This window comes from Carassius gibelio, chromosome B12 (assembly GCF_023724105.1).
Source record: "Carassius gibelio isolate Cgi1373 ecotype wild population from Czech Republic chromosome B12, carGib1.2-hapl.c, whole genome shotgun sequence".
Taxonomy (NCBI): Eukaryota; Metazoa; Chordata; class Actinopteri; order Cypriniformes; family Cyprinidae; genus Carassius; species Carassius gibelio.
The window spans coordinates 7,836,026-7,977,990 of NC_068407.1; the positions used below are offsets into that span (position 1 = coordinate 7,836,026).

The following is a 141,965-nucleotide window of genomic DNA, read 5'->3' on the forward strand; positions in this document are numbered from 1 at the left end:
TGTGTCCTCTTCCTAAGTCCCTCTCCATCCCTCCCTTTGTTGTTCCTGCGGCACGAGATCACGCCTTCTAGGAGGGGACAAACTGTCAGACCCAGGGACTGTTTGTTGTGATTTCTTCCCTTGTGTGCTCTGTTTGACCTAGTTTCTGTCTCAGTCTGATTGTATCATTTGGTTCAGGTGTGTCTCGTTAATTATCCTCATTTGCCAATGTATTTAGTTCTAGTCTGGATATTTAAAGACTAAAGACTGTTTACATTATTCTTCTTTGTGTGCCTTCTGTACATCACAACCGTGACAGCAGGACTGAGGCATGAATTATTGAAAATGTATGAAAATGTAATTGTTTCCTTTTATCTCTGATGCAGTAAGGTCCAAGGGGATAATCCTGGAAGAAGCATTGTGTGTTTAGAACAATGGCATGCACCTGTCATGACATAGGAGAAAGTGTTGCATGTGATTGTCTGGACAAGAAACTGTATAATTTACTGTAGTGCATGGTCTGTTTGTTCTCAGTCTTTTGATTTAATCATCAAGATGTCTGATCATAAAAAAACTTGGCAAGTGAAATTTTCTTAGGCTGTATCAAAACATTTCCATTTACCAATCAATATGATCTGATTTGACTTTTTAAACATCTCTTCGGTTACATTGGCTTTAGTTTTACATCTTTTCAACATTATCTTGACTGGTCAATCAGCTGAATTTCTTGAGCAATCAAACATTTAATCAAGAGCTGTGACCTAAACATATTTCACCCAAACACTTCTAACAGTGATCCTAAAATCTGGCTTGTGAGAAAGTTTCTTCCAAGTTTAGCTCCAGCCCTAATCAAACAAACCTACCTGTGATTTTCCAATGACCCTTAAGACACTGATCAGCAAACTCAGGTGTGTTTGATTAGGGTTAGGGTCATCCAGTTATAATAATATTTTTTTTTTTTTTTTTGCAAGTGACAAACAATATATTTAATTTAGATAAATAAATTTTAAATTAATAAAAAAAATATTTAAAGATGAACTTTAAGTGAGGGTTAGATGATGGCAAATTAATCTAATTATTAAAAAAATGGAAATTGGCACACATTTTATTGCATCATATGCATAAAAAAAAAAAAAGCGTGTTCAGTATAAAGCAATCCTTAGTCCATAGTAGACAGTGCTAAGAGCTGGCACTAACATCTGTTTGGATTCCAGGAAGAGTTTACGCTGGATAAACATTTATTTGACTTGGCTGGCTTTTAAATTGAGCTTCCACACCAAGGGGGGCGACAGCCATGCCGGCACATTCGCACACTCCAGGCAGTCCCTTCATGGTCAAATTCTCATGCTCTTAGAGGCAACATCATCAGGCTTTTTCGTGATATTTCAGCAGAAAAACCTGTGTTTTATTCAAAAAAACAGAGTAGGGTTTCAGTTTTTGTAAACTTCCTCCTCAATGTCTTGACGCAATGAACAGACCTCCTGGCTTTCAAGAATGTGCCCTCAAATCAAACATAGCCGATTTCATTCAAAAATGATGTATGCTTTGTGTGGTTAGAGGAGGAAGATTCAAGTCTCTAATTATGCTGTCTTAAGTACAGAACACTCTAAAACAGGACACAAGGATGGATTTTTTTCCAGCTGTCTGACAGGCGGACAGGTCTAAGAGGCGCAATGGAGATGCATGTTGAGAGCCTGTAACTTTGCCCCAGATCCAGTGACTCAGGAAAAGCCCTGGAGAGAACTCCCAAAGCTGTGGTGAGGTCCACCAGCAGAATATGATTACTTTAACATGCTGGGAGTCCCAACCCCCTCTTGAAAAGCACTTTGTCCAGTACAGGAGAGGAAACAAGACAGCAAAACTCTGTCAGGCATTGGTGACTCAGGAGAAATTAAAGATTTTTTCTTCTACCTTGCTACCTGTAATTTTGGTTTTCTAATGGTTGACCTTATCAACTTTATCCCAATATGAAGCATTATTCATAATTGAATGTTTATTTTAGCATCCAGTGATCCTATTCATATCTTATTTTGATACGTTTTGTGATTATTCCCTTTTCCTTCCCTTGTTTTGAAAGGGAATAAACCTGTCACTCACAGTATGTACATCAAGTTTTTCATTTTAGTTTGTGAATATGGGGGTCTACACGAACCTGTTTTAAAGCTTAACTCAGAATTAGCAGATATTTCAAGTTTCTTAATTTATTTTAAGTTAGGTTAGGGCTAGGCCTTTAATTATACAAGGCAGTGAATTAGTGAAATAATACATCCAGATCACCCAAAAAAATATGATGATGTCCATTATAGTTACACATATAGAGAGACACATTTTCAGTTCTCATACAAAGACTGGAACAGACTTTTTAAAAATTACAAAACTCCCTCAAGGATGGACAACAAGCTAAAATAAGGAGTCAGAGATGGATAATTGTTTATGCTAGGACGTTTTAAAACTGATGAATTAATAAAGTAGCAAAAGAGTTGCATGCACTGCTCACCAGCTTTCTGGTTTTTAAATGCACAACTGAATGGAGTACACATCTGCAAGACATTACAGTCTGCGGATATAAACAATAGGAAATGTTATCTTTCTAGTCTCAGTCTTTTAGTGAGGGAGCTTAACACAATAAATAAAAAAACATTAGAGTTGCTTTCCATTCTCCAGGACCTTTGGGTCAGATCATCACAAAGGATTGCTACTTATTCTGAACTTGTGAGGTGATCACATAGGACTTTGTTCATCATGCCAAGCTCCGTCCAAGCAGCGCAGGAGACAGGCCTTGAGATATCATTAAGACCGAGGTCCTCGGTGGAAGCTGAGAGTTCCAGGAGCAGCCCTGGAAAGTTCCCACATTCCCTTTAAAGTATAGCTTGCTTTTCTTAAATCACAACGTGATTAGTTGTCAATGAGAAGTGCCAGACTGTTGAAAGAAGTCAGAATTGTTCAACACTAACATCATCCTCAGGTCGTATTTCATCAAAGAATTCTTAGCTGATTGAATGATCCAAAAACCAGCCAGCAACAGACACACTTTATCTTTGGGGTATAGACTACCTTCATTTTTTGGTGAAATGGAAAAACTGTTGACAGAAAACCCAAAGCTCCATTGATGTTACTGGTTTGTTGTGTCTCAACTGTGTTCTCTCAAGGGAAGGATAAATCTTGATGCTTGGATGATTTGAATTTTAGGAAGCTGGAGGAAAAATACAAGATGTCCCCATCCTGTTCTGCACCTGTGGAAGTGAGAGCTGTACGTCATGTTTTCCAGACAGAAATAAACTAATTTCTCTTCATCCGACTTTAGATGCTACTTGCCAAAGGAACACACATGCACGTAATCACTCACACACTGTTCTGAAACATTTAGATGGCACAAACCAAATAAACTCCAGGCCATGTTTAGACTAGACAGTCACTTGCTTGAATCTGAATGAAAAATAAATAAATAAAACACTGTTATGATGACCCAAACATATGTTAAATAAACTATATCAATATGTAAGCATTTTGGAATGCCAAAATGAAAGGTAGCTACGGCTGTTACTTAAAGAGAAATCAATCTGTTATGGGAGCTGAATGAAATCACCATTTACTGGCATCAGCACTTCGAGTCTGATTCTGCTGGGCCCCTCGAATCATCCAGAGCTGCCATTAACGCTGTTGCTGCCATAAAGTTTTCACTGCACTTTTCCCTGCTTTCTCCCAGGCCAGTGTCTCCCTGTTTGCACACGGGAAGATTTATAGCTATTTGTTTTGTCCAACATTTTAAGATAAAAACATCTATGTATCTATCAATCACTACTGCTTCTGTGAAAGATTCCAGATGACTTTTTTTTCTTTTTTTTTTGGCCTTACTTTGAGGAGAAGATAAATTTTCCATATGATATTTGAATAAAGAAAGAAGGGGGGCAGAGGAATGAGGGATACTGGAGTGTGAGAGAAAACGACGAGAAATCATCCGCAGACGAAACCAGATGTTTTTTCTACCAGACAGAGCATCACCAGGATCACCACAGGTGTTTTCCATTTTGGCTTTCTTGAATACAGACTTATCCTACAGTTGACACTAGGATAACATATCACAAACATACCGGGACATCCATCTGTCATTGCAAGTTCAGAAAAACTGAATGTCGCTAACAATACGGGACCATTGAAAGTACTGTAGGTGGCTTATTATTTGCAATGGCTGTAAATACTCCAGAGCAAACCTTCTTTCCTTACTCTTTCCATCAGTTCTGTCCACACGGTTTTGTCTTGTCAAATAGAGTCCAATGGCCATTCTCCGGAATATCAATCCAATACAGAAGTAGCTGTGAACATCTGTGGTCAGGAAACCCGTGTCTCAACAACTGCTATTTTGAGAGCCCTGATATGGAAACAGTGAGCAATAATGATTTTCCTCTAGAGCAATTGTGTTGTGAAATATCAAGACAACTGAAAAGCATTTGGTCCAATAAGAGCCCCCTTGATAAGTCCAAATTAGTCTGTCAGTGTCTTGTGGAACTCTCGAGTCTCTCTATGGAAATCTTAGAGATAGTCTTTCTTGGTTTGGCAGCATGCACAAATAGTAAGATCTAGCCATATACATACATAATTGTCAAAGTCCTCAGATAGCAAATTCTATTCTTCAATTTCCAGTTTTAAGATGAAAGATTGTAAGAGAACAATAAATATCATTAACTAAAATTAGTGGCATACCTACGGAGCCCCGCACATGACATGCAAGAAAAAATAAATAAATTGTGTGCACGATTTACAAATTTGTTCCCTCAATTTACTAATGCATGCACGCGATTACTATTGCGTTCCCTTGATTTACTATTGCATTCGCTCGATTTGCTAAATCGTGCGCATGATTTATAAATCGAGTTAATGCAATCGTAAATTACGGTGGCCGAGATAGCTCAATGTGCTGCAATTTCAGAAAACACATGTAAATTGAAAAAACACCAGCAGATTAAAAAAAAAAAAACATCTTCATCATTTTGACAACACAAGTGCTGCAAATCCTTACAACACAGGCAAATAGCGAAACGCGCTGCAAATCATCACAACACATGCATATAACGAAACACGCTAAAAATATGTGCAAATTTGATGAAGCAGAGATCAGTTAGCTCCTCAGTATCCACGCTGAAGCTGAGATTGTTCGCAAGTTTAAGTGAAAGTTCGACTCGTACATTACACTTCACATCCTGATGTCATTAAGGGACCTTTGCGGGCTGTGTGTGAATGAACGCACATATTCCGGGAAATCACTGGCAGTGTGAAAGTGGCAAAATCTAGCGACCTGGGAACAATGCCGAGACACATTACCTGTGTATTGCAGTGTGAAAGGGGCTCATGATTATTGCACAGATGTGCCTTAGTCTGGCCACAATAAAAGGCCACTCTTTTATCACACAGCACAGTGCCACAGATGTCGCAAGGTTTGAGGGAGTGTGCAATTGGCACATTGACTGTAGGAATGTCCACCAGAGCTGTTGCCCATGAATTGAATGGTCATTTCTCTACCACAAGCTGTTTCTTAATATGCCAGACCTGTAAGGTGGATGGATTACGTTGCCAAAGGATAAGTGCTTACTAACACAGATTTAGACTGATTTGTGAACAATATTTTAGAGAAATAGGCCTTATGTGTACATAAAAAAGTCTTAGATCTTTGAGTTCAGCTCATGACAAATGGGAGCAAAAATAAAAGTGTTGCGTTTATAATTTTGTTCAGTGTATGATGAACTGTTTCCACATAGAGCAATTCATTCGGCGAACTTAACACATCTTCTTCTTTAACTTTCAAACAATTATGCTCATTATGTTAGCCCTTTCCTAAATGGCAGGTCGTCCAAATGATTTTCATACACCCAAATCATCTTTATAAAAAGGCTTTGCAGAAACCTCAATTGTATTTCACTTGCTCCCTCACTCTGTAAAGTTTAGTTCACATACAGTTAGTAGGGCCTGAACATATTGGTTGGGGGAAAAAAAATGTTTGCAAGACCCAGTAAATCAGATATAAAGATGACGTTACAGTAAAAAGAACACTGACAGAAACGTCAAACCCATTTTAAAAGGCTGTTTAAGTGAGCACTTGGTGCATAGTCAGTTTATGACCAGGGCAAATGAAAATGACCTACATATGCTTCAGGACTTTAAAACTTGCATATCAAAGCATTTGATTTGGCTTGGCTAGCTCTCACTATGAAGGGGATCACATCAGTCCAGAATCTGGATTTGTAATTATTGTCGTACCATGCATGGCTAAGGTGCTGGCATACCAGCCCAGGCTGAGGAGAAACTTTCTCGGTATCATTAATGAATAAAACAGAGACCGCAGCTCAGAAGAATGAAGAATCGTTACAGCTAAACTGAGCTGAATTCACAGAAATGCAAATCCCTTGACTGATAGAATGCATGGAAATCAAACACGCATTGCATGACATATGCCTACACATGCTAAACAGATACCTTTGTCATACTGCATACTTTCATGCTGCTCCAGAAGAACATTTGCAATTCAGATTACTGAATTATCATGTGAGGCACTGTAAGACAATCCAATGAGCGGGATCAGCAGGATTTGCAGAGCCACTGCTTCGGGATATTTTTAAGTCTGTTCCATGACTCTCTGTCAGTCTTCCATATCTGCCTCAGTTAGACTACATGAGGTTGCCTGATCTATCCACCACAGTCACGCTGGCTATCTGGAAATAATCAGACTGAGCAAAACAACACTCTCATATGGAATATCAAGCCATCCTTGAATGGCTACAGGCAAAAGAAAAACAGGAAATATCCTGATTTGAGACTTCTCAGATCAGATTTCCTGTTTGAGTATTGCAACGTGGGCAGTCCTGCTGTAACATATAGCTGGCTGCCTCGTGGTGCCAATTTATTGTGTGTAGTCTTTGGGGAAAATACGAGGGGGCTGTCAAAACACTTGAAAGCTTGTAAAAGGTCAAAGGCCATTAGTGCTTTCATCCAATTGGAAAAACCTTCAGATTTAATCAAAGGTTTAAGGCTGTAAAAGTAGCACGTTGTCTGTAATAATTTACATTATTGCAGTTTATGCATGCAGTATTTCCTCTAGATTTATTGTTTTTTGCTTTTCCTTTAGCTCACTAGACCACACAAATGATCTGGTCCTACCATTTAAAATTCTCTTTCTAAATATACTGTACGCTTAGAGATAAACATATGTCTGTGTTTAAAGAAAAACTCCTCAGAATAACCCCTTATTGAAAGCGAGGGTGAGCTGGCTAATTGGCATTTTAAAGTTATGTGTAATAGCAGGGTGAGTTTGGGGCACTGACCACAGCTCTGTTTCAGAGGTACTAATCATAAACTAAGACTGAAGGGGAAAAGTAAAGCACTTTTATTAGCTGTAATAAAATATTTTCAAACAAATAGCCAAGAGCCACTTTTTCAGCCAAAGGTGTATCAGTTTCATAAGCAAATACGTCAAAACCAATTTTGTCCTCAGGACATTTCGATTAACTGATAATTGAAGGAAATCATTTTCATGATACTGCAACATATGCGCTTAGCATAACATGGTTGATATGTATCAAAATTGATGCGTAAAGTGAGTATTTAAATACAAAGAAGTTTGTTCCACTTGAGATGTCTTGATAACATTGTGTGCTTGGTGTTAAATCATGTTGTTGCTCGCACATAGTCCAAATATGAGCATGTTTTGGAGCCTTTTTAAAAAGCATTTGAATTTATCAAAGACACGTGGGGAACACTGTGAGGTATGAAAGGTTATGAGATGAGTAAATTGATGCAGTGTGTTCTGAGGTCCTGCTATCAGGCAATGTGAGTTCAGCTAAGGACGCCGTGTCAGGCTAATGAATATAATTCAGTCGTCTGACAGAGGCTACTGTCCAAGGTGATTCAGTCCGAGGAACATGCAAGGTAGCATGATGTTTCAAACATACTGCCAGTTGTGAAAGAATGCGCTGACACTGCAGCCCAAACCTAAAATCATTTTCCAGTACCATCTGTAGACAAGAGGCCTTCTTCTCTGTAAATGTTTTCCTTTTCATCTCCTCTGTCTCTAGAGCTTATCCCAGGGTTGGGAGTATTAGCACCCAAATAGTCATACATTGTGGTTTACATTCATTTATGCTGCTCTGTGCTCTGCTTTTGGCTACTTTCCTGTTCCAGTCTGAATAGACAGTATGTCAGTTTGTAATGTTTTATTTAACATGAATTTTAAACTGATACATTTGTTTTGTTCACCGCAATTTCAGTAAATATGGAAACATAATTCATTCTATCTGGCACAGGGAAAACATTTTCCAGTTTAGATCAATTTGTCCAGGAAAATAGATGACTTCTACAGATGGAATTCTGAATTGCTCCCAAAATAAACCTTAAACTTTGTGTCAGAATAAAAAGAAAGCGGTCATGACAGAAAAAGTTTTGTACATGTCTGAAACACATAATATAGCGGCTTTATGGACTAAACATGAATGTATTGCGCAACAAGCAGAGTCAAATTACACTAGACTAGATAAGGGGCTCTGCATAATAAAATCATCTGGTCAGAGGAGTTCATATTACATGTAGTATATTTGTGAGCTAGTCATTTTAATAATAATACAAACTATGGGCAATTTTTTTATCTCAAGCTCTTCATGAATTTATAGCAAAGGTCTGTTTTACTGCACTGTGAGGGGATCATAAAAGCTAGCCGTTTAACAAAGGTTATGTCAAAAGCTCGCAAGCAAAGTAATTTGGCAAATAATACACTGGTTTTTAAATGATCTGGTCAATTATTTGGTCATAAAACAAAGTATGTTTTCAATGACATCAACTCGAATTATAATGTTGATTACTCAAAATGTACAAAATTTTATTCTTGGATACATTTTTGTCAAAATAACCCATAAGCCAAGATCACATTAGCTAAAGCTTAGGTAAATTGCTGTCATGTCCTTTGAATGTTAATATCCATTATTACACGGCTTTGGTCATTCACACCATCCAGCTCTCTGATACTTCCTTTTAAGTTATGGCCCTATTTTGCTAAATTTTGGCAAAATTGTACATTGTAATAGACTATTAGGTTTTAATAAACAGTTATAAGCTAGCTCAACTCAATATTTCATGTCAATGCGTTAAACCTATTTGGTGCATAGTCATGTAATAAGTAGGAAAATGTGCAGTCAGCATGTCATTATCGCAAAATAAACCCCCTCATTTCATTATTCCCTACTTAATTAATATTTGCTGGTGAAGTTATACGTGACTTTATGTAGACCCTTGTACATAGGATTGAACACAGTATGGAAAAACTTACCAGTTTGGGATATCTGTTTTCCACAGCATTCTCTGCCAAGTCTAATGCTTCTTATTACCTCATGAGAGAATGCAATTCACCAAACCAAGCTATAACTGGACCCCAGGGCGACTCGTAGATTTATTGAAGAAAGGCCTGGTTTTTGAGCCAAGAGAAATAACTCAGCAATTAGATTCTATTTTTTGGGGATTTTGGGAAGTGACCCCAGTAGGCAATGTGATGGGAATGAGTGGGATTACCTTGGAATGGTGAAACTTCAATCCACCTCCTACTTTGCAAGAAATAGTCTCTTTAATGAAGCAGCTTTAACCAAATATGAGATTTATCAGCAAATTTGCAGTGGAAAATGGCCGATAACTGATAACGCTCATGTGACTTGTTTGGTTTTATGGCTCCATGACGCCTGTTTCCATCTCTGCAGGATTCCACAGTAGTTCTGTGAACCTGCACGTCACAAACGGGGGAGCTTGGGCATTGCGGTGAGGCAGGAGCGAAAACAGGCAGCCTTCAAATTAGCTTTAAATGTCATGTCATGGAACCATGATGCACTTTTGTGAAGTATGTTACACGTTTTATTTGTGCACATGATTAACGGCCATTACAAAGGTTGGTTTTCCAATGGAACCGTGTCCAGTAAAAACTCATAAGAAAACCTCACTCTGCTGGGAATCCCAGAGGCCTGTCATAGCGACCGTTCTAGTGCATCCTGTTCTCATTTTCACACTTAGGTCACCCTGCCCTGGCAACCAGAGGCAACCACAGAAAAAAAATGTGAGAGAAAGAGAGATAGAAGAAATGGGAGATCTGTAATGTATTACACATGACACATTTAAAGAGCCAAGTTTGTCAACAGACAAAAGGAAGCACTGGTGGATCAAGTATATAAGTTTAGTTACATCCAATTTGTGGTCCTTGATGTCTCCCATGACAGTTAATGAGTGGTTTTGACAATGTATTTTCCATTTTACCGCACCAAATTTTTTAACATAGAGAACTCATTTTTTTCTCCATATATGGAAGTCAATGGCTACCAATTATTGTTTGGATACCAATATTCTTCAAAATATCTCCTTTTTTGTTCAACAGAAGAAAAAAACTCATACAGGTTTGGAACATCATGTTTTTTTGAACGACATGAGGGGTGAGTAAACAATGAGAGATTATTTTATTTTTGTGAGAACTAGTTCAGTTCATTGCATGCATTCACTGCAAAATATTATAGAATTGGACTGGATGAACAAAAGATCAAATTCAAAATCTCCTGTTATTAATGTCTAGTTATTTTGTTAGCCGAAATATGCATGGCTATATGGTTAGTAGCACTTTATATATATATATTTAGCAAGTTTTTTTCCCCACAACCCTATCAGAACAGATCTGTGACCCATTTTTAGGTCGCGACCCATTAGTTTTGAAGTCCTTCTGTAAATATCACTGGTGTTGCATTACGATTTTAAAGCAGCGAGCATGTGTTCATTTTTCCATCTACGGATCTAATTCTGACAGTTTGTGCTGCAGCACAGAAGACTCAGGAATTTCCTTATTTTCCATGTGGAAAGGCAGACTCATGAAAGCCAATACTCCAGTGGAATACAACTCATTAAGTCGGGCTTTCTTTATACAAGCCATGTGGCACTCTTTAAACGGACAAGGTTCACGTCAAACTGGAGAGAACTGACCGGCCACCATGTCAAGTTTTATGTGTGTCTGCTAGTGCCACACTTACTGGCTGTAGCAAATGCACAGTGTCCTGTATTTTCTTTTCAAAATGAGCTTAAAGGTACACTCGAAATTTACAACATGTGTAAACTATACTCTAAGGGCAGTGTTTCCTAAGATCTTTGGCACATTAATTTTCTGTGCAAAAGCAAACTAACAATAGAGCCAAGTGTTTGAACTGGTTATGTTATGAATTTAGCAATTGATCTCCATCACGAAGGATCATAAAACTTCTGTTTAAACTTGATCAGATCAAGGCCTTCATTTAAGAGGAACACCAGATACGTCAGTGCACATTTGCCATTTTGAACTGTTCAAGGTAACGCCAAACTTTTTCAATCAGGTTTGCATTAGCAGAATTCAGTCCAGCTCTGTGTACTGACTCATTCTAATCACACTTGGGCATTTGTACAGTAGTAAGCAGCAAAAACAAAACAAATTCACTCTGAAAGGCCCAGTGAGAGCCATAAAGAAATTTGGGCGACAAGGGGGCTTACGGGACTGAGGCTGGACATGATGTCTGCACATACAGACGATTTTATTGCTACTTTGACCACAAACCCACTGACTCACAGGCCATTTTTGTCTCTATAGGAAAAATGGTCACATTACTCAAAGCTTTGTCAAGCTCTACTCTTCCTCAGTAGTGAACATTAACTAAAGAAATGGCAATTTTTACAGTCATTACTGCTTTAATATGTATGCAAAATATGCATAAATTGCAAAAAATTAGTCATCCTGTGTGTTTATCTTATCGCCGCTCTTGAAGAATAACTGTTAGAAATGTATTTAAAAACCCAGCTGTTCTAACCCTAAGAGGTATACTGTATAAAATTATCACTGTAATACAGCTTGAAGGTAAAATAAACATTCATCATGCATTAACCAGAAAACTCGTTTTATTCTATATGCCAATATGCAGTGGAAATAACGAGACATACTTTTTCTGTTGAAAAGGTTTTTCCACCTAAATTCTCGTAACCAAAAGCCCAGTGCTCAGAACTCAGCTGTAAACTCGCATCAGCCTTCACAAGTGTCCCTATGGGCTGACTATCACCAGTTCCTTCACAACAGTTGCTCAGCACCTCTGCTTTAGGCATTATGGGTCAACACTTGCATTGGAAAAGCAAGAAAATAAACATGATTTATTTCTTTAAACTGATTTTCATTATGTTCCAGCAATAGTGAAGCCCCGCTGAGCAGTTCCTCCAAACTGCTGGAAGGAATAATGTCATTTTACAGCTTTTAAAGTCATCCATCCATCGATCCATCCATCCATCCATCCATCCATCCATCTATCTATCTATCTATCTATCTATCTATCTATCTATCTATCTATCTATCTATCTATCTATCTATCTATCTATCTATCTATCTATCTATCTATCTATCTATCTATCTATCTATCTATCTATCTATCTATGCCTGTCTGTCTGTCAAACAAGTTTATTACAAGAAACTATTGACTTGACAAAATAAAACTGTCTGTGACTGCCCTCTAGTGCTCAAGTTCTAGACATAAAATAACTTTTATTATCATTTGTCATAATTCACACATTTACTTACAGTTCAGCTATTAAACTCTGCAAGCAGAGTTGAGGTTCTTTCTCACAAAGTGCAGCTTGATGTGCATACAATGGATCCAGTAGCTTCAGTAAAACAGTTTCAGAACCCCCAGAGACAACTGTTGAATCCTCAGAGGGACGAATTAAATGTTTTGAATGTAATCAGACATTTTACAATTGATTCTGGCTTATCATATTTCCAGCAAATAAAAAATATCCCATATCTACCCTAATAATAAAATAGCACATCTTCAAAATCATGCTCACCCCTATTCTTTACATACTCTTCTCCATACTCTGTCCATCTTGTTGTAACTATAAGCATATTCATTAAACCATAATAAAATGAAAACCAACCACCCTTTACTGTCTGAACTTACTTTAACCACTTTCATGTTCACTTTTCACTTATAACCTTCTTCACATTCATTTTTCATCTAAATATCCTTCATTCATGGATTAATCGAAAACACAAAGAACACCAGGATCTACATGATGTTCATCAATAAAATTTAAAAAACAGAAGTAAGGAAGACAGAAATGGCAGATTACATTGTTCCTGACTTCGCTGCAGCTTGATCTGTGATGGCCCGGTTTTCACTCATCTGACTTGCGGTGGATTCATCAGCATGAGACTGGCTCATAATGGATTGTTTCTTGGTGGACTGGTTGGTGATAGACTGACTTGTGGTTGAGTGGGAAGCAACAGACTGTGACGTGATGGATTTTGTGGTCTTGGCCTGCTTGAATGTGGTGTGAATTGTCTTCTTCCTCTTGACGTGGAGGATCTCCATAGCATCTGGATTGACTCCTGGCTGCTGGAACTCCTTTGTGGTCTCCGTCTGCTCGGTGTTGGATTGCTCTTGCTCCTGAAACTCCTGCTGTCTCTGGAGCATCTGAAACAGAAGAAAATAATGAAATGCATTATATTATAGGGGAAAGAAAATATAGGCAATTTGGTAATGTGGTAAAAATGTCAAAATGTCAAAATTATGACAATTGCTCTGTTCCAAAACCTAGTGCACTGCATACTGAAGCAGCATTTGAAGGCACACTCATGACTCGAAGCCCACAACCAACTTAATATGCCTTATAAGATACCTTGTTTTGTTTTAGCCTAATTCTGAGGCAACATGACATGTTCTTAAAGGAAAAGGCAATCGCATAAAACTGATAAGCTCAGTGGAAAAAAAAATGTATAAATAGTTTTTACTTTTAAATTATAGTATATAAATAATACTAAAATAACACTGGTTATAGATAGTATTGTGAATAAACTTATCCATGTATGTTTAATTTTTACACTTTTTTTTATCTCTTAATGTAAATGTTATAATTAGACTTTTACACTCGGATGTACAGCACAATATTGAAGAAAAGATCAGTCTTTACATTTCATTGTGACTTTCAACACTACAAGTATCAATAAAAAATGTGCTCAGTTTAATTAAACGTAATGTGCAGTATATCCAATATTTGTGTTTTTATTTTGTTAGTTTAGCTACATGCTGACACCAAACTCTACTGAAATCAGTTGTGATCAACAGTGCTATTTGTGTAACTTGTGGAGTTACTGCCAAAGTAGAGCATTCCAAATGTTCCATGATGGTTAGTATGCTATCTGTAGAATAGCAAGGCAGCTAACTACAGTAGGTTATAGAACAGAGCTAAAAAGTCATATTTACATTCATTGAGCTAATGTGGGTCCCACTTTATATTTGGTGGCCTTAACTACTATGTACTTACATAAAAATAAGTACAATGTACTCATTGTGTTCATATTGTATTGTTATACACTTTTGCTGCTATTGAGGTGGGATAGGGGTAAGGTTAGGGAGAGGGTTGGAGGTATGGGTAAGTTTGAGGGTGGGTTAAGGTGTAAAGTATGGGTCAACAGTGTAATTATAAATGTTATTACAGAAATTAAATACAGATGTAATTACATGTAGGTTTTTTTAAATATAAGTACAATGTAAAAACATGTATGTACAAAATAAGTACATTGTACTAAACTATTAATTAAAATGTAAGTACATAGTAGTTAAGGCCACTTAATATAAAGTGGGTCCGAGTTGTGTCTCACCATCAGCTGCTGATACTTGGCGATAGCCTCGTCAGTGGTTACTCCTTCAGCAAGACCCAGTTCTGCTGCACGGCGGGCCATTTCTGCCTTATGAGAGCCCGGTGGGGTCCAGCCCACACCTTTAATCCAGTTCAAATCGGATTTGTAGTTCACCTGCAACCACAGAGGTCAGGACCATTAAACCATGCTACATCAATAATAAGCAAATCATTCCTTTTTTTTAGGTGTACAGTATGTCACCAAGTCACTGCAATTTCATATTTTCACATGCAAATGGCAAAGTATTTGCCACTCATTTCACCCGAGACATCAGCATACAGCGCTATCATTATAGTTTGTCATAAATCATTGAATAATCCCAAAACCAGTTCTCACATCGCTTTGCAGCTGGTATGCTTGTTTAGCATGTTTGACATTGAGTTGATTAGGATCACAGGTATAATCGTGAAGATGTTGGCGATAGTTGAGGTTGCTGAGCTGAGCCTGGCTCTTCTTAGCATGCAGGAACTCAGGCTGGTCGCCATGGATCTTAAACTGAGAGCGTGTCTCCTGGAACTGCTTCTTGTACTCGTTGTCACTCTGGAGCTTCCCTACAGCCAGTGAGTGTCTGATCTTGGGGTCATCCTCAACGCTGAGGAAGCCCACTTGCTGGCCTTTGCCTCTGACAAATTCCTCCTTGTAGCGGAACTGAGAAGGAACGGTACAACATATATTAAATTACCATTCTAAAGATGGGTTTTTATTAAGAAAATAGTTCACAGTTTGATTCTGACTTACATCACTAGCAATTTCTCGAGACGCCTTGGCTGTCTGGAAGGGAATGGCATCTAACTTGAGGTCGTAACCTGCAGACATCACCTGCTCACCTGATTTTTTATACACTTTCTGCAAAATGAAAGGAAAAAAGGGACATAGACAATGTTAAATTATGTACACTACCATTGAAAAGTTTGGAATGTTTAATGTTTTTTTTATGTTTTTGAAAGAAGTCTCTTAAAAAATATGTTTTCTATTTTAGTATACTTTTTTATTTAGTTTACTGGCAAATTTTCAGCAGCCATTACTCTAGTCTTCAATGCCACATGATCCTTAAAAAGCAGTCTAATATGCGGCGTTGGTTCTCAAATGTTAAAGAAACATTTATTATTATCAATGCTGAAAACACGTTTTTACTTCAGAATATTTCTGAAGGATCATGTAACACAATCCTGGAGTAATAGCTTCTGAAAATTCAGCTTTGCTATCACAAAAATAAATTATATATTTAAAATATATTGAAATAGAAAACAGTTATTTTAAATTGTAATATTATTACTGTTTTTATTGTATTTTTGCTTAAATAAATGTAGCCATAAGAGACTTCTTTAAAAACATTAAATACATCTTGCAAGAGTACCAATCAACAGCTGGCTTACATCGCTAATTTGCTGAGCATTGATCTTTGCTCTGATGAAGTCAGGATGATCAGGAGGTAATGTGTACTTGTGCATAGAGTCAGAGTCTCCAGATTTATACATCCTCTGAAACAGGATACAACTCTTGTTATTCACATCACACAAAACAGCTACTGGCAACACACACTGGTATAAGAAATGTGAGCGAGGTTTACCTCACTACACTGCATGTAGCTGTTCTTTGCGTGGATGATATCAGGTGAATCAGCAACTTGAGTGAACTTCAGACTGTCAGGATGTTGACGATACTTTTTCTACAGAAGGTATTCGTTCTTAGCCATGACTTTATGATTTTATTACAGTATGCTAGAAAATGTACGACTATACATTTATTTGGATTTCATGTTGAATTTACAGGAAGTGTGACTTACATCACTAATGAGTTCTCCAGCTTTCTTTGCAGACTCCAGCTGGGGTGCACCTACTGAGTCCCAGGCCACTCCCTTCATGAAGTTCAGATCTGATTTGTATACATTCTTTAAAAGATAAAGAAGACAAGATTATGTTTAAAACCAAAACTCGAGATTAAGTTCAACCATCTTGTTAATCTTTCATAGTCGTTCTCACCTGGCTCTGCAGGTCATAAGCCTTTTTGGCCCATTGCACCTTTATATCATCAGGTAGAGCTGTGTACGAGTGTATGTGAGTCTTGTAATCCTGGTCGCTGGCTAACGCCTGAGCTTTCTTGGCATGAACCAGGTTCACCATGTCTAGAGGCAGCTGGTACTGGCCACTAACAGACGCAGCGTCTTTGCGATAATGCTGGTCACTCTGCAGACGGCCCATTTCTAAGCAGTGCATTAAATGCGAGTCTTCATGAACACCGCGAGCTCCGATGTGCTTGCCTTTCTCCAATACATGGTTGTGCTTGTACTGGACCTACCAGGGCAAAGAGGTGAACATGTGAACTGGATGTAGGAACTGTTGGTTACCATAAAGTTAACAGCGTGATTGCTTATGAATATTAATGCATGAGTTGATCACAGCTGTTTTTGACCATTGATGTTTATGTGTGTAAAATGAAAGAGGGTATTCTTACATCACTAGCAATGCTGGTGGAGGCTTTGGCAGCCTGGAAGGGGATATCCTTCATGGTGAGTTTATAACCCTGAGCTCTTAGTGTATGCCATGACTCCTTGTATTTAACCTGAAACAAAAAAAAAGATAATTTTTAAACTTTTTCTCTAGCATCTTGCATGTAGGTTCATTTTAATAGCTTCTTCTTTAGAATATTTTTGAGATGAGGTATCAGGTTTAAAAAGGGGGATTTTTTTAATTATGTAGCAATATCCATTAACACTAAAATAGACTTGGAAGGCTCATCTTACATCACTGAAGTTAGCAGCGTTAATCTTGGCCTGGGTGATTTCAGGTCTCTCGGCAGTAATGGTGTAGTTGTGCCTGAAGTTCTCTCCCTTTTCTTTGTACAGGCGCTAAATAACATCAGACCACAAGAGATTATAATCCCTGTTCTCTGTAAATCACAAAGCACTGAAACAATATTGGCAATGTTCTCCTACCTCATTAGTGATCTTGTTACTGGTCTTAGCATGCACAATATCTGGAGAATCCGTGACGGATGTGTGCTTGAATGAGTAGGGCAGCTGGCGATACTTTTTCTGTTCGGCAAAAGAAAAATACAGTACAGTATAATAAATACATATATAATTAAATCTTAAAATAAACACTAACATTCAAAAGATTGGAGGCTGTAAGATTTTTAAAGCTTTTGAAAGAAGTCTCTTATGCTAATCAAGGCTGCATTTATTTTATAAAAAGTACTAAAACTGGAATATTGTGAAATATTATTGCGATTTAAAATAACTGTTTTCTATTTTAATATTTTGAAATGTAATTTATTCTTGTTATGGCAATGCTAAAATTTCAGCAGCCGTTACTCGTGGTCTTCAGTGTCACATGATCCTTCAGAAAGAATCTGAATATGATGCGGGTGCTTAAGAAACATTTCTTATTATAATCAATGTTAAAAACAGTTATGCCATATGCTATTTTTGTGAAAACCTTGATACATTTTCTTTCAGTAATCTCTGACTAATAGAAAGCTCAGAAGAACTGCATTTATTTGAAATAGAAATGTTTTGTAACAATTTAAATGTCTTACCGAATCTTACCAAACCCAAACTTTTGAACAGTAATGCAGATGAAAATGCTGGATTAATATTTAGAAATGCATTCATACCTCGCTAATTAGATCTGTGGCTCGTTTAGATCCCTCAATCTGTAGGGCACCAGTGGCAATCCAGGCCGCACCACGAAGGTAGTTCAGATCAGAGCGGTAGATTTTCTGTTGCAAAAATGAAACATGTTCAAGAGAACTTACAAGAGGCATTCTGTGAACGATGAGTATTAGCAATAGTAGTGCCAGTATTAATTAAGCCATTACCTCGCTCTGCAGTTCATATGCTTTCTTGGCAGCCTGCACTTTGAGGTCATCAGGCAGTGTTGTATACTTGTGCAATGTAAGTCTATAGTCCTGATCGCTGACCAGAGACTGAGCCTTCTTAGCATGGAGCACATCCAACATATCCATTGGTAGATGGAACTGAGAGTGCACCTTAGAAGAGTCCATTTTGTATTTGAGCTAAGGAAATAGAAAGCTGATCAATCACTTGTGCACGACCTCTCAAACTCATATATGTGGTACTCCAAATGCTGTTGCCTTGCTCGGTCTTCTAGAATACTCACATCACTCTGTATATGTGTGGCATGCACAGAGTGAGCAATGTTTATGTCATCCTGTAGTCCCCTTAGCCCAATCATCTTCCCTTTTGTCTTCTCAAACTGTGCCTTGTACTTTTGCTGGAGGCAAACATTTATACAAGTTAGACAGAAAGATAACCAAAATAAACTGTGGTTCATCTATTGTGTACAAAAACCTCACATCACTGAGGATTTCTGAAGAAGATTTGGCTGCTTGGAATGGAATAGCATCCAAGCGCAACTTGTAGCCACCATCTCTGATCTTTCTCCAGGACTCTTTGTAGTGTGACTATATAGAAAAGAATTCTACTTTTAGCAGTTTAATATGGAAATTCAATTCTTTGTGCATGTGTTTAATAGTTTCTGAAACAGCAACAGCAGTGTTTGGTATGGATTCTCACCTCGCTGAGGTTCATGGCATTGATCTTAGCCTGCACATGCTCTGGAATATCTCCAATCAGTGTGTACTTGTGCATTTCATTCTCTCCTTTCTCTCTGTATAATCTCTGTCAACATGAAGATATTTCACATTCACAATCACATTCATGAGTAAATTCCAATCTCTTTTACTGGTTGTCATCAAAATCAGTGCATAGATTCATAGAAAGAATAATTAATGCACGTACATCAAGAACCAGTTTGCTACTGATTTTGGCCTGGACCATCTCTGGTGTATCCTCCACGCTGGTAAACTTCAGAGCACTTACATCCTGTCTGTATTTTTTCTGGAACAAACAAAACACGTGGCAAAGATTTATACCAACTGTCAGTGCTGGGAGATGTAGAGTGTGTTTTGAATTCATTATCTCTTGGGTGTATGGCCCCCAAGGTCTTTCATTTCAAGGACGATATGGTTCAATCATCTCACAATACCTTTAAACAGATGTGTAATTGAAATGCTAACCCCAGGCATGTGCTTCTCTATTTTAGCTGAGTTTAAATAACAAAGCATGTGCTTATATTCTTTTAACAAGAAATGTCAGTTTTCTGAAGGCAATTTTAAATAAAAAAAACTGTTTTCTGATGCTTGCTGAGACAAGGGTTCTTAATAAACTATACAAAGTACTGATGAATTGAGGAAAAAGTTATTTCCTATTCCTTACCCCGCTAAATATAACCTATCACTTCTACTATTTGCTATGCAAACATAACATAACTTCTCTTCTAATGGTTAAGTATGCATTTCATTTTCAGAGGGTCCTGCTGATGACCTAGAAATCTGGTGATGTGAAGTTAGTTGATTTTAGAATTTGTCTTGGGTCGTGTTCAGGTCGATCTGTACCTCGCTGGCTAAATCTGTAGCTTTTCTGGCCTGCTGTATATCAAGGGATCCGGTGGTTTCCCATCCCACCCCTTTCATCCAGTTTAAGTCGGAGCGATACTTTTTCTGTGAAGAAAACAACTTTTTGATGCATAATTCCAAACAGTATGCATGTTTGTGTCTGTTTTGGCTTTACAAGCCATTCATGCAATTGAATGCTGGGATAACTCTTACATCACTCTGTAGGCCATAAGCTTTCTTGGCCCATTCCACCGTCATATCAGTGGGCAAGATGGTGTACTCGTGTAAGAAGGTTTTGTAATTTTTCTCAGTGGCCAGTTCCTGGGCTTTCTTGGCATGGGTGAGGTTCATCATATCGAGTGAGGCACTGTATTTGGTCTTTGTGTCCTCATACTCTTTCTTGTAGTTGAGGTCACTCTGGAGTTTGGTAGCCTTGGTTGAATGGGCCATCAGAGAATCATCTGAAACAGTCTTCACGCCAATCATCTTCCCTTTGGTCATCTCATATTCTTGCTTGTACTTCACCTAAATATATGGAATATCAGGAAAGTTACATTCGATTATTAGTCAAAACACTTGAGCTTCCCTTGAGTGTCTATTTGTGAGTCTTGTGCATCAGTAGGGTGTTTGGTCACTCACATCACTGGCGAGATCTCTTGTTGTTTTGGCTGCGAGAATTGAAAGCGAGTCCAAGCCAAGTTCAAAACCCTTCTCCCTCTGCTCTTCCCATCTACTCTTATATGATTTCTGAAAATCACCAGTTTAAATTGTTGATTGAAAACAGGCGCTGAGTTGTTAGCTCATGTGTAGGTTATTGGTGCAACATTAGCAACAGTTTCAAGTGATTCAGTTCATACCTCACTAAGAAGCTCTGCATTAGCTTTGGCTTGCTTGAAGAGAGGCTCATCTTTGCTCATAGTGTACTGGTGCATCGTCTGTTCAGTGCCTGCTTTGTACGCCAGCTGAGTACAAGAAAAGGCCAATCAATACCAGAAATATACACAGAGAAGATAAATATCCAATTGGATGGATCATATCTTACCCCACTCTGCAGCTCCTGGCTCTTCTTAGCATGTATGATGGAAGGAGTGTCTGCCACTTGTGTGAATTTCACATTGTCCACCTTCTGACGGTACTTTTTCTATATAGAGGTGGAAAATGCACAGTTTGAGTAAATGTCCAGCATTATCTTCCTGGTGAAGACCAAAGACATCTTGGTGGTAAAGCTAGTTAAGAAGCCTAAGAAAATGCTGTTGACCAGATATGCAAGTCTAATCAGTAGGGAATCAAAATTGTGTAATGACCAACCTCACTGACTAGTTCTCCTGCTTTCTTGGCTTGTTCTACATCCAGGCAACCATCAGCCTCCCACCCGACTCCTTTCATCCAGTTCAGGTCTGATCGGTACTGGTTCTAAAAAAGCAAAATCATATATGCATATACAGTAGCATGCATAAAGCACAGCATGTGTATCATTCGACTCAGAACATGCTTTCTTTTTCTTACATCACTCTGCAGTTGGTAGGCTTTCTTAGCTTGCTGCACTTTCATGTCATCAGGCAGGACGGTATAATCGTGTAACTTCTTCCTGTAGTCCAAATCACTGGCCAGGGCCTGAGCCTTTTTAGCATGACTCAGATTCACCATGTCTAGGGGCAGGTTGCACTTGGATTGAGTCTCCTTAGAATCCTTTTTATACGCAACCTATAGCAAAGAAATTTGATTGGATAATTTGTTTAGCCTAAAGATGCACACTCATAATATACTTTTGTTAAACTCAACCTGACTTTGGGTACTGACCTCACTACTTAGCTTGGCCACCTGAAGGGAGTGCATTGTTTTGGAGTCACTCACATCCATTCCAATGGCTTTGTCTTTGTTCTTTGCATATGCTTCCCTATACTTGATCTGTACAGCCCAATAAATCAAATCAACCCCTGAAAACAAAATTTGAATGACATTTACATTTAAACATTGAACATTTGATACTTACATCACTAGCCAGGTCTCGAGAGGCTTTGGCAGCTTTGAATGTCAGTGTGTCCAGGCCGATATCACATGCTTTGGATTTGTTCTTCTCCCAGTTCTCTTTGTATTTGATCTGTGAACGTCCAGGAAGACAACACTTAACAACACAGTCAACATCTGCAAACTATACATAAGGATGACAAACATGTGGCAAGGCTCTGGAATGTGAGTATAGGCTTACATCACTGGCGAGCTCTGCATTGACTTTGGCCTTTTTAAGTTCTGGTGTATCTTGAGATAATGTGTACTGCGTCTTTGTCTTCTCATAGTTGGCTTTATAGTTCAGCTTGAATGAGAGGTTATATGTGAGGCTTAGACATATTACATTAAATTCACTTAAACAATCATTGACAAGGACAAATTATGCATACATTGCTGAGCTGGTTTGCATTGATTCTGGCTTGCACAATTTCAGGAGTGTCTGTAACCTGGCTGAATTTAAGCTTGTCGATATGCTGTCTGTAGTTTTTCTGTGTGGGAGAAAATAAGACATCCATTTAGATTAGCTTGCATGTTTACAAGCGTGAAGCTCATTTATAAGTCTGAGGCAGCACTTTACAAGCTGTCAGGATGGCACACTTACTGATAGACAAGTTCTAAGCAGATTAGCCAGCACATGAAGAATGATATAGGCTTACATCTTTGAGCGGCTCCAGTTTCTTCTGTGACTGATAGGATGGAGTGATGGTGGCTGGGTAGTTGTACTCACTCTGAACATGCTTCTCCTGCTCATATTCTGATTTGTAGGCAATCTGAAATCAAATGGTATTGGAAAATATGTAAACAACTCATGTATCTTTAATATAATTAGTAACATGCATAAAATATCTTAGTATGTACTTATTTACTACAAAAGTTTCTTATTTTGAAATTGGACAAATGCTTCGTAGTTTACTTTTACTAATTCTCCTACCATATGAATTTTTAAAAATGTAATATGAGCAACAAGAGATATTATGTTCAGAAAAAGGGTTTCGTCTTACATCACTGGCAAGCTTTCTGACATTCATGGCATGCATGGTCTTCTTATCGATGCCTCCACCCTCATAGTGCCCCTTCATGTGATTGGTGTAATTCTCCTTGTATTTATTCTGCAATCATAAACTGAGTGAATAAGCTTGCATATGCCTGCACACAGGTGCCCAGCACAGCAACACATTAAATATAGAATATGCTGTCATTCTTTGTATATAGCAGTAGTATCACTGATGAGGAGCTCACATCACTGGTAAACTTGGCGATCTTTGACACATTCTTGAACTGTGGCGTCTCACAGTAGTTGATGCTGTGGCCTTTGGTGTTCTCAAGGTCCTTCTTGTATTCAACCTGCATAAGGGGAGGATGTCTCTGTCACATAGGCAATGAAGTTGTGGAATTTTAAGCCTCTGTCATTTGTGGTGAACTTCATGCACTGCATACAGAAAACCATATGCCCTTTTGACATTTGCTTGTAAATCAAGGAAGGATGAGGACATGGTATGGCATCATCAGGCATACATTGTGGCATGTAAGAGGGTGAAAATAGAATGATGATGTGGCCCCTGGGCTTGTGTGTTGTCTTTGTTTATGTCTGTGGGTGGCTAGGCTCGTGGGATGTGGAGAATGCAGGTGTGGAGATGTTATGTCTGACTGAGACGATGACAGATGAGTTCTCTGATCCTCTCTTTTTGTTTTTGCACATGTGCATCCCAAAATGCACTCAGTAAGCCAAGTTACAAATCTACAGCTAACAATGCTGTTGCTAAATATGTTTAATGGGCAAAAGTGAATATGCCATCCATCTGTTCTTCTGCACCTGATGTAAGCAATGTACTAATGGCATAAATCGCTCACCTCGCTCACAAGCTTGTTGATTTTGCGTGCACAGTTCAGAGTCAAGTTGTCGTCAGTGTTCAGAGTGTGGTATGCAGAAGATCCCTTCATCTTATTCAAATCCTTCTTATATTTCAGCTGCATGTTAAACATGGAGAGAGGGGGATGAGAAAGGTGTTTAAACACAACAATACCAGAAAAAGCTCAATGCCTGATCTGTCAGGATGAATTCCTGTGACATGAGAGAACATACACAATCAGTCATTTAGACAGTCAGTGTTTCTAAACTTGTCCTTTTGATGCCTCTTGAGTGACAACATTGGATTCTCAGTGTGAGTCATCGGAGAAAATGTACATACTGTATTCCACTGAGTGATGACAGGCCAAGGTGAGAAAACGTTAACTGGGATTATTTTAGTATTATTTATGAACTATTATATTTTTTATTCATATTTTGAATTAGCTTGAATTTCTCTGTTTTTTAGTTTTCATTTTAATTTTAGTTTAATTTTTAGTACTTATATATTTCTTCTAATAATTATATGTTCTATTTACTTTTTTCAGTTAGCTAGTTAATGGTAATAAGTCTGACAGTGCTATTTTAATATCATTGAGATACTAAGATAGTTTTTGGTAATATTTTGAATTATATTTTATTTTTATAGTTTCTGCTTTCTTGTTCACTTTAATTAAAATTTAAGTCATTTTGTTGAGTGTTTTTCAATTTTTACCAGTTTTTGCGGTCTATAAATGTTTATGTATTTTTTATTAAATGCATTTTTTTGTTTAATTATTTGTTATTTTAGTACATCAAGTTAAACAAAAGGAAAATGGAAATGTTGCATTTTTAATTCGCTGTTAGGTTTTTTATATTTTATTTCAATTAACATTTATTGTATTTCAAGTGAAAAAAAATGTTTAGTTTAAGTTTTAGTTAACTATGATAACCCCTGAACCCTGACTGGGACAGAACTGGTGTAATTCCTACTGTGAAAATTTAAAAATCTAGAACAACAGACGACTTAAACAGTGAGGATGCGCTGATACTCACATCACTGGCTATGTCATGGGCTTTCTTGGCCATCTGGTAACCAGGGGTAATCATAGCAGGGAAGCTGCCCTTGCCCTTTTGCTGTTCATATTCCTCAGTATAGGCATGCTAAAGGAATTAGAGACATTCAGTATAACCATATGTGAGGACATATTGAATGTGCATTATATGCACAAATGAACACTGTGTCACCTGACTGAAGTGCTCTGCATTCTCTCTAGCCAAAGTAAACTCTGCAGAACCAGCATCAGTGCTTGCCTTGCCCTTAATCTCCTGCTCATATTTCTGTTGATATTTCACCTGTAACAAAAACAACACATTAGTATACAACTGGCATGCACATGCAGCTGGCATTCACAAGTGATTTACACATTTGGACACTTACTTTGCTGGCCATCTCGCCAGCTTTTTTAGCCACCTGGTATCCGGGAGTGAAGTGGGCAGGAAAACTGCCTTTGCCCTTCTGCTGTTCATATTCCTCAGCGTAGACATACTGTTTTTATAGAAGGAGATGCCAAATTAAGATATTGTGCGGCCACAAATAATTTTTACGATTCTATTCACTTACATCACTGACAATCTTCCCTTGATTTTTAGCTAGAAGCACATCAGGAGTATCCGCCACAGCGGTGTATTTTGACACTCGTTCTTCGTGGCCTTTTTTATATTCCACCTGAATAAAAAAAGAAAGGAATATTCAACTTTTTGAGAAAGAAACTGAACTCTTTGCAACCTAAACTTTACTTACATTGCTAGCCAGTGTATTGGCTTTCTTTGCCATTTCATATCCTGGCGTGATCATAGCTGGGAAACTGCCCTTTCCTTTAGACTGCTCGTATTCCTCTGTGTATTTCACCTTTGAATCAGCATATAACAAAACAGATAAGAAACAAATGTGTGAAATGACTAATCACATAAACAGGGGTAAGAAGAAGGCCTCCAGATGACTGTGTGACCATATGTCCTGGACAGTTCTAGCTGGGAATTTGTAACTGGCTAAAATGTCCAGGAATTGGCTTTTGGTTTAAGATTGGTTGCTTGCACACTAATGGTCAAACTACTTTTCAGTCACTCATCCTTCAGCAAGGATGAAAACAATAGGAAAACAAAGCCAAAAACCTGGACATTTTAAGCAATTTTGAAATAAAAAGAGGACGTATGGCTTCCATATTTAGCTTCAGTAGCCAGTATATGAACATTTTGAGAAAATTAACCACAAAATCTATCTGATTGGAATACAAGAAGATTTATAAAGGTTACTGGATTTTTAAAACCATGTATGTCATTTCAGTCAGTAAGGTCACTTTTGGAAATGTATCCTTACATCACTGGCCAATGAGACTCCAGTCTTGGCATGTATCATCTCAGGTGTGTCGGCTACAGAGGTAAACTGCGTCACACGTGCCTCATGGCCTCGTTTATATTCCACCTGCAGCCCAAATTACCACTCTTTGTAATTCATCATCATAATTTATCCAATTATAGTTGCAGCAAAAAAGCAAGAGCCTCGTTTTTCATTTTCTCATTGAGTCTGAATCTGATAACTCACATCGCTAATGGTCTTCTGTGCTTGGGTCACACGCACAATTTCCTGGCTGGTAACGCTGCCCGAATAAAATGACTGTTGGCCCACAAATTCAGTTTGGTAACCTTGCTGCTTTCAGAAAGATTAAAAAATGGTCATATGTTAAAAAAATAACCCACAGCTAAAACATAATGGATTTATGGTACTACTTCCTTTAACTACTCACCTGACTGGCAAGCTGGCTGGCCTTACGAGCTTGCTCGATTTCTTTTGATCTCATGTCATAGCTGAAAGTGGACATGAAGCGCTCCCCTTCTTCTCTATATTTATTCTAGAAACCAGAGAGATATAAGCAGAGAAATGTTAGCGTGCTTCCTATTAGCACAATAAACATGCTAATGATTAATTCTGAAATCATCTTTCTGTAATTCCTGATGTATGAAGAATGATGGAATTTCACATACTGTAAAAAGTCATATTCAGAGACATGCAACATCAGTGATGCTAGTGGGTGCTGTTATTCCACACTGTCTTCATGTAATATTTCAGGGAAGAAATGAAATTAGACATGTGAAATGTAATGCTGATGTGGTGTTCTGCATTCTGTCAGTCTGCACGAAGGCCCCTCTAGAGCCCACTGACAGACAGGGGCAGCTGGGATCCCACAGAGAGAGATTCAGAGAAGCAGAGAGAGGGAAAGGAAGCAGGAAAGGAAGAGAGGTGGGCCATGTTCATGAGGTATAAATTTAAACAGCAAATACATAAAGAAGGCCAGAGCAGAGTATCATGTCACACCACAGAAATAACTGGAGAGATGCAGTTCTCATTCCAAACCTGTAGAGTCACCAGGGCCTTTGAGCTCTCCTAAAAACAGACCTTATAATATATACAGACCCAGCTCATATAATATATAGAGGGTATTACCAGCAAAATGACCCATGTTCAGTTCTTTTTGATTGTAAATCAGTTAGCAATATCCAGACAGTAAATACGTTGAGCACCACTAGTTTAGTACCAGGCTGCCTAAAAGTCTTACTGCAAAGATTCCTTGAATCTGGAAGATTTTGAAAAGAATGTATATAATTTATTTATAAAAAATATTATTTTCTGCACACTTTTAGTTTATTTGAGTTTATGAGCTCAAATATTTAAACAAATCTATTTTTAAAGTCTCCATGAGTAAACTAACAAGATACTTTGATCTAAGTAAGCAGGCAAGATAAGTTAAACTCAGATCTTAATATACTATGCATTCATATTTATTTCAAATGGTGTAATATACAGTCAACTGGCCATTATCACAAAAAAAATATGTATATATATATATATATATATATATATATATATATATATATATGTGTGTGTGTGTGTGTGTGTGTGTGTGTGTGTGTGTGTGTGTGTGTGTGTGTGTGTGTGTGTGTGTGTGTGTGTTTTAAAGAGTTTATTTTGCAATAGTGATCAGCTGACTGTACATTATGCCTTACCCAATATTCATTATATTCTATATAAAAGAAAATATGTATTAAATTATATATGTATTTATTTGGTAAGAAGCCATGTACCTAAAGTGGTGTAATGTACAGTCAACTGGTCATTATCTCAAAATAAGTTATAACTAATGATTAGTTATAATCATTATATTTTATATGAAAACACTTCAGATTAACAGCATTACCTTAGAACTTCACACTTGAAAATACTACATCAAATAATTTTACAGAAAACCAAAATATTTTTATACAGGTATTGTTTTTAATAGCCTCAGCCTAAGATGTACGTAGTTCATTTATTGTACTTTGTCAGATGTAGAGTAAATCTGTGAAGTAAACAAACCTCACCTCACTGACTGCTTCAGATTGCTTCTTGGCATTGATGTTGACAGGGGTCTCATAAACACTTGTGAAAGTGTTGTTTTTTGGATTATGCCTATTAGATGTAAAATAAAAAATAAACAATGCATTTAATGGTCAAACTATGCAGTAATTTCAAATTACACCTTTAGTAATAAAGCAATAGTAAATAATGCTGATTTATTAAAACACAAAGCCTTAATTTGTAAAAAAAAAATTATATTCAAGCAAAAAATGACTCCAAAACTTACACTTGGCAGTACGGCCTTTTCTGATGGCTGACAAAATTATTGGCCGTCAGAACCATCTTACAGACCTCGCAATGAAAACATGCTTTGTGCCAGTTCTGAAAGAGAATAGAGACACTTAGATGCAGAATGAGAAAATGTGCATTTTAAAATTAACTGAATCCAATTCCTTCTCCTGAAATCTGTCTTTCTTACATCATAGAAAACATGGTTAAACTTAACCGAAAAATACATTGATGCTTTATGATTATCTATGTACTATCATGTTAATATGTAAGATATTTGAGACATATACTTGCCTGACCAATAAGATTGAGCTTCTCCGCTGGGTACACCACAAACCCACACCTGGCACACTTTTGAACATTCATACTTTTAGCAAATTAAGCCAGCAACTCCAGAGAAAAATAAAAACAACTTGTACAAATAATCAGAACTGGAAAGCAAGGCGTCCCAGACGGTCCCTTGTCCCCACTTCTGTCTCAGTCTCTGTAAACTTAGATCTGTTCTCTGACTTAGACCCTGTCTAGTTCCACCCCTGTTTAGCTGTTGCCGGTCAGCTGACTGGTTGACCAGCTGTCAGTTACTTTAAAGGGGAGAGATGTCACTGAATTGTGATCATGGTGTTGTTCACTTTGAGTACATTAGTCAGAGCCTTCAGACGTGCTCTAAATAGGTGAATGAAGTCACGGCTGGATTGTTACACGCTTTCTGAAATGCCTTACTTTCTACAGTATATACTGTCATGACTTTCCGTCATTTTCAAAATTAAGAATTTATTATTCACGCTGTTATAAACTACGTAATGTTTAGATACAGTCATTCTCAAAATATGGTAGCAGTCATGTCCACTAACATTCAGTCATTCAGAATATTTCATATAAAATAACAGTACAGAAAGCCCTGTATAAAAGGCATCCTTCTATAATTTTATAAAATAATATTGAATGTCTGACTACATCATTTTACACATTTCTAAACCAATTTTTTGGTTTGTTTATTTTTCCTATGTTATGCATTACTGCAAAGCAAAACAAGGTAAATTATTTTAAAAAGTATTAAAATAATGATAAAATAATAATGAATTTTGTTCTTTTATCTCATCATTGGTGTTATTATTATTATTATTATTATCTACAAAAAATCCAAGATCTAAAGTCAGAGGAAGACGAGACTGTTCAAATAGCCACATGATTATTAAGACAAAAATGTCTTAATTTACTTTTCAATTTGATGGCAGTAATATGTTTATTTTAGTCTGGTTAATGATGTTGCAGTTGACAGCATTTTTTTTTGTGAAATAAAATAAAATAAACAGTCAAGTTGCTTTATATACTGTATCTATGAATATCCTAGATCATATAATAGTCTTATAAGGCTAATAATGCCAAGATGTTAATAAATATTTAGCCACTGCTGTTATGGAAAATAAGAATCATTTAACATAAGCCAGTAACAAACATTATATACACAATATAACAGTTAAAAAGATAACATATGAAAACATTATTGTTTAATCAACAATGTACATAAACACAATGTACATAATAATAATAATAATTTACCAAAAAGTACATTATTTAATTTTTGTGTAGGCCTAACACACATTGTTCTTATTCGTTCTCTTATTATTATTGGAAATCAAATACATTTAAATAGTACAGTTGGATAAATAAATGGTGTTTATTTCTGACTAATATAACGTTTCATATCAATATTCTAGTCTATTGTACTCTAATGTATTCTATTCTAGTGTTGGATTAATGAACAGGTAGTTTGCGCATTGGTTTTCAACAGCTCTAAATTGACTCTGTTTCTTTAAATACAGGAGACACTTCGGCTGGAGGAAATGGAACAGGAGTTGGAAAGTAGTTTCGTTTTCTCCGTCTAGTAACATTGGACTTGAAAGAACAATGAACAAACCAGAGGCTGATCCGACAAAAATGTAAGTTTTGATAGTAAATATATAGTCATGTTGTGAAAACATCTATATTTGCTGAACTGAATCATCGTTTGGCTACTATAACTGTATTGCTATAACATTATGGATCGAAGCGTTAATCTTATACTATTATTAAAATGTGCTAATTAAGAAAAACATGTAGTACCTTGCGAAACATTAACCATGGTTTTATAATTGTAAATGTGTAATAACCACGTTTTTTGGCGTTCTGATTATGATTTATATTCAGATTTACTACAAATAACATGGTTAAACTGCGGTTAGTGTAGCAAAAGTATGGGTAATTTATGGTTACCATGGTTTAACTATTGAAACCATTGGTTTTATTTGTAGTAAAATCATAGTTAATTTTATTAAGGGAAGGGAAGTTGACCTACAGCAGGAAAGTTTAAGGGGGACCTTTACACTTCCTCCAAAAACACCTCAGCTGTAAACACACTGGATGTTAAATACCTTAAACTATATTAGCATCAATAATTGCTAATGTAATTATGTATTTAATGTTACCACTGACAAGTTGTCTTTAGGCAAGTGGGGTAAGCGTTCAATCTCTTTTTCTTCCTGCTGTAGGCTACACTTCATGCCATAAACAGCTTTTCTTCATCAGTTCTACATGAATACAGATATTGTATTTCTCCCCAAGCCATAAGAAAACAAATAAACACCCAGTAGAGACAACATCACAAAGTAAAAGTAAAAGTTAGTTTACAGAGGTAATTTACGCTGATCTGTTTTAAAGGAACTATATGAAAGTGGAAAGAGCAACTCTTTAAAAAAAATTGCCTTGGAAACACAGATATACAGTTCTTTTCACTACTTTAAAATCACAGTGCAGTCTAATAATATGGGTTTTCCTAAAAACTGTGTTCTTTAATTTGAATTCCATATTTTGATTAAAATAAGAGACACTAAGTAACCACAGTATATCAATGACATAGTCAGTGTCAGTTAGGAGAGGATGGGGTAGCATGTCAAGATAATTATAATTTAGAAAACAGATTTTTTTTTTTCCTCCCTGTCAAGAATTTCCAGTATGGTTACTCAGCTTTCTTGGCCTTACTCAACAGTAACAGTGTTAATTTTTGCTCCAGAATGGATAAAGAAACCCTCACCACTGAGAGTGAAGAGACGGTGGAGGACCAAGAGAACTATGGAGAAGGAGACACAGTAGATGCAAAGCCTGACCGCAAAGGGAGATTTTTGCTTTTTGGCAGGTGAGACTATTTCTTAAAACTTCATTCATTTATCAATCAGTCTGTCCATTCATTTATGCAATGATATCAACCACAACTATTGATCTAACCTGTTATTCAGGTGAGAACAAAAACATTTTTCTCTCTTGTTACAATCATTCAGTGAATTATTTAGTAGTTGTTTAGTTAATTATTTATAATTTACAGTATTAGTTGTTGTAAGTACAGCTTCAGCAGATCCTAAAATCCATGTCATACACTAGGTGGCGCCACAGTCCTCTTTTTAAAGGACAAGGCCAACAAGCTGCAACGCTTGCATCACATGTAGGATATTTGAATGTGCTTGAATGTGTTTTGAGATGTCCAGAATACTTTTTCACACCTCTTCAGTATGAATCCACCTGCATATTTATAATCATACTAGTTTCTATGCAATTAAAAACCTTAAGTTATGTTAAGATATGGTACATTTGGTGACATTTTATTTGTAACTTTTGAGTGTGTGTGTGCTCTGCGACAGACCTTATATGTAAGTGTGATAGTGTGTTTGTCAGTAGAGGTGTGCTCTTGTCCTCTGTGACCCTGGTTGAGGGGTTTGAATGGGCCTTTGGAAAGCTCTGGGGGGTGGTGTGTGTGCTGACTCAGGTCGTGTGCGCCGCCCCAGACCAGCGGAGCCACCACTCTTTATAGAGTATAGAGCATGCCGGGATCCTAGCACACATCAACATCAAACCACAAGGGAATAATCCACCCAAAAGTCCACACTAAAATCTGGGAAAGATTCAGCAGATCTAGAGGGAAGAGCAACACGTTTCAATGCAGAGTGGCGTAGCATTTAAAGAAGAGCCCAGGTAGGAGAGCGCTCTGATGGCATAGGAGGTAGTAGGGGGGAGTTGGGGGGGTTGCTGCCCCACATCACATGGGACACCTGTGATTCGCTCCACTGTTCATGTGTGTGTGAGAGAGTGTTTAGGCAGGAACCCATTGTTGTGGTTGGGTAAGGTGATGACTAGCCTCTTCTGGAATACTGGCACATATTGTACATCCAGTTGCCACTGTGGCCTACTAATCAGGACAGATCGTTTGGAAATTTCACAATGGGGATATGAGACTTCTGTGAGAATTTTCTCTTATACATGTGGTAAATTAAGTTTGGGACATAGTGAAGTTTTTGAGCAACTAATATTATGATTAATAAGGGGATTTAATTGTCTTCATGACACCAAATATCCCGGTTAGCTGCTATTTCTGATTCTCTGACTGGCATGGGTTGTATTTTGTTTGAGGTTTGATTGTTCTTCTACTTACAGATGAGCTTATTTATTATTTTGTCTCTTAGAATACACTGTTCTTATAAATTTATTAGGGGCTGTACATGATGGATGAAGGTCTCTAATAGATTGGTTGACTGTCTGTCTCTGTGTCTCAGTAAAAATAAGGATGGCAGTTTGCAGGAAAAAGAGCAATCTTCTGAAAGCCATTACAGGATTGTTTCACCAACATTCCAGTATAAGATGAGCCACCAGCGCGTTGGCAAGTGCATCATCATCAACAACAAGAACTTTGATGAAAAAACAGGTGAGTCTTCATCTCCATGTCATGCTATGCTGACCAATTAATACTGATTTGGCACACCCAATAAAATCAGTTGAATTTATTGTTACACGTAGTTTATTAGGGTAATAATATTAAAAATAGTATTAAACAGTGTTTTGTTATATATTATAAACCCAATTTTTTTATGAGCTTCTACCTAGAAGTTTTGGTCTAATTAATTATTGGTAAATAGTTATAAAAGAATATCCAACATTAATTTGAATGAAAACATTGTTTTAATGACTAAGAATTTGTGATCTGTATGCAGGATAAATCAGATTTGCTCATCTATAATGATGTAATAGTAAAAAAAAAATATATATATATATATATATATTCACCATAGTTTCTGCAAAAACAACACAGACACTAATGTGACTGCTGTTATAAGTTTTATGAAAAATACAACTTGAATGTGGAGTCATTAAGAGTTATTAGGTTGATGCTTTGTTAGACTAAAGCTGCTTACTTTGTGATCTGTGTTTAAGGGATGAATGTACGCTCTGGCACTGATCGCGATGCTGAAGAGCTGTCCAAGTGCTTTAAAAACTTGGGCTTTGACGTTTTCATCTACGATGACCAGACCTGCAGGAACATGGAGCGGCTACTTAAACGAGGTGAGTGGCCAAAACATGTATCTGTACCCCAGATCATCAAAGTGCCGCATCCGGGTTTGAAATTAGGCTCACAAAACTCTGCTGGGAAGTTTTATGGAACATGTGAAATGAAAACCCGCGAGCGTCATTTATCAGCAAGCCCCAGAAAAACAAAAATCCAAGACACCATGTCATGGAACTTTTGTGGAATGTGGTTGGGCTGGATGAGTTCTGGAAGATTGCATTATAACATGTTGTTTTGAATGTTGTTCTGTTCTAAAAACAAGTGAAAAACCTAGCTTTCCACTGACTATATAGGCATCTGCTTTTTATTGCAATATAACCACTTTCAGTGTATTTAAGACTCAACTTGTATAAGGCATTACGTGTGTTGCTCAGCTAAGTGCATCACATGCATACATTATTAGCATGAAAATACACAAATATTGGCTAACATTATCATTTGAATGGCACCAATAAAATCTTTTTAGCTATCCTTTTCAATATTAAATTAAATCAAATGTCTATTACTAAAGTCTCTCTGCTGCCCTCTACTGTTAGTTGCCTAAATTACTTGCATGTTATTAAAAGTGTAAAGTCTTTGCAAACCCAGTTTATCCACAACTAAGATAACTCAAATTGATGAAGAAAGTTCTTGTTTTCTTCTCTCACATTTTTGTCTGTATGTGTTTCAGTTTCAGAAGAGGACCACAGCGACAGCTCCTGCTTCGCCTGCATCTTGCTAAGCCACGGCGAGGAGGGCATGATTTACGGCACGGACGGAGCAATGCCCATCAGGAGCATGACCTCGCTCTTCAAAGGAGACATGTGCAAGAGCCTCGTGGGCAAGCCCAAGCTCTTTTTCATCCAGGTAAGAGGAGCAGGGCCACAGGAGGATTGGGGGAGGAGAGAGGATGATGAGGAAGAAGTGATGGAGGAGAAAATGGAGCACCTACATACAACGGTGTCTATTGTTTTAATGCTATTTCGGTCGCACCATACACAGAGTTACCATGCCTTATTTGAAGTGCATTTTAAGTGGATATTGACATGGTCGTGTGTCTTTACTGGCAGGCTTGTCGGGGTTCCGAGTTTGATGATGGTGTACAAACAGACTCAGGACCGCCCAATGACACGATAGAGACAGATGCCAATCCAAGACACAAGATTCCGGTAGAGGCAGACTTCCTGTTTGCTTATTCAACTGTGCCAGGTATTTTCTTACTCTTAATTACAGAATGTGGAATGCAGGAAATTTAATCTCAGAGTCCCACGGAAGACACACTGTCATCGTCTAGAGCTGCATGCAATAAACATACAGCATTCCTTATAGTCCAATTCATGACTCAAGTTCTTAACAAGTTTTTTTTTTAAGTGAGTCAAAAACATAGCTTGAACATCCTAGTCTCATTCATGTAGAGATGACTTTTAGGATTAATTGAAAAATAATCACAAACTCAATGTATATATTACTTATAAATTACGGTTCAAAAGTTTAGGGTCAGCAAGCTTTTAGTTTTTTGCTTATTCTATCTTAACTCTGCAAATCTTTCGTCTTTATACCGTATCTCAAAGTTCAGTTTTTTTTTGCCAAACATGGGATAAAGCCTTCTACACGATTTTAGCAATCCTATAAGATCATAAAAAAATCATCTTCTTTATACTATATACAATAAAAACAGTTTTATAAAAAATTAAATTTAACTTTTTCAGTAGGTATCTACTTAACAGTTTTTGTATTGTTATATTGATTATTGTATCCATCAATTAGCAATTTAACTGCATGGTTTGGGCCCTATTATACATTTTTTCAATTAATATTTTTATGTACTGTAGCAAGTTGACAGTTTCACTAGGTGAAGGAGAATGTATATGACATGCAAGCAAAATGGACATTAAAACTGAAATACCCAGATGAATCAGATTGGAATCCATTTAAATCCAATCAAGAGGTTGTGAATCAGAAAACCTGTATAAATATCCAGCCCTGAGTTAATCATGTGTCACATGGTTGTACAGTAATGTAACATTCTTACACATTTGTTCTCATAGGTTACTACTCCTGGAGGAATCCGGGCCGAGGCTCCTGGTTTGTCCAGGCCCTCTGTAACATTCTTAATGAGTTTGGCAAGCAACTTGAGATCATGCAGATCCTCACTCGGGTCAACTACATGGTGGCCACCAACTTCGAGTCCTGGTCAGAGGACCCCCGTTTTAGCGAGAAGAAACAGATACCTTGTGTGGTGTCCATGTTGACTAAAGAGCTCTACTTCAACTGATCTGAGCAGACCATCTTCACATGCTCTGCTCCATCTGCCTTTTCACAGCACACACATTTTCTTGCCAAGGACTTTTAATTTTGTTATCTTTTAACAACAAATATTAACCACATTTTTTGTCATTGATCTGCCATAAGGAAGGAAATCTCAGTCTAATACTTTCGGGATAGCAGGCAGGAAAGACACATGACATGTACACCGACTGACTTCATTCGACCATGCGGTCGCAACATTTGTGTGCGAATGCAACTTTTTATGTTACGCTGGACATATGGACATCAAAACGGTCTTCTATTGTGCTGCTTCCTGTTCAGATCCACAACTTTTTCCGTGAATGTTCTTCAACTTTCTCAGAGTATTCCGGGGAATAGTGATGTCACTTTATCCACTGGCAGTGTCAGATATCCATGTTGCTTTGCCAACTTTGAAAGTTCTCTGCCACTTTTACTTTACTAGATAAAAAATATTTGTAAAAAAAAAAAATAATAATAATAATAATAATTGAAAAAAGACATCCAATACCACAAAAAACCTTTGCTATTGTTCTGTTATATTTATAGTACTAGCAATTCATGCATAAATTCTAAGCACATAAATGGCAATCTATAGCAAGTTTTGTTTGGTTTGGTTATTCCAGAATGCTCTTCAGAGGAGGTCAAAGAAAGGGCATGAATGGAAATGGAGTGGCAAATAGTGAAGTAATGCTGACACGTGCACGTTTTTAAAAGCTTTTCATTCGTGCTGGTCGCTGGTTAGTTAGCGTTCATTGGAAAACTGAAATCAGATCAGCATTCATCCTGTGTATTTTGAGCATATTTTAGCAGCTTCATAAAGTATTTACTGATGTTTTGTACTGAATCTGTCTATAATCCACAGAGGCAGCTATTGTTTTACTGGTAACCATTTTAACCATTTATCACCCAACTGACCTAATGTGCTGTTTCAAGCTTGATGGAGGCTTCTGATGCTTTCAGAGCTCGTTGTCTTTGGTTTCATCCAACAGTTTTTCATTTTCCTTATGTTCTTTCTTATTGTTCGTCCAGATCACACACTTGAATCTGCCAACCTGTGAACCATCTGACCACCTCAAATTAAAGAAAAGCTTTTCTTTATGCATGGATTACTAATGAAGTGCTCCAACTATACTGTAGGAAGTGCTAGCTCCACTTGTGTTTTTAAATTTAAATGCTTTACTGTGATAATAGAAATGTTTTTTTGCACAAATGCCCTGAAAAAATGGTTAAGATTGTGTAAACATTACATTGTATAAAGTGGGGCTGATTTTTGTTCAAATGACTTTAATTCAAATGAATGCCTGTGTAAGCCTTATTTTAGTGTATTAAAAGACTTTATTGAAATCTGCCTTTTTTCAAAGCATTTACAGACTACTGTCAGAGGTTTAGGTTTGTTAAGATTTTAAATTGTTTTGGAAAAGTACAATTTACAAAACTGATGTATTTGTAATTAATCCCTATGTTGGTAAAGCTTTGAGTAGATATCAGTGTCCCATGTCCCTTTTAGAAATCATTATAATATGCTGGTTTGATGCTGAAGGAATATTTCTGACTATTATTATCAATGTTGAAAAAAGTTGTGCTGCATAAATATTTCATGAAAACCATGGCATATTTATTCAGGACTAGAAAAGAAAACAGCATTCTTTGTTTACACAAGAACAATCTTGTGTGACATTATTAATATCTTTTCTGTCACCTTTAATCAACTTAATGCATCCTTACTGAATAAATGAATTAGACCCCAACCCTCGTCGGTTTCCATTACAAGAATGGGGTGGATTTCGAAGCGTCGCATATAAGCAGTGGTTTCCTGTTGGTCTCCTGGTTGTCGTGACCAGGACAGACAGCCTGGTAGAGTGAGTCTGTGAAGGTTCCTGCACAAAAACTGTACAGGGGGGTCATGGTGTCAGCCCCCAAGAAGCAAACCAAACCTCCTTCTGAGCTGGAGAATATGCCAATGTGCTGAAAAGTTATCCCACTTACATGGGTAAGCTTTTGGGGAACGCCATTGTGCCAGGCCGTGTAGTCGCCATTTAAATATTCAATGCACCAGGACATTGGGCCCCGCCCCAACCAGCAGTCCTCCTCTCCACCCTTCCTAGGGATGTTGGAGTACGTGAGCCCTAGTTCCCAGTATGTCTTACCAGTAACCTGCACCTCCCAGTAGTTGCGAACATCTGTGAAGCCCTTCCTGCTAATCACATTCAGGGTGTTGTCAAATCGAGAGGGGTTTTCAGAAACGGCCTGCCAGGTATCAGTGTAAGTGACTGAGTCGCCCTCAGGGGAAATAACAAGCTTTGGGTGAGCGGAGTCAGGATCCAGAACAACTTTTTGTGCGTCTGAGAAATGGAAAGTGCCAAAGGCATCGTATAATTACAAACTATATTTAGAAACGAATCCCTTGTGAGAGATATGAGGAAAACATTGCTAGGAAACATTGTAGGGATTTTCAAACATGCTTAGGTTTTACATGCTTAAAGCGATATACTGTAGTAATAATTTTCATGTAAAAAATGTGTAGAGCCTCACAGCTTTGGAAGAGTTTCTTGGTGACAGGAACCTGAGAGCGTATGAACAGCAGCAGATTGATGGTTAAGCCGAGCAGCTGTTCATTCTTAAATTCGTCCATCTGTATGAACTCTGGATCTGTCTTCTTCAGAGTCTCCATTATCCTATAAACAAGGAAGAATACAGTATGTGAGAAAGAAAAAATACTAATTCCGCGAAAGCAGGAAAGACTGTTGTGCGGAAACTTCAGATCGCATGCTTGATTTAATGCATGACGCAGTTTACTAAACAATTTTTCACATCTCACAAATGAAAACATGCACTGTCATAACACGTAAAACCCATTAAAACAAAAATAATACATGGTCAAATGTTCCAGAAATGCTGGGGTGTTACATACTTTTAATTTTACATGCTTAAATTTCTGTCATGGACCCAGAAACCAAAATCCCAAAACTGCAACACTACTTACCTTTCCTCCATCTCTGACATCTGTAAGAAAAGGAGATGGAGAAATCATGGTTGAAAAAGTGAACACTTCCACACTGCAAATACAATTTTATTACATTGTGCAGCCGCATACAAGGGATTTGTTTTAACTGAGCTATACAAAAAAGAAAAATATATATTACAAAATTATTTTCAAGGCTAATATAGTTAACATGCTTAAGAGAATAAATATATTTAACTTTACATTCAAAAATGATATACAGTACACTGCCATCCAAACATATGGAGTCTCTCTATGCTCACCAAAGTTGCATCTTTTGGATCAAAAATACACATGGTCCTTCAGAAAAATATGCTGATTTGCTGCTCAATTAATATTTTTATTATCAATGTTGAAAATTGGGGAGCTGGAAACAACAAATGTGTACATTTATATTTTAGAATTTTTTGATGAATACAAAGTTCAAATGAACTGTATTTCAAAATGAAATAGTCTATAGCGATGTAGAAGTGTTCACTGTCACTTTTGATCAATTTAATGCATGTTTGCTGAATAAAAAATAATTAAGCAACTTGGGGTTCATTTAAGCATTCTATTACTAACTCTACAGTATTACCATCTGAAAACTACTATAGGACACTGTTCTGGTCTAAAAATGCACCTTCTCTTGAACCTGACGTTGATCTTTCTCCATCTGTGCATACAGTTCACCGAGCTGCTGATCGATTTCTTGCGTGAGGTGGTAGCACTTCTCAATACTGTCCTCAACCGTTCTCTCCATGGCCTCCGTCTCAATATCCAGCTGGCTCAGTGTAATTCTCAGATCCTCGTCCAAAACCCTCTTCATGTCATCATATTTTTTCTTAATCTTCTCTTTTTGAGCTGCAGCCTTGATCTGTGGAATAATAAATCATGCTTAATCAGATACATCATATGGCAGGTCATCTGCCATATTTTAACCAATGCATTTATTATATTTTCAGATATGAATGCAAATTTCACCAACTTACAGTGAAGTCAGATTGTTTTGATGACAGCTTCTTCATTCGGAAAACCAGAATGTCTCTGTGTCTCTTCAGGTGCTCCTGATAGCTGGTTTCGGTGTCCTTGAATGCGATATTTCAAAGTTCAAAATCGAATCAAAAACCTTTATCTGTCACAAATGTCAATTATAACAAACAGAAATCTATTGAATCATTACCTGAGTTTTCTGAGCCTTCATCATTGACTCTCTAGTACCAGTTCTTCACTTACTTTGATTTCTTCTCTTGTTCTTCCAGTCTTATTCTCCACTAGTAAATGACTAGCCTAAGCCCAAACTTTGAGCTTTATACTGTACAGTTAAGATGGCAAGGTTGGAGGAGGGGTGACAGTCCATCTGTTGTTCCTGTGCCCTGGGAAGTATTCGAGTTGTACAACTAGGGTCCGTAAATCTGGCTGAAGGACTAAAGGAGCTGTACTGGGCCTGCTGTAGTCTGAGTACACTGTGCACAAAAAGACAGAGGAAGCAGCACTTGTAGCCAAAGAAAGCCTCTATTTATATCACACTCTCACATGGAAGACTTTAAAAAGCTTTGTGGTCACAACACCTAGTATTTGTATGTTTAAATCAAGGTGACCAGCTTAACAGTTGAGGATAAACTTGACAGGGTTTACATCTACACACCTGTCTGCATGTGCCACAACTGGGACGAATTCCAAATAGTTCAGAAACACTTATGGAGCAGGTAGCACCAATTATAGGCTTTAGCCATGACCCTGTTATCTCTTGTAATGACCAATACAAATTCTATGAATGGCGTGCGAGTGGGAATGCTTGGATTGAGGCCTGTGCCAAACCACCTGCCGCCTGTCTTTCTACAGCCCTACCATCCCCACATATAATGGGCAGCTTCCTGTAACAGTGCCACTGAGCAAGAGTTATTCAGCCTCAAGCCATTTGATGAGCAGGCGTGCGTAGGAACTGACACAAGCTGGTGATGTCCCATTTATTGATACAGTGCATTTTAAACAGGACTGGAAAGTACGGCGGAGGTAACCGCCTAGTTTCTTTGAAACCGACTCGGGGGAATGTAGCAGGTTTGGTTTTCATTCTTGCATAAATAATGCAAAATGATACTGACACTTTTGTTCATTGATGTGTTAAACTGATTATAGACTGACATCTTGATAATAACATGCATGTCATGCTGTCATTAAGCTGAGACCTTACAATGACTTTACAATAAACAGGTTTTCAAAGGCAAACACGCATCTTCATCATCATCATGTTGTATTGCTTTTTTTCCATCTGCTATAAAAGTTCATTTCAGTAATCCAACTCAAATTGTGAAATGTGAGTATTAAATAAATTCAGTGCACACAGACTGAAGTCTTTGGTTCTTTTAATTGTGATGATTTGGGCTCATATTTATCAAAATCTCAATAAATTAGAATATGGTGACATGTCAATCAGCAAATCAACTCAAAACACCTGCAAAGATTTCCTGGGCCTTCAAAATGGTATCTCGGTTTTATTCACTAGGCTACACAATCATGTGGAAGACTGCTGATCTGACAGTCCAGAAGACAATCACTGACACCCTTCACAAGGATGGTAAGCCACAAATATTCATTGCCAAAGAAGTTGGCTGTGCACGGAGTGCTGTATCCAAGCATGTTAGCAGAGAGTTGAGTGGAAGGAAAAAGTGTGGAAGAAAAAGATGCGCAGCCAACCGAGAGAACCGCAGCCTTATGAGGATTGTCAAGCAAAATCGATTCAAGAATTTGAGTGAACGGCACAAGGAATGGACTGAGGCTGGGGTCAAGGCATTAAGAGCTCCAACTGGCTATTCCTCTTGTTAAGCCACAGATAACGTCAGAAGCGTCTTACCTGGGCTAAGGAGAAGAAGAACTGAACAGTTGCCCAGTGGTCCAAAGTCCTGTTTTCAGATGAGAGCAAGTTTTGTATTTCATTTGGAAACCAAGGTGCTAGAGTCTGGAGAAAGGGTGGAGAAGCTCATAGCCCAAGCTGCTTGAAGTCCAGTGTTTTCACAGTCTGTGATTTTTCTGGGGTGCAATGTCATCTGCTGTTGTTGGTCCATTGTGTTTTTTGAAAACCAAAGTCACTGCACAGTCTTTAAGTAAGCTGCCTTTTAGGCCATCTGGGCCGGTGGCCTTATTCGGCTTTAATTTAGTGAGGCTTTTAGCAACAGCATTCTGTGATAAATATAGGTGAACCTATGGGAAGATTTTTACAGATGTCATCACACTCATCCTTATCATCCACAGTATCAAACCGGCAGAAGAACATGTTCATTTCATCTACAAGACTTTGACTGCAAACTACAGAACTGTTGCTTTTATTGCAACTTTTTCCCATTAAAATTAATTTAACATTAATAATGTTAAATGACTTTTATATGGAGTCATTTGGAAAGTGTGTAAAATCTAATCACCCTAATATTTCAGTCCAGAAGTAAGCCATTTTCTGTGAATGTGCAAGACTTCCGGTTCATTTATTAATAACGGAAATAATTTAGATAATATATTTTAATAATATGTAAATATAAGACACTCCATTTTCTAGTATCAGGCAGTAAAACAAGCTGTTTTGTACAGCTAACAATAGCTGGAAACAGATAACACAGGAACCCAGAGCCAAATAATTAAAAAATGTCTGTGCCCACTCTTATAGGAAAATAAGGTACAACTCTATAAAAACATTGCTCTGTTTGTTTGAGAATCCGACTAGCATCACGAATCAACTTTGGCTCAACCAATGATGTGAGTTCAGGGCGGGGCTTTCTGTTTTTATAATCAGTGGAAGACAGGTTGAGTTCAGTTCAGTGGTGGCAGAAATGTCTTCACCTTCAATGTCTGTTTGTAAGTATGTGGCAAAATGCAATCTGTGACAATAGTGTATGTTATATCACAGAGATAATATAGTCTCACTTTATTTAAACAGTAAGTGCGAAAAGTGGGTTTAAACTTGACAAGTTTTTCTCGTTTGAGTACACGTCTCAAATCACCGCCTTCCCTGTGACATCACTTTCAAGGGTTTTCACCTAAAGTATAAACTTCCTCATCCATTTTAACCACATTTTGTGTTCTTACAGACAGGGAACATCTATAACAGGTACAGAAATTATATTTTTCAGTCAAATAATAATATAACAATCACAATATTTTTTATTAAAACAGCATGCTTCTTTGGTATAATTTTGATTTCTGCATCAGAAAGGTAAAATGAATGAAATTATGCAGCCTGATTGACAATATATATGACAGCATCAATGATAGCAAACTACATCTGAAGTCATCATTTAGTATATTTTATATACACACCATTTAAGTAAATATTTCAAGCAAAGCTACATTTAGGTCAGCTTTGCACCCAGTATATACTGTACCATTTAAAAAGCCTTTGGCACTTGAAATCATTATGCTGAATATGCTGAATTAATCACAGCTTATTCTTTTCTCAGGCTCACACTGACAGCATCCCATTACTCACGCCAACTGAAAAAAAAATGGCAGGTGTGTTCTTCTAAAGCTCTTTGATCTGTGTTAATAAAACTAACGTGTTGCTTTGTTTTAAACAGACTCTTTATCTCTGCAGATAATAACTATGCATTTTACATACATGGAGCCGAGGAACAAGTGTGTTCTGGATACCTTTACAAATCTCCGCCGGAAAATCAGTTCAAGTCCCAGGTATTTTAAAGGTGTTTTACCTTTAGTAAAACAGGACAGGTTACTATACAGGTTACTTTTTTTGTTTTTGTTGCAGAAATCTTGGAAAAGGAGGTTTTTTGTTCTTCTAAAGTACACAGATAACATATGCCAACTTAAGTACTACAAAAATGAAGAGAAGAACAAAACACTGGGAGACATTGACTTGTCTAGGTATGTCAAATTTTTGCACTATTTATTCAATTAAATTTATGCATTTAGCAGACGCTTTTATCCAGTGCATTCAGGCTATCAATTTTTACCTATCATGTGTTCCCGGGGAATCGAACCCCCAACCCTGCGCTTAATAAGGCAATGCTCTACCAATTGAGCTACAGCAACACTATTATTTATAACCAACTGGACTTCTGTCAAATGCCACAGTACCTTACCAGCAAAATATCTCTTCGACATTATAGTTTCGCATGAAAAACTTTCCATTATAATAAGTATTGCACAGTAAGACTACAGAAGAATGAATCTTTTTTTTTTGTCAACCCTTTAGAGTCACATACATGTTCTTGAACCCCGAGATGCATACAATGTGGAAATGGATTCATAACAACTTCAGATGTCCTTCTTCGTGTGTAATGTTTATTAGAGTACCAGAAAGAGACTACTTCCTTATAGGAGAAAACAGGTTTGTTCTGAATGTATTTGCTTTGTTTAGAGCAGTGATTTATTGTTTGTTTTTTGGTATAAATTGAGTGAGAATATTTTATAAATATGCATATAAAAATGTATTAGTAATGAATTACAGAAATGTAATTTAAAGTTTAAAATCAAGTCAAGATATGATTTAAGAATGTTTAAATATTCTCTGAAAGATGCAATATAACATCTTTGTGCAGTTGGGAGATGGACAAATGGTCTACTGCTTTATTTGACATCTTAAACCATCGTCCACACAGACTGTTGGATCCCAAGGTAATGTTTTGACATTTCTTAGTAACTGTGTCTCATTCATTTTGTACACGTGTGCATGGTTTACAAAATACTTATTTAAGCTGAATCATCTGTCACACAGACATTTGGGTTGAAGAGACACATCAGTGAACCTCTGCAATCAGAAAATGACAATAAGCAGGTATGCTAGCACATGGACAGGGCTGCAAAAAATAGGTTTGGTTAATATTGCCAGCTGGTATTACAGGTTTTATGATCTTTAATGATTTCTGTCTTTAGAATTCTATTTACTGCCCAATGCAAAGTTCCCCAGCTATTGTTGAGAATCTTTTTTTTTTTTAAGGAGATTTGACTGTGATTTAAAACAATAATCAGCTCTTATAATTGCTACATTTAACTTTTTTGTTAAATGACTATACAGACTAAAACAGACTAAAACAATCCGACTGTTGTCTGGAGAGAGAGAGGGAAAAAAACAGGTTTGCTAAATTTAGAAACATTGCTTGTTGTTCTTATACTGGTTAACCCTTTGTTGTCTGTTTTTTTTACTTCATTTGCATCTGTGAAATAATGTTACAAGACAAGAAAATAATATCATCATCAATATTGTGCCAATAACAGAAACCTGAGTGGGGTCAAACAAAATATGTTACACATGATCTGCCATCATCTGAGACCAATGAACCCATCTACAGTTCTCCGATAAAACTGAAGAGTATTAAGGTAGATACATGCAACCAATACAAGAGGAAGCACAAACTTATACACCCAAACGTATTTATCTAATATTTTAACTTTTTTTTTTACTCATGGCAGACTGAAATAACAACAGAAATAAATCATGAAAATTATGACACGGATGACCTTTCAGAATGAATAACAACTCAAGCTTCATCCTCAACTCCAGCTGCTATACTGTCACAACAGACCAGCAGAAAAAAAAAGAAAAAAAAAAATTTTTGTGACATATGTAAATATGTAAAATGTATTTTATATATATATATATATATATATATATATATAAATGACAACATTTTGGAACAAATGTATATTATTATAAACTGCTTTGATGTGAAAAGTAAAGAAAATAAAATGTACATGTACAGTATGACCTGTTTTAATGTGCACATTAAAACTATACTGTATGTTCTTTCAATGTCAATATTTTGTCTTTTAATAACAGATTTCTAGTACTGGTTTTATTGACTTAAGTGTGTGTGTTCTCTTACACAGAGTTTCAGAACTAACTGACATCTTATTTATCTTGATCTCCTAAAATTTTTAGTTTTTGCTTATTACACAAACAAATTAAGTGCATTACTTTTCTTTGTGTATTTTATGTATGTGCCATTTTGATTATAAAGGTTTCTTATTATAAAATCTTTGCTTCCGGTATTTATTCCAATTTGTCCTCAAAATCAGAATTTATCTGCATCTATGCATTCTATGCAAAGTACTGATAAGATAAATCAGAAGTTTGCATTTATTTTTAGACCAGGAACAAAAGCAACAATGAAAAATGTTCTCACATTTACAACTAAACTAATCAATAGTTTTAGCAGAGAGTGAGTTTATCACACTGTTCAAAACACCTCAATGACACAATAAAAATCTAGATTTCTTTTTATGTTTTACTTATATGAAAAATATAATCTCTTAATTACACAAATCCCTATAATGCATATTAGATCATTAGTTGATGTTCTTTCAAATAATGTCATGCCATTTTATTTGTTAAATGCTGTTTTAACAGACTACCACACATTTACTTAACTGCTGGAGATAATAAAAACCATACAAAAATAATGAAAACACCTTATCACTCCCAACGCCAACTCAACCTACCAAGAGCATGTTACATTTGAAAAAAAAAAACAAGGGTGGAGGAAAGACAACTACAGTAACTTTAGAGTATTTACTGAAATACATCAGACAAGATTTCCCCATAAAATTCCCGGAAGCACACAAAGAAAGTATTTTTTTTTATTTTTCTTTGGCACAGTAACTTAAGTCACCTATTGCATTCCTAAGTGAACCAAGTGTTTATATATAACCAAATAAATTACAATGAGTATAAGACAATGCATGTATACTATATGTTAACATATTTCAGTCGCAACTGTGTGTGCTTCAGAAGTTATATTTCTTTTTGTAGTACAATGTTTTGTACAATACCACACTGCCATGAACACACTTGTCTGGTAATTTCCACAAACAAATGACAGAGCCAAAAGGGGAGGGATTCCTTCACCTGAGCTCACATATAACCAGAAACTCCTCCTGTTACCAGCACAACACTCTGGAAGAGACAAAAGACCTCTAGCTTCCTCCTAAACTGCCATCATAACATACACATCGTGAGAACTGAATAACTTATCAGAGGACACCAGTTTTATGTTGACAAAAGGTAAGGCAATAATATTACAGAATATTGCTACTAATATGATGATTCTGCTTTGTGATGCTTTCAGCATGGAAAGAAATCATACTGATATTCTGAAAATAGGAATCTGCATTTAAAAAGACATCATGCAATGTTATTATATTACTTATTATATATTTAAAATATGGTGGAGGGATAATTTTCTTTGCATTTTAACAGGTCTTATTCAGACATTGCTTTTTATATATATATATATATATATATATATATATATATATATATATAAATCACTGTTGTTTACATCTGTTTATCAAATATATCAGTGGCTTATAGAAAAACAACCTATTTCACATCTATTTTAGAATAAAAAAGCAACGACATCAGGATGTCCAACAACAAAAAGAAATCAAGTAAGTCTGGCAAACTCTTGAGAAAATAGAATAATCAAGGAATACAATTTCAAAACTCATGAAAGTTTAATGTTGTTTTAATTATGTTTCTGCAGCAGCAACTGCAAAATTTTACAATGAACCAGCGATGGTGGAGGAATTGCACACTGGATACCTGCTCAAGTCCCCCGCTCAACAAAGCCTGATGACTAAAAACATTGTACGTATCATTTTGCATTAAACCTGAAATCAAAATCCTCAGTTTGTGAAATGTAACAGTTTTATATCTGTCACAGAAATCATGGAAGCGTCGTTTGTTTGTGCTCTCCAAGACGGGGGAAGACTACAAGCTATCATATTATGCAAATGAAAGAAAAGAGATAGAACTTTCAAAGTAAGGAAAAGTCTAAAAGTCATAAATACATTTATTTTGTATATAAATGCCTATAAAAGTATACACTATAATGAGAACATCCTTCTGTTTTAAAGGATCAGCCTGTTGTTTGTTGGCCCCGAGGCACATCAGAAGTGGGAATGGATCCAGAAAAACTTCAAATGTTCTCCATCCTCTGTGCTGTTCTTGAGGGTGGAAGATGACACACCAAAACATACAAGGGACTACTTCCTCATTGGAAAAAACAGGTTTGCCACCATTATTTTATATCATTTTTTTTTCATTTCCATTACAATATAGCTCCATTAAAGTCAGTAAAATGCAGGCACAAAAAAAGCCTCTATGAAAAAAAAAAAACAATTGTGGCTTTTAGTCCATGTCTATTACCGTAGTTCTGAAGCCATGAATATGTTAGTAGTGTAACATATACTGTCGTAGTAAATATACTGTACACATTTAAATTTAGCTATACTAAGCATTTAGTATATTTCCAAAGCATATATAAAGTTTAAATATCAAAACAGACAATACGGAAAGAGATACATGTGTTCAAATTAACTTTTGGAGTTTATCTCATCACATTTATTTAGAGATTCATTTAAAATATTCACTGAGTTGTAAGTTAAATACAATGAAATACAAAATTAAATTAAATTAGAATATTGATTTCATTTTTAACCAGTTTTCAGTTGTTGAGTCTTTAAATTCTGCTTTTAAAGTTAGTTATAAATCATGGAACCGTAATTCTAAAAAAATCTTCTAGTTTAAGATTTTCATTTTCATTTGACCTAACCCTAACCCTAAACAAGTGATGCAGTTTTTCATTAGTGTTAAATGTTGTCTTGTGTTATCAGTGCTGATGTGGATGGTTGGCTCAACGCCTTAGTCAAGGTAATGAAGACCCAGAAATCAAGAAAATCCCTTCAGGTAAACATTAAAATATTTCTCTCTTCACATGCAAACTACCTCTCAAAGGTGGACACACCTACTGATTTGAATATTACAATTTCCTGAACAATGAATAACAAAAGAAAACATTGCAATTATGCAGTTGACAATTATTATTATATATACCACTTATTACAAGCATTGCCATCTAAGCATGCTCACATGCTTATTCTTTTCCCACAGGACAACAGATTTAGATCAGCATCTGAACCTCTAAAGAGTTCAGAAGCAGAGGCTGAGGATGAGCCTGATGACAGACATTCAGCACCTGACCTAATGCTAACTTACCCGTCACCGTCCAGCCATTATGACTATCCTCGCAAGCTCAGCGAACCTCCAATACCAGTAGCACTCAAGGTTTTACACATTTATACACAGTTTCTTCAATATACAGTGTGGACATAAATACTCTTAAACTTCCTATTGAAAATATTAATTAAAATAAAACTCAAACCTCTATCTGGCAGATTCCAGTTACTGAGGATGAAGATGATGAGGTCGAGAAGCAGGATGAATCTGCAGAAGACAGTGAATACATGAGCATGGAATCATTGTAAGTGTCTGAGAGCACTTTTAACTGGCCGACTTAAATGTAAAATACATTCGGTTAATAAAATAAAACATTTTAAGAGACATTTTAAGGAACTAATTTTTTTGTGGTCTTTTCTTATTAGGCAAAGAGCTTTGAAAGTTGACAAACAGGATATGGACACTACATGCAGGCAGAAAAAGTAATTTTGAATTCTTGATTCACTGTTATGTACCTTATGCACTATTGTGTCAGTAGAGTGAGATCTGATAAACTCAGCAGCGTTTGTTGCCTTTTGACACACTGTAATTTGTACACTAAGTTCATTGCCCTCAGATGCTACACATAGATTTGATTCTATGTTTATTTAAAGACTAAAAAACAACTCCTATCTTAGAGATGCTGAATAGTGTGTTCTGTTGTTTTGAAAATTCCATTCTTGCTGAACAGGTCTGGTCACGGATGAATGTTAAGATTAAAGCTAACTTGTGGCAATGTTTTAAGCTCTTGCAAATCTTCTCTGAATAGAACAATTCACCTCTACTGTTCCTCATCATTTCCATAGAATTTTCTAGAAGATTTAAGAAAAAAAAATGAGGCATCTGAAATTTATCAATGCATATTTTTATTTTGCAGTGAAGCGCACGCACATGTTGAGAAGGAGATCTGCATTAGTCAAAATGATCTGAAAAACAGTCTGATCCTGACTCAGGAAGAAGGCAAACCATGGTACAACTCTCATTGATAATTAATTACAGTTACTGTTTGAATATCCTGTACCCTTTCCTGACAAAAAACATTAACATGAGAGCAAATTAACAACTTAGATTATATTATGTTTCTCACTGTTGTGCATTCGTCCTGTTCCTCTCCAGTGTCTCTGACTGTCGGAAGATTCAGGACTCGTGTCTCTTCCATAAGGGGGACCAGATCTTGGCCTTCAATGACCTGCTTATAGACACAGTAGAAGAGATACAGACATACGTAAGAAGACTAAGCAAGGATGAGGTAAGACGATGATTCACAGTAAAACAATGTTTTGTTTTTTTTCTCACTACAGCTATAAATAATTCTACTGGATTTACCTTCAGGTAAAACTCACTATTCGGCGGCTCATAGGATCCCAGCCTCTGCACTCTGAACCATGTCTATCATAAGGAGGACCAGAAACTAATCTCTTGTGAATTCATCAAGATATTAAAATATGTCTGTAAGACATTAAAACTAATTCATTCAAGTCTAATCATACAGGCGGAAAACAAGGTGGAAATGAAGAACAGAAGAGCAGTCAGGTTATCTGAAGTAACTTGTCCTCTTTTGACTGTACATTAATCAAGTTAATGTGTAAAACAATGTGAATGTTAAATTTATTGACCTTAAAATGTCACTGAATAAAAAGAAATTAGATTTAGATGGTATATGTACATGAAACTATGAGTGGTAGTGGGTTTATTAGTTCACATCTGTTAATGTGAAACACGAGTCAAGTATTACTTTATAAGAAGTATGAAGGTTAATTCACGTTGAAAAATGCACAGTGCTAAACTGTTCATGTATTTTAACCTCTTTAAAGATGCACTTTTTTTAACAATCTTAATAGTATGAGGTACTTTATATACCGTGTATATACAAGGATTCTGTCATTGTGTATTTTGTTTTCGCAAAGCATTTATCCAGTGAAGTATTGTTTCTAGTCTCTATGCATTGATTCAAATGTCTCGGTCACTCTTTGGATTGATGATTGCTGGATAACATCTAGCCTACATAATGTATATACATGTATTACACTGTAGAAAAGCATGCATTTGCACACTGTTCCAATGTGAAGTATAATAAAACTTTTGAAACATTTTTTGCAATTGGTTTATGAATATTTTATAAATGTGCATACATTTAAATAATTAATTCTGTAATAAAAAAAATTTATCATACATTTTTTTAAATAGTCAAAAAGTTTAGATCTGACTAGTCTCTGAAAGATTCATCACCGTTGAATCCCCAGGTAATGCTTTGACATTTCTGATTTAAATTTCTGAGCGGATTTGTCTAATGCATTTCGTATGCAAGTATGCATGTTATAAATTAGTTTCAAGCTAAAACATCTTAATAAACAGCTGTCACACATACATTTGGGTCAAACAGAAACATTGGTGAAACTCCCTCAATCATAAATACACAATAAGCAGGTATGTTGGCACATGGCCATCTGCCGGAGGAAGAAAGAAAATCAGGTTTGCTAATGTAAGAAACATTGTTTGTTATTGTAAAGGGATTTAATTACCCTTTTCTCTGTGAACAGTTCACGCCACTTATTCCGATTCTCAAAAGATGTCATCATATTGGGCCAAAACTAATTTGGGTCATTCAAAACATGTTACACATGAGCTGCCATCTTCTGTGGTCCATGAGCCATTGAAATGTATTTGAATGACTTGCATTAAAGCAAAGCAAAAATGAATAAAGCACTGCATTGGACACCTCAGTTGTAAATGATGAGATAAACTGCAAAAGTTGCATTAATTTACTGATTCACATCATTTGAACAATAAACTGATTAAAGCAGATGACCACAAGACAATGTTTTCACAGAAAAGTTTGTAGCATATGAAAATATGTACTAAATATATATCTAAAAGGAATGGTGTTTTAAAACAAATTTTATTTGTTTTAAATTAAATAATTATTTAGACTACACATTTAACCCTTGGAGACACAAAACCAAATGCAGTGAATAATAAAACCTCCTAATCACTCCGAACCCCAACTCAATCTGCCAAGAGTATGTTACACTTGCAAAAAAGCCAGGAAAAGGAAAGAAAGACAATTACAGTATCATTTGAATATTTACTTATTGAGTATGTACATATTTCAGTCGCAGCTTACTTCATATGCTTCAGAAGCAAAATTTCTCTTTGTAGTATCTGGTTTACCACAATACCATGAACATGTTTGTCTGGTAGTTTCCAGAAACAAATAACAGACACGGTCAAAGGGGAGGGAGTCTAAACCTGAGCTTACATATAACCAGAAACTCCTCCTTTTTCCAGCATAATGAATGCTTGGGAAGAGACAAAAGGCCTCTAGCTTCCTCCTAAACTGTCGTCATAACATACATGTTATGAGAACCAAATGACTTTTGACGGTGACGCAAGGTATGGGAATACTTTTACAGAATATGGCTTCTGAAATGATTCTGCTTGTGATGCTTGAAATATGCAAAGAAATATTGCTGAAACTATTCAAGTGAATTTAAAACTTTCACAAAAACATCATGCAATTTTATTATATAGCATATTATTATATTAAGGAGGGTTAATTTCCATTGCATTTTAATTGTTCTTCTGTTGACATTGCTTTTTTTTATCTTTTACAAAATCACTGTTGTTTACATCGGTTTATCAGAGGCTTAAACATTTCACATCTGTTTTAGAATTAAAGCAACAGCTTCAGGATGTTCAACAACAAAGTCAACCGTAAAACTCAGATTAAACTGTGTGTCATCAATGTGTTTAATGTTGTTTAATTATGTTTAATTATGAACCAGTGATGGTGGAGGAATTGTACACTGGATACCTGATCAACTCCTACCCCTCTAACAGCCCTGACTAAAAACACTGCACGTCTCATATTGTATTTCATTCTAAAATCTAAATATCTGCAGTCTGTCAAAGAAAACTGGTTTCGTTCCATCATTTAGATCATATTTCTCATTGCCATCACTGTACAGTTCCACTAAAGCTAACATGACAGGCAAAATAAATGAATAACTAAAAATAATTAAATAAATAATATTTTAAGGCTCCATGAAATCAAAATGTAGTCTCTATTAGTTCTGAAACCATGTATATGTTAGTAGTGTAGCATATAGTAGTTAGTAGTATATAGGAAATATACACAAAAAAAAATTGAGCCATGAGAATCACCAAAGCTTTATCAGCATTATTCATTTAGTATATTTCCAAAGCATAATAAAATGAAAAGACAGTGTATAACAATAAAATAAATAAAAAAACGTCAGCATTATTCATTTAGTATATTTCCAAAGCATAATAAAATGAAAAGACAGTGTATAACAATAAAATAAATAAAAAAACGTAAAAAAAAAAAAAAAAAAAAAAAAAACGTACTGCTTACTTTAAGTAGTAACTTAAAGGGGTGATATGATGTGATTTTAAAATGTCCTTATAAATATTATAGATATTATAGATATTCTTTATAAAAGTTAAGACTTGTCCACGGCCTCCTAAAATGCCTCATTTAAACACGTCCCACGTGTCTACATCACAATGTGGGAAGATTTGCTCAAGCCTGCCAACAGTGCGCACTCAAACCCTCCGTGTGTGATGCTGTGTGTTTCATTTTGAAAGCGACCAGATACTGGCCTTCAATGACCTTCTTATAGACACAGTAGAATAGATACAGACATACGTATGAAGACTAAGCAAGGACGAGGTAAGATGATGATTCACAGTTAAAGAATGTTTTGGTTTTTTCTCACTACATTCAGACAGCTATAAATAATGCTAACGGAATTACCTGGAGGTAAAACTCACTATTCGGTGGCTCATAGGATCCCAGCCTCTGCACTCTGAACCCTGTCTATCATAATAGCCATGTTTCCACTGTCGAGCTTAAACCAGGCGTGCTAGTGCGTGCCAGAGCCAGTTGCATTTCCACTGTCACTTCCGGGGCTTGATCGTGCCTCATCGGGGCTTCCTTGGGGCCAACGGCCAGGGTTTTTTTGGCCCGACGAAAACCTTGGGCCAAGCGGGCCAGCTGGGGCTAGAGGAGGAGTTATGAAGTTTCTCCCCGTCTGGAGAGTGTCAGTGCTGTGGATCATTACAGGAAGAAAACAGCAATAACACCAGTAGTATTAAAGACTTATTTAAATAATTTGAGATCAAAACTCATTCTTAGTCAGCAGCGAGTGTTTGAAATAACTTGATTTTATTTAGTAACATATTTTATCTGTCATAAGTCTCAAGAGTTTAGCTCCGCATAGAATGTGTCATCAAAATAAAATAATGATTTTTGTCCGGGTGCTTTTATAAAAATGGAGTCAGCGCTGCGGATCATAACAAAAAGCAGCTATAATGCCAGCATTAAAAACTTTTTTTAATAAGTTGAGCTCAAAACTCACTTTCAGTAAGCAGCGTGTGTTTGAAATAATTTGATCCGATGTGGAAGCATTTAAAATAAACAAAATACAAATACATTTCTGTGATTGAATTTTTGAGTCCTGATACATTAATTCATTATGATCAATGTATCAATTATTCTATAGTAAAACATAGATGCTTTTGAATATGAATATTTAACAAAGCATACAAACACACGGCCACTTTTATCATGTTCGTTTTGTGATGGCGCTAGTCTCAGTGACTTATTTCTTAGTTTTCTGCTAACTTCTCTTTGTTGGTGAAATGATGGTTGTGTGACGTTGTTCTGAGAGGTGTGTAAACGGCGTGTTTTAGTGACGCGCAGCGTAGCTTCAGGCTCCACTGTGGAAACCCTGCGCTATTCTAGCCTCAGTGCTACTGGCCCGGGGCTATCAGCCCCACCCAGCCCGCCTTAAGCCCTGGCTCGCACGGGCCCGACAGTGGAAATGCGGCTAATGAGGAAACAAGAAACTAATATCTTGTGAATTCATCACCATTGAGATATTAGAAATGTGGCTGTGGAATTTTAAAGCTCATTCATTAAAGTCTGATCATACAGGTGGAAAACTGAACAGTAATTGAAGAACAGAAGAGCAGTCAGGTTCTCTAAAGTAACTTGTCCTCTTTCGACTGTATTACTTTATAAGTATGAAGGTTAATTCACATTGAAGATGTTTGATGATTTTTAAAGATGCACTTTTTTTTTTTTTTTTTTTACAATGCCAACAGTATGAGGTACTTTATATACTGTGTACATACAAGTTGTCTGTCATTGTGTATTTTGTCTTGCAAAGAATTTAACCAATTAAGTATTGTTTCTAGTCTTTGTGCATTGATGATTCAAATGTTTCAGTCACTCTTTAGATTGATAATTATTGAATAACATGTAGTCTACATAAATATCTACATTGATTATGCAGTGAAAAAAGCTTGTATTTGCCCTCTGTTATGAGAAGTATTATTAAACTTTTGAAAAAAAAAAAAAAAAAAAACAATTATTTTATGTTATAAAAATCAAAATATTTTTTATATGATTAGATATTACGTTGACAAATGTCTAGAATCTATTTTCAAATAATCTCTGAAACATAAAGAACATTAAATCATATGGTTCACTGCTGTTTTTTTTTTTTTGGCACCTTAAATAGTCGTCCACACAAACTGTTGGATACCAAAATAAAGCTTGGACATTTCTGACTTAAAAATGTGTCTCATGCATTTCATACAAGTGTATATAAATAAACTGAAATCATCAAGAGAACCAAAGCCTGGGGAATCAAAAGTGCATGTGCACGGAAAATAAATATGCAACAAAAGCATAAAAAACACAAATAAAAAGCATACAAATCTAGAATCCAAAAAAAAACTGAAATGGTGTTTAGTCTATGAGTGTATATGTGTACTAATTCAGTCACAGCTAACAGTAATTTATTTTTGTAGTAGGATGTTTTCCACAATAACTTAATGGCATGAACTTGTTTGTCTGGTAAGTTCTCCAAAGGAATGACAAAGTCATAGGGGAGGAACTTAAACATGATCTCACATAAAATCAGAAACAACTCCAGCATAACACTCCGTAAGAGACAACGGATCTTTAGTTTCCTCCTATACTTAAATCATATCATACATGTTGTGAGGACTCTTCAGAGGACTGAGATTTTACTGTGACACAAGGTAAACTAATAATACTATAGATTATGGCTACTGATTGCATGATTACGCTTTGTGATGCTTGTAACACATAGAGAAATAATGTTAATACTATTCATCTGAGAGAAATAAAAGAAAGTTTAAACATTATGTCTTTTCTGAAATATGGCGGAGGGTTCATTACCATTACACTGTAATTAATCTTGTGCTGCTGACATTGACACAGCACTGAATATTAATTTACAAAAGCATACATCGCTGTTGTTTACTTCTGTTTATCTGATATAGCTGATATATATCAGTGGCTTACAGTAAAAAGAAAAAAAATGTAAACATGTTACATCTATTTTAGAACTTAAAGCAAACAACATCAGGATGTCCAACAACAAGAAATCTTGTAAGTCTAAAACATCTTAGGAAAAATGGGATAATCTAGGAACTTAAACACTAATTGGAAATGTGCAGCATTTAATGCTGATCAGTTTTAACTATGTTTCTCCAGCAACGGCTACAACATTTTACAGTGAACCAGCAGTGGAGGAACTGTACACTGGATACCTGGTCAAGTCCCCACCTCTGACCCTGACTAAAAACACTGTACGTCTCATATCGCAATTCAACCTTGAAACTTAAGCATCTGCGGTCTGCAAAGACAGTTCCTCGGTTTATGAAACTTAGCAGTTTTATATATCTTTTACAGAAATCATGGAAGAATCGTTTCTTTGTGCTCTCCAAGATCGGTGAAAACACCTTCCAGCTGACATATCATGCAGACGAAAAGAGAGACAAACCCTTGGGAGTGATAGACATTTCTAAGTAAGGAAAAGACTGTCACATAAATAAATACATGAAGTATTTCCATGCTAAAATGAGAATGTCTTCCTGTTTCAAAGGATCAGCTTGCTGTTCATTAGCCCTGAGACACATCAGAAGTGGGACTGGGTCAAGAAACAAGCAAAGGGCTCTCCATCCTCTGTGCTGTTCTTGAAAGTGGAAGACGAGAAACAATCTAGAGAATATTTCCTCATTGGAAAAGACCGGTTTGTCCCCATTATTTTAACCATTATCTCCCATTGCCATCACAACCTAGTTCCACGAAAGAAGTGTTAAATGTTTTCATTGTGTTTTCAGTGCTGATGTGGATGGTTGGCTCAATGCATTATTCAAGGCGATGAAGACCCAGAAATCACAAAATAAACTACAACACACAGATGATAGTCAGGTAAACAAACCCTCTCTTTCTTCCTCTGTGTCTTTACATAGATGCTTAAATAAACTCTCATTCATGTTTGAGCACACCTACTGATACTTACTATCATTTTCTACATTTGAGAACATTTGGAAATACGGCGATTATGCAGTAACCAAAAATGTATTATTCTTGATCAGAAGGTTTTAGCATCATAACAAACCAAACATTCAGTCAAGTGTACCAAAACTTTTGAGAGGTTGTGAATGCTCACATGCTTTACCTTTTTCCACAGGACAAGAGATCTAGATCAATTACTCTACCTGCAGACCTTTCAGAACCAAACGGTGAAGATCAGGCTGATAACAGACGGTCAGCATTTGAATTAACTTCTCTGCCACAAAACGATCATTATGACTATCCCCGCAAGCTGAGCGAACCTCCAATACCAGTAACACGCAAGGTTTTACACATTCAAACACAGTTTCTTTCACATATCCATATGATGAAAATACACAAATAAAACCCAAACCTCTATCAGATTCCAGTTATTAAGGAAAAAGATGAGAAGGAAGGGAAGCAGGATGAACATCCAGAGGATAACAGTGAATACATGACCATGGGATCAGTGTAAGTGTTTGAGAGCACTTTTGCCCTTTACTGGCCTTGTGGAATGCACTCTATTGATAAAATACAACTCTGAGAGACACAGTTTAATTTAAGTGTTCTGTGGTCTTTTCTGATTAGGCAAAGGATGAAAGATGACCAACAGGAGGATGACAAAGCATGCAAAGAGAAAAGGTAATTCTGATTCACAGTTACAGTATTTATCATGAGATCACACTATTGTGTAAGATATGCAAGATACGATAAATATATGAGTTATCATCAGCATGATATTGTTTGCCACATTTAATTTTTTTCAAAACAGATAATTTTCCTCCATGTCCCAGATGCAACAAATATATATATATATATATATATATATATATATATATATATATATATATATATATTTAAAGTCCACAAATCAACACTGTTTCTTAGTATCAATTAGCAGTCTATCTTGCTGTTTAAAGAGTTGCAACCTTTCTAGTCTTGCTCAACAGGTCTTTTTTTGGATGATTTATCAAACGAAAGCGAACACTTGGCAAGGTTTTATCATACCTGAGAGATTCAGTCATCACAATGTTTAAACTCTAAACAAGGATATGTTCTGTGGTGGTTTGACCCTTGCTCAATCAGATTTTTTTTTTTTCTCAGTGAAGTTCTCAGGCATTCTAATCAGTCTTTCGTTGTCTACACTGAAAACTGTGGCTCAACCGAGTCAAACAACAGGTGATTTTTATCATTTCAAACAGGGCTGTAACCACCATATTCAGATTAGCTGGTTACCCAACCCGATTGGCATGGCAATTCGTAAATTTTTCACAAGGTGGCTTATTCGTACGAATTCGTACGACCACACTCGTACAAATTCATACGATTGTTGCCAATTCATACGATTTTGTACAAATGACCTACACCTAACCCCGCCCCTAAACCTAACCGTCACTGGGGTCCGTATAAAATCATACGAGTGAGGTCGTACAAATTCATACGAATAAGCCACCTCGTAAAATACATACGAATTGGTCGTGAGATAGCGTTGGGTTACCAGTATAGTGTCTGACACTTTAATGATATAATTATTATTAGTGGTCTGCGCTAATTTTAAATATGTGGTTACATCTTTAACTTCAGTACTGCAAATAGCATTAGCAGGGTGCTTCTGCTTTAGAGAAAAAAGCCATGATTTTCCTAATTAAAATCCTCAGATATATATTTAGCACTGTGGTTATGATAAATGTGGTATTTGCCTGTTTCTTCTTTGTAGTGAATCGGAAACAAATGTTGAGAAGGAGGTCATCGGTAGTCAAAATGGTGTGACAAACAATCTGTTCTTGGCACAAGGCGGCAAACCATGGTACAACTCTACAATAGATAATTAATGACATAGGCTGTTCTAGAATCAATGGTAATAAAAGTAGAAATGAAATACTTACCATGTATTATATTTCATCTCTTATTATCCTCTTCTACAGTTTAAAGGGGAATCAGAGCCTGCCCCCAGACACAGTACAAGCGATTCAGAACTGTATAAAAACACTAACCAAAAAGGAGGTAAGATGATAATTCACAGTAAAGAAATTGGCTTTATTTCTATAACTGTAATCAGAGACCTATAAATAAAGTTACTGAAATTACCTGCAGGCAAAACTCTTAATTCAACGGCTTCCAGACCTCACTCTGAAACCTGCCCAACACACTGAGGACACAAAACAAAGGCTAATGCAAAATCTCTTTTCACCATCGAAATAATGGAAATGTTGTACATGTCTAATTTAAGGGTCACAGGGTCTATGGGACATTAAAGCTCATTCTTTTATGTCTTATGTACATAAAATTAAATATGTGCCCTAGTAAAAAGAAAAGAAAAAAGTACTATTTAAAATACATTTATTTCATACTAAGTATAGCATATTTACTGACATAGTATTTGAGACTTACTGATTTAAAAAATAATTATGATGAAACTTTATTTGGAGTACTACTTGTGCACAATGCACATTTCTTAATATTAAGCCTAAAAATGTGTTTTAATGCCACTATTGACAAATAATATCAGACTTTAAATGCAAGATATTTAAGGTGTACCACTTTAGCACAATCAAATATACTTCAGTATATCTGCACAATTAAAGTGCATTAAGCACAAAATTAGTTCTTCCAATTTCGCAGACTTTGAGTATACCAGTTTACCCTACCAAAAACTGCAGCGTATTTTTATGAAATATTTGTAGTATACTTAGCATGAAATAAATGTATTTCTAATACATTTTAGTATATTTCCTTTACACTAGGGTGGTAGTGGGTACTGTATATATTTGTTTGTTTGAAGAACAAGCGTCAAGTATTACTTAAAATGTAGGATGAGAGATAACCCACAGTGAAAAACAGTAGTAAGCTTATTTTATATATAGATTAATTATGTTTTAGAAAGCATGCATCTTGCACATTGTTACACTGTGAAGTGTTATTAAACTTACCATTTAACAGTTTCTGTTTCTTTTTTTATTTTGCTGTGTACATGCGATAATAAATCGGTGCATAAAAATTATATTAGTAGTTTATTTCTTAAAAAGGGCAACAAACGTTATTCAAAAATGTTTTTAACACATTAAACTATCTATACAACTTACCATTCATATTCATTGGTTATACCTCATAACTCCCTCTATTGTTTAAACAGACTGTGTACAATTATATTCATTTCACAAACTCATGATGAATGGATGAACACAGATGTTGTTTTTCTCTGTAAGATGTGGTTGTGGTTGTCTGTCTCTGTAGGGTTTTTTTTTTATACCTGTAGTTTCCTCCAAACAACCACACATTGGCTCTGAAGGAAACCAGTTTATCTGTATTCTTTAACAAACGCAACTGATTTTTCACATGTGCATCTTAAGGCACTGAAATGCAATATGAACAATAAGATGTTGATCAGAAACTTCTGTACTCAGAAAACACAAGTTTATGAAAAGATAATTTAAATATCTCCTTGCTATTTTTTCAGATATATTAATCACTTTTGCTGGTGCTTTGCGGCAAGCTTTATGTACACACAAATAAAGATGGAGCAGCTCTAAGGGGTGCTGGAAAGCTGTTCCACAATCTAGGGCACCATCACAGAGAAAGCTCTATCGCCTCTACGTTGCAGCCTTGTAGAGGGAACCAATAGTAGTTTACGATTACTAGATCTTAAATCTCTGGAAAAGTTGTAAGGGTGCAGCAATTCAGAAAGGTAATGCAGAGCGAGATTGAGCAAACCTTTATAATCAAATAAGAGGATTTTCAAATTTATCCTAGAGTTAACAGGAAGCCAATGAAGTGCTTGCAGAACGGGGGTGGCAGAATCATATTTGCGGCCTTTAAAAAAAAAAAAAATGGCTGCTGCGTTTTGGACCAATTGTAAACGAGCTACTTGGGACTTTGAAATGCCATAATACAAAGAGTTGCAATAGTCCAATCAAGAAGTGATAAACGCATGAATAGCTATCTCAAGAGGTCAAGAGCTATCTATCTTCCGGCAGACAGTGTTTAATTTTAGTGAGTAAGCGGAGCTGGAAAAAGCTAGAGGCAAAAACTGAGGAGACGTGTTTCTCGAGAGTGAGCCGACTGTCTAAGAATACACCAAGGTTCTTAACACACAAGTAGTTTTGCTTTCACAACGAAACACACAGCGTCTCCATGACATGGCGGCGGTGGAACAGCAAGAATATTAGTTAAGCCTTTTTTCTTTGTGTGAACATTTGGGCGTTCTTATGCAAATCTTCCCACATTGTGACGTAGACGTGGGGGTGTGTCAGAATGAGCCGTTTTAGGTAGGAGTGGTAGGACTCTTAACTTTTATAAAGAATATCTCTTTGGATTTGAGACTTTAGTCTTTGCAACTTTACAGATCTTCTTTATGCACCAAGAGCTTGTTACACTCCAAAGATAAATGAAAAAAATTAATCGCATCATATGACCCATTTAACAAAGTATTAGTGTTTTTCTATTAAGCACGTCATTGACGTTCAGTAAGACAACACTTGAATTCCAAATTCTGCATATTCCAAAGAAGCAACAGCATACAAACTAACAGCAAACATGATTCAGGTGTGTCTAGAATCTATTGAAAATGAACTATAAATGAATCTCTATATGGTGGACGTCGGTCCTTGAGAGCCACATCCCTGCAGAGTTTTGGTTTAACCCTAATCAAACACACTTGAACAAGCTTATCAAGGTCTGAAGGGTAACTAGGAAGCTTCAGGCAGGTGAGTTTTTATTAAGGTTGGAGCTGAACTCTTCAGGACTGCGGCTCTCCAGAACCGGAGTCTACGACCCCTGCTCTGTACTATATATGGATCTTTTTATTCAGGACATCAGATGCATTTAACAGGCAAGTACAAATGTCAAATTATTATTATTATTATTTTAAGTTGTACTAATTTTTTTATCTATGAAATTTCTTGCCTTGATTTGTATCTGACATGCTAATGGTCTGCGGAAAATTTTTCTATCAAAGTAGATGACTGGAGAAAGCAGGGTAGACAGGATTCTTCTAATTCCATCAAAAAACTTGGAAGGCAAAAAACAAAAACAAAACAAAAAAAAAACATATTTTTGCAGTGAGATTAAATTCATACACCTGCAGATACATTTAGGATAACAAGAAATACTGTATGACATGAGTAAAGATATTATCATGGGCTAATCTATAATTTCATGTTAAAGTTAACCCCCCTGAGTATGATTTCCTAGCAAAGCAGTATTTTCATTCCATACTATGGAACAGTTTCAAATGCATTTCAGTGCCTTTCACAATGATCGGAGGAATCATGGGCTAAAAATGACTTCTAAATATACCATCACCTGCTTCCTGCATTATGTAAAAACAAGTAAGTAAAATACACAAATCTTGATAAATAATGTATTGCTAATGCTAATACATTTTCAGCATACATTTTACATTTAGTTGCATTTGGATTGTTTTTAAACAGTTCATATAAATGAAAACAGATTCTGGCCAGTGACACTTAACATTCTAAATTGACCAATAGATACTTAAAATAATAAAATAATAATCAGGTATATTATAAAATTATCACAAAAGTTTAGGATTGGTAAGATTTGTTTAAAAAAAGAAAATGTTATTCAGCAAGGATGAAAAAGAAACAATAAGACCTTCTGATTTTAATAAACATTAGATTAATTTTCTATTTATCAAAGAATCCTGAAAAATAACATTGTTTCCACAAATATATTAAGCACCAAATCAGCATAACAGAATGTTGTCTGAATTTTCATGAGACACTTAAGATTTAAACAGAAATTTCAGCTTTGCTATCACAGAAATAATCACATTTTAAAAATAATAAGAATGAAATAGAAAACAGATATTTAAAATTGTAACAATACTCTACATTACTGTTTTACTCCAATTTGACCAAATAAATGCAGTCTTAGTGAGCACAAGAGATTTCTTTCAAAAACATTAAATATCATATACCAATCATAAACTTTTGAATGGTAGTGCATGTAACTCCGGATTAATGAAAAAAAATGCACATCCTCAGATGAATGCAAAAAGGTGTTTCCTCATTCTTATGCATTGCTCCTGTCAGTGATGTCAGAATATTTTTGGAAACCACCCCTTGAACTAAAATACCAACTGTCCACTAGCCTGTGAAATTATTACTCAACATTTTCACTATTACCAGTCATTTCTTTCACATATTTGCCTCCTCCATATTTTCATTTACAGTATATATTACTAATTATATTATACCCATAATTACACTTCATTGTCAAAAATGTCATGTCTACCCATTTCTTTTTTTTTTTTGATCGACTTATAACCCATACAAGTTGCACTAATATTTGAGTTATTAACTGATTTTCCATTTTAATAATGTATGAGAACACAAGTCTTTTGAATATTTATTTTCCTTCAGGAAAATGTCTACATTCATACAGTCATTCAGGGTTGGCTGTATATTGCATCGAGGAAACACCCAAACTTAACATTTATACTTTCATCAAATCAATCAATTCAAATATATATAGAGAACTTTTTTAAAACAACCTTTTTTTGTTTCTAAAGTGCTGTACAAGCATAATCAAAGTAAAAAAAATTACACATAACAAAAATAAACAATAACACTAAATACATAAAAATAGCTCTCAAACGGAGTTAAATGCCAGAGCATAAAAATAAGTTTTAAGACTGGATTAAAAAAGAGCAAGTGTTGGGCCTGTCTACCATTTAGAGGCAAGTAATTTCAAAGCTTTGGGGTTGCAGCAGCAAAATGCCCCTTCACCCATGCTTTTTTCTTGTTCGAGGTACAACCAAAAGTAAGCGGACAACTGTATTAAATCAGACATTTTACATGCTGCAAGTCCATTTAATGAGTTATAAACTTAAACTAAAATCTTAAAAATAAATTCTAAAGCGAACAGGAAGCCAGTGAAGAGAAGCCAATATAGGTTTATTTTTTTTGCACTTGCATGTCCCTGTTAACAGACGAGCAGCAGCATTTTCTACCATCTGTAAATGTTTGAGAGAGGCTTGATTAATATTTACATAGAGGCTATTACAACAGTCAAGGCATGTTGAAATAAAAGCAAGTATGACCCTTTCTAAATCAGTAAAAGACAAAAAAGACTTGACTTTTGATAATCACCACAACTGAAAAAAAAAAGATTTAAATATGGAATAAATTGTTTTATCAAATTTAAAGTCACTGTCCATTATAGCTCCCAGGTTCCCTTTCGAAGAGAACTTCGACAATACATCATCGATGCTATGGGGAACGCCTCAGGTGTGACAGGTGTCTGAAATCAACTCACAGCAATCATGCTTACCGGCGACAGCTGTGAATCATCAGCCTGAATGATGAGCGTGCAACATGGATATATAAAAAGGGTGCCTTGAAACCACGCCAATATCCTTTTCGTCTTCAGGGACTGTTTTGTCTGATTTAAACGTCTGCTTACAGTGAAAATGAAACGCACATCTAAGGCAAGTCCTACAAATTTTGTGAAATGTGCTGACCCATGCCCAAGATATTTGTAGCCGGGTGACACTCACGAGATGTGTGTGCATTGTTTGGGTGAAGAGCACGCACAGGATGCTCTTGAGGGAGCATCCTGTGTAAATTGTGAGCATTTTCCTATGAGAACGCTCCGCTCTCGTCGGGCTTTCTTCTCGAGGGAAGAGAGTTCAGCATCTGGTCCTCGCGGATCGGGTCCTGCTCGTGCCGAGGCAGAGCAGCGACGTGCTTCATGGGGCTCCCAGATGGAGCTCGCTGACAGTCTCGAGAGGGGCGTTAACCTCTCGGGCGCGTCATCGTCTGACGAGAGTGAGCTGCAGGTGGAAGACGGAAACGATTCTTCTACTGATACTGCAGCGAGTGCTCTTTGGGGTGGGCAAGAGATGGCTGAGGAGGATGAATTTAGATCCTCAACCTTGTCAGCCATCCTGCCCCATGTACACAGAGTTGGTGGAAGTTATGGAGCATGCCACTGACAAACTTCAGTTGCCATGGCGGCGCACTCAGGGAGAGATCGTTGGTGGTCGTTTGGTTGATCGGTTTCTCCCTATACATAGACCACCAGCTCAGCAGAGCCTTCCATTCCTTCCTGATCTCCATTCAGAGATCGAGAGGGCATGGAAGAAACCGTACTCTGCCCATATTCATCGACATCAGCGGGGTAATTTCGCTGATGTTGAGGGGATCGGGGAGTATGGTTATGTGTCGATGCCACCCATTGACGAGACGTTTGCGAACTCGAATCTCGTACCTGGGCGGGTGTTGACACTAAAAGCTCCGACCCTGCCATCCAAGCCCCTTAAAACCACGGCTCACTTGAATGGCAGAGCGTACATGGCAGCAGGTCAGGCTGGTGCTGCCCTTCATACCATGGCAGTGCTCCAAGCCTACCAAGCTGACCTGCTGCAGGATCTCAACCTGGGGGCAGGGCTGTCCCCTGAGGCGGTCTCTGAGTTGCGCCGGACCACAGATTTATCTCTCCGGGCCACTAAACAGACTGCTGCCGCGCTCGGCCGATCGATGGTGGCGATGGTGGCCACGGACAGGCATCTGTGGCTCAACTTGGCTGATATCGGGGAGAAAGAAAAATCCCTTCTGTATACCGCTGAGATCCGGGCCCCAGCCCAGGCAGGCCGGAGGACCTGGTCCGTCTTGCTCTGAGGACCATAGACAGGACCAGAGGTCTAGTGTCGCCTCTCGTGCCCCCCCTCAATGGAGAAGTAGGATGCAGAGGAGGCGAGCCTCCCGCAAGAAGAGGGACTTAAGGGAGGTCATTCAGCACAAGCGCAGCAACGCTCTTTTAGGCATGTAAAGTGGTGGACCCCAGATTCATTGAGAACTCTCTGGCGAGTCTTCACTCCACACGCCGCAGGTGAACTTTGTGGTTTGTAAAATTCTGTGTGTATAACTAACACTGATTTGTATTTCTCTACAGACCTTGTTCCCTGTATAGACCTAGGGGGTCATTCTTAGAGGAGCAATTAAAGTATCCTTAGGGCCCTGAAGCCTCCCCCAGTTGGTGGCTAGAACGAATTAGGGAGAAGCTCAAAGAAGATTTGGCTTCTGTGCTGAGTATGTGATGGCCTTCCTGTCATAATATTTTATATGCGTGGTGGACCACCGCTCATTTGTTTAGCCTCAGGGCTATTAGCCACCCGGGGGGAGAGTAGTTGGTCTTCCTAAAAAAAAAAAAAAAAAAAAAAGGGAGAGCTTTTTTGCTTTAGGTTTAGACTGACGCTGACTGACAGATGTCCTGCCCATCAGTTTGTGACATTGGTATCCTGAGTACTCGCACCCCTGAGCTCTGTAAGGTTTCAGTAGGTTGAGTGTTTCACAGCCTATCAATCAAGTAGACTGTGGCTCCTCCGAGCCCTCAGGTAGATCTATCCTTGTAGGTTGGCCCTCACCCGCGCCGCCTCTGTAGCTGGCCTAGGCTATGCTAGGGATATTCGAGGCGTGTTGCTAAGTATAGCTGCCGCATTCAGAGTTCAGCCTCCTCCCTTAAATGGGAGTTGTTGGCCAAGGCTCGCCCCTTTCTCTGCATTTAGGAGTGATAGAGTAATGCAGGGTGGTAGCTGAGGTAGCTGGTAGCTGATCAGTCTGGCAGGGTTAGGCCATCTTTCGCTCTGTGAAGTGACAGTTCGTCAGACCCTGCTGAACAGAGATGTTTGGGCCTCTAGAGCTGGCTCCACTCAGCCCGTTGAGCTAATCGCTTGACCGATGGGTTGAAGTGGGTTGGCTTGCAATTTAGCCCCCCCGTTCCCCTAGGCTGGGCGCAGGACAAATCCCTGTCACCCTTTGGAACCACTTGCATTTAGTAGGTAGGCCCCTAATGGGCAGAATGGCGTATGTTGTACTCCCTGCTATAAGGGTATTGTTTTTTGCTGAGTACACTGCCTTTGGCTGTAGTAACAGTTTTCTGCCGCGAAGGCTGCACGGTTAGGTAGTAGGCCCCAGCAGGCCTCCTTGACCGGATAGCCCCCAAATAGGGCTCCTAGGCCAGCTCACCTTCGGTGGTTGGCCCTGGTAGTTCGGGCAGAAGGCTCACTGCCGAGTATTAGGCCTTAACAGACCTCCTCGGAGGTGGGTCACAACATTGTGGAACATACACTAGGACAAAACTATAGGAAAAGTTTTTTAATAGTATGGTTCCAGCAGTGTTCGGTAAAGTAGCAGAATAGACTCCCTATCAGCTAGTAGGCCTCTTCAGGCCTCCCTGAAGGTGGGCTCCCACATTTTGTGGTGGTCAGGTAGTAGGCTTTACTAGGCCTCCCAGAGGGTTTAATCCCACATACTGTGGTTACTAGGTGGCAGGCCACACAGGCCTCCCTGAAGCTGAATTCCCGTTTTCTTTTTTTTAACTGCCACGTAATAGGCCTCATAAGGCCTCCCTGAAGGCAAAGCCCCAAAGGCCGTCAACTGGACTGCCAGTCTGGCTCACTATCAGCTATGGTTTCCAGGTAGTAGGCCTCTCCAGGCTTCCCTGAAAGTAAGCTTTCCTGCACTGTTTATCAGGTAGTAGGCCTCACTAGGCCTCCCTGAAGTTGAGCTCCCACATACTGTGGTTGTCAGGTAGTAGGCCTCTCCGGGTCTCCCTGAGAGTAGTTTCACAGTGGTGCTGGGTTTTGTTAGCTAGTGGCCACTTACTTTCAGTTTAGCAGTCCTTATCAGGCAGCTACCGAAGGTGAGCTTGCACCCTGGCTCGGCTCAAGTTTTTATTCTCTGCTATGGGTTCCCTCCTGGACCCTCTTTATCTTGCTACAGCCTAGTTGCCTACCAGGTAGATCTTATGCTCCCCTCACTGAGGGTCAATATGAGTATGTGGTCTCCTGAGTCTGTTCAGTCGGTCATAGGCCTCTCATGAGGCCTCCCAGTTAGATCAGTTCTTAGGCCCTCACAGGCCTCCTCAGTGTTTTGAAACTCAAACACTGGGTAGATCAGTGGATCGAGTAGAGAAACTCCCCTCGCTGGCAAGGGTGGTAAAGCAATATGCTGAGTCATACTCTCCAGGATATCCCATCTCTGAGATCCGGGCCGAGTGGTTCACTGCCTGCTCCGCAGTTCCTCGGGCTGGATGCCTTTCTAAAGGCAAGTGTCCAGAGGCTCTGTCTTCAGACAGACAGGAAGTGGCCAGTCTGTAGTGTCTTATGTAGTGACACCAGGTCAGGCCTGTCTGGTGGCATTTCAGGTGGCACGTTCCCCTGAATAGTGACTGGCTGGGGTTCCCTAGCCACATTCCCTATAAGGGACCCCTTTTAAGAAGTTGAAGTTGTGGTCCTAGGCCCTTGAGCAGGCCCAGGTAGACCTTTGCATTTTTTTTATTTCGAGAACCGTTCATCCAATCGGCTTCACAAGGTAGTGCAGTGTTGCATTTGGTGCAATATAGATGGACACGCAAGACGCGACACATTCAGAATTAATTAACTTTTAGTAAACTACAATCAGAACAGCGCGAGCGGGAAGTGGCGCACCTCACGTGGGCAGGGCTTATGCTCCAAGAACGGACACTGCACTGCACTAGTGATATAAAACACACACACACACAGGTCTAATAAATTAAGCAAAACTTTTAAGGTAGTCTTATATTTTACAAATTGGCACAGTAAGGGTAGATTTAAATAAAAAAATGAAATTTAAATAAAGAAAAAATGAAATTTAAATAAAGAAAAAATGAAATTTTAAGAAAGAAAAAATGAAATTTAAAGAAAGAAAAAACAAAATTTAAATAAAGAAAAACTAAATTTAAATAAAGAAAAAACAAAATTTAAATTAAAGAAAAAAATTAATTTAAATAAAAAAAAACGAAATTTAAATTTAAAGTAAAAAATGAAATTTAAATTAAAGAAAAAACAATTTAAATTAAAGAAAAAACAATTTAAATTAAAGAAAAAACTAAATTGAAATAAAGAAAAAATGAAATTAAGTTAAATTAAAAATTAGATTAATTTAGATTAATAATAACGGGTAAAAATGCTAATACATTTTGTTTCTATTATTCTATTTTCCACAATGTCAAAGCAACAAAACACAAGCTCAGACATGCACTTCGGTACATACAAAGTCCGCTGTTCTGCACTCTAGCCAGAGAACACTCCCGTTGCTGTAACACGCGTCGGTTCTATTTCTAGCATGCACGCGTTTTCCGCATGGCTCGAGCGCGCCTGAGACGCGTGTCTCAGTGTGCAAACTCCAACTTGTTAAATGGGAGCCAAAATAAAAAACGGACACGCCACACAGCTGAGACACTCACACAGCCAGTGTGTCGCCGGCCTTATTTAAGGGAGAATGAGAACTGTTTCGCGGGGGATCCCAGATGTGCAAAAAAATAAAATAAAATAATAATAATATTCGAATGTCAAATTTTCAAATCGAATACCAACCCAACGAACGAATATTCGGGTTCGTTCCATATTTAATTATTTTTAAATCTAACGAGAAAAAAAGCTAATGAGGCACACATGTACAGCATTTCTAACATATTCTACTTATCAGTCCATTCTTCATTAAAACTACGGTTCTCTGAATCAACTTTTCGCTTAAGGCTCTTTGAGAGTGCCATTTTTTCATTTAAATATATTCAGAAGGCCTTTCTTCTAGTGTTCTCTACAAACTATGAGCTGCATGTGACAGTGATGGACAGCTTGACAGCCTCACAAATATAAAGCCTAAAATATCGCTATTGCCCCCTGGTGGCTCGCTGCAGTACAGGTAATATGTAAAAAAAAATTACAAATTTGGAATTAGAATTAGTATATCAAATAATAACATATTAGGATACAATTCGAATTGTATTTTATATTACGAGTGTCTGGCCCTTACAGTGTCTGCAGAGAAAAATTCTGGCCCTTTGACAAATATAGTTGATGACCCCTGCCGTAGGGAGTGCTGTCACTGACAGCCCAGTGTGACCTGAGGGTGAGTGGTTCTAGCATTCATTGAATTGCTGGTTCTGACAGTTGTCACTGCCATTGGGCATGCACTCCCTTTAGCATGGTGACGTGGGTATTTCGTTCCCCATAGCGTTGATGACGTATTGTCGAAGTTCCCTTCGAAAGGGAACATCTCAGGTTACCAATGTAACCTTTGTTCCCTGAGAACAGGGAACGAGACAATACGTCTGACTGCCATGCCTCAGGGTCTGCCTGCCAAACAGTCCCTTCAGACGAGAGGATATTGCCATGGTTTCAAGGCGCCCTTTTTATATATCCAGGTCGCATGCTCATCATTCAAGCTGATGATTCACAGCTGTAACCGGTCAGCATGATTGCTGTGAGTTGATATTTGATTTCAGACACCTCTCACACCTGATGCGTTCCCCATAGCGTTGATGACGTATTGTCTCGTTCTCTGTTCTCAGGGAACAAAGGTTACATTTGTAACCGGAGACGTTTTCAACATTTGGCTTCACATATGATTTTATAACACTTAAATCTAAGTCAAGGGGGTCACAGGTACTTCTGTTTTTTCTTCATTGAACGTAAAAAAATTTGAGGCAATCCAAGCCGTAACCTCCTCAAGATATAGAGTTTGCATCTTTCCATTTCAAAGGAAGATAAAATTGTGTATCGTCTGCATAACAATGAAATGAGATGCCGCATTTCCTAAAAATAGACCCTAACAGAAGTAGAAATAATGAAAATAAAATAGGACCAAGAATGGAACCCTGACAGACACCATACGAGATGGATGCAGAGGATGACATAAAAACCCCAAAACAGACTGAGAAACTTCTGTGAGATAAATAAGATCTAAACCACCTCAACACAGTTCCCCTAACTCCACACTAATGGATTTCCTGTGATCTCTCAGCTCATCAAAAACTCATGCAAACTAAAGCACCCAGAGACAGTCTAAAGAACACTCTTTAGTACAGTGAAGAAAATAATATACAGGTCCTTCTAAAAAAAATTGCATATTGTGATAAAGTTCATTATTTTCCATAATGTAATGATAAAAATTAAACTTTCATATATTTTAGATTCATTGCACACCACCTGAAATATTTCAGGTCTTTTATTGTTTTAATACAGATGATTTTGGAATACAGCTCACGAAAACCCAAAATGCCTGTCTCAAAAAATTAGCATATTTCATCCGACCAATAAAAGAAAAGTGTTTTTAATACAAAAAAAGTCAACCTTCAAATAATTATGTTCAGTTATGCACTTAATACTTGGTCGGGAATCCTTTTGCAGAAATGACTGCTTCAGTGTGGCGTGGCATGGAGGCAATCAGCCTGTGGCACTGCTGAGGTGTTATGGAGGCCCAGGATGCTTCGATAGCGGCCTTAAGCTCATCCAGAGTGTTGGGTCTTGCGTCTCTCAACTTTCTCTTCACAATATCCCACAGATTCTCTATGGGGTTCAGGTCAGGAGAGTTGGCAGGCCAATTGAGCACAGTAATACCATGGTCAGTAAACCATTTACCAGTGGTTTTGGCACTGTGAGCAGGTGAGGAAGATTCTCGTTGTGCAGCGTTTTTTGCCACACTTTTTCCTTCCCACAGACTTCCCACTGAGGTGCCTTGATACAGCACTCTGGGAACAGCCTATTCGTTCAGAAATTTCTTTCTGTGTCTTACCCTCTTGCTTGAGGGTGTCAATGATGGCCTTCTGTTCAGCAGTCTTACCCATGATTGCGGTTTTGAGTAATGAACCAGGCTGAGAGTTTTTAAAAGCCTCAGGAAACTTTTGCAGGTGTTTAGAGTTAATTAGTTGATTCAGATGATTAGATTAATAGCTTGTTTAGAGAACCTTTCCATGATATGCTAATTTTTCGAAATAGGAATTTTGGGTTTTCATGAGCTGTATGCTAAAATCATCAGTATTAAAATAATAAAAGACCTGAAATATTTCAGTTGGTGTGCAATGAATCTAAAATATATGAAAGTTTAATTTTTATCATTACATTATGGAAAATAATGAACTTTATCACAATATGCTAATTTCTTAAGAAGGACCTGTACAGTGTATGCTCTGTTGTATGACAACACTTTTGTCACTTTTTCACTGCAGGAATGTATTGGCAATTTTAGATTTTGTTAAACACATTGTTTTAAACATTTCCAAAAAAACACACTTAAATAAAACAAACATGCAATAGACCTGTGCACACTACTTTTTTAGGTAGATTGATGAAGTAATCTGTGATGTATTGTCCTAGTGCAAGCTGTTTCTTATGGTTTACTTATAAGATGTAAAATCAATCCACTAATCATCACTCATAAGACCCTTGATGAATCTCAATTGTCTCAATCTCATGTCTATGAGCCTGAGGAGAGTATAATAGACTATTACTTAGCCTTTTAAATATACTTTCATATACAACTGGCTTTAAAATTGACTCAAAGTTACACAGTAAAGGGCCACAATTACTTGAGTTAATAAATGTTAATTATTCATTTACATTTAGGATATTATCAGAAATTATGAAACAGGTCATACATGCACCTTGTACACGGAAGTTCAAATGTGTTGAAATCTTACAAGAATCTAAAGTCGCAAGGAATTTGTGTAAATAACCACAGCCATCTAAGGCATCAAGGAAAAGAATCAACATGCATCACTTTTACCACGTTTTTAAGTCAATGCCAGTAAAGACCTGGTCGTTTCTATGAACAAATATTCTATTAACCTAAAATATGTTTTTAATAAAGGGAGGACACATAACAAGAAACTCCACCTGCTTCAATGACAATAGAAGCCTTCCATCAAAATCATGACATTCATATTTGTGAAAACAGGACAGCACTACAGAGGACACTGTTCTTACGGCGACACACACAATAGTTAAGGTAATCCATTTATGATGTATTACAGGTCAACTGATTCAATGACTAAACCGAACTGATTTATTTGAGCACATAAAAAAATGACAGCTACACTACTGCTTATTATTTATTTTGCAATATGCATCTTTCTTGCAGTTTAAATAATTAGACTGAAAAGCACACAGTTCAAGCTTTTTAGTTAAAAGCTTTGCTTTGGTTTTTCATATATCAATATTCCTAGATCGAATCATCATAATTACCTGAATCATGCAGTATTGTACATTTTAAGGAGATAAATCAAACAAAAGAAATGTTATTATTTACTCACCCTCATGTAATTATAAATCTGCATGACATTTATTCTTCTGGGGTTTTTTTTTTCATATATTAAAAGTCAATTTGGGAAGTCAAATGACCAACCAATTTTAAAAAATATATATATCTTTTGTTGTTTTTTACAAAATACAACACACAGGTGTAAATCGGAAAATGTTCATCTTGGGTGAACTTATGGTTTAACTTCATAAACATACAAAATGCTGCGATGTGGCTTTTTCTATGTTGTTTATTCTCAAGCTTCAATAATATTGCATGTGTGTGATAAAAATTACAAATACACATCATGTCTGTTTTAGCAGAGATTCAACATCATCCAAATGAACAGCAGACGTAAATCAGGTATGTCTGAAATCTTTTAACAACAATTTTAAACAACGCAGACTGGCTGGAACCAGAATAGCCAAAGATTGGATTCTAAAATAATAATTTGTCTAATTAAAATTGTATTGAAAGAACGATTACAGATAGTGATAAGTGGTTCAATTCTGGTTATTTGTATGTACTCTTCTGCAACAGATTCAAATGCTTCATGTCACAATGAAGCAGCTGAGGAGGAGGAAGTGTACACAGGTTTCCTAATAAAGTCCCCTCCACCTAGACAGATAAAAAATACGGTATAACATTTGGATTCCACACAGAAATATCAGCAGTTTATATGTATCCATCTAAGACTTTTTATCATTCATTGCAGAAATCATGGAAGAAACGCTTCTTTGTGCTTTCAAAGACAAATGACAACTGCCATGAGCTGAAATACTACAAAAGCACTGAGAGAGACAAACCTATAAAATCTATACAAGCTTCCACGTAAGGCGAACGCTGCTGATTTCTTTTCACATAATCAAAAAAGGGTTAGTATTATGTAGGGATTTAATTCTATTTTCTGTGTAGCATCACAATGCTGCAAGTGCATCCTGAAGACAATCCAGCTCTTGATTGGATCTGTAAAGCCTTCAAGTGCTCTCCGGACACTGTGCTCTCCATGAAAGCAGAAAATCCAGGAGACAATGTCCCAAGAGAATTTTTCTTCATTGGGGACAGCAGGTTTGCTATGATTATTACCATTGCTGTACCATAATTCCCATACTTAGCAAAATGCTGCATTAAAAAAAAGCCCCTTTAGTGCTAATATATGGGATATGTTGTTTTCAGTAAGGATGTGGATAGCTGGTACACAGCTTTATCCAGGGCTACGAAGGTGAGATATTCTACTTTTTGCCTATGAGCTCAATAGCTTTAATTCAGTCATAATTCTCTTTCAAAAAATCATTAAACAATTAATTTAGTTTTTTATATATTAAATTGATTATTAAATATATTACAAGTTATAATTGTTAATCAAGGCAATTTCATTGGTCTTAAATAGTTCATTTTTCAAACTGTTTATAGAATAACAGAATTGAGCAACAAACTGAACCTCAGAGCACAACAGAATCCAACTACAATGACCAAAGTCCCTCTGACACCGAAGAGGTATAGTAATTCACAAACAATGCTTTAACATGGTTCTGTGTGACTTTAACTCAGTGGTCATAATTTTGCCTGAACGATTTCTGAATTGTACCTTTCAATAACTGCAGAATGAAGTTGATAGAAAACCCCCACTGCCCCCAAAGAAGAGGCCAGCATCTAAACATATCCCCACCCAGAACGGTCAGTGTAGCCAATCTCCCAGAAGCAGCACATCTGCAACACCGGTATGGCATAGTTAAACCCACAAACATACCCTTTCACTTATAAAACCAAACACTTGCACCATAATTCAATATAACCATACTCTATACCTTTGGTTCAGGTAAATCTGAAAGAAGAGGAACCACTGGATGAGAAAGTGGAAATTAATGAGGACAAGTCATCAGGGTATGATAAACTCTCATTATGTATTTAAATCTACTTTACCTCAACTGAACCTGTTAGTGCTTGTATAACCTTAAGTACCAAGTATGACTTTGCACAGTCATTTACAAATGTACTTTGTGGTCACACAAGTTTACCTTTAGATTTTTTTTAGACGCTAATTTTGAGCAAATGATAATTATTTGTTTTTCTCTCCAGGGAAAGCGTGACTGAAAACAGTCTGTTGGACTGTGTCACAAAAGCAATCAATGATATGAAGATACTACAAACATCCACTGAGTCAGATGGACAAAGGTAAAACAAATGTTCAACAGACTATCGCTAATTTACTGCTATTTGTCACAATTTCTACGTTTAGCGGGTCTAGAGAATAAAAAGCTTTGTGTAAAGCCTTAAGGGAATTTTTTTTATCTTAGCAGTCACAATGTATTATAAATATCCAAGAGTAATCTTGCCCAACTAGTTATTGTTATTTATATTACAAAGGAGAGTCAGAACTAATTTTGGAATCTGATACCAGAGACTTACAATACAGACCAAAAGTTTGGACACACCTTCTCATTCAAAGAGTTTTCTTTATTTTCATGACTATGAAAATTGTAGATTCACACTGAAGGCATCACACTATGAATTAACACGTGGAATTATATATGGAATTATATACATAACAAAAAAGTGTGAAACAACTGAAAATATGTCATATTCTAGGTTCTTCATAGTAGCCACCTTTTGCTTTGATTACTGCTTTGCACACTCTTGGCTTTCTCTTGATGAGCTTCAAGAGGTAGTCACCTGAAATGGTCTTCCAACAGTCTTGAAGGAGTTCCCCGAGAGATGCTTAGCACTTGTTGGCCCTTTTACCTTCTGTCTGCGGTCCAGCTCACCCCTAAACCATCTCAATTGGGTTCAGGTCCGGTGACTGTGGAGGCCAGGTCATCTGGCGCAGCACCCCATCACTCTCCTTCTTGGTCAAATAGCCCTTGATGCCTTCAGTGTGACTCTACAATTTTCATAGTCATGAAAATAAAGAAAACTCTTTGAATGAGAAGGTGTGTCCAAACTTTTGGCCTGTACTGTACATCATCATTTTACACTACATTTTGTAGTTAACAGTTTTTCAGTTAAAAAAATAAAAATAAATCAGCACCACAATAATGTCACAACGTATTGTCATCCTATATGGAATACAAGAAACCATTGCTAATAGTAAAAACACTAAAAACTCCACTAAGGCTCCAATTTCACAAGCCAAAAAAACCAGTTTCGCTGTCTACACGATAACACCGCAACCGGAGTTTCTGAAAATCTTCACCCTGGCAGGCGTTTTCAAAAATGTTCAGTTTAGGTGTTGCGTTTGCATGTGGACGAATGGCCAAACCGCGCAGAAAAAGCTGCGGTTTTAAAAATAACCGCATTCATGTGGAAAGGGCCTAAGCTCAACAGGTCAATTCCAGGCAAGAGGTGATCAGACCATCTGAAGAAGATCAGTTCAGTAGAAAACAATATCCTAAACTGCAGAATTTAGCTGTCAAACAAGTAGGGTTATGAAATTGTGGTTTTGAAATCTTAGTTACATTTTGAGTTACATGTTACATGTTTTCCATTCCTCAGTGAGACGCACAACCTTATCGAGAAGGAAATCTGCACAAGTCATCATGATACAAACATCTTGGTTATTTCAGAGGACGGAAAACCATGGTACGATTCTCAGATAAATTAAAAAACTTACTGGTAGTGTTGGGCTGAGCCCAGAAGCATCATGTCCTTATGCTCTCTGGTTCATGCAAAGTTGGTTGGATTAATTTTTGCTATTATTTTCCATCTCTTTTAGTGTATCTACATGCAGGGAGACTGAGATTGCTCCAATCCTTTGAATTCTGAACACTGCTGAGGACAAAAAGAAAAAAATCTCATACTGTGCTATGGTTCTTCTTTGGCTTTTTTTAGGCCTTTCAATTCTCTTAAAATCAATGTGAATTTTATTTTTATTTTTTTCCTCTATGGGGAATAGCACTGTGCTGGCAATCAGTAGTCAAACAGAATGAGTTAAAAGTGCTGTAATGTAGTATGACTTCTAGTCTCTCTTTTGGTGATTTCTGAAACGCTTCATTGGCATTTATGATTTGTTAGTGCAAGGTCGTAAACCCTGAAAGTACTGTTTTTCACACAACCCTGAAGGGCATACAGGCTGTCAACAGTAAAACAAGTAGCTCTTGTTTCCTTGTGTGCACTGAGACTCGCTGAGCTTTTGTGATTCTAAAAATCTATCACAGGAATGAAATTCTATACTTGTCATTTTGCAATACTCTGTACATCAGCAAGGTTGAGGCAATAGAAAAATTAAAACAAGTTTTAATAGAACTTTCCTTTAGCAGTAAATGAATGTTAGATAGGTTGAACAGATTTTTTTCTGATCATCTTAAAATACCTGTGAATCTGTGTACGGTCCTGAAATTGCATTTAACTGCAGTATGTTTTGTAGCCACATGGTGGCAGACTAACACAAACTGAAGTACATTAACTTGATCTTATATTATTATAACCTGAATTCTGATTGCTCCTGTTCAGCATATATTCACATCCAATTATGTTTGATTATATTACTTTAGCAAGGAATGTGTTTTTATAAACTGATCACTGAAACCTGTCAGGTTGGTAGGAAATAAAAAAAAAAAAATTTACATTTGAAATGTGGTTAAGATAGTATAATGTTATAAATGCATGTAAAACTAAAACTAATAAAAAACTGACATTGTTCAGCATGCAAATAACTTTTCTTATGAAAACATATCATGTACATAGATAAATAAGAAATAAAACAAGTTTAAAGTCGATAGAATTTATTTCCTTTAAAAACACTTCAATATATAAAATACTAAAATAAGAGGGCATATGTGGTCCATTCTTGCATTAGCCACCAGCAATGGGAGCCATTCCTAAAAGGCAATATTATTAACAATCAAAAAACAGCAGTTAAAAAAGCAGGCTGGAAGAATGACCAATTTCTTTTCCAAACGTGAGAGTCAGTCCAAATCGCTCTTCATTTGAAATGGTCCACTGAGTAATACTGGTCCGATCAATAAAGGCACCGTTTGTCTGTTTGGCCAAAGGTTGGATTGTGGATGTCATTTTACTTTATTGCCTTGAGTTTCTCAGGGCACATGATGTTGAGCTGAGGTTTTTGGGTTCAGTCTGCCACTCACGGAAGAAGCCCTCCATGGCTTTCCTGCTCCTCCAGCTGCCCACATTCACCGTGGGAAGGATCTTTTTCGGCTGCAGCCACTGCACAAAACGCTTCAGCTCAAGAAAACTGCTGTGCTCACTGTAGGGAATACCTAGAACAGATAAGTATAGAGTAGGAAAGTATTTCTCGAAATCTCTAAGCTGCTGGGAAAACCTAATTTTGTCCTGATCTACTTTCTCAAAAGACCAACCATGATTTCTGCTGCTTTAGCACAAGTCACACTTCGGTAGAGAGATGCATTGAGTTTGGGCTCCCGTGGGATCCGATGCAAATTTTGCAGGGGTGGGCAGTTTTACTTTTGCTGTGTGCGGTCAGAAAATTTTGCGGGAGACTCACGGGGAATGGTGGGATTTGGTGTGAAATAAAATGTCAACACATTAAGTTAAGACAATTAAAGCGGATGTTTACTTGACAAAAGCAAAGCAAGTCAAGTCAGACATCTGGAAAGTAGAAACAATTTTCAATTGTCATTGAAAAAACAAAAAGGGAAATAGTAAAACTGCTCAAATTGCGATAAACATCCAAAGTTTACATTTACAACGTACATGAATCTGGCATCTCTACTGAGGCGACACACCTATTTTCTAAGTTCTGTGTGTTTATTTAATAAATTAAAGTTATTATTTATATATATAGTGCTTTGGCTTATTTACTTTTACCTGTTTGTTAACAGTTAAACGGCTTGTTTAGTTAATTGTTTGGTGCATGTGTATCATGCAGTATGTTTAAAAACTGAGGTTTCGCAAGTTGCGTTTTTTTTATTTAATGATTACCGGTAATGTTTTATAAATGCGAATAAAAAAATACCCAATGTTTTTGTCATGTGTAGTGCTTTGATTTAGCATCACTTCATCTTGTTTCATGTTAACAGCCTGCTATTCTGGAGGTGAACTTGAACGAATATTAGGTCTAATTATTGTGTATCTAGTGTACATTTTTCACAAGCTCTGAGAGAAAGTCCTTGGGAGTGGAACACGCATGTCGCAGGAGCGGGTTTATGAAACACTCTAGCCTTTTGTATAATTATTTCACAAATTATATAGTGTGTTTGTGTTAAGTAACAAGCACAAATTAATTCCCCATTAATTAACCCATTAATTCCCATGTTGGATATCTAAGATTCCAGTGGAGCTTGTGAAATTAGATGCGTCTACTGCTTGAGGCAGCACCTGGTGATATTAAGAAATTAAAACCATGGGCTTGCAAAACCTGACATCTTGAGTTTTTCCTCTGGGTCAAAACACATCTGCTGATTCTGTTAATACAGGGCATGCTGTTCTTAGCCTGAAACGACATTCAGCATTTCTAACAACTGCAGGAAGGGAGAAAAAAAAATCAATATAATGTAATTACATTCCACATAAGAAACCATTAGATATAATCTTGTCAGTTAGTGGAACAGAATGCAATTCATCTTATTAAGAAATGCATGGTGTGACATATATCAATAAAAAAAAAAAAACGTTTTCTGCATTTTTGTTTTATTGGTAGAGACCAGCATTAAGCAAAATGGAGACAACCTGGTAAAATGTCATAAAACTGTCTACCCTAGTTGCAAGCAAATGGAGCAATATGATATGGTTTTATTGGCTTTTTCAAACATCTTACTTTGATTTTGATTTAAAAGGATGACAAAAATACAAACTCATTTTGCCTCAGGCTCTTAAAGTGACCAGACAAAATAGAGGGTATTTTTCCCTCTTATAAAATCAAAACGCAAATACAACATTTCAGAAACCACACAAATTGGTGTACATCTGCTTCCCTTGATTAGGGTTTGTTTGGACTTGCAATTTCAGTTTCAAGTGAAGCGACCCAATTTTCTAAAAATATTAGAAGTAAATGTAGCCCTATATATGCGCCACTGGCTGATTTTGCAGAAAACCTTTCCTGTTAATGTCCGCATCCCAGACAGTCTCAGATATTTCAATTGTATTAAATGTTGTGAAATAATGAATGCGGTAAGTAATAATTATTTAAGTGTTCCTTTAGCTCAATTGGTAGAGCTTTGCTTAACAAGCATAAGGTTGGGGGTTCGATTCCCCGGGAGCACATGATAGATAAAAATTGATAGCCTGAATGCACTGCAAGTCGCTTTGGATAAAAGCATCTGCTAAATGCATGAATTAAATCCTTTATAAATCTAGAGTTACACATACCATAGATCAGAGGTGGGTAGTAACGAGTTACATTTACTTCGTTACATTTACTTGAGTAATTTTTCGGGGTAACGAATACTTTTCGGAGTATATTTAAAGATGGGTACTTTATACTCTTACTTGAGTACATTTTTTGGGAAAAATCTGTACTTTTACTTCGTTACTGTGGGCGACGCCCCTCTCGTTACTTTATCTTAATGCAATAAATGCTTCAGTTTATTCCAAACGCGCCGTCTACTTTTCTCTGGACAATGAGCGATGCCCATTCGCGAATGATTCATTCTTTTGAGTCAACTCTGTTCAAAGGCTTGATCAAACCAATTGGCAAACGAGTGAATTGGTTCATGAATCAGTTTGATTGAGTCGTTCAGTTCCATGCTGCACGCGCTGAGCTCTGAAGCGGTTCACTCAGAGTTGTAACGTATAAGAATATTAGCAGCGTTGAAAACGGGGCTATGGAACTGCACTGAATTGAAATCAAATCTGCAAAGGCTATTATTTGCTTGCGATGGAGATCCTTATTAGATGAACGCGTGTGCTGTCTACTGTTTAACAGGTAATAACTTGGGCTACATTCGATTACAGTACACGATACCACTGTGACATTAGTTTGTTGTACGTGTGTGGCTTATAACAGGTTGAATGCAGCTTCCAAAAGACAAAGAATAGCCGATTAAGATTTTATTAATTTTAATACAATCACACCAGTGCGAGTACGTTCAGCAAGTCATATCATCAGCTGCTAAATTCAGATCTGTGATCGCTTGCTGGCGCTGAGCCAGAGACAGACGCGTTTTTACAGCGCTGCGCATTAACCAATCACACACGGTTCTGTTGAGCTTTTGAATGCAATCAGGCCAATCAGAGGTGTTCGGATGAGTCATCGCTGAAATGCCGGTGCTTCCTTCACTCGCTCACTGAATGGAGACCTCTTTCTGGCGAATTCTCTCGTCAGAAACAACAAAGTGCAGATGTGTGTACTAATCTATAATTAAGATATTGATTTCACAGTGTTAACAGTTTCAGTGATTTTAATGGTAGTTTCTGAGAGTGAATGAAATCTAGACTGTCAGTGAAAATTATGTTTAATAATGTAAATGTTATTTGCTCTCTTTCTGAACAATGAAAGATTAGTAGCAATATTTATATCACATTAACTTTCAATGTTAAATTCACATTTAAAATAAAGTCAGTCGTATTAAAATATGTTATGGCATGATACCTATATTTGTTACTTAAATAAACAGACAGGGTTTTATAATAAATTACATAAATTGGATTAAAGGCTGATGAAATATATACATTTATACACACACACATACATTACATACATTTTTTGTCTATATATCTATATAAAAAAAGTCTCCGTATATATGACCCAAAGTAACTAGTAACTAACTACTTGAGTAGATTTTTTATCCGATACTCTTTTACTCTTACTCAAGTAACTATTCAAGACTAGTACTTTTACTTTTACTTGAGTAAATATTTCTAGAATTACTTTTACTTTTACTTGAGTAAAGTTTTTGGGTACTCTACCCACCTCTGCCATAGATACTGATGTTCTCTTGAGTCTGAGGCTGGATGTCTTCCACCCTTACAGTTTGGTTGAAGGTCCACCCTGTGGGCTTGAACGCCACTAGCTGGTCATACTGCCTGGAGAACTTATTCAAGTGTGTCCGCAGGTTCTGTACAGTTCAGAAAAAACTTTTGGTCAAGAAAAATCCTTCCGGTCATAAAGATTTAGGCTGATTAGCTTAAACGGTTGCTCATTTTTAGTTAATTTTAATAAATATGCTTGCAAATGCAATAAGTGTAAACATAAATCTACTTATTGAGAAGTTTTGGGATGGTAAGTTTCTAAGAAATTAATACCTTATTCTTTTTTTGAAAAGAATGCGTTCAATTGATCAAAAGTAACAGCAAAGACATTTATAACCTTAAAAAAGATTTCCATTTCAAATAAAGGACATTTCAATGTGGTTGCTAAAGAAAATGTGGTGGAATCTACATTGCCCTGAAATTTTTCCTCGTTCCTGTCAGGGCCATTTAAACTCCTTTCTCATTGGGAACAACTCTGAAACTGCTTTGAATAAACCTCTACATTGGCATGGGTGAGAAAAGTTGCTTATAATGGTTCAAGGCACATCATATAACTAATCTTTATTATCTGCAACGGTCTCATTAGAATTTACTTTCAGTCAGACTCAATCAGTGCTACCACTGCCAGAACTGCTGCGCTGGCATTTGGTCTCTATAATTAGAATCATTTTACAATTTATTTTCCTCCCGCATTAGCATAAACGCGCTGTCAAGGAAAATTAAAGATAACACTGAACGCTGCATGAATTTTAAACTATAAACTGAATAAGTAAACATAGCTTCTTTGATTGTGTTTAGCAAGCTATTTTTACACACTCATGAACTCAACAGCAAAATTTGCAGATGACAAAAATTGCACTGCATAATTTAGAACTTACAGATTATGACAAATAAGCTGCAGAAGTTTTAAATGTTGTTCAACTCACTTTGAAATTGAGCTGCATCATGGGAAGTACATGCACCTGGGCCGCCCGCCAGTCTGTAGTGATGCGTTGGCCAATCTCCTCTGAATCCAGACAGCACATGGCGTTATACTTATCCTTGGACAAACACACCTTAGAGCCCAACACTTCTGATACAGCTAGAGGAACAGGTGGGACAGGTAAAAAAAAAAATATATAAATAAAAAAATAATAAAAAAAGGGTTTTTATTTCTCTATATAGACAAGAAGGAACTAATGAAAATTGGTCTATTGGGATTTGAAAACTAGCAGCAATCCGTATGCTAAATATTCATAGCTTTAAAAGTAAATGGGTGCAGGACATTAACCATGGATGTATTCATTAAAATGAACAGGAAGCCAGACAAACTGGAACAAGAACATAATTTCAAAGTCAAGTTAGGACAGCATCTGCAAACCTCTTTTTTAAACCGTTTTATTTTATATGAGCCTCATTCACGGGTGAGTATGACGGTCACGGATAATAGAGAAGTGAACAATCTATCCTTTCAGGAGCAAATGAAGTAGCACAAGGTCTACGAGAGGTCTGGACAAAGCAGGACAAGATTGCTCACTGACCTAGAAAAACCTTCTCTTTCCCAACTGCGTAGGTGCCACAAACCACAAGTGTACGAGGGTTCAGTGTGACCTGTTCGAAAGCAGTGTTTACGGCAAAGGTGATGACTTCCTGTTGAGTGGGAAACGTATACTCAGGACTGCAGTACCTACGGAGAAAGTACGTTTTATTTGTTTTAACCTCAACCCTATAATCCATCTCAGTTTATGCAATTAAAGATTAACGCAGCACCAAAAAGTAACTTTATTTGTAGGGAACTCACGTGGTGTCCAGATAGAGGGTCTGTATCCTGAGACCCTGCAGCTCTGGGTAGCGCTCCATGGACGGATCAGCCCGGAAGTCACCTGTGTGGAGTACCGTCTGGCCATCTGGCAGAACAAATAGCAACATGGCTGCCCCGGGACAGCTGGGGGGAAAAACAGTCATAGTAATTAAGGCCTTGTCATTCTGTATGAACATAGGGATCCTTGATTAAGTAATAAAATTGGCTTCAAATGTTCATTAGTTAGTGGATACACTCACTGATTAGCATCCAGGAGAGTGACCTTCACTCCTTGCACCACACACTCGGTGTTCATTGGGAGAACATGAACATACTGCTCACCCACCTTCAGCTTGCTCTTCACCAGGTTTCCAGTTATCTGCCATGATTATGAACACCAGTTAGTCATGAAATCCAAGATTCAGTCAAGAGCAAATCCTCCCTGACACCATCGAGGAAAGCAGAAAATTTTGCTCCAAAACGGTATGACCTACTAAAACACAGTGAAATAGTGTTTTTTTTTTTTTTTGAGTGTATGTATACAAAAGTCAATGGTCTTCAAAGATGTTTGGCTCCCAATGCTCTTTTGTATTTCAAAGATTAAATAAATTAAAGTTTGTAAGAACATGAGGGTGATTAAATAATAACAGTATTTTTATTTTTGAGTTAACCATCCCTTTAGTTTCTTGGGAGGGAACTGTGAAGGTTAGACAATTTCTACATGGTTTATTCAACTATTAAGAGCTAGGAAAATCCTGCTTTCATTATTCTTAAATTGCAATGAGGTTGGGATACATACTTTGTTACAGTAGATGGGTAAAACCGAGTCTTTTTTCAAGCCACCGTAGTGGTCCGAGTGGAAGTGAGTGAGAAAGTAAGCTGTGACACCTTCAACAACCCCATACTGAAAAGCATCCACAGCAAAACCAGTTCCTAAACAGAGAGAAAGCATATTATATTCTTCAAAGCACATTCGACTAAAACAAGCTAAACAATAAGAGTTATTATGAAAGTAAATTAATAAAGACACATCCAGTACAATAAAGTACAATAAAGCTCTAGACCAAAAGTGTAAATTCTTATGCAAATCTTAAAAACTGGTCTTAAGTAGGTCAAAACAAAAGCATTAAAGCGGTCCACAAACCAGGAATTTTCTTGTAGAATGGACACCGCTTGGGTTCCTGGGGACCTCCATCTGTTGCTCTTCCTCTGTTCCATCTTTTCTGCCTCTCTGCCCCCACTCCTCGCTTTCCTTGTGTTTGCGTGGGCCGAGTCGTACCATCTTCTGCAGCAGGCGAGACACTGGACACTTCAGATGGAGCTTTGCTCTTCCTACGCCTTCTACCCTGGAGCTTAGCGTCTTCCCCCTGAGCTTCTGAAATCCTTGCTCTCCTAGACCCTTGCTGATCGGTCTCTCTGACCGTTGCCTTCACTTCCTCCTCAGCCTTTTTTTCTTTCAATGGCTTCAAGCCAAAAAACACCCCAATGTCAGTTTGCTTTAATCCAGAGGGACCTGCCTTAGTCTGAGTTCTCCTAGGAGCCATAGACGGTGTTTTCTGAGTTGGGGTTGTTTGGGTGGAAGACAACTCTTGGTTTATGAAACTGTTGGTATGTACAGGATTAGATATGCGCTCCCGAAGACACTCTAATACCACACTTTGAGGCGACTGCTGGGAGTTTGGATTTGTTGCGGATTCTTTTCCTATTGATCGAGGTCCATGCCGAAATGTTCCATCAGAAACACCTGTGGAGCTGGAAGTAGTCAGGTGATCATTGGGTGCTAACGATGTGTGCAGTTTCTCACAGGTGTCTAATGAGTTTTTGTGTGGTCCATGTTCCATGCTCCCTGTCTCATATTGGTCCAGCATATTATACAACAGATCATCATCTTCATCGCTGAACAGTTTAAGAGAATCATCATCATCAACCTCATTTTCATTTTCCTGCAGTGCAGTACTGGGAGTCTCCATATTAGTTTTTTGAGTTCTGTGCTCCTGATCCAAATTTGGAAGTTCAGAGAGTGGGGAGTAGGAGATATAATCATCATCATTACATGCAAAGAGCTCGGCTTTAACTTCATTAGTCTGTGTTTGAACAGCATTGTCAAAACAATGTGCTTTAACTGGAGTTGAATTCTTCATTCTAGATTCCTGTGAGGAATTCTGGGATTGAGAGCTTCTGACGGAGGGAGACCAACCTTTCTTTTTCTTGATATCTTCAGTATTAGGGGAGCGCAAAAGCAGCAGAGCGTTACTCTGGGTGGGAGTTCCCTTTGGTCCATCACCAGGAGATGAACTTTGGCTGGATGAAGCAGATACATTCACAGTGCTGTCCACTGAGCTCTCTGTACCAGATGCTGGTGCAACATTATTAACGGACTTCAAGCTGAAGTCTGAGATGGCTTGGGTTGTGCAGTCATTTAGCGCTCGACTCTCAGCGAGTAGAGAGTGGCTGTATCTCTTGTAGTGATTGGGAATGAAGGACGTACAATGAAGACCATCTGGACATTCTGTAACATTAGAGACAGAGACATGTTTTGTTTTTTTTTCTAAATGGTTATACAATAAATTTTCTTGAAAATATTCCACATTAAAGAGATAAGAGCATGTTACTAATGATGGGTTCCTCAAACCTTATAATCAGTTAATTTTCTAGTTGTGGATACTACATTCAATAAATATTAAAGTAAAAGACATGATTCATTTAAAAAAAATCCATTAGCCAATTTATTTATTTTCAGTTTCATAACTGTGTTCAAAAATCTCATTTTCTAGCTGTCTATATTTAACAGTGGCGTATAATTAACATGTGAATTAAATCTATAGAAAATGAACATTTACATTTTCAGCTATTTAAATAACAAACCTGTAGAGGAAATTATGTTGTTGAATCTGGTGTGTTAGACAACAGAATGACTGTTGACTTCTCAAATTAATTCATGAAAAACATTACCTTTACAGTTGTCACTGGGGTTATCTAAGCATTCTGCAACGTGCCATTGTTGAGACTGAACCACCAAGAGGGAAAATGGCATTTGGCAGACAGGACAGAAGCCTCCTGACTGAGGGTCTTTTTCCTGGACATCCTCCTGAGAAAGTGTCACATGATTCACGTCCAGGGATCCTGAGTTCACCGTGTTAACAGGAGCATTATTGCCATTCTGGTCTAAACCAGTGTGTGTTTCAGCACTGTTGACTTCTGTTTTTTGCACTGATGTCCCAGGATTGCTATCTTTTCTCCTCTTTGTCCCATATTCTCTTCTTGTCTGTGATTTGCAGCTTCGTTTTTTGGTTTTCTTAAGAGGCTTATAATCCCAGATTTCACTCTCAGAGCCGTGCTGTGACATTTGTAAACATGAACAGATTCTACTGGTTTGTTCTGAACGAAGCTGTTTTGTAACATCACATTCATGTTCTCTTAAAGACAAAAAGCGCGACCGCAGCACAAATTCGACCGTATCATTCAGAAACTCACCCCGAGGGCAAAAATCCTTAAGAAAGACGTATTCTGTAAAAGTATTTTAATAAAAACCGTTGTTATTAGATAATCCAGACAAGGATCTTTCATCATTACTGTCTCTTACCGCCAATGTTGAAAGCGTATTTATTTTCACATTGGTGTTCGCATATTCCATAATACAAATCATATCGAGTCATTTCTTATTAGACGTATGACATGTATTTATAGATTTAATACAAACAGCATTTTAATAATATGGCGTACGTGTTAACTACTTGCGAGTAGTTTATTTAGTCTTGGATACTGTTGCAATTTTCTATCGAAAGTGCCGAACGTAAAGTCGGTATTTTATTCAGCTGTTGTGGGAGAGTCATGGCGTCTTACAGTAAATTGTCAGATCTTTTCCCCATTCAGAGCCAGCTAGACTATGATTTAGAGGACGCGACGACTCAAAAAGAGAAGGCAAATCTCGTACATCAGTATTTACACAAAATAGACGAAAAGGACGATTTAATTATACCGGATTTTGAAGAAGGTAAGAGTGTATAAATCAACTCAGTGGGTGTGAATAATGTCATAGATTGATTCGTGGTGTAGATAAACGACTAACATTTTGGAATTACAAATTACTTCTTTCTGCTTTTTACTATATTGTTTTACTGAATCAACAGTGATTGTTACACACTGTAGTGTTGGTTCTGCAAGGTTTTAATAAGGTAAGGTAAATCCGTTCAGATTTGTATCTGCCTTGCCATTTTTTTTAAAGGCACCACCACCAAAAGAAATGCTGAATCATTTGAAGCAACATATTTTATATGCCTCAGGAGAATTTATTTATTTGTTTAGTTTCTTTCCATTTAATGTAAATTTTCATAATAAAAATGAGTTAAACACTAAATTCTATTGTTATTTTGCAGGACTGGAATGGTTGAACACAGACGGGCCTCTGTCACTCAGGAAGGAACTGTCGGGCAAAGTGGTGGTGCTTGACTTCTTCACCTACTGCTGTATAAACTGCATGCACCTACTTCCTGATCTACACCAGTTGGAGCAAAGTTACACCATAGAAGGTATGAGTGATACACGTTTACATAGAGACTGTATGTGGACCAGTAAAAATGTAAAATTATTCCATATTATATCATTAAGTAAACAAAAGCATTGTACAGAATGTAGCCATGCTCAGTAGGCAATCCAGATAAATGTTGTGTTGATTAGAAATCCTATAGTAAATCGTTCCCAGGGTTCACTGATCACTGATTCAGAAGTGTGATCCTGTTGAGCATGATGATAACTTCTAGTCCAGCAACACATTCTCATTATCTCTAAACCATATCAGATAGGAGACTTTAAATATATAGACCAACCATGTCGAGGTCAGAGAGTTTAACATGGATATACCATTATACTGGTCTGTGGCTTATTATAGCAGCTCTGCATCCAGTGTTATCAGCTCCAGCTGTCAGTAGCCCATCGGTGGCCACTTCTGTGGGATCATCCGGGGCAACTGGCCAGGCAGCCATCAGCCCACTCACCAGCATATCTCACACATACGTCATCTCTGGCACTTCTTTTGGTACATTCTGTTACCACTGTTCTGTTACAGAAGCAGAACATGACTCCCCACCCCTCTTCATTATTAGGGTTTACTGTTGATTATATCACAGAAGAGGCCTTACATTATTACACAGAAATGTAGTATTTACTCCTGCCATTCAAGTCACGTATTCTCTTGGTTCTGGGAGGACATCATAAAAAAACATTTGCTTAAAAAAAAAAAAAACTGTTCAGATTTGTTCCTGCCCAGCCGGTATTTTCAATGACACCACCACAAAAATGCAGATTTGTTTTCTGCAACATATTTTATATGTGTCAAGAGAATATATTTATATTTTTAATTGCATTTAAAGTTTTATATGCATTTTTGTTTTTTTGCTAGAAATTGTATAGTTAATATAATTTACATTCGTTGTAAAACATTGTTGACTTGTTTTATGCTTCTAGTTCTATCACTACTTAATGTCTTGTATTGTTTAGCTTACACACGCACGCACACATACACACTAGGATTTTTTTGTTTTTGAAAGATTTTCACTAGCAAATATTATTAAAAATAATTCTTATAATAAAGTTATTATATATTATTTTTAACAAAAATTGTAGTGACAACACAGCTCTAGTTTGATGGGGCAAAGAACAGTCTGACCTGAGCTCACTCGTACTGAAACTGAAATCCTTGTTGAGACCTGCATTATAATTTACACTCATACTTCACTTTCATACTTCTCATCATAAGCAGAAGTGTTGGTTCTCTCATGCGTTTACTCCCCTGAGGGGAAATCAGCTGGGGAGAATGGAGAAAAAGTACGGAAAAACATTGATCACATTTTGATTATGCCAAGTGTATTTCAAATGCATTTATAGGCAGAGGAGAAGCAGGCAACAGCATACTGAAATGGGACACTGATCCCCTGTGCGTGTGCTTCCCATCTCCGCTGCTGAGCCCATGAATTTTAATCTTCTGATGGACGACTGAAACTGGAATTTAAAAACCATTGTTCTTCTGCTTCAATCATCAGTGGCTGTGTCGCTTACCCCAGGGACACAGAATGGAGGAATGTCACTTCCAGTGACGAGGCGGAGAAGTTCCGCTGACATTTTTGTTAAATTAGACAAAGTCAAGCGGAGTGAAGGCAGACTGTAGCTCAGTGCAGGAGACTGGAACAAACAGAGAAACGCAGCGCATTGGTTATAATGGGATGCCTGGGGCTGCATGAGCTTTCAATCCCCTGTGTTTTCCTTGATTGGTCTTGACATTTTGCATGCAGTAGCCCATGTAAGGATGTGTACATCTAGGATTCTTGTATTTTTATTTCTTTAAAGGGGGCCTAATATATTTTCTATACTTGTTTTGTAGCATTTAGTTTTTTGTATCAAGGATTCTTGCATGAAAACAGTGGATTCATTTACTTTAACCGGTTTTGACACCCCCTCCGAGCCTCAAGGCCCTAAATCTGCATCCACACAAATGTGAGATAATGTCTTCTTTATTGTAAGCATATGCTCTCATTGTCATTGGTTGCTTTTAAATGATGGAGAGCTTTATGTCGGGTGGATTCTCTTGAGCTGTCAAATGTTTTTATCATTCATCAGCTGGAAAAAAATTCTGAAAGGGAATCCAACCTTATTGTTTCTCTTCATTGTAGACTACCATATTCTTATGGAAATATAATTAATTCTGGCTCTAGTCCAGATATTACATAAAGTGTCAAGCAATCAAATTTAATTATTGTATTTTTTCTCTGATTGTATAGTTGTTTACCCGCGCACATTAAATCCAGTTAGTCTAAAAACTCAAATAACTGTATATTAAACATGTCATAGATGGCTAATTTTATGCCGTATTGTTCATCGTTACCTCCTTCACTGTGGGCAGACAAATTACTTGTCAGTCAAAACGTTTCTGGTTCCATCTATTAGAGCAAAATGTTGAACAGCAAGTTTTTGCTACTTTACCTTTTAAGGCTTCTATGTAAATGACCTGTGTTATGACTGGCTAACTTCTTTGCATGTCTACTCAGTAACAAAACCCCTCCTAAATGGGTTTTGTCAATGTTGGTATGATAGTTTCTGTTTGGAGTTTCACAATGGTTACAGTATGTCTAGTTCATTGAAGTCTTTTATTGCAAGTAAAATGTTGTTTTCCATGTCTTCTTTACAGACATTTTTGTCCATGACAGACTTTGTTGTTATTTCATTGAACGTTTTTAAAAAGGAAGGATCTGTGACTCATGAAGAGTATGGTTTAGTACTGTTGAAAACATTCAAGACGCTGACACACGGACAAAAGATGGTTCTTTGGGATTTTCAGTATTCAAGGGCTTGGATAAAACATTTCAGAAGCATACACCAACGCAACATGCTTCCACGCATTGTTAGAAGAGATAAGAATGAACAGCTTTGTGTAACCTAAATGGATTTTTTTTTTTCTTAATTAGGCAAAAATACATTTAAATAATTAAATTAAAGCCACTTTCCTTTTATCATTCCCTTTTGATTTAGGTTCAGACCTTGATCGATTAAGCATTTATTATTTCATAAACGTTCTTTATAAAGGACTTTTTCAAATAACTTTGAAACCTAAATGTACCTTGAGGCATTTAAAAGTTCTACAAAGGCCGTCAGGTTTTGGTAGGTAAGAACTTTTATTTTTCATCCCCATTACAAATGGTGTTCAAAGAGTATCAAGTGCAAGCTGATAAAGTAGTCCTTTTATTTGTTTTTATTTTAATGTCATCATTTGAGTTATAATGGTCTTTCTGGGAATCTTAGAAGTCTAAAACAAGAGAAGGTTATTTACAGATTGTAAAAGCCAGGTGGTAGTGTATGTGCAACAAACAATTTGGGATGCAGATTTAAGCCTGGCTACTTGTTTTCCAGTCCCATACCTCCTCTTCGGTGTCAAACCCTCTGTATATCTTTCATCTCTCTTCTTTTTCATCTCTGCAGATGGTCTGGTAGTCATAGGTGTGCACTCTGCTAAATTCCCCAATGAGAAAGTCCTACAGAACGTACGCAGTGCGGTGTTGAGATACGACATCACCCATCCCGTAGTGAACGACAGCGATGCCCGTCTGTGGCAGGAGCTGGAGGTGTCCTGCTGGCCCACGCTAGTGGTGCTGGGACCCAGGGGAAATCTGCTTTTCTCCCTGGTGGGTGAAGGCCATCGAGAACAGCTCTTCCTTTTCACTGCGGCCGCCCTCAATCACTACAGAGAACAAGGACTGCTCAAGGACCATGATGTGGGAATCAAACTCTATAGAGACTCCCTGCCCCCCTCCATCCTCTCTTTCCCTGGGAAAATAGCCATGGACCCCAGCAGCAAGCAGTTGGCTATTGCCGACACAGGACACCACAGGGTACTGGTGGTCTCCCATACTGGGCAGCTGCTGCACACAATAGGGGGTAAGACCTGTTAATATGTACTTACGGATGTAACAATTAACTGTGAGCCAGTTGAAAATCGATTAAAATATGTGACGATTGAAATAGAGTTGAGATGCAAAACAAATAGTGATTCAATTAGGGGTAGGAGTTTATATGAATGTATGGCTGAGGGGAACTTACTGTCTTTAGAAAAGTTTAGATAGTATTTTTTCTTTTCATCTTGTCTCTGTATAATGCATATTAAAATTCATAAATGCAGTGCTGTTTGTATACAGTGGAAACCAAGGAAACGCTTTAAGCACCACCTGCTGGCAGAAAGTGAATCTGCGTCTCATGCAGATCTTTTTTATGTTTGTTTTACAAAACCATTCAGTTTTTGCTTCAAATTTCTTTTTTTGGGGGGGGGGGGGCCTTGTTTTAAAATTTCTCTTTAGTTTGGTTATTTAAATTATATTTAAATTTGGTTATTTAGCAGATGCTTTTATCCAAAGCAACTTACAAATGAGGAAAATAGATGCAATCAAATTTTAAATTACAATAAATAATGCTGGTTTTAATGTATTTTTCATCAAATAAAATCATTACAAATGGCTATTTAAGTATTGTTGTTCTTTTAATATATAAATTATTTATTTGCTGTATAATTTTATTAAAAATTAGTAATTTGATTCAATTATGGTCACATTTATGTAATTTGATTTAATTGCTTGAATACAGAAAATGTATATCTATTTTTTTATTATTATAATTATTAGACCTAATTCTGAAAGCAAAACTGTGAGTGCATTTCTTTAATGGGGAAAAAAAGCATGTTCTTTGTATCAATTGAATCTGTCCTGGAAATGCAGTTCTGTTCCCTTAAATGCAGGATGGTTCCAAAGAATTAGGGTTGCCAACTGCTCGATATTTTAAGTACAGAAAGGCTGCTAATATTCTTTTAGACGAATGTTTTGAGGTTATTTTGGTCTACATTTACAAGTTTATCGTTGCCTTCATAGGTCCCTCAAGTGGGAGACGAGATGGAAATTTGTCTGAGGCACAGTTCAGCTCCCCACAAGGGGTGTTCATAAAGGGGGACACGGTCTACGTGGCTGACACTGACAACCACCTTGTTAGAAAGGTAAATCAGCAGAATTAGGTCAAGCTTGTTCTCCTGCTGGCAACTCTAACCCAAATTCACTCTGATTGGTGCTTGAAAAACCGCTTGTCTCTGTCTTCTGTTTTTTCTTAAGATCAACCTTTCAGAAGGAATAGTCTCGACCTTAGCTGGCATTGGTGTTCAAGGCACAGATAAAGAAGGCGGAGCACCGGGACCACAACAGCCAATAAGCTCTCCCTGGGACATTGTCCTTGGCAACGCAGGTACTTTAAGTGGTCCTCCGCCTCCAGTATACTCTGCTCCTTCCTTTAGAATTAGAATCACTCTGTCTTTTTTTCTACCTTGCTCATAAAATGTAATATCTTGTGAATCTGCGTTTCATTATTCTGCCGGGAGCGTTTTATACATCCCTTTTTGTGCCTCTCTCATCTTCGCTCTATCTGTCTTGTCCATCTTGGAATCTTTAATCAGGTTGTTCTCAGAAGTCTTCGCTCTGTAGATACCACACTCGCCTTTGTGCAAAAAGATCTTTGTTCTGCTAAAACTGCCTCTTGTTGTTTGGAGGGAGCCCTGGAGTAAATTGCCAGTCGGTCAGTTGCTAACCAGAGACACAGAGCTGAATGTTGTGGTGTTGCCTGAGTTAAACCCACAACACCAAAGTAAAAGAAGGTGATATGATCAGAAAGCACTCATGTGGCTGTGGTTTCTGATAAATTGTGCCTCTAACAAGCTGTTTTTTTCAAGATTGCCTCTTTTTGTTTTGCAGTAATATCTTTATACACAGCAGCCTTGGACAGGGTGTCCCACAGGTCTGAGAAAATTTAATTTAACGTGCTTCGAAAACATAATTAAAATTCCTACTTTATATTTTAAGGCATTACTAAATCACTCCACGTTATTCAGTCATATCGTTCCATTAAACAGCTGAAGAAATGGATGTGGCCAGCATTAGCCAAGAGAGAGGGAGAGAGGTTTAAAGTGGTCTGTGTGGTGTGTGTGTCTGATTTAGTCAGCGTGTGTTTGGAGCACATTCATTGATGCTCCCCGCTGTGCATTAGGTCTGTTCCCTGAACAGACCGTTGCTTTCTTGCAGTTCATTCTACGAAGAAAATAAAACATTGCTGTTTCCTGTTCCTTTATGAATCTGCTGTTTTGTCCCTGATGCCGTTTTACTTTTCCTCTTCCATTTAATTTCCATTTCTTTTCTTCTTCCTTTCCATTTCTTTTTCATCCTTTGATGTGTTTAATGCAACAGTCTTATTGAATGTTTGATTTAAAGTGGTGATAAAATGTGTATTTTCTGTTCTGAAATAAAAGCTTCCTCCGGGTTAAAAGTCCATTTATTAACCAAGCCACAGAAGCTGCTCATTCCAGATTGTTTGATTTCTGAAGTCAGAAAGTTGAATTTATTAAGAGAACGTCATCTACTTACACACTAACAATCCAATGCAAATTCTATGTTCAGAAATGATAAAAAGGGTTCGGATATATAGCATTTTTCCTAAACACTCCAGTAGATGGAATTTCTTATTATTTTTGCAAGAATTGTTTTATACCATTATTTTCCTTAAACTATCTATATATATATATATATATATATATATATATATATATATATATATATATATATATATATATATAAAATATATTGGGGATGTCACAATAGATACAAATTGTAGTTTGGTACAGCAGGGGGAAGAGATCCTTAATATACATTTTTTATTTTTGTATTATTATTAAACAGTGGTTTACTGAAAAAATTGTCTTGATCTTTAATAAAATTAAAATTTACGTAAAAAAAAATCTATGTTATAATCTGTAGCTCTTTACTTGCACATTACTATAATATTAATGTTAAATATAACAGATACAAAACTAAATTTAGTTTCTGTTTATTTTATATAATAATAAACACTTAAAAAAATTGCAAATTGTAAATTGCATGTAAGGCAGTTTTTGCATTAACTTCTAAATCTAATTATAAAATTATGTTTCTACTTCAGCTTAAGTAAATTATAATGAATATATAAGCAAATAGAGAGCATAATTTTAGCGTAACCATGTCTTTCCACGGTTAAAACACACACAAGATCTTTCAACTTACTTTGAGATTTTTATTTCGTGCTGTAACTAGTAGTAAACAGTATTAAAGAGGAAGAGATGATCGCATTCTCACACACAGACTTTTTCTTATCGAAAGTAACGAAACACAGTTATGTATTGGTGGTTAAAAGGTTATAATGCTTTATCTGTTGTGTACACATGTAGGCCAGCTTCTATGTACTGAACTGAAAGACATGTACTGAAAATTTGCTTTACGAATACATTTACCATTACACCCCTTATATACGTGTGCGTATATACAAATACATAAGGGGTGTAACGGTACATGTATTCGTACAGGGAGCTTTATAAATATGTGTGTGTGACTTATTTTTAAGAAAACTGGATGCTCAAGTAGGAGGAGGTGCTAGGAACAACATGGTTCTTGAAATTAATTTCTCTGTATATGACAAATTAATACCTACTGTAATATTTGCCTTTTCCACTTCATCATTCATAATATTCCCGTAACCATCTCTCTGGTTTGTATTTCCCTTTTTTTCACTTGTTTTCCACCTTGAAGTTTAATTGTAATGTGGAAATACCGCAGCAGGTTTTTGTCATTCATCAGATTTCATCTTGGCTCGTTTGCCTTCCATCCATCTCAGATCACTTTGAAAACCTGCGTGAGGAGAGTTCTGCTTCTTTCCTTTCCATCTCAATCTTTTCCCCCCTCTCTTTTCCTCGCTCTTTCTTTCTCTCTGTCTCGCTCTTTCATGAATGCAAGTAGTTAGGCTCCAGCCCAACAATGAAATTGTCTCTGATAAGCGCAGTACCATTAGAGGTCTATTGTTAGACACGAGTACAGAGCACCTCATTTCTGATTCCTCATAGAGAAATCGCAGCGCAAAGCTCTCAAGTATTAGTGCCCCTCCACATTGTACTTGTACTGATTTATAATGTAAATTCATCAGTTCAGATCACTCTGTGCTGGACACTATAGCATACTTTTATGTTTTCAGTGCTCTAGAGCATTTCATTACGTTGTCATTTGGCACATTCCACAAATAGAATAAATCAATATGGTCACATTTTTCCTGTTTGTTTGTTTTTCCCACAAAGGGTCTTTGAAAAGAGGCAGATGTTAACCAATGGAAAACATTAGTCAAACAAAATTTTCTAAAATACATTTAGAAACAAAAATAAAATCACCATTACTTATTTATTACATACTTAATAACGAATCTAATAATATACAAAACAAAATAATACATATATCACATATTTAATTAGTGTATTTATTAGTCCTGTAATCAACTTCAGGCTCCTTTACTACAATCTAGGGTGAAATGTTGAGGTAAAAAAAACACACACACACACAGACCAATAGGTAATTGTCTATATAGTATAATATAGAATTGTTGCTTTTTGTTGTCGTAATGGGACACATTTGTGGGGTAGGCTCAAAGGGAAAGTTCACCCAAAAATGAAAATTATTTTATTCATTTTTATTAACACTTTGTGTGCAAAAAATTAAATAAAAAAAAATCCTCGTAGCTTCATAAAATTATGGTTGATCCACTGATATCACACGGACCATTTTAACAGTGTCCTTACTACATTTCTGTGCCTTGATCGTGGAATTTTTACATTCAGATCAAAGCGTAAACAACATGAACAACGTATCCGTGTGCATGTGTTGTTTATGTATGTGATACTCAACAAAAAAATGCTGTTATAGGGCAGGAGACAAATTGTAATAAAATTAAATAATATCTTTGCACACAAATCCTTCTCACAGCTGTGTAAAATTACAGTTGAATCACTGATGTCATATGGATTATTTTAATAATGTTCTTGCTACGTTTCTGAGCCTTGATTGTGTTAGGATCCTTGCTGTCTATGGGAGGGATAGAGAGTTCTCGTAATTCATTAAAATATCTAATTCGTGTTCCAAAGATGAACAAAGGTCTTACTGGTTTGGAATGACATGAGGGTGAGTATTTAATGACGGAATTAAAATTTTTGGGTGAACTATCCATTTAAGTCAAACTTCTACATCAGATAACATATGTTACTTTTATATGAATATAAGCGGTCTAATTTTCAATGTGGAATGACCATGCATGCATTGGTGAGATCTAATAAAATGATCATTATGCAGCCCGAAAGGAAAAAAAGTGATATGAAGGTTATGCAAGTTTACTCATTTAATGTGTACTTGACTAAGAATTAGTTATTATTTTTAGCAAGATAATCAACATCAGTATGTTGTAAACGCGTAAGCTGATAGCGTGTATTTGTGTTTATGCAGGTGGGGATGTATTGTGGATAGCCATGGCAGGAACGCATCAGATCTGGGCTCTCTTCCTGGAGGACGGGAAGCTTCCCAAAGGGAGGTGAGCTCTTCTCCCTGTGTTCTCCTCATGTTAGCTCTGTACAGTCAAGGCAGCCTTCAAATAAAGAGGCCACGGGACTGCCCAAGTGATGTCATTTTCTGGGCAGCCACACAGTTCACTGTTGGTGGAAATCGTTCTGATCGTCCTGATACAACACGAACTCTGAACTTGTTGTGTTGTTTGCAAATGTAACATTTCTCTTGATGTCTTTAAAGCCACGGCAAGCACTTATAACAGTTTTAATATCTCCGATAAAGACCATGCGGGGGGAAAAAAAACTTTATTTAATACAATAATCTCAAGACTTCTGCCAGGACTTTTTCTTTTGCTCTTACATGCTATTAGATCCTAATTGCAGTTATTTTGTCACAATTCCGGCTTTTGTTTTAGAGTCAGCCAAATTAAGAGCACTAACTCTTCCAGATAATTATTCTAATCAGACTAAATCATCTTTACCTAATGCCTTTTCCAGTGACAGCAAAAAAGGAACATGTGTGCGCTTTGCGGGCAGTGGGAATGAGGAGAACAGAAATAACGCATACCCTCATAAAGCGGGTCTGGCCCAGCCATCAGGCCTGGCTCTTGCCCTGACTGAGCCCTGGGAGTGTCTCTTTATCGCTGACAGCGAGAGCAGCACCATTCGTAGCCTTTCACTGAAGGATGGAGCAGTCAAACATGTGGTGGGAGGAGAAAGAGATCCTCTGGTAAGTTTTAACAGTTTGATCAAACACTCCTGAACCAGCTAATCAAGGTCTTGCTAGGTATCCACCTTATTCCTAAACTCAGAATAAGCCTATGGGTGAGACTTCCGGTTCATTAGCAGCTATAGGAACATTATGAGAAAAATAACGACATGCAGTAAATGCTAACACTTTGCATTCCAAACCAGTGTTCATAATTAAGATAATAAACTAAAATAATATGGTAAGAAACACCTATTTGCAGTATCAAGCAGCAAAACGATTGGTTTTGTACTGCTAAAAAAATGAGAATGGAAGCAAGTCCCATATAATTTACAAATATTCATGCCCATGCAAATTGGAGCAAAACTCTGCAGGACACTGGCCCTCCAGGACCGAGTCTGGTGACCCCTGGTTTAACATGTTAAAGATCAGTTTTTTATATGATCATGCTTTATAAGGGAAGGAGTGTGTTGTTGCCTAGTTCACAAAAAAACACCACATGGAGAGATTAGGAGAGATATGGAGTCATAAATTATCACAGTTGATTACATGCCACATTTGCATGCAGTGTAAAGCTTTTTTTGTACAAGTTTGTTTGGCATTACAAGATCCCAAAGCTTACTATAATACAAGGAGACATTTAATAAATGAAGTCGTGGAGCAATTTCTATCACTTAATGAACCTAGGCGATTCGAGGGAGAAACTATTTTTCTCCATTCCTTGGAGCAGTCGAGACATTTTTCAGATCTGCTAGATTTCCTTTGAGTAGACTGTTTTCTTCTGGCAGATAATGAGAATGGATTGGGTTTCACCATATTTGGTCAGTGGGATTAATGAGACTTTTTTTTCTTCTTCCTTTGTGATGTCCAGTGACTTATTTTTGTACAATCACTGCAGTGCTGTGACTGAGTAAATATACAGAAAAGGCTCATTTATACTTTCTCAAACTTTGCACCAAAGAGTAATGTAGTTCGCATGGGTAAATGGTCAAGAAATTATGAATGGTCTTTAAAGATTGTTTTCTCTTTGCATGAGAAGAACCTTTTTGCATTTGGAGACGTTGATGGAAAAGGCATAGATGCAAAACTGCAGCATCCATTAGGAGTGTCCTGGGATGAGGGCAGCAGCCTCCTCTATGTAGCAGATTCATACAATCACAAGGTCAGCTTTTCTGCACCATACACACAACAATGCACTGAAATCCTATTGAGTGACTTATTTTAAAGCTAAAATAAACTTTCAACACTATGTATTTACTATACCTTTGTCTATGTATGTATGTGATTTTTATATCCAATATATATTTTGTTACTGAAGCAGCATTTAAAAACAGATTGGATAAAATCAGACCCAGGGAAATATTTGTAAAGAAAGCTTAATATACCCCACCCCCCACCCCTATTTTATTATTTAATATTTTTTTACTTGCATTTTTTTTCTTACACTTATTTACTGAATTTTCTTTCATCTCATGCCATCAAAGATGTAGTTAAGTTTTTTCTTTTTCCATTACAACAGATTTGATCACTTGCTCACAAATTGATCATCTGCAGTGAATGGGTGCCATCAGAATGACACTCTTATGAATGATACTGCTTTCTCTAGTAGAAAAGTTGTCTGGTCTGAATCATTAGAGAATTGTGCACAGATAAAGAACCAAATTTTCTTCTAAACAAATATTTAAGTTGATTTTAAAGTGTGAGGACAACAGGGAATGGACCTTTTTCACTGGATGAAGCATTATTATAGAATATGGACTCATATTTTGGCCAGATGCCATAAGTATTACTCCACAAAACATTAACTGATGGACTGGAGTGATGTGGAACATTATTGTGATGGTGTTTAATCAGCTGTTTGAACACTCATTCTGATGGCACCCATTCACTGCAGATGATCCATTGGTGAGGAATTGATGGAATGCTAAATTTTTGGGTGAACTATTCCTGTCCTAAGTTTTTAAATGGATAAGCACTACCAATGGTCAGTGACTCCATGGTCATAAAGGAGCTTCTTCTCTGTTGCAGATCAAAGTGGTGGATCCGAAGACTAAGCAGTGCAGGGTGCTTGCAGGCACAGGGAAGGCTGGGAACGGACTTGGCCCGAGCTTTCTGGAGTCCAGCTTCAATGAACCCGGAGGCTTGTGTCTGGGTGAAGGAGGAAAGCTGCTGTATGTGGCAGACACTAACAACCATTGCATCAAAGTCCTGGACCTGGAGACCAAAACAGTCTCTTTGGTGAGTCCCCACATGTGGGTTGTCAATTGTCATTCTTAACGATTGGCTTATTGTTTGCTCTTTTATTTTTTTGCACCAGTTTCCCATTGTTGTTATGCAAGAGGTCGATTCTGTCCTCACAACTGCCACTAGCAGCACACCTGTGGTCAGAAAGCTTCCTAAACTTCCAAAATCAGCCCCAGTCCTTACAATGCCATCGCTCACAGTTCCTTCAGGGCAGTCAGTCACTCTTCTTCTGAAATTGGCACTACCGACTGGGACCAAGCTGACCGAAGAAGCGCCTAGTTTCTGGAGCTTATCTGCAGAAGGTACGAAATCAAATGCATCCAATAAAAGCATATTCACTAGCTCTCAATGCCAATTATGTAAAACGGGTTTATTTACATTCGGTTTTTCACACCTTGTACACTGTTCCTCTGGGGCTCCTCTGTGGGGTAAACTATAGTTTTCAGTTTTTTTCGGATTGCTGTGTTCACACATTTTCGGCAGGCTTCAGGGACCAGCTGGCCATACTGGGAGATGATCCAAGGATAAATAAAAAATTCCTCTTTGCATCCCAACACACGGTCAACCCTTCATTCTATCTTATCTCGCTCTCTTTTTTTTAGCTTCATCATTTCTGCCTCACCCTCCATCCGTCTGCTGCAACATTTGTCTTTTCTGTTGTCACTTCTCTCAGTTATTCTGCACAAAAATGTCAATCCCGCCCGAAAGCACGTCTTCCATGATTGATAATCAGCCCAGTCACCAGAGATGACTTCTGCTCATCAGACTGATCGTTTGTCTACGCTCCGTACCAGAACATTCATTTTATTACCATCCACTAAACATAACCCTAATTATTTTACGAAGGTGGTCGTAGTTGAATTGCCAAAGAGTCCTGGGGGGCTACTCTACTTAATTAGAACAAAGACACCCATTAGGACCAGAAAAGAATGTGGCTGTGGGTGTTAAATTCTCAGAAACGGCAACTACAAGTTCAGTTTGACTTTGATTGACTGACTGTAATTATTCACCAAATTACCGTGAGTGCTTGTTTGTGGGTGGCTTCACGTGTTTAGTAGTTACTAGTGTAAATGTTTTGTGTGTTATATGTAAATACAGGCGTGAGATTGAATTCCTGAATTTTGACGCCCCGGAAAATGATCATTATGTAAATGGTTATATCAGCAAGCAGGGTGAGAAATTAATGGAGAATTGGGGAAAGTGCCATCATGTGACTTCAATTCTTATGATTTTATATTCACTATCATTCAAAGGTTTGTGGTCAGTATGTTTTTGTTTTGTTTTGGAAAAATGTTACTTGTTCAGCAAGAATGCATTAAATTGATCAAAAGAGATGTTGATTGTTACAAAAGATTTCTATTTCAGATACATGTCTTACAGATTCCAACACTTCAAACACTGATAATAATATCAAATGCTATCAAATCATCATATGAGAATGAATTCTGAATTTATTATATATACTAAAATATAGTCACGTAGAAAAAAATGTTGTAATATTGCTGTATTATTATTGTAATATTTTTTATGTAATTTAAATATAATGTATTTGAATTTATATCATTAAAATTGTAGACTTATGTAGTTGCATAAACAGATATTATTAAATGAGAACGAGAATTTAAGTGCATAATTCTTTTATGATTTTTTATATAATTTTATATTAGATAATTAAATATCAATCATGGTGTAATTTAATTGAAAGACAGTTTGATTGTACTTTTAATAATATTTTGATACAGATTTTTTTTTTTTTAGCTTTCAAAAGATAAATCAACTGAATGTATAATGCCGCCATAAAATATGTATTTTGTGCTCTGTGCTTGTGTTTTACGTAGGTCAGCCATGTAGGTCTTTGCTCACATCCTCTATGGTTCGGTCTCACTGGGGATCATTTGATTGGACACTGTCCTAATTCTATCTGGCACTTGTCTTAGTAGCCTGCCCTTGATTCAAGGCCAGTGACACACCTGGTACACACTGCACTGCAGAACCATTAACGAAAGGCATTTCCTTCAGCGATAACGCACATGATTCCCTACTGAAATTGTATTTGTGTGTATGCATATTGAAAGTCCCCATTAACTGCCAGAGAAATATTTCATTGTGTTGGCAGATGTAGATGTGTGTTGTTTTACACCCAGACACATGGTGCTTCAGGAACCAGTGCCTTCCAGACAAACTTCCAGAAATCTCAAACGTTACAGGAATCATCTATCAACTGCACACTAAGTCCATGTTGTTTTGCTCGGCAGGTAATGAGTGGTTACTGGAAGGGCAAGCTGTAACCGGGAGCATCAGTGATCTCTCTCAACCTATCTCGATCGTCTCATCCATCCCAGCATCCCCTGCATCCACAGACCCCACACTGACACTCGACGCCTGGGTTTACTGCTGCCTTTCTGAGGGCGGGGCTTGTATGATGAAGGCAGTGTCCTTCAAACAGCCTCTTCTGATTGGTTCCACATCTCTGGAAGGTTCTGTTGCTGTGACGCTTGAGCACGCCTTTTAAAAGAAGTGTCCACCCAAAGGATCTTGGAGCACATTTAAAGGGATACTTTACCAAAGGTGAAAATTCTGTCATCGTTTACTCAACGTAATGTCATTCCAAAACTGTCTGAACTTCTTCAGTGGAACACAAAAGATAATGTTTTGTAGAATCCAAAGGATAAACGTTTTGGTTCATAATGACTTGCATTGTAAGGACAAAAATGACAAAGGGAGTCAGTGGGAATCCAAACTGTTTGGTTACCAAAATTATGGAGATTATTTTCCTTTATGTTCCTCAGAAGAAATAAAGGTTTGAGGCTGAGTAAATGATGACACAATTTTAATGTACATTTTTGGGTCATCCAAAAATGAAAATTTGTGTTTTCTCACATTTATGTCGTTCCAAACCTGTATGACTTTCTTCTGTGAAACACGGAAAAAATGTAGAACGGTGACTTCTTTTTTTTTTTCATACCTTAAAACCATATATAATTGTGATATTTGAGGTTGTTTTGTATAGAAGCCTGGTTTTCTGTTGTTATATAAAAGATGAAGGTAATTGCTACTCAAACTTATTTATTTACTTAAAATTCTGAGAAAAATAATTCTGAAAACATCGTAATTGTGAGATATAAACTCAGAATTCATACTTTATTCTTGTAATTCTGTTTATACCTCCTAATTTTGAGTTTACATCTTGCAATTTAGTTTGTTTGTTTTTTCCCTTAACTTCTTATCTTAGTTTCTCAATCTCTTTTTCTCGCACAATTGTGAGTTTATGGCCTGGTTTCACAGAAGGGGCTTAGACTAATCCATGACTAGGCAATAGTTAAATTAGGACACTTAAGTAATTTTTAATAAATGTGCCTTGGAAAAAACATTACCGGTGTGCATTTTGAGGCAAAACAGAGGCACTGATATATTTTAAGATCAGTCTGTAAAAGTTTATTTCAGTTAAAACATCTTAGACTTACACTTCAGTCTTGGACTAGGCTTAAGCCTTGTCTGTGAAACCGGGGGTATATATTTGCGGTTTTCTTGCAAATCTCACAGAATTGTGAGATATGACCTCAGTTGCAACAGGAAGAAAGTCACAATTACATTTTTTTTTTTTTTTTTTTTTTTGGACCACACTGACACTCATTATATGGACAAAAATATATTTTTCCTCCTTTTTGTGTTCCAAAGAAGAAAAAGAGAATGACATGGGGATGAGAAATAATTTTTTAGGTGAATTTCCTATTAACATTCAAATCACATCCCGCGGTTAACACATACTGTAGTAATCAGACACTTCACATTCCAAGTGCTAATTGTAGAGACAGGATCTGACTGTTAAATCCTGACAAATACTGAACAAAGTGCCTTATTCTCAATATTTCCTGTGGTTCAGCTACGGGTGATTCACATGATTAAGCTTGTGTGATGTCTTTGTCAAATAGCCTGATATCATTATCAGCCATCTTCATTCAGTCACTCACATGCTCTCACACAATAATATTTGAAGTAATGCTGTGTAGTGTAAAAATGTAGCCAGTTTCAGCTGCTCTGACAGCCCTCCATGGTTGGGTTGGCTGATAATATTATTATTTCCCGCACTTTCTTTTCTTAACCATTTACCATAACCCAGTCTTTTAAATGAGCAGTCAGACTCAATGCTATTTAATTGGCGTTATTTATTATTGCTTGCCAAGCTTAAGTGCCTTTTCAATGAGCAGTACACTTTATATGAATGGGCTATGTGTTAGTAATTTAGCGGTGACATAAATTTCAGTGTTCAATCTTTTGGGAATCATGTGCTATTTACATCTACATATTCATGTTTTCTGAAATAATAGCCTCTTGGTGCAGTTAAGCATTAACAATGGAACTACAATGTATTGCTGATACATCATGTGCTTACAGAGTATGAGTGTGAATCAGACCTGGTGATTCTTCTAGACACTGTGTAGAAATGGCCTCTAAAACTGTTCTGTTGCTGTTTTTGCTTGCTTTTCCTGAGGCAGGAACCCTAGCCCATAAACTATTTAATAAAAACACAATTTATCTCTCTTTTGTATGGAAGCATATGGGTAGCATTATTCAATTTGGGATGTAATATGCAAAATGACAATGCAATATGTAAAATGGCAATGCATTTCTGTATTTACATTTACATTTTCCAATACATTTGTGCAACGTTTGGTGCAAAATGAAAATGAAAATTAAATTACATAATTTTCATTTGCCATTTACTACACCAGTTTTAAAATGTAAAATGAATAATAATTTTAACGCTTTATAAGTTGCAAAATTAAAATGAAAATGTATTACAGAAATGATTAGATATGTCTAACATGTTAAAGCAAAAACTGTGGCAAAATGATCATTTAAATGCTATTTTTCTTAATTGCATTAACACTCACAGTCAAGACACTTACGATTGCATTTTCATTCGGTGTCCCGCAATGAATGTAGCAAAATTCAATGTGCACATTGAAAATGCATTCCGAGCCGATCACGTGTCCCCGCCCTCGCGCCACGTCAATCATTGTGTGAACAAGGCGGGGCTTACAGAAGGTCAGAGACTCAAGTCTCAAGAAGAGGATTCAATCAAGTGAGACAACATGGACAAGACAGTTGGTCCGTGTATGTTTTGATCATTTCGGTTTATGGCTTCAATATTTCATTCGGATTTGTGGGCGGAGCTGAAACGCTGCTTTCATCTGATTGGTCGAATCGGATCGGTTTTCATCTGACAGCCTTCAGCTCGGTCTTCTTGTCATTCTTTCAGGCAGAATAAGAGTCAGTGCGAGTGAAGCACTGAAATGTCTGAATCTACGCTCACTGTTAATTAGCATAATATTTGAATCAGATGTAGCTGGGCAAATTCGTGCTGCTGAGACCTGCAAATTATTTCTAGGTTGTAGTATTTTATGAATATTGTCCCACTGATAAATACAGTGCAAATAGTTCTGTCCCTTTGGATAACAGTGAAGTGGAAATTAAAATCAATAATAGAGTTCCATGTCTGTAACATTTACCACTCTCATCTTTTAAGTCATGAGGCACTAGGTATGTGTGTGTGTGACATTAATAAATAATTGTAAAAATGAATATAGTTACATTTCTAAATAAAAATAGTAAAATTAGCTCTATGCTGCTCAGTGCTCCTGTAGCCTACCCCAGAGCGCCCTCTCGCGGCTGCAGACGGTAATGTTTTCTCTTGGTCTTGAATAAATGTGACATATAGTCCAGTGCGACTTATATATGTTTTTTTTCCTCGTCATGACGTATTTTTGGACTGATGCAACTTATACCGAAAAATACAGTTAACATTATTATTATTATTTATTATGAGAGTAATTGACACAGACTAGAACTTTAATGTTTCACCTAATTCAGCTCATATCTTTAGACTCGTCCGACTCGTGATGCTTGTATAACTGGCCAGACTTACCTTCCCAAAAAATCCTATTTAATTTTATTTCATAAATTTAACTATATTTATTTCCACTTTACTGTTATCCAAAGGGACAGAACTATTTGCACTGTTTTTAACAGTGGGACAATATTCATACAATACTACAACCTAGAAATAATTTGCAGGTCTCAGCAGCACGAATTATGTGCCCAGCTACATCTGATTCAAATATTATGCTAATTAACAGTGAGTGTAGTTTCAGACATTTCAGCTGAAGGCTGTCAGATGAAAACCGATCCGATTCGACCAATCAGATGAAAGCAGCGTTTCAGCTCCGCCCACAAGTCCGAATGAAATATTGAAGCCATAAACCAAAATGATCAAAACATACACGGACCAACATGTCTTGTCCATGTTGTCTCACTTGATTGAATCCTCTTCTTGAGACTTGAGTCTCTGACCTTCTGTAAGCCCCGCCTTGTTCACACAATGATTGACGTGGCGCGAGGGCGGGGACACGTGATCGGCTCGGAATGCATTTTCAATGTGCACATTGAGTTTTGCTACATTCATTGCGGGACACCGAATGAAAATGCAATCGTAAGTGTCTTGACTGTGAGTGTTAATGCAATTAAGAAAAATAGCATTTAAATGATCATTTTGCCACAGTTTTTGCTTTAACATGTTAGACATATCTAATCATTTCTGTAATACATTTTCATTTTAATTTTGCTACTTATAAAGCGTTAAAATTAATATTAATTTTACATATTAAAACTGGTGTAGTAAATGGCAAATGAAAATTATGTAATTTAATTTTCATTTTCATTTTGCACCAAACGTTGCACAGATGTATTGGAAAATGTAAATGTAAATACAGAAATGCATTGCCATTTTACATATTGCATTGTCATTTTGCATATTACATCCCAAATTGAATAATGCTACCCATATGCTTCCATACTTTTGAAGGCAGCTCTTTTATACATCCTCCATATTCTGCACTTTAATAGATTAATCAGATGGAGTGGTCTAATAAAATTTATTTTCCCAGCATTTATGTGTTCAGCGTTTTCATATCCTCTTCACTACACACAAGGACCAACGCATTCATTGTAAATGACAAAAGAGCATCTGTTCCAGCAGAGATGCTTCATGTTGAGAAAGATTTCAGTGGTCATTTTTTTTTTCGGTTTGATTTGTTAATATAAAGCGTTAAGTATCATGAACTACAAATCAACAATTTGTTTCACAACGTTTATTGATTTAGTCCATTTGTAAATCTACAACTGATTAATGTTAATTCATAGTAAAAAATAATATAATCTGATTAATATATGGTGTAAAATTATTGTATTTATTGATGATTAATGATACCATTCCATGGTTTGGGGTCAGTAAGATGTGTTAATGTTATAAAGTCTTATAAATCTCTTGATTTATGCTCAAGTTTTGAGTTGTAGTGCACCTATTTAGTTGACTAATGTCAATGATTGATTACACAAGTTATTTCAGTAAAGATCCACACACACACACACACACAAGATGACCATGTGCTCCGTTCACTAAAGTGTTTGACTGTTCTTAAAAACTGGTATTGCCACCACGCTCCATTTCCTTGGCTCAATGTTCTCAGCAATTCCAAATAAAGCTGAGCTGTGAAAATATATGCTTTGTGCTGCTGAATGTGATCCTCATAATCTCTCAGCAAACACTGAATGCCATCAGAATGTTTATTTCCACTCACAAGAATCCCCCGGAGAAGCCATATTGCCCATTACTGCGCAACAGGCTAATGTTTAACCAGAAAGCACATTACCAATCAGAGCCCGAGTCCATATGCAGGATTAACAGAAGCGTAAACATGAAATAGAACATTAGAATTTAACAAGCAGTCAGTCAGACAGCTGCTTTTCGACACACTTCTGCTTTCATCACAGCAGCAGTGAAAGAGCATTTGCACTTGAGATGATTACGCACTTGCAAATATAATTGTGCAAATTTATGAATTTTGCAAAGATGTTTCAGCAATTTTGGGTTGGAGGGGAAAAACTCTTGCCAGAATAACCCGTCATTTTTCAAGAGCACTAAAATAATCTGAAGAATGCCATGGGTGATTGAGAGAGGCAACAACATGAACTCAAGTCCTCAGTGTTTAGATCTGAGTGTTGGTTGACAGAAACATCAGTCTGTAAATCGTCTGTAAAAAAAAAAAACCCTATTAGCCTTTTAGGTTCAGTTAGAATTCCATGACAGGACTATTAACCCTGTGTTGAGTCTTGCTTCTTTCTTCAGTAACTTTCACTTTCACAGTTGACAGCAGTCAGGCTATAGTCAGGCTATATAGCTCAAGTAAAACCGTGCTTCTAAGGCTCAGTCCTAATTTTACAGTGCTATCTTGCTTAGATCTTTCTAAGTGATCAGATTTATAATTTGGCAACAGAAAACAATAAAACACATTTGAAAGAAAAGGTGCATCTTAATCTGTATATTTCATGGCTAGACAGCTTTGCTGCAGAGTTTAGCTTCAAGCCTGATCAAACTCACCTAGCTTTCTAAGGCTGTGCCTCAAAGCAGCTGTCTTGTTCCCTTGCTGCCCTATGAAGCAATGACTTCCAAAGCAGCATTTACACACATTCTATTTCAGATAGATTTCTGAGCCAACCTAAAAGAAAAGGGATACAGGATCTACAACAAAATACAACAAAAAAGAGAGAGCGAGAGAGCTTTGGTGATAACTAAGTGCATATTTAATAGCATACGATACTAATTTATTGCTTTAAATTAAATAAAAAGTGGAAAGAGTTTATCAAAAACTTACATTTCCACACAAACTGACCAAAAACTGCAACATTTAGAGTTGCCCATCCCTGGTGTACTTTTCTATATACTATTTTACAGTATAAATAGTTTGAGTAGCATATTCCAACCGGAAATTCCGACAAGACGTACACTGTAAATACCACTTATTTAACTGAACCAACATAGTTTAGAATGTTGGACACCATGCATTCATGAGTCAAAGCTTTCCTTATGTAGTGGAGGGACTTTCAAACTCTATAGTTGGATAACAAGATCACCTAATACTATCCTTACCCTAGACTTTTAGTGCATAGTGAATAGTATACTGTAAGTGCACAGTGTACAGCATTGTTTCCCAATCCCAAAACACTGCATTCTTTTGATGTCTCTCTTATCTGACACACTAATATTTTGGAGTCTACTAACGGGCTGATAAGTCGAATCAAGTGTGTTTCATTAGGGAGAAAAAAAAATTCATTAAAATGTGTATTTTGGGGTGTTTTCCTGGTCTAGGTTTGGGAACCACTGCTGGGAACCCCACTCATTTGGGACACAGCCATAGGCACCATATAGTAATGCACTGCAAATCACTCAGAGCATTTCGACCACCCAAGACCTTCTTAGTCATGCATGACCAAGCACCACTCTTATTAGTGTTTAATGTAGTGTACAGTTCACATTAAATGTTAAAGAAGAGTCAGTACTAATCTGTATGATGAATTTTGCGAAAGGACATTGATTGCAGAGCATATCAAATGTGCTGACTGAAGCACATTCAAAGCTTGCGTCATGCTTAAAGTGATAGTTCACCATTAATTGGAAATTGAAAATCATTTACTCACCCATATGCTGGTCCAAACTTGTATAACTTTCTTTATCCTGTGGAACACAAAAGATATTTTAAAGAATGTTTCTACTGTTCTTATCCATGCATTCCATGTCAATGGAATCCAAAACAACATTGAGCCCCACTTACTGTACTTTCATTATCCACTCTTGAATATAGAGTCCAAAAGGATTTTTCTAATCTAAAGAAACTTTCTCAACTAAAAAAAACCTTCTGGGCAATTAAACATTTCCATGGATGCTAAAGTTTTTTTTTTTGGAGCCATAGTTGCTGAAAAGGACCATTATCTTTCATAAGTATAGCTACTATCAGTATACTCTCAAATTAAAGTTAGCTGATATCAATATTATCCCACGAAATGCTGAGTTATTGGCAATTCAAACGATGTTAAATGATAGTTTAAAAGCTAGTAGACATCTGTCTCTCTGGGGTAGAATACTGTATATACACTCTTCCAAAGCTGAAACCATTCAATAATGCACCTCAAAGGGAACACAATGAACTTTCAGCTGCAGTCATGTTTATGTTTGCATATGTGAAGCTCATAGTATGAACAACATGTTTTCAGAGGTTAACAGCCAAGGCTGAGATCATAGAGTGCTGTTTGTCAGATAACGACCCTTTGAGCCTTCCTTCCATCAGGAAGAGGGGAAGACAGATGCTGTTTCTGATGTGACATTTGCCAGAAGTGTAAATGTATGGAATGTATGAAACATATGGAGTGTGAAGCATAGACTGATAGACAGATGTGGCATCTCCGGGCTCCCTCAAGAGTTTATGAATGTCTGGAACAAGTATTTCAATCAAAATTCATAGTTTAACAGATGCATAATACATAATGAAACCTTTACACTTCATTTCCCACTTCCTAAGCATTATATTAAGTATTCATTTCTAACTATTTCTCCTCAAAGCCACAACAGATCTCCTACTAAAGGTCAAAAAAGAAAGTTTAATATTTGGGTTTAATATTTTGTGCAGGTGTTTCTATAAATATGCCAGTAACTTCATCATTTAATATTACCCAGAATTAATATTCTGAAGACATTTACCATGACTTGAAAACTGTGCTCTGGGAATTTTAATAAAATGGCATGAAGCTAGAAATAATTAGACTGCTGTGAATAGAAATGTGAACAGTTACCTGGGTTTCGCTTACATAATTGTCACAGTACTTCACATGTTTTAATCCTTTCATTTTGATAATACTGAAAAGAATGTTCATTTTCCATGCTGTATTTAGCACTGGCCTTGCATGGGCTAATTTAAATTCAGAATATGTATTATTATCTGCTCTGTGGTTATGCATTCGCCAATGCAGAAAGCTGTTGTGATTGAACTGGTATAAACTGTTATTTTGCAGCTCACATCCTTATTTTCTCTAATAGAAGACTATAGGAAGAAATGAGGAAAAGAGGAAGATTTATAGGGCATTCTCATTATTACGACGTATCTCTCATTAAATGAACAGCCCCTGAATCTATTTATTATGACTCACTCACTGAACTGCACTTTGCAAATCAACAGCATAATTTCAATATAGCCATTTTTATTTTTACACTTTACAATCATGTCTTTGTTCATGGTTTTACTCATATTTAAAGTTAAAATTGGAACATTTACTGTTAACTGATGGACTAGAGTAACTGGGATAACTTGTGGGTTATTGTGATGTCTTTATCAGCTGTTTCGACTCTCATTCTGATGGCACCCATTCACTGCAGAGGATCCATTGGTGAGCAAGGGATATTTCTCCAAATCTGCTGATGAAAAAATAAACCCATCTACATCTTGGATGGCATGGGGGTGAGTATATTTCGGTTAAACTATTCCTTTAACGACTGTTCACAAGACTTAATCTCTTCCCCTTCTAATTTCAGTCTAAATCATCCATCATTATGTAGTCATCATCATTAAACTGCATTACCACACACCCAAGCGATCCAATGGATGCATGCCTCAATTTGCATTTGTACCCGAATGGAATTTTTATGCTACATAAAAATTGCATAACTCTCCTCATAGACACTATTAGCCTTGCATCCTGATTCCTGCACCAGCACCTGAAGCCATGCAACATGAGTAGACTTCCTTAGAAATAGTTAGATCATTCCATTCATCCAAACAACGACAAAAGGGGTTGAAAGTATTTAGGTACCGGCGCTGCATTATTACATGTCGGTGCAGTTAATATCAAATATACCTTTATTTTTAGGACTACTAATACATATTGACTTTTTTAAAAGAAGAAAAGGTCAGAATGCTGTTCTACAATGCTGGAATGTAAATGAGAAAGAGAGAGAAATTCTGTCGCGGCAGCATTAGCCTAATGTGCCTGTCTGTGTCCCGGCTATAAGGAGGTGCAATTATGATCTTATCTAGTAACAGCTTCCTACTGCTAGAAAAACACCTCTCGCCCGGGCTCATTCGCTTTCAGAAGGAAAGCAAGTGGCTTACTGTTGGCTCTTTTTATAGCTTGGCTGGTGGTGATTTGTCCAGGAAAATGCCGGGGCACGATTATGGAACAACTGAATCGAGCATTGTGAATTTTGCAAACATGCACCGTATCTGTCCAGGGGCCCTGTAATTGCTTTGTGCTGTCAGGCAACGTTGTTGCAAATTATTTTCCAGATGTTTGAGAAGTCTGCACCAACATTTACATGAGTTTACACTCAAATAAAGCCTCTAAATGGGGGGTTTCACAGCAATGCCATAGAACAATTTTTGGTTCCCAAAAAAACTAGTGAGCGGTTCATAAAAGCACCCCTTTTTTTCTTAGTTTGAAGAACATTATTAGAATCTAAAGAGCCCTTTTCCACCGTAAAGAGCTTTTGAGAAGTAGAAATGCACATACAAGCACAAGTATGGTTTTAAGTTGGCTAAACATAAACAACATAGAAATAGAGAAAAGAATGCAATTTATATAATTACTATTAAAATTATAAAAGTGATTAGTTATGATTATTATTAGTTATGATAAGTAAAAATTGATAGCCTGAATGCACTGTAAGTTGCTTTGGATAAAAGTGTCTGCTAAATGCATTATTTTAATTTAATTTAGTTATTAAATTCTTTTTAACTGTAAGCCACCATACCATTTTTTTTAACGACTAATGCTTTTTTAATGATGTAAAGCACTGCAAAAATAAAAAAATAAAAAAGGTTTTTAGATGTAAAATGTATAAATTACACTGTACAGAATATGTAAAAAATCAGTGTGAAATTTGTTTTTTCATTAATATAATATATATCCCAAAAGGTACATTCACAAAATTATTTGAACAAACGTTTTTTTTTTTTGATAGTTTTATACTTTAATAACACTTTTTGCTATTAGATGGGCAATGTGCATTGGGGTGTTTTTATGATCATTTTATGGCATTGCTGACATAGGGTCAATGTACTCAACAATTATCTTACACTGTTTATTTCCGAGTTCAAAACACGTGCTCTCAACTGTTTGAACCCTGTAACTTGTGGTGCGCCATAAGTCCTAAATTGGCCATGCGTAAAAGCGCCGCGCGACGTGTTTATCAAATAGTGAAAGACTTACAATTTAGGAATGCAGAACCATTGGATGTGCAGCCCTGTGACGTCACCTTTGTATTTGTCGCTCGGCTCTTTCTTTCAGTGAACGCGTGTGGGCCTGGGCTGGAGAGCAGAGCGCGGATGGAACGGAAGCGCTCCACACTGGACCTGAAGTTCTGCATGAGCGCGCTTCATTTCTCCACACCATGGGAGACGGTTTACCGTCCGTAAACTACAGCAATGATTCTAAACGCGGCACGGTGGATCTTAACTTATCCGAACAGTGGCTCGTGTGCATGGGAATCATCATGGGTCTGATAGTGTTCATCATTGTAGTGGGAAATATACTAGTTATAGTCGCCATAGCGCGGAATCAGAGGCTCCAGACGCTCACCAATGTATTCATCGTGTCTCTGGCGTGCGCAGATCTCATCATGGGGTTACTGGTAGTGCCATTTGGTGCAGCCTTGGAGGTCAGAGGAGCCTGGATGTATGGATCGTTCTTCTGTGAATTTTGGATATCTGTTGATGTACTTTGCGTCACGGCGAGCATCGAGACCCTGTGCGTAATTGCTATAGACAGGTACATCGCCATCATCTCTCCGTTTCGCTATCAGAGTCTTTTAACGAAAGCACGAGCCAAGGTGGTGGTTTGTGGAGTCTGGGCTATATCAGCTCTGGTGTCATTTCCACCCATCCTAATGCACTGGTCCCGGGACAGAGAGGAGACAGCGTGCTATGACAATCCCGAGTGCTGTGACTTCATCACCAACCGCGCATATGCCATCTCCTCCTCTATTATATCGTTTTACATCCCTTTAATAGTTATGATATTCGTCTATGCCAGAGTGTATAGAGAAGCCAAACAACAGCTGAACAAAATCAACAAATGTGAGGGAAGGTTCTACAACAATCATGGTACTAATTGCAAACCTAACCGAAAACGAGCTACCAAGATCCTAGCTTTAAAAGAGCAGAAGGCACTGAAAACGTTGGGAATAATCATGGGAACGTTCACTCTCTGCTGGCTGCCGTTCTTCATCGTTAACGTGATGCGGGTGTTTTGCGCACAAGTGGTGGATAAGGAGCTCTTCGTGTTTTTGAACTGGCTGGGGTACGTGAACTCCGCCTTCAACCCCATCATATACTGCCGGAGTCCGGACTTCAGGAAAGCTTTCAAGAGGTTGTTGTGTTGTCCGAAGCAGGCGGACCGCAGGCTGCACGTGAGCTCGTGCGATCTGTCGCGCTGCACCGGAGGCTTTGGGAACTCGGTGGAGCAGAGCACGCTCGCGACGTGGTCGGACTGTAACGGCGCGGACAGCAGCGACTGCAGTCTGGAGAGAAACAGCAGGATGTCCCATTCAGAGTCTCAACTGTAGAAGTACAACCGTGACAATTTAATCGATATTACACGAGCAAGAGTGCTGTTCGTGTTTCATATCAGGTAATGACGACTTTGCTGAAAGTGTGATATAGCTTGTTCAATAAACAATCAATGTGACGTTTAATGCGTTTCTTAGAAAATTGCCCAGTCGCACATTTCTTCTTCGTAAACGAAAATAGTTCCCGAAAAAAATCAAAGCGTTATTTTTGACTATTGCCAAGCAACGAACAAACTAAACATAGGCCTATGGGTGAGACGGGGCGACCACCATCTATCTCCCCTCCCCCACACTAAGTATTCTGTATACACTTCGCTGAACTCCGGGTTTTACTCGAGCGATCGTGGATTGAAAAAAAAAAACGCGCACTCGCTCCGCTTCCACTTTGAACTGCTCCTATGTGAACACGAATAAGCGAAGTAATACAAACAGTGAAAAGTCCAAGTACCACTTTTGAAAAGCAATTCCGCCAATCAAAATCGAGGACCAGCACGAACTGTTGTATAAAATAGATAACAGGCCAACTGAAATTTTGCCGTGTCCAAACAACCAATTCGAACCCATTTAATCCCATTTTCCCCCAGCTAAGTAAGTATTTACACTCTGAGAAGGCATTTAAGCAAATTGCTAAATTTAAGCAAATTGAAAATTAGCAAACTGAAATATTTTTATTTATTTATTTATTTATTTATTTTTTACCTGGGATTGCTGTTAATAAAACTAGATAAATTATAAACTTATAGGCCTATATATTTTTGTACTACTCAACAATTGTACTGAACAGGTAGGCCTATTTCAAAGATAGGCTACATGCATATATATTCTTTGTTTCATTAAATGTAACAATACTCCTTAAATATGTTGAAATGTATACACATTTCTCAAGTGAACCAATCAGGTATTCAAAATGGGTTTCTTACTATTTACAAATGTTTTCATTGACATGAATTAAAAGGTAGTCTATATTGTGATGTGATTCATACAAGACAGAGTATAGCCTACATAAATATACATTAATAATAGACACATAAAATATTAGCTGTTTATCATATACACAGAGGAGCAAACTAGAATAAAAAAGCTCTAAACTAACTATTTAAACCAGCTGTTTAAATATGATCACATTAGCCTAGACAGTCTGCACCTTCATATAGCCTATTGCTGAGAGTTCATGTAAAATTCACATAAAAAATACAACTTTTCTAGATCCCTCAAGCTCAAAAGCAAATGCAGTCACAAATGTGAATGTGGGATTAAATGGGCTCAAGACACTGATCTATAATATACATTTTGCAAGGGTTGAATTGTAAAAACTGACATCATTTGGAATACAAACCATTCCGCATTTAGCAGTAATAAATGGCAGTGTGGCCGGACTGAAGCAGTGGTGTGTTGAAACAGTGTTTTTCATTCTTCATAGCAATGTTTTCAGGCTTTGAGCCTTAACATTGTTTATTGGAATGTTTAATTCTCGAATGTGTGATATTAAATCTTGTTTTACCTCATACCTGTATAATGTGCAAATTGTACAAGGAGGAACTTGTTTATATTAAACAAATGTTAAAAATGTACAGTATTTATTTGATGCATTGTACAAGATATACAAAAAAGTGTGGCAATGTGATGTTAAATATTACTTGTGATTTGCACCTCATTTGTGTCAAATGTGAGCTGCCCATGGGGCAATGAACTTCTTGCATTTTCCGTTCATTTTGAATTTCTACCAGTTATAAATGTTAGATTGATTTATCTGTAAATGAGATGCACAGACATATTTTTGGGCAGGAAAAAATGTATTGTCCCAACTTCACATTTTTACAGAAATGATTTATGTATCAGTGCCTCATGTGAAGTATTGTACAAGATTCATCATGTTGACGTCAAGTTGGCTAGCGTGCAATAAAATGTGTTATTGTGAAAAGGCACATTGCTCTTGTAATTACTTTATCATTTGTCATGCAGATCATCACTATCATCTGTTGGCATTTGAGTATGTTGTTTGTTTTTTTCATGGAAAAATGTTTCAGATGTACTTACTGAAATGAGGGACCAATTTTATGTCAACAGATCTTTAACTATTTTATTTACACAGTTGCGATTTACATCTCAATATGTGAATTACTCTCATCTGCAGTTGATTGAAAGTTTAAAAAAAGTCCTTTTCAACATGGCTAATGTCTACCAAAGGCCTCCCATTAGAGTTTGCTTTAAGTATTTATGTGCTGACCTCATTTAGTTTGATCTGATTGCTGCACTTGCATCACTGTTGGGTTTTCCACCATTTCAGACCACATTAGACTGTAAAAAATAACACGACTCAAATGTGAAAACTACCAGTATGTGTGGAGGTGCAGGGTGTGTGCGCCTTGGTTAAGATTCACATCACAATGTGAACACAAAGCATTAGAAGATTCTCCTAATGTTATCATTTTCTGCACCATTGAAGTGTTAGCAAAGGCTTTAGGAAAATATGGAAATTCAAATTTTCTGCAGATCAACTTGCCTTATGCCTTCCATGAATCAACTGCATACAAGTAAAAAAACAATATTAGAGTATTTTGTTTAAAGTGAAATCCAGCTTAAATCACAGTTAGCACTGACCAACACTAAATATTTGGGTTGAACTGTTTCCTGAACAGTGTTGTTAATACAACTTAACCACTGATTTCTAGTTGTGTCCTCTTTTGGAAGGCCAAACTAAGTATTTTCACTTTCACAATGAAACAGTGTCTCCACAACATGAAGCCAGCAGCATCAGCTAGAATCAAAGTTACGCCTTCTTTCTTTGTGTGAAACATTTGGGCAGTTATATGCAAATCTTCCCACATCGTGACATAGACATTTGGGAGTGTGTTAGAACAAGCCCGGGTGGTGGTTGACTCTTAATTTTATAAAGAATATCTCTTTGGGTTTGAAACTTGAGTCTTACCAACTTTACAGATCTTCTTTATGCACCAAGAACTCGTAACAGTCCAAAGAGAAAGGAAAACTTGAAATTGCATCATATGACCCCTTTAAAATAACTTGTTAAAAACGTAATTTGTTTCGTTTATGGCAAAGCTGTATTGTACTCTGATCTGTGTCACAAGATCCTTCAGAAATCATCCTAAAATGCTAATTTGAAGCTCCCGAAATATTTGTGACTATCGACCACAAAACCAGTCTTAAGTCACTAGTATAAAAAAAAAAAAACATTGTATTGGTCAAAATTATGCCAAGATTCATTTGGATATCAAGTAAAGATCATTCCATGTTCCTTGAAGAATTTTTTTTAATTTCCAACCATAAATATGTCAAAACCCTTTTGATTATTAATATGCATTGCTAAGAACTTATTTTGACGACTTTAAAGGTGATTTTCCCAATATTTAGATTTTTTTTGCACCCTCAGATTACAGATTTTCAAATAGTTGTATCTTGGCTATTGTATTCTATGTATTCTATTTTTGATGAATAGAATGTTTTATAGAACAGTGTTTATTTTTTTACATAGCATAGCAAAAAATATTTTACCTATTTTAACCTGTTTTCTATTAAACGCAGAGGCCCTAAACTTTAAAATGGTAATATATATATAATGGTTTACACAAAAATATTAAGCAGTACAAATAAAATAATTAATGTTACTTGAGCTTAAAATCAACATATTAGAATGATTTCTTGAGGATCATGTGACACTGAAGATTGTAATGGCTGAAGATTTAGTTTTGACGTCACAGGAATAAATTACGTTTTAAAATATATTAAATTGCTGTTTAAATGTTTTTGTATAATATATATATATATATATATATATTATTTATATATGTATATATTTAAATATATATATATATATATATATATATATATATATATATATATATATATATATATATAATTATGTATAACACAATTGAACTTTTCCTCATTTATTTTTACAAATTTATTCTTTATGTTCAATGAAATAAATAAATAAATAAATAAAATTTTTTCAGGTCCCGTTTGATTGCTTATCATTGCATTCCTTCTAAATATAACCAATGTAAAAGGCCCTGTGCTTCAGAAAAAGAAAAAAAAGAAAAGAGATGAAAAAACAAAAAAAGAACGAAAAGCTTTTAGGGAATACATTTAATTTGAACTCACAATTGTGTACTATTAATTAAAAGAGGTTGGATGCTTTAAAATGCATTACTGCTCTGAGCTGTCCCCAGAGCCCTCGCGCATTTAAATCTGCCTCAGGGTCGCCGAATGCAATATGTCCACATTGCTTGGGCTAATGAACCTTATTTAAATGTGATTACCTGTGCTTATACAACAGACCAGCGCTTCACAACAACAACACTGCCCACATCATGAATACACTCCTGGCTGCATGTCACCTTGTTATTAGTAATCATTTGCCTGGCAAGAATGTGTATCTGGACAGACGTGACAGATGAGAGCCCTTGTGTTGAAACAAATGGTGCACATGTGATTGGGCTTTGGTTGCTTTATCAGGATTGAATCTGCTTCATTAATCAGAAAGCTTATTCTTAGTTTATCACTCTCTGATGACTCTTTACGTAATGGCCCAATGTGGGCCTGCTTTTATTTGCTTGGAGGCTCAAATGCTGCTGTGCTCAAATCAGGAGAATTACAAAGAAACGCACATTGACCTAAGTAGAAAAGATTAGCTCACTGTAGTCAGTGAGCAGTACATTTGCTTACTTCAAAAATGTTAAGTCTCTTTTAATAGCAGTTGATGAACAAGTTCAAAAAGTTTTCTGAGCTTTGACTGCCATTACACATCTTTAGTTGAGTTAAGGGTCACTTGGTCTGGAGCGCAGCATGTTGTTTTATGGCAGTCAATGGCTGCCAAGAGCACATCATGGAGATAAAAACGCTCTCATGTTTTTCCCTCTCAAGTTGGCCAACAGCTTACACGGTTAATACTAATACATAATTGCCTTATGAGGTGTTGAGAGAATGGCATTCACTTATACGCTACCTGTGCACGCCTGGCTGCCTTCCATTCATTCCAGAGTCGTAGTTTCCATCCGACACCTTTTCTGAAGGGCGCTTTCGGATCACAATATCAACGCTCACTGTACTGTGAAGTGTGTGATGAAAACCCTGATAATCTATTGCATGGGTCAAAATGAGATTTATGACATTAAACAATAGTGTAAAACTCTGTTAAGCTCTTCAAGTAAACTATAATCTTTAAAAAAAAAACATAAGGAAAATCTACATTAGGCTATATATTGGCATATATATTTTTAGATATTTATTGTCCCTGTTTGAACAAGCCTATGTGTAGTGAGGCTGAAAAGACAAAAAATTGCTCAGATATATATATTACACATAAACTTAATATTGCAATTAAGTACTTACTGTACATACATTAACATACAATTACATTACATAAAAAAGAATTTGTCACGTGACCTTATATGTAAATGACCTGGGCTACATTCAGCCCCAAAATGTTGCAAAATGTTTTTTTAAACGGAAATGGTTTTAGTTGAACACCCTGTTCTGATGACGCAAGAGTTGCAACTATGGCAGCTGAGAAGCTCATCTTTGTGTTCTTTTTCAATAACTTTCGGATCCTTATGAAATCGGTATAAATACTTGTTTAATACTGCAAAATTTAATTAAATTCTAATCAAGTTTATTTTTATAGTGCTTTTTACTGTCACTTGTGAAAACTGTGGTTCCTAACCGTAGCAAAACATTGCGCACTGGTCTGAACTTGCCTCTTGTGCTACGCATTCCCTTACCATGGAAGTCCGTTTCCGCCACCAAATAAAAAATAAAACAAGATAACTGGGACTTTTTTGTTTCTTCAAATTGTGAGTTCATATCTTGCAATTCTGACTCAGGCATATAACACGCAATTGCGAGTTATAATAGTCAAAATTGTGAGTTATAAATTCAGAATTGCGAGTTTATATCACACAATTCTGAAAAAAAGTCTGAATTGCGAGTTTATATCACACAACTCAGAATTGTGAGATAAAAAGCCACAATTACTTTGTATTATTTTTTATTTAGTGGCAGAAACGGGTTTCCATTCCTTACAACTCACTGAATTGCATAAAATTATTAAGATAAGAAAAATAATTAGTATTTTACTAATATTCTTCTGTTTACAGAAAAATACATAAAAAATTAATTAATTAAAAACACTTGAACGTGTCATAAAACATAATTGTTACATAAGTTGGCCAAGTAATATTTTCCCGTTTTGCGCATTTTATGTTCAATAAGATAAATATATTTTAATGAAAAAATGCTACTTCCCCAAAATAGAAAATCTGGATCTGATTATATTTACATAGAGATATATTTGCAAAACGTGGGTAAATCACCTCGTCAACATTCCTGTTGCTCACGACAAGACCTCGCAGATTGAAACGAGGCTCATGAATTCTCCGGGGGTCTCCGGTTGATATGAGTGTCAGAGCACGTTATCTTGAAGTGCTAAAAATAGGCACTGAGTTTAGCCTACGCAATGGCTCTTTGCCATGTACAGAATGTTTTAACCTGCCATCTCTCAACACCTCCAGGAGACTCTGAAATGCCACACAGGTGAGATGAATTTAAAGCAAGCAGGGTGCAAGTGTCCAGTACAAAAGACAGAGGAGTAGAAGAAGAGCTGCAAGAGTTTAACTTTTGAAAGTTGAAGCTGCTACATGTAGGAGGTTTGTTCAGATGGCAAAATCTTGTGTGCATTTCAAATGCAGACAGAGCTTCTGTTTGATAAACACATTCAGCCATTTGTGTAAATATGTCTATTATTAGTTCAGGTCGAAGCTAACAGGAAATGCACCACCTAAATTATTTTTCAAAAGTGTTCCCAGTACTCAATGTCCTGTGGCAGTTTGCCTAAAAATATCAGTTAATTGGGGTAGATGCAATGTGCATTCGAAAAAGTAGTTTATATGTTATTATTACTATTAGTATAGTAATACAATTCTAAGAACTTTTCATGTTGTTGTGACTAATATGAGCACTGTTTTTTTTTTCTTTCTTTCTCTCCTGTTTCTGTGCGTTTGTGGGAAAGATCAAAAAGTCAAGGCCCAGTACACAAAAACTGTTGGTTTTGGATATCACCTGCTACTGTTACATAATGTTACTTACAGCAATGCAGGTAAAATTGGTCGGGGGAGGCACGTGGAGTGTGCACTGACCCATAAGTCACCTTGTAAGTCATTAAAACTGGGCAACAGCTCTGATAGGGCTGCAGACAGCAGGGAAAATGCAAGATTACATGAAGAGATAAAATGCAACTAACCATTTAAACGTGAATAGTTATGGTGGCAAAAATTAAATAGGGTTTTATTAGGAAGGAGAAAACAACCCTCCCACATCACTCACAGTTGATATGCACAAAATGCATGAACATAATTTTGCTAGATTCTATGATTTATACGTAAAATAATATCATGTTAAAATATATAAAAGTAATATATTTTATTATAGCTTAAAAATAAAAACTTTTTTTGTATTTATAGAAAATAGATTAAACGTTTAAAACAAATTAAAACAACTTCCGATTATAATATTTTAATTTTAATCCCCTTCAGACTTCATTATATATATATATATATATATACACACACACACACAGTAAACTCCAGAAGTTTAAAAACACTGGACCAATGTACAAGATATCTACAAATGTATAATCACAGTTGCACTCACTACAGTCAAACAAAGCACAAACGACAGACCAGAAACAGAATCAACACTTTTTTTTTCTTTTTCCCATCAGTTACAATTCGGCATTCTCAAACACACACATACTTCAAGAGATCTTTTTTGTATTTTGAAACATTAAATAAATTATGAATGCCAAGTACACTGATACATTACCGGCAGACTATATTGTCCTCGTTTCGCTATTAAGGGCTCTGTGTAAATGCTTATTTTTCTGCTAGCATTGCATAATTACCTTCATCCAAGGTTTTCCAGAATGTCTGCAATGTATTTGCGGTTTGGGAGTGCGGAGAGCTACAGCGCAGGCTCTCAGTGTTAGAACAACTGATATGACCTTGACAAGCTTATATTGCAGTATGTCAAGTTATTATAAACCCTTTATCACAGTGTATGGGCATGATTTTACTTTAAATAGCGGCTCAAGTGTGAGCAAAATCCAGAAGACTGAGAATGGCACTAAAATGGTTGGTAAACTGTCGGAGATCAGCCAATTATCTGCTTTTAAAGGTGAAGGTAAAAAAAAGAAAAAAATAATAATAATTCATCGGCAGCATCCGAAAGGGCGATCCTTTATCATGCACCCCCGCATGAAGCAGACCACTGATGCCTCAGGCATTTGCAATGCATCGGTTGGAATGGATTCATCACTGCACGATGTTGTGTACCATATGGTTACATCACCATGGAATTGGATTGATTTTGCTGAAGTCTCAGATGGGCTGCTGGCCGGGGCGATTACGGCTCAGTTGAACAAACAAAGAGGGGGGTTAAAATTGCACTTTTGCCCTTAATATTTACAATGTCTACTTCATTTCACAGGGATTTTACACTCTACCTCTCTTTGGGGAGCTACGAACTCTTCAAAAGCTGCACAGGAATGTCATACACAAGAAAAATATTACAAAAAGAAAAAAAAAAAAAGCTGGAATATAAAAATAATTGCAAGGTTGTTTCTGCAAAAAACATGTAAGCAGAGGTAATGGGGGTAGAAGAGGAGGGGAAATATAATAATAATTAATTACAACTTAATCTCGATAGAATAAACCGCAAGCTCCGTTAAGACTTGCTCTACATGTATCAACATTTCTGAGATGTACTTATTCATTCTGATTAATGTGTTTAACTTCATAATGATACAGAGCAAGAGCTGTGTTTTTTGGCATGGCCCTTCTCCCCTAAGTGCTTTGCGAGCAAGAGATAATGCTATCCGGGTGTAGCAGTAACCTAGCAGCAGCTCGAATGGGGAATGTTGCCCACACTCTTGGGTCAGAGCATGTGGGACTAGACGCAAGGGTCCTTCTCATTACATAATACATTCATCAATTGGCACGTGTGTATAAGAGCGGAGAGGAGCAGCCATTAACCTGCAGTGCAATGAATAGAGGAAAAAATCTCTAAAGAATCTCCATTAGTCCAGCCCATTTGTTCTTTATAAGAGTGTGGGGTCGCATTTATGAGAATAGTCATTCATCTACCAGCTTCAAACACCATGTTGTTGGATTTGGACTACAATTCTGCTCTGAACCTGATGAACTGAGTCATCGAGGCACAGATGAGGAGGCTACATCGCAGGGGACGGCGAAGAGAGGACAGTTGGGCACAATGTGAAGAAAGTGAGCATAGGCTCTTGGTAATCTCTTTGCTTTCCAGTCATCTGTCACACAAGTCTCCTTAGTTAGCGCAGTTCAGTCCTTGTTTTGAACTGTGCCTCCAGTGTATAAAACAGACTGAACTTGTCTGATGAAAAGAGCAGTGTTTCGATCCCAAACAGAGTAAGTCGTTTCGTAACGGGGCTCAGTCGTACAGCGTGTGCTATTGTATCATCCTTCCCCTTGACGGCCTTCAATTCCTTCCGGCTGTGTCATCCAGCACTCTTTGCTGTTTGATCAGTCGTTCGATCTCCGAACCCAGCGTTTGGAGATTCTCCTGTAGCGAGAGAAACAAATCAGACAGCTGTGAGGACTAATGCTATTATTTCCACTGCCATTCAATTCATACACGCAGAAAGCAAAAAGATGCACATTTGAGAAAAGCGAGCATGTAAGCTAGGATAATCAGGCAATTTCAGGCTGTTTTGCTTCAAAACGATCTGATTTCCTGCTCATCTCATGCAAAGACTGTAATCCTGCCATTGTGCTTTGAATGGAGCTCTGCGTTCCCCTTGCGGACTGTCCTCAAAACATACTTTATTAATTTCTGTGATCTCCCCGCTGATGTGCTCCCTCAAACAGGAAAGCTGCAGTCCCTGTTGTGACCTGGATGCGGCTCTGAGAACTGGTCACTGGCAGCATGGGAATTTGCCCACTTACACAACAGTCATCCATCACCACCAAATTTGTTTTCTCCAGATAGAATCATCAGGAATCTAGTTACGCAGAAGCTTAGTTTAATAATTGCAGTTACATCAGCGGATGCCATTGTGGAACTCAATACTAACATAAATATATCAATGCCTAGTTTGTCTATATATGGTCACACTGTTGCAAACGCGTGCTGTGAAAGGACATGGAGACCCTGTGAAACCACTTGACGAGTGCAATTTTCTCTTAGGTACTGATGTACTTTGTTTTTTCAGAAAGTTTGAGTGGGACATGTTAAGAGGCTCGCCTATGAATACATAATATATTAGAACCACATCAGTTACTTGCTGATACTAAATATTTATTGCATCTATCATTTTTGGATATTGGACATACAAATTACAGTTGCCGTCATCTAATCTTAGTAATCAAAATATAAATTTTTTTTATAGTGTACATTAATGTGGTGATGCCTAAATCCACTTGTACCATTCAAAATGATTGATTTTTGATTAGTGTTTCATTTCAAATGTATTTAGACAAAATATTATATTAAAATGTATTATTTATTTATTATATATTGTCTATAAAAGAAAGTGACGTCATACTCAGAATTCGTGCTATGCATTTAACCCATCCGAAGTGCACACACACAGAGCAGTGAACACACACACACTGTGAACACACACCCGGAGCAGTGGGCAGCCATTTATGCTGCAGCGCCCAGGGAGCAGTTGGGGGCTCGATGCCTTGCTCAAGGGCACCTAAGTCGTGGTATTGAAGGTGGAGAGAGAACTGTACATGCACTCCCCCCACCCACAATTCCCGCCGGCCCGAGACTCGAACTTACAACCTTTCGATTGGGAGTCCGACTCTCTAACCATTAGGCCACGACTTCCCCATAATATGGGGTTCATAAACTTGTTTTGTGTAGCCATGAATCTACGTATATCAACTTTGAGGGTAAACGCCGCACAATTGTGAAATTTTTTATAATGGCAAAATAGCTCCCCATACATATTTTGCGGTGTTGACGAACAGAAAGCTACCTGGTTTCAAAGTGCTTTGTAAGTAACTACATTTACAAAAGGTGATCACACCTTTAAAGGGAATTTTCTCATTAATCACTTACCCCCATGGCGTTCCAAACCCCGTAAAAGCTTAGTTCGTCTTCGGAACACAATTTTAGATATTTTGGAAGAAAACCGGGAGGCTTGTGAATGTCCCATAGACTGCCAAGTAAGTTAAACTGTCAAAGTTCAGTAAAGTATTAAAGATATCGTCAGAATAGTCCATCTGTCATCGGTGGTTCAACCGTAATGTTTTGAAGCAACAAGAATATGACGAAGAATATAACAAAAATAACCACTTTATTCAACAATTTGTCTCCTCTGTTTCTCTACACATCACCGTAGCACCATTTTGGAGATTATGAGCTGAACGCAGGCAGGGTACGCCCTTCTGAGTCAGCAGAGTCAGTTTTTTTTTATATATATAATTTAAACTTTGATTTGAAAGACAACCACGCAACCTTGTGGCGCGACTGACTCAGAAGAGCATACACTGCCTGCGATCATCTCATAATCTCCAAAATGGCACTACGGTGATGTGGAGAGAAACAGAAGAGACAAATTTGTGAATAAAGTCGTTATTTTTGTTTTCTTCGTGTACACAAAGTATTGTCGTATCTTCATAATGTTAGGACAGAACCACTGATGTGACTATTCTGACGATATCCTCCGAAGACGAACAAAGCTTTTACGGGTTTGGAACGACATGGGGGTAAGTGATACATAACAAAATTTTCATTTTGGGTTGGAGTAAGCCATTTAAGTGTATACTAGAGCTGGGCAGCTGTTGTTTGGTTTATGTTTGCCATGTGTGATAGGCTGTTAGATTAATCCATATTGAGTAAAAATGTCAAGAGCTTATCATCATCGATTTCAGTGCAATCTTGATATATTGTTTTTTGACCCAGTGCAATTAGCAAATAAATGGCTTAAATGTCTTAAAAATAACTAAAAGATAAACTAAAATTCTTATTTTAATTTTATTGGGTGGATGGTGTGGATGTGTATGGTGACTTCTACCTTCAGTGTGATGTTTTTGAGCAGGGTGTCCTCTAGCACAGCCTGAAGTTTGCGGCTGATTTCCAGTGAGAGGTCAAGAGTGAGGCCGCTGTCGGCAGGGTGGGAGGTGTACAGCGATGCCATGATACCTCCCCTCCGGCTCAGATGGGCTTTGTTTAAATCGGAGGCTTCTGAAGACAAAGCTCCAGATTCTTCTCTGAGCACGTAACTTTGGATAATCCTGCAGGAAACACAGAATTTTAACTGCACCGTGCGCTGAATAGCATATATACACATGCACACAAAGCAATTTTTATTCTCAATGAAATCTCAAGCCATCAGAGCCACTAATAACCCTCAGCGAGGAGGTAAAAGGTGATGTTACTAACAAACCCAGGGACAGAAAAGGAAAAGACAGCAGCCTTTAGGACCCCATTAGCCGTATCCACCACATCAGTGTCTCTCTCTTTCCCTCTCTCAATCTAGATGATAAATGAGTTTCACAAATAACAGAATAGAAGGCTTTGAACAGCTAAATCTCAGCCGGCCAGTCTCATAAGGTTTATTTAACGTGACACTCATTTCATTGAAAAGGCTTTTCGTGTCATTGTCACTTTTGCATGAGTACTTTTTGGAAAAATAAATAAATAAATAAATTAGCCTACTTTAATTAGTGAATGAATATAGTGGTCATCTACTAAGTGTAGATAAGGGACAGGCTTCTTGATTTATATTTAAGACTGAAAGGTTTTTTTTGGTTAACGGCTTTTCTTGAAAGAAAGTATATTAAGGATTGGTTTTCAATTAATCAAATTACATTGAAGTCATAGTATGGCCTTGCATAAAAGTCCTTAACAAGGGTAAAATGTCATGTGCAACTTTATCTGAATGACAACAAGGCTCAGAGAAATAAAAGTACATCAGCGCACAGAAAAAAAAAATGACAGCTTTTCACCAAGTTTGGAATTAAGTGTGTATATTAAAAAAATAAGTTATGATGTCCATAATAATAATAAAAATAACAACGATACATATAATTTCCTAGTTCAAATTGCTACCAAAATGTAATAAAAATAATGAGAGAACACACATTATTCCGAGAGTTTTAGAGATCTTAAAAAAGCTTTAAGTTATAAAATCCATAATTCAGCTCTAAGTGCTTCAATTTGAACCACAGTGGTGGGCAGATGGAAATCTAAAGTAATTATCATCTCCATCACTACTGTTGTTCATTTAATATGCTGGAATAGAAAAGGAGGAAGAAAAAAAACAGCCTGTGTGGTTTTGTATAAAGGATGATGGAGCGATGGAGTGATCTTTTAGTCTCTGGGAGAGAGTTCTCTCTTTAGCCACCCCTATATCAAATCTATTTTGTCTGCAGTGACGCATGACCCAAATAAAGCCTGAATTTCGATTCTAATGGTTTCTTCAGACCAGTGCTCGAGACAAAGACATAAGAGGACCTGAGGCTAAAGGTCTCTGCCTGAGAGCAAAACAGAATTTTATTTATTTATTAATGTAAGCACTTTCTGAATTGATGAATTTACTCTCGTTTCACTGTCTGAATCTGAAGTGAACACACTGGGGCATCTATCAAACAAACTATAAAAACTAAAAAAAATAAAATGTTTTTTCCATCCTGATGACTCAAACAGTCTCAGAGAGGTTATTTATCAGAAAAGAAACCGGGGAAAATTCATATGCCTGGCAAACGAAGTCTCTGTGATGTGCTGATTCTACATAAAGGACGAACACCCACACATATACACAGACACACACAAAAGAAAGATGGTATAAAAACAAATAAACTTACCTTTCACTAATATGGGGTCCAAGTGGACCCCAGCTCCTTAACGGTAGTGTTTAACAAAACGAAACACAAAGAAATTAAAAAGTTGCCTCTAACTAAACATGCATGAACAATAACTTTAATTCACCGTAACCTGCACAGTTTTTTTTTTTTTTTTGTATAGTTTGGTAGTAATCCACTGCCACTACTGATTTTTTTTAAATGGGATTTTATTATATACGACAGTGGAGAACTGACAGTAAACTTGAGGGAAAGAGAGGGGAATTGGATCAGGACATGACCCAGGCCAGACAACAGATGTACAACAGTACATCATATGCCACATCTCTGACACCATTATGACATTTGATTTTGATTTGAAGACCTATTCGTACAAATGAGATCACAGTTACAGCTTAAGCGCAGTGGCATGGCCTGATTCTCACAGTCTAGAGGCAGAAAAAGTGAAAGAAAGACAGCAAGAACACCAGGAATGTGTAGAAAAACAGACACGATAATAAAGAGAGTTTGGATTTGACAGTCTGTTCGAATAGGAGTTCTAAGCTTCTGTCTTTCTTCAAGAAATCCAAAAACGAAATGTAAATCTGTATGTTTATTTAATGAGGACTGTGAGTTTCTAGCACTACAGCTGAAGCATTAGTACAGAGGAGAGCTCAAATTAAACAGCTAATCAAACCAAAGACATTATCAAAAATAAATATAGACAGCAAATCCCTGTTTCAATCAAGATGCAAAAGTGTTGATCAAAACACATATATGGGTCAAAAAGTAACCAGCTTTGCAGTCAGACAGCATTTCATACATGATGATCTCAAACTACATTATTGAATCTTCTGAAAACTATCCTTGTCTGTGCAAAACTGCCGCAATGTTGAGAGTTCACCAGACAATATTTCCATGATTACCAATAATCTGCTAACACGCATCTCAATTCGAAGGGTCTAAGGATTAAATTATTTGTTTTCCCCACACATTCAATCATCAGCTGGACAAAAATTTCAAAAAGTAATAGCATACCTCTCCACACCAAGCCATTGTATGATTTGTTCATTCTCAAATTTAGGTAAGAGGTGTGTTCAAATGTAGCAATCACCACTATATAAAGCAATGATTCATGCACCATTCCAATATAAATTTATCACATGCAAATCCAACGTCACTTGGTATCAATTCCAGAACATCAGCTATTTCCTCTAACCGCCCTTGATGAGAGGCGAAGCGAGTATACTTAGGCTTATCTTTTCAGAGATAAATGGAAATCCTCAGCTAGGTGTAGTCATGCTGTTAAATCAAGGAAACCTTATTAAATCAACCTCAGAATAATTCTGTAATCAATTTCCACAGAGCCTTGAATGATATACCGGCCAGATCTTACCTTCCCATGTGTCAAAGAATCACTGGATCGATAAACACTGGGAAACATTCCACTCTTCGGACTCTTTGAGGAAGCTCAGCTGCAAGTAATGGCTAAAGATCAGCTAAGGAGGCTTAATTAAGCCTGACCTCATTGGGATGTGTCTTTGATTAGAACTAATGAATGTGGATTAGTGTAGGTGGACCGATTCAAGACCTATCATTGCTCAAGTGATGGGAAAGCAAAGGGGTGGCGGCAACCCAACTCGCAGCCCTCTGCGGCATGTTAAATTATTTATCACATCCAAAGACATAAACAAAGTGCTCTTGTTCTTTATGACCCTTTACTTTGTTTAGCAAAAAGTTGCTTTCATTTTCTGTGGCGAAATGGGCACCGCCGGCTTGATTCCTCATGTATGGAGGTGCGTATGAATATGTATCAGGCATCATTAGTAACCTCGGTGACGCATCACTCCCGCAAGAACCGACAGCTATAAATATCGCTGCCAAGACCTCTCTGTCAGAAGCATAGGTTAGCTCAGTGTGTGTGTGTGTGTGTGTGAAAGAAAAAGATGAATGTCTGCCAGATTCCCTTTTGTAATGAAAGTCAGACAAGATCCAAGCCTTCGTCAGGAAGCCCCAGAAAATAAATAAAGGAGAAACCCAACAAAAGAAAAATAAAGAGAAAGAGAGGATGCAAGAGAGGGACAATGAACAGCCAAATTCAACCAGACGGAGAGGAAGGGTAATACTGAGAAATTCTCCAAACCATGAGCTCAAAGCTCCACTATAGTGGCAATACTACAGAATTATTTGGACACTTAAAATTGCCTGATCAAGACAGGTATTAAATATTAAATGCACTACATGCCAAACTTGTGTTTTTATTAATGGGTTTGGCTTTTTTTGTGCGTGTGTGTGAGCAAATTTGTGCTATATTAATTAAAAAATAAATGGCACATTTTGATATTTTATTAGACAGTCATACATTTTTTAGTGTGGCATAAGTGTCCAAATGCTTTCTGGTGCCACTGTATCCTTCTGCATTATTAATTTTCTATTAAACTCATGGTTTCCATTTGGTGTTCTTCATCACAACTTTTGAATAAATATGAAAACATATATCAATGTCAGCCAGGCAGCTTCAAGCTCTTTTGTAAATGTCAAATTAAGCTTTGGGATGGGAGCAAAGGAGCTTTTCTCCATCGTCTTTTACCTTCCACTTTGTCTTTTTCGTTCTCACTCACTTTGTCTTTTTCCTGATTTCCTCCACCAACTGTCTAATGTGGTCCTCCATGAATTCAATCTTCTCGTTCTTACGAGCATGTGCTTTCTGCAACCGCACAATGCGCTCCACCAGCACAGCTTTGTCCACCTCGGGGAAGCTGTCCACAGCAACCACCGATGAACCGGACTGATTCTCTGGAGAGCGATCATCCATACTGCTGCCTCGTGCGTTTAGAGAGCCTGAAAGTGTGAGATTCAAAACACTGCAGCTACAGTCACACTAAAAGAGCAATACTGCAAACAACACAGATAAGACACTTGGCACTAAAATGTGAAGAATATTCTGGGTTCAGTACATGTTAAGATTTAGGCCCCAAAAGCTACTGGCAATGATGATCACCACAGAAATTCACTTTGACTCGCGTCACAGTCTTAAAAATTGCAGGTTACAGTAACACATTTACAAGAAAGTAAACCAGGTCAGTATTCCAGAGGGTTTAAATGCATAAATAGATTTGTGTTAAAGCATGATTTTATAAGTAAAACTTTACAGTATTTTAGTTGAATACTTACCTAAAGTGTCCTTTATAAAGTGGGACCATTTGTCTATATTTTGAAAGACAGGATATATCATTACATATCCATTGTAAAAGTGTCACTGTATTTAAAATGTTTGTTTAAAATTGTGACTAGTCAGATTTCAATCCTCACCAAAGCTTGCATTTTGGATCATAAACAGTAATACAGTGAAATATAATTAGAGTTTAAAATAAGACTTTTCTATTTGAATATGTGTGGACCTTCACAATAACTTGCATAATAACTGACCTATTCATAGCCTTTTATAATATAATGCATTAAAAGACCCACATTTCATACGTTTCATTATGCGTTTCAATAGATTATGTGCTTACCTGAATAAGTAATTATTATTTCATATAATAACTGTACTTATAACTATTTATGAAAAAATATGGATAAAGTATTTTGCAATTAAGCAACATCACATAAGCAAGAGGCCTAAAAATCTAACTGTTGTATAAAGCATTATGAATACTTTTTTAATGCATTATATATAGGCCTCATTAGGAACAGATATAAATGACTGAGTGCATGTCGCTCTCATCGTCTCTAATGAAGTGTTAAACAGATGTACCTGAAGAACTGGAGCGGCTGCCCATGCTGCTGCCCTCTCGATCACATCCTCCGTTCTCCACCTGCTCCAGCTTCTTACGAGCTACACAAGGGCACAAGCACACAATAAGTTCTTTCTTTCTCAGTGACAAACACACACACACACTCCTAGCTGAAACAGACACCTCAGTAACAGTAATGGGCCAGTGACTAAGTGCGTGTCCCGCTCAGTGCCTCATTCTAGCGCTGCACCTCCTGGGGGGTGGGAGGGGGTTATGTCCCACCATAAAATTCCCACCCACCAGGCACATCTGTAGCGCCCGTCAGCTATTCAGAATTAAGGTTCACATTTTACATGCAGACCTTGAAAAGATACTGAAGATCACAAGGACCCAAAAAAAGAGGAGGAGGAGGAAAAAAATAGATTAGTTTAAAAATACCTTCACGTACTGTATGCGTCCTCCGACACTAAAGAGAGTCCCATGGCTCTCGTTGTTCTCCCTTGCCCTCCCTTCCTTGTCTCTCCTCTCAAAGAAAAGACGCTATGAAACAGTCTTGTACCCTAACCTAGCCTTTCCTGCGGCTACAGGCAGGCACAGATACATAAACTCAATCTGTCTGCAATGAACGTCAGTCTGCCCCACCTAGAGCGTCAATATGGCTTGATAATTACTAACAGTGCCTGTGGGCTCCTGGGAACGTGGAGAAGTAACTCACTGCGAGCCTATTAAAATAACAAATCGAATTCTAGTTAAGACATCTAGACACAGAGGAGAAAAAAAAAAAAAATTATCGTTTTGATTTGTTACTTTAGTGTCTTTCATTTTGCAGTAAAATCATCCGCATCAATGGTTCTTAATTTGGGGGTCATATCGCAACCCAAAAATTTGTTGTGGGGATGAAAACTACATGAGGTAGAAAGCAATTCCGAATGAAACCAAACTTGCAAATGTGCATATTTAGGATAGAAAAATAAATCAGCTTTTTAAAGGGAGGAGAATACTTTGACGTCAAAGGTTGTGCGTCCAACTCTACAGTATTTTGGCGGGAGAAACTTGGTAGAAGCGAGCCAAATTAGAAACATGCCAGCATGGACCTGTTTTGTGACATACTCTCATCCTCAGAAAACACGAACATAACTGCACAACACACTGAGACTGTATAAAATACCGCATTTCCTTACATATCTACACATACTAGCCACTTTAGTGTTGTTTATGAACAAATTCCAGATTTTGGTTTTATGGTTGATTTTTCTTTAGTAAACAACTTTGATCATTTTGGTAGCATGGGTACATTTGGGTTCAAAGCCAGTTTTTGATGCTTAACATCCTTCTTGAGCATAAAAAGCTAGTTATGCAAAAGCACGTAGTAGCATTTGAGATAATTTCTCACTATTTCTGGACTCAATATATAATAAATAATAAACATAAATACATAAATTAGGGGTGCACGATATTCGGTAAATTCCATTAGGTGCATGATTTCACATAGTGTTACTACATGGAGCTGTTGTTAACTGATAAGCTGCGCAAATCCACGTTCATTATCAGCTTGTATTATCATTATCCGTGTAGTAACAGCTGCTCTATGTGAAATCACGCACCTCATGGTATTTACCGCTGATTAGATAACAGCCTTTACTGACAATATGCGCATTAATCATCGGCCGATAAATATCGTGCACCCCTAACATAAATGTAAAACAATAAATAGACAAATTGGAGTTGCATGTGAAGAGCACCAACCCTGCGTGAGCTGCTTGGTGAGGTCTTTGATATTGGCCGCCTGTTTTCTCTTCTGAGTGACCAGTTCATCTCGTAATTCCTCCACACGTGTCTTTAGTTGTGATGTCTCCGTCTGTAGTGTTGTTCTCTCTGTCTGCAACGCCAGAACTTCTTCCTGTCTTTGCTGCTCCTCTTTCTTCAATCTGTCCGTCTGAAAACATACACAAACCGAATAATGCTTCAAAATAAAAGCTTTTGTGTGTGTGTGAGAGTATCTTTTAAGGAGCTGCTATAATTAAACTGGTCAAACAGTCAATACATATTGATAGAAGTCTAATATCAAATTAGTGCACAGTTTTTGAACTAAATTTAAGTGTTATGACAAAATCGAAGCTATTTCAATAATAGTGTAGCTTTTCCAGTACCAAACAAAGAAGCTTTTTATTCTAACAGGTAGCACTGTAGCTAGTGATAACTAATCCAATGTGTTTCATTGCAGTGGTTCATTGTAATAAATTAGATCATTATAATTTAATTTCAGTCATTACTCAGTAGTGTTCCTGAGTGGCATTTTTTACAGCTCCTTTTCTGTGGCTAATGCATCTTTAATTTAACAATGCTGTTTAGAAATATTTTCACTTCCGATATAAAAACTATTATTTATAAATAATTGCATTTAGTCTACGTTTGTGATCAAGTGTTAAACTCTCCCCCTAATTAAGATCAATGTTTGTATGCCAAATAAATATTGCGGACAGTTTTAATAAATTATCTGTTAATTATATAGTTAAGATATTGCATTTTTAAACAGCTTGAATAAATGTGGATTGTAATATTTTTTTTAATTAGTACTTTGAATTGTGGCCAAATGTTTTCAGAGTAGCTTGGCTGTAGTTCAGCTACTTTTAATTGCAAATAGCTTGTCACTTGGCATGGTACGGTTTCTAAGAAACCTCCCCAGCACTGAGCGGGTTAACACAAGCAATCTTCTTACCATCTCAGCGAGGGATCTCTCGGTCTCCTCTAGTTTGCTGTGCAGCTCTCTGGATCTGCTGTTCAATCTGTCCAGCTGGGCCTGTAAGCTGTTGTTCTCAGACTGCAGCTGAGCATTTTTACTGGTCAGTTTCTCAGTGAAGCTCAGCAGCTCCCCCTCTCTTGTCCTGCTGCCTTCAATGTCCCTCTGCAAATCGGTGATCTGAGAGTTCAGATTCTCCACCTCCTCCCGCAAGGACGCGATCTCCTGATCATCCCTGAAAAAGACAGGTACACATCAGACACGAGGACAGGCACATGTACAGGCTGGGATATTTAAGCGATTTCCACCCTTGTCTTGTTTCATCATAAAGGTGTACCAGTATTCCCACCAGACCAAAGGACTCCACAGACCATAAAAGTGTCCGACTGAAGACTCTAAATTAATACACTACAGACACGGTGCGTGTCATTCTGGGGAATACACATAACTCATCTGCAGTAGAGTTTTTAAATACCCTCAAAATAAGAATGAGCTAATAGAGCTGAATGACACATTTATGTGGCCACCAGAAGTGAAATCAGAGCAGGCCCTGTGAGGCGGCCACGGAGGTATGAATTATTCTGTCAGCGCTGCAGGGGCCCGTGTAATCACACTACACTGGATTCACATCCACCTGCAGTTCCTGCATCAGCAGGGTCCACCAACCGCTGGGAGATCACTAAAGGTCAGGCTGCTGTACTGATGCTGCATGCTCAACCGAAGCACGGCAAAATTAATGTGTCTAAGGATCTGAAAGTGGAATGCAGATGCCATTCAAACATGCTAAAGGGAATAAAGTCTGTAGTGTGATCTCAATTTTCATAGATTAGTGTTGAATGCACATTTATATCCACCCATTTTTTTCCCGTATTTTTTATTATTTGTGTTGTACTACTCAAGGTTCACCAAAATTAATACATACACCCACAAATTTAACATAGTTGCAAAAAAAGTGCTTGATAGTATAAGTGCTTGAGGCTATTAGATGTGAATTTTTATATTGTAATATGATATAATTAAGCAATATAACGAGCAAGAGAACAGTTTTATAAAACAAATTATATGGCTTTCATAAAAACATGATGTAAACAATTTTTTACATTATTTATGCATTTGTAATTGTTCCAATTAAGATGCAGCTTCTGTGCCACCACTGCAGTGCGAAGATGAATTTTGTTGTTAGAGATTTCATTTGATGGGTAACAGCTCTATAAGTGTCTTAGCATTGTATTTAATAATTAATCTACATGTATTTTTAATAGTGATCATTTTAGTTAACAATAACAACACCTGTCTACTCCATATGTTAATTTTAGTACCTAACGTTTACTTTCTTTTCTTTTTAAATACAAAAATGCTTCATACCAATATTTTATTAAATTATTTTAGTATTATACATTAACAATGATTATAATAATTATTTATAACTCCATTATTTTACATATATAAAACATAAATTACCAATGAACTACAGTACATTTACTATAATTTATTTATATGAATATTTAGAATGTATTTATAACATGCACACCTAGATTAATAAATTATGTAAAAACTGTTCTTGTTAGTTCATGATATGTTGATTAATGACAACACCACAGATTTCAATTTGCTAATGTTATTAGACTTAGAAAATTTGCCTTGCACTGAAATTGGTTTCAAAAAATTGCACTGGTATTGTTATTGTAACAACTCATAGTCTCAAGAAATTAATCTCATTTCATGATCTGAAAAACTCAGAGAATTAGTCCTAAAGATCAGATTGGCTGCAGTGTATAGTTTAGGCTCTGTGAGCTGGTAGCTGAACTAATAGACATGGTCAGTGGTAGGTCACTGTAGGCACAAGTGTTCAAACCTCTGGTGCTGTTCCTCTAGTCTAGTGACAGCGGTGAGTTTTTCCATCTGGTTCTGGATCTCAGCCTTCTGTCTGTTAACGATCTCTCTGTATTTGCAGAGTTCGTCTTCCCAGTGGGGCCGTTCATCCTCCAGACACTTAACCTGAGACCCAGAGAGAGTGCCAAAGCGTCAGAATAATGTACTCTCACACAGGATCATTTCATAGTGTTATCTTTAGAAAGGAGTTTCCACCTTGGTCCGCAGGGTGGTCAGCTCATCCATGCCTTCTTTAAAAGTCCTCTTCAGATCCTCCAACTCCTTAATCTTAGCTTTGTGCATCTGCCAATCAAACAAAATGACCATGAAAACCCCTCCTTTTGCACACTGCATCACCATTATTCATGATTGTAATCACAATCTGCAGAGGATGCCTGCCAGGCAACACTATGTTAATAATGCAAATGAGAATGCAAATGTTAATAACACTATTTCTTGCACAGGGGTGACTCATTGATAAGGGAGTGCACACTCTCATTGTAGGCCTCAGGTACTAATGACGCTTGGTGAATGGAGGCTCATTTACTTATAAACACATTTAAAAGCAGGCGGAAAAGTGCCATATAGGCCAAACGGTATATCTCGGAGGCGCAGTGGCAAAACCTGCTAAAAGAAACAAACCAAAGACATATGAGATGTAATAAGAACAAAAGGTTTTGAAACTAATATTTAAGGTCTCTATTTCCTACTGAAGCACATTACTTGAATATGAATGAAGAAATTGATATTATTAGAGCTTAACATTATGACAGAACCTGCTGTGTAAGAATATACTGATATCATGCAAACATTTTTCTTGATTATCTTGTTTATGTTCTTACAATGACTTTGACTTAAGGGAATTTTGAGTGTAAATGAAGTGAAACTGTACCTCTAGCTGGTCTGTCTGCTCTTGTTTTTGCTTCTCCAGTTTTCCTTTGGTCTCTCGCAGCTTTGCATCCAATTCATTTGACTTAATTTCCTCAGATTCCTGCAGAAGACAAAGAGAGGAGTAATCACTTAAATTTATAACAAGCTACAGAAACTGAAAATTAGGTTATATTCCCCCACTATATAAGACACTTATTTAATGTTGAGTAGAGGATTGAATCAATCCTTTTAATAAACTATAAATGCACTACTTGAAATGTCTCTCCAAATCATAACAAATAACTTGCATGCTACATGCAGGGCAAGTGTTTGTATACGGTGCCCTCTAGTGGGCAGTGCGGTTTTCACGTCATCATCAGTAAACAGTACCTGGTATGTGCGGATCATGTCCTGGCAGTTTTTGCGAATCTGTTCAGTCTCCTCCTTCGCTTGAGTCAGCTTGGCAGTTGTTTCTCTTAGTTTGTCTTTTGTTTCCTGTTATTAAAAGACATTATTTTGTTAATAAAAAAGTATAAATATTAGATAAAAACCTACTAATAATATTAAGAAATGTTTTAATTACAGTACAGAAATAACTAAAACTGCATTAAAAATAAATTAAAGCTACACATAACTGTAAAGAATAAAAATGACAAAAACACATTACTACTAATATTTTGAAATTGGCTGTATTCTGATTGGCTGACAAAGTTTTTCAACATTCCTCCTCTGGAAAATTCATCCCAAAACTGATTCCAATGATATTCCTCTGTGTTTTTAGTGTTACAGCTGTGATATAGACCGTATTCTTATAGAATTAGTATGAGTATTAAAACTTTAGTTATAGTTATAATTCATGCTTTTTATTCAGTGCTCTCTGGTTTACCTTGTGAGCATCGGTTTCGCTCTTCAGCTTGTTCTGTGCCCATTTTACTTTGATGACATGAGAATTAATTTCTTCCTTCACTTTCTCCAGTTCACGGGATAGTCTTGTCACTTCATTCTCCTACAGAAAAGACAAAGACAAAGACTCCTAAGAACCTATATACAATCAATGCATACTGTAGATTTACACACCATATCAAGCATTAAGGTGTATTTTCATGTATGACCTTTGCGTCGTACAGCTGCTGTAGGCGTCCTTTCTCTTGGGCCAGTGTGTTTCCCCGCCGAGCCTGTTTGTCTACTTCTGCTGTGGCCTCACGTAGCTTCTTCTCCAGCTGCTCCTTCTCCCTCCGCAGGTCCAGAGCTTCCTTTTCACCTCGAACGTACTTCATTACCATTGTTTCCTTCTCCTGTCGTGCCTCCTCACATTTCTTGTTGGCCTGGGGAAAGGAAACATACATAAAGAAACAAACATTGTTTAAGAATCATGTGAGGTCTGAACCTATAACCATCTGTATACCAGCCAAAATATACACCATTATATAATAATTTGGGATTTTAACATATTTTATGCATCCATAGGCAGTAAAAGAGCAAAAAAGAGGCCCTCACACTTGACTGAAGTGTTTACGTGAGAGTGAAGGGTTGTTTGAACAAGTCCTTCAAAACTAGGATTATGTGAGATTTGAACCCATAACCATCCAGTTACCAGACAGCCTAGCAACCGGATGGTTATGGGTTCAAATCTCATATATTTGAATGTACACTCTGATAACTTGGGCATTTAACATATTTTACACATCCAAAGGCTATTTTAACAAGTCCTGTCAAACTGGGATCATTTGAGATTTGAACCTATAATCATCTGGTTACCAGCCCGAATAAACACCATTCTGTAAAAACTTGAGTATTTAACATATTTAAAGAGTCCAAAGGCAGTGAAAGAGCAAAAGACAGGCCTTTACACTTGACTTAGGAGTTTACATGAGATTGAAGAGCTGTTTGAAAAAGTCCAACCAAAACTAAACTAATGTGAGGTTTGAACCCACGACAATCCGGATACCAGCCTGAATACACACTTTTCTATGATAACTTGGGCATAACTTGCATCCAAAGACAGTGAAAGAGCAAAAGACATGCCCTGAAACTTGAACAGAGAGTATAAATGAGCATGAGGGGCTCCTCAATATCCGAATGCTGGACTTTACATTTACCCAGAGTTGTGTGGACTAAAAAAGGATGAGGACAAAAAAGACTGATGGGAACCCATCTTAATGACCCTCTTTCACTTTGTGCAAACAAGACATCACTTCAGGACTGACATGATTTCATTTTAAAAGACACTGCTACACAAAGAGCACCGACTGATTTAACAGTAATTTAGCCAATGCTCTTATGCAAGAAGGGCTTTGTTAAGAGTGTCTCTATAGCGATGACCTCTCACCTGTTCGAGTCGATAGGCCATCTCCCTCTGCATCTGCTGGATTGCATTCTTAGCGGCCTGATCTTGGTGAACCAGTTTGTCTTTGGAGTCTCTCAGTTCCTTCATGAGTTCCTCCACCCGGCTTTCAAACTGGTAAAACAAGAGAGGCAAACAGTTAAAAGGCTGTGGAAACCAAAAAAATATTAATAATAATAACAAAAGAGGCAGCTCTGACAGATAGTAGCTGATCCAAAACAGATCAGTGTTTACACACCCAGCAAGTGAAATACGACCCGTGCCTTCATTTAAATGTCAAGTTCTGGACCACTTATGAAAATAGATTCAAACTAAAATTTAAATAAGGGACACAGTTTCCATTCAGGGTTCAAAAAATAAATAATAAATAGTTCCCTTTCTGGCAACCATGTGTGTAGGAACCAAGTGTTACATTTTCTTCACAGTGCCACTATTGAATGAAAGTAAACAGATGGGCAAGGTTTCATTCAGAGGAAGTGTTTATCTGTGCGGCCTCAGATGCCTGTTCTGACTATGAGGAGAAACCATGACAGCAAAATGCACACAATAGTTGCATGTCATTACTGCAACACTTAATTACGGCTTCTCGACCTGTTCCCCCACCCCCAGGCTTCACTGTTTGATCTGTGCTGTTACCCTCTGTGATAGGGGGCTTTTTCAGATTGAACTGAACTACGGTCTCTCTTAGCCTACAGTCTCTCTCAAACAAGCCTTCTTCTCCAGTATCAAATGAAAGCTGTTCAGCGAACAAGTGTTCTCTAATTAGTGCACAAGGGACAGTCATGGATAGCCATCCACATACTGAAGAGGCATTTAAATAACAAATAGAGCCATTGAGCTGAACATACCAAAATTCTGG

The 141,965-nt window shown here is 37.1% G+C and overlaps 11 protein-coding genes and 1 long non-coding RNA gene across 17 annotated transcripts in view; 7 read left to right on the forward strand and 5 right to left on the reverse strand.

Annotated features, from left to right (window-relative positions):
• Window positions 1-11,886: 11,886 nt before the first annotated feature.
• On the reverse strand, window positions 11,887-29,120 carry LOC127969583 (nebulin-related-anchoring protein-like). The gene is made up of 43 exons (XM_052571649.1): window positions 28,924-29,120; window positions 28,628-28,722; window positions 28,365-28,452; window positions 26,753-26,857; window positions 26,551-26,655; window positions 26,326-26,430; window positions 25,750-25,857; window positions 25,570-25,674; window positions 25,387-25,494; window positions 25,194-25,301; window positions 25,002-25,109; window positions 23,972-24,088; window positions 23,360-23,464; window positions 23,122-23,229; window positions 22,777-22,890; window positions 22,510-22,608; window positions 22,320-22,424; window positions 22,104-22,211; window positions 21,911-22,018; window positions 21,617-21,814; window positions 21,419-21,523; window positions 21,153-21,251; window positions 20,968-21,072; window positions 20,750-20,857; window positions 20,324-20,635; window positions 20,111-20,215; window positions 19,455-19,553; window positions 19,230-19,334; window positions 19,010-19,117; window positions 18,814-18,927; window positions 18,512-18,709; window positions 18,308-18,412; window positions 17,628-17,726; window positions 17,436-17,540; window positions 17,147-17,254; window positions 16,675-16,986; window positions 16,479-16,583; window positions 16,263-16,361; window positions 16,069-16,173; window positions 15,431-15,538; window positions 15,029-15,340; window positions 14,654-14,806; window positions 11,887-13,466 (listed from the first exon to the last, which is right to left on the reverse strand). Exons 1-43 carry the CDS (start codon window positions 28,993-28,995, stop codon window positions 13,119-13,121), a joined length of 5,586 nt encoding a protein of 1,861 aa, XP_052427609.1. The 5' UTR covers window positions 28,996-29,120; the 3' UTR covers window positions 11,887-13,118.
• Window positions 29,121-30,442: 1,322 nt separating this feature from the next.
• casp7 (caspase 7, apoptosis-related cysteine peptidase) lies at window positions 30,443-37,609 on the forward strand. The gene is made up of 7 exons (XM_052571454.1): window positions 30,443-30,569; window positions 31,679-31,801; window positions 33,210-33,358; window positions 33,865-33,993; window positions 34,668-34,843; window positions 35,047-35,185; window positions 36,025-37,609. The coding sequence occupies exons 1-7, from the start codon at window positions 30,538-30,540 to the stop codon at window positions 36,249-36,251; spliced, it is 975 nt and encodes a 324-aa protein (XP_052427414.1). The 5' UTR covers window positions 30,443-30,537; the 3' UTR covers window positions 36,252-37,609.
• Window positions 37,610-37,858: 249 nt separating this feature from the next.
• On the reverse strand, window positions 37,859-44,172 carry si:ch211-28p3.4 (probable E3 ubiquitin-protein ligase TRIML1). Its single transcript, XM_052571452.1, has 6 exons — window positions 40,429-44,172; window positions 40,238-40,333; window positions 39,889-40,122; window positions 39,249-39,268; window positions 38,798-38,940; window positions 37,859-38,607 (listed from the first exon to the last, which is right to left on the reverse strand). The coding sequence occupies exons 1-6, from the start codon at window positions 40,450-40,452 to the stop codon at window positions 38,030-38,032; spliced, it is 1,095 nt and encodes a 364-aa protein (XP_052427412.1). The 5' UTR covers window positions 40,453-44,172; the 3' UTR covers window positions 37,859-38,029.
• On the forward strand, window positions 43,739-46,097 carry plekhs1.4 (pleckstrin homology domain containing S1, tandem duplicate 4). Its single transcript, XM_052571143.1, has 8 exons — window positions 43,739-43,745; window positions 43,828-43,922; window positions 43,999-44,114; window positions 44,446-44,580; window positions 44,792-44,867; window positions 44,968-45,027; window positions 45,468-45,569; window positions 46,080-46,097. The coding sequence occupies exons 1-8, from the start codon at window positions 43,739-43,741 to the stop codon at window positions 46,095-46,097; spliced, it is 609 nt and encodes a 202-aa protein (XP_052427103.1).
• Window positions 46,098-47,147: 1,050 nt separating this feature from the next.
• plekhs1.3 (pleckstrin homology domain containing S1, tandem duplicate 3) lies at window positions 47,148-51,303 on the forward strand. The gene is made up of 12 exons (XM_052571453.1): window positions 47,148-47,253; window positions 47,592-47,639; window positions 47,735-47,838; window positions 47,915-48,012; window positions 48,108-48,260; window positions 48,867-48,939; window positions 49,144-49,317; window positions 49,428-49,513; window positions 49,635-49,691; window positions 50,126-50,218; window positions 50,365-50,497; window positions 50,581-51,303. The coding sequence occupies exons 2-12, from the start codon at window positions 47,615-47,617 to the stop codon at window positions 50,644-50,646; spliced, it is 1,062 nt and encodes a 353-aa protein (XP_052427413.1). The 5' UTR covers window positions 47,148-47,253; window positions 47,592-47,614; the 3' UTR covers window positions 50,647-51,303.
• On the reverse strand, window positions 49,314-59,928 carry LOC127969456 (uncharacterized). The gene is made up of 4 exons (XR_008156271.1): window positions 59,735-59,928; window positions 59,533-59,635; window positions 50,336-50,437; window positions 49,314-49,476 (listed from the first exon to the last, which is right to left on the reverse strand). It is a non-coding gene; the product is annotated as an uncharacterized LOC127969456 (long non-coding RNA).
• Window positions 55,870-60,536, forward strand: LOC127969451 (pleckstrin homology domain-containing family S member 1-like). 2 transcript variants are annotated; one of them, XM_052571451.1, is made up of 12 exons: window positions 55,870-56,695; window positions 56,801-56,895; window positions 56,999-57,114; window positions 57,192-57,338; window positions 57,430-57,520; window positions 57,783-57,950; window positions 58,029-58,117; window positions 58,235-58,288; window positions 58,751-58,825; window positions 59,364-59,453; window positions 59,572-59,650; window positions 59,741-60,536. In XM_052571451.1, exons 1-12 carry the CDS (start codon window positions 56,674-56,676, stop codon window positions 59,846-59,848), a joined length of 1,134 nt encoding a protein of 377 aa, XP_052427411.1. In that variant the 5' UTR covers window positions 55,870-56,673; the 3' UTR covers window positions 59,849-60,536. The 2 variants fall into 2 exon arrangements, with proteins under 2 accessions (XP_052427411.1, XP_052427410.1); XM_052571450.1 differs by lacking the exon at window positions 55,870-56,695 and having other exon boundaries at window positions 56,728-56,895.
• A 13,583-nt stretch (window positions 60,537-74,119) lies between these two features.
• Window positions 74,120-87,948, reverse strand: dclre1a (DNA cross-link repair 1A (PSO2 homolog, S. cerevisiae)). Of its 3 annotated transcripts, none has more exons than XM_052570846.1 (9): window positions 87,329-87,948; window positions 85,521-86,885; window positions 85,176-85,309; window positions 84,637-84,755; window positions 84,377-84,520; window positions 84,117-84,262; window positions 83,523-83,677; window positions 82,538-82,682; window positions 74,120-74,322 (listed from the first exon to the last, which is right to left on the reverse strand). In XM_052570846.1, exons 1-9 carry the CDS (start codon window positions 87,720-87,722, stop codon window positions 74,267-74,269), a joined length of 2,658 nt encoding a protein of 885 aa, XP_052426806.1. In that variant the 5' UTR covers window positions 87,723-87,948; the 3' UTR covers window positions 74,120-74,266. The 3 variants fall into 3 exon arrangements, with proteins under 3 accessions (XP_052426806.1, XP_052426805.1, XP_052426804.1); XM_052570845.1 differs by lacking the exon at window positions 74,120-74,322 and adding an exon at window positions 78,415-78,926 and having other exon boundaries at window positions 82,544-82,682; XM_052570844.1 differs by lacking the exon at window positions 74,120-74,322 and adding an exon at window positions 78,415-78,926.
• On the forward strand, window positions 74,632-78,331 carry LOC127969137 (uncharacterized). The gene is made up of 8 exons (XM_052570849.1): window positions 74,632-74,778; window positions 74,887-74,932; window positions 75,124-75,207; window positions 75,315-75,431; window positions 75,530-75,594; window positions 75,790-75,885; window positions 77,203-77,289; window positions 77,423-78,331. Exons 1-8 carry the CDS (start codon window positions 74,633-74,635, stop codon window positions 77,463-77,465), a joined length of 684 nt encoding a protein of 227 aa, XP_052426809.1. The 5' UTR covers window position 74,632; the 3' UTR covers window positions 77,466-78,331.
• Window positions 87,949-88,040: 92 nt separating the features above from the next.
• nhlrc2 (NHL repeat containing 2) lies at window positions 88,041-105,792 on the forward strand. Its single transcript, XM_052570847.1, has 11 exons — window positions 88,041-88,370; window positions 88,753-88,905; window positions 92,345-92,800; window positions 93,781-93,902; window positions 94,015-94,144; window positions 98,239-98,323; window positions 98,796-99,027; window positions 100,046-100,168; window positions 101,035-101,244; window positions 101,324-101,552; window positions 103,506-105,792. The coding sequence occupies exons 1-11, from the start codon at window positions 88,208-88,210 to the stop codon at window positions 103,760-103,762; spliced, it is 2,160 nt and encodes a 719-aa protein (XP_052426807.1). The 5' UTR covers window positions 88,041-88,207; the 3' UTR covers window positions 103,763-105,792.
• An 8,602-nt stretch (window positions 105,793-114,394) lies between these two features.
• On the forward strand, window positions 114,395-117,627 carry adrb1 (adrenoceptor beta 1). The gene has a single exon (XM_052570794.1). It carries the CDS (start codon window positions 114,527-114,529, stop codon window positions 115,697-115,699), a length of 1,173 nt encoding a protein of 390 aa, XP_052426754.1. The 5' UTR covers window positions 114,395-114,526; the 3' UTR covers window positions 115,700-117,627.
• Window positions 117,628-123,222: 5,595 nt separating this feature from the next.
• LOC127969101 (coiled-coil domain-containing protein 186-like) overlaps window positions 123,223-141,965 on the reverse strand; it is a 23,687-nt gene continuing 4,944 nt past the window's right edge. For 2 of the 3 annotated variants that reach the window (XM_052570792.1, XM_052570790.1), the window contains 14 exons: window positions 141,092-141,220; window positions 139,875-140,087; window positions 139,649-139,768; window positions 139,153-139,257; window positions 138,785-138,883; window positions 138,109-138,195; window positions 137,876-138,018; window positions 136,000-136,255; window positions 135,027-135,216; window positions 133,301-133,381; window positions 132,718-132,750; window positions 132,165-132,384; window positions 127,776-127,995; window positions 123,223-125,311 (listed from right to left, as the gene is read on the reverse strand). In XM_052570792.1, the coding sequence (XP_052426752.1) occupies window positions 125,228-125,311; window positions 127,776-127,995; window positions 132,165-132,384; window positions 132,718-132,750; window positions 133,301-133,381; window positions 135,027-135,216; window positions 136,000-136,255; window positions 137,876-138,018; window positions 138,109-138,195; window positions 138,785-138,883; window positions 139,153-139,257; window positions 139,649-139,768; window positions 139,875-140,087; window positions 141,092-141,220 (1,980 nt within the window). In that variant the 3' untranslated portion in view covers window positions 123,223-125,227. The remainder of the gene's footprint in view (window positions 125,312-127,775; window positions 127,996-132,164; window positions 132,385-132,717; window positions 132,751-133,300; window positions 133,382-135,026; window positions 135,217-135,999; window positions 136,256-137,875; window positions 138,019-138,108; window positions 138,196-138,784; window positions 138,884-139,152; window positions 139,258-139,648; window positions 139,769-139,874; window positions 140,088-141,091; window positions 141,221-141,965) is intronic. The other variant, XM_052570791.1, reaches the window with a different exon arrangement.

Excerpts from the sequence above, each read along its gene's own strand:
- dclre1a (XM_052570844.1), bottom strand. The coding sequence starts at position 87,722 with ATGTCACAGCACGGCTCTGAGAGTGAAATCTGGGATTATAAGCCTCTT. Across the intron at positions 84,521-84,636 it reads ACTCTCCTGGATGCTAATCA|CTGTCCCGGGGCAGCCATGT; the intron begins GTGAGTGTATCC and ends TTTTCCCCCCAG. Across the intron at positions 83,678-84,116 it reads GAAAGAGAAGGTTTTTCTAG|CTGTATCAGAAGTGTTGGGC; the intron begins GTCAGTGAGCAA and ends CTGTTCCTCTAG.
- LOC127969137 (XM_052570849.1), top strand. The coding sequence starts at position 74,633 with ATGCTGCAAGTGCATCCTGAAGACAATCCAGCTCTTGATTGGATCTGT. Across the intron at positions 75,208-75,314 it reads GTCCCTCTGACACCGAAGAG|AATGAAGTTGATAGAAAACC; the intron begins GTATAGTAATTC and ends CAATAACTGCAG. Across the intron at positions 75,432-75,529 it reads GCAGCACATCTGCAACACCG|GTAAATCTGAAAGAAGAGGA; the intron begins GTATGGCATAGT and ends CCTTTGGTTCAG.
- adrb1 (XM_052570794.1), top strand. The coding sequence starts at position 114,527 with ATGGGAGACGGTTTACCGTCCGTAAACTACAGCAATGATTCTAAACGC.
- si:ch211-28p3.4 (XM_052571452.1), bottom strand. The coding sequence starts at position 40,452 with ATGATGAAGGCTCAGAAAACTCAG. Across the intron at positions 39,269-39,888 it reads AACGTCAGGTTCAAGAGAAG|ATGTCAGAGATGGAGGAAAG; the intron begins GTGCATTTTTAG and ends CTTTTCTTACAG. Across the intron at positions 38,608-38,797 it reads CAAGAAACTCTTCCAAAGCT|ACGCACAAAAAGTTGTTCTG; the intron begins GTGAGGCTCTAC and ends TCCATTTCTCAG.
- plekhs1.3 (XM_052571453.1), top strand. The coding sequence starts at position 47,615 with ATGTCCAACAACAAAAAGAAATCAA. Across the intron at positions 48,013-48,107 it reads AAAGAGATAGAACTTTCAAA|GATCAGCCTGTTGTTTGTTG; the intron begins GTAAGGAAAAGT and ends TCTGTTTTAAAG. Across the intron at positions 49,514-49,634 it reads TACATGAGCATGGAATCATT|GCAAAGAGCTTTGAAAGTTG; the intron begins GTAAGTGTCTGA and ends TTTTCTTATTAG.
- LOC127969451 (XM_052571450.1), top strand. The coding sequence starts at position 56,770 with ATGCTGATCAGTTTTAACTATGTTTCTCCAGCAACGGCTACAACATTT. Across the intron at positions 56,896-56,998 it reads TGACCCTGACTAAAAACACT|AAATCATGGAAGAATCGTTT; the intron begins GTACGTCTCATA and ends TATCTTTTACAG. Across the intron at positions 58,118-58,234 it reads TACATGACCATGGGATCAGT|GCAAAGGATGAAAGATGACC; the intron begins GTAAGTGTTTGA and ends TTTTCTGATTAG.
- nhlrc2 (XM_052570847.1), top strand. The coding sequence starts at position 88,208 with ATGGCGTCTTACAGTAAATTGTCAGATCTTTTCCCCATTCAGAGCCAG. Across the intron at positions 94,145-98,238 it reads CATTGTCCTTGGCAACGCAG|GTGGGGATGTATTGTGGATA; the intron begins GTACTTTAAGTG and ends GTGTTTATGCAG. Across the intron at positions 99,028-100,045 it reads GAGGAGAAAGAGATCCTCTG|AACCTTTTTGCATTTGGAGA; the intron begins GTAAGTTTTAAC and ends TTGCATGAGAAG.
- casp7 (XM_052571454.1), top strand. The coding sequence starts at position 30,538 with ATGAACAAACCAGAGGCTGATCCGACAAAAAT. Across the intron at positions 33,359-33,864 it reads GAACTTTGATGAAAAAACAG|GGATGAATGTACGCTCTGGC; the intron begins GTGAGTCTTCAT and ends TCTGTGTTTAAG. Across the intron at positions 34,844-35,046 it reads CCAAGCTCTTTTTCATCCAG|GCTTGTCGGGGTTCCGAGTT; the intron begins GTAAGAGGAGCA and ends CTTTACTGGCAG.
- plekhs1.4 (XM_052571143.1), top strand. Across the intron at positions 44,581-44,791 it reads TTCCTTATAGGAGAAAACAG|TTGGGAGATGGACAAATGGT; the intron begins GTTTGTTCTGAA and ends ATCTTTGTGCAG. Across the intron at positions 44,868-44,967 it reads ACAGACTGTTGGATCCCAAG|ACATTTGGGTTGAAGAGACA; the intron begins GTAATGTTTTGA and ends TCTGTCACACAG.
- LOC127969583 (XM_052571649.1), bottom strand. The coding sequence starts at position 28,995 with ATGAATGTTCAAAAGTGTGCCAGGTGTGGGTTTGTGGTGTACCCAGCG. Across the intron at positions 19,554-20,110 it reads CTACAGATTTAGCCAGCGAG|AAAAAATACAGACAGGATGT; the intron begins GTACAGATCGAC and ends TGTTTGTTCCAG. Across the intron at positions 19,118-19,229 it reads ATGCCATGAACCTCAGCGAG|TCACACTACAAAGAGTCCTG; the intron begins GTGAGAATCCAT and ends TTTTCTATATAG.